The following is a 130,433-nucleotide window of genomic DNA, read 5'->3' as shown; positions in this document are numbered from 1 at the left end:
ATCATCTCATTTAATTCTCACAATGACTCAGTGAGGTAGGTGCTGTTATCCTCATTTTACAGAAGAGAAACTGAGGAAAAGCAACTTACTCAAAGTCACCCAGCTGGTGCATGATGGAGAGGATTGGATGCCTGGCTCCTGGGCTTATGCTCCTAACTGCTCTGCTTGGTCCCCAAACCCTTCCAGAGCCTCACCCTCCTACCCAGGCCTAGCAGCTGTGTGGCAAAGGTTTGGATCTGCAACTCTTGGGGGCTTTGGAGCCGGGCCATCTGAACATTTCTTTGCTGCAGAGGATCACTGACCCACTGCTTTGCTTGATGAGTGAGGAAACCTTTTCAAGCTGAACCTTCCAGGAGACTGAGAAGCTCCCTCTGCAGGCCTCATCCATGCAGCTGAGGTCTGACCAGGAGCCATGGGCTTCTAGGACTCTGTGGGGTGCGGTGGCATGCCATGCTCAGAGACTTGGGAAGGTCGTTCTCTGGAGGTGGTTGTGATGGGGGTGGTGGGGTCATCCTGAAGAGGTCTGAACCCCAAGCCTGTGAGCATAGACCTTACTTACTCCTTTCAGTAAACAGGAAACCAGGAGAAGACCGTCCACTGCAGTGGTATCTGCTGGTTCAAGACAGAAGAGACAATTATAACGGTGATCGTAATAGTAACAATAGCTACCACTTGTTGGGCACTTATTTATTCCAGGCACAAGGCTAGCACTTTACATATATTATCTCATTTAATCCTCACAATAATCTCAAAATATAGACTTTTATTTTCCCATTTCTTAAATGTGAGGAAACGGGTTCAGAGAGTTTCAGTGACTTGGCCAAAGTCGCACAGCTAGTTTATGCCCAAGGCCTCCAGACGACAAATGAGGGAGATGAGATTCAAACTGGGGTCTGCTGGACTCCAAAATCCATGGTCTCAGACTCAGTGTCATATTCAACTGCCTTAGAAATCACCACCCCCCAGGGGAAGGGACACTCGGGCCTCTGTGGACACACCCAGGCTCTGAGAAAATTACAGCTTGGCTTCCTGGCTGCTGCTTCATCAATGACCCAGTGACTGGGAAGCTCTGTCATGGCATCCACTCAGCAAGAGGTATTGGCTGAGAGGTGAGGTCAGAAATGCTCCATTGACTCATCCAGGATGTTCAAGGCCGAGGCCAAATGACCCCTGTCAGGGAGGCTCTGAAGGGCAGCCCTGCTCTGGGTGGGCGGGGCCATCACTTCCAGCTCTGAGATTCTGCGATTCCCAGTGGGAGGTGATTTGTGGAAACTGTTTACAAATAGATGGCATTACCTGTGGACATGCCTCTCTTATACCAGTGCCGTGTGTGGAAGCAACAAGCCCCTGGACCTCGTGGAGGGATGAGGCGGGAAGGGAGAACTGCCTGACAGAAAACAGAGAGATTGGAGAGCCAGCCTGGTTGGGGGTGAACCTCAAGCAGGAGGTTGAGGAAAGAAAGGCGATGACTCACTGAGAGACACGTGAATCCAAATGGGAGTAGACACCTTGTACATGAGGCACATTGATATCCATCCAATGGCTGACAATGGATGGTGGTACTGCCAGGCTCATGGATCCCCAACTGCCAGCAGGCCACTGGAGGGGGAATTTGAAGAGTGAGAGATCTGGGCATTCTAAGAATAGTTTTACTACAGAAACCTAGAAAGATACTTTGGATGAGGCTCATGGCCTCACAGCCTTTCTGATTTCCAGTAGCAGGTAAAGCTGTCTGTGTGGCACAGGCATTCTTTCTGAGGTGGCAGCAGTCACTCCTTGGAATGCTGGGCCTGAGGGGAACTTGGCAACACGAGGGTCTACTCAAAGATCCTTAACCAGTACACTGTAACAGGCAGAATCGGGTTTCTTATTATCTTTGTATAATAAGACACTATTGTTAATAAGACAGTGACGATATTGTTGAATTTTTTTTGTTCTTCATGGCTCCAGTTTCAACTTACATTATGATATTACAGTGGTAATAATAACAGTTGATAGTTATATAGAATTTAGCAGTTTATAAGGTGTTTTTGCATATCTCTTTCACAATTCACAATCTCTTATTCACAATAAGATAAGTATTATCATCTCTGTTTAACAGATCAGGAGAGGCTCTGAGAGTTTAAGTGACCCACCTGAGATTATCCAGCTAACAAGTGAGAATTTCTGATTGAACCAGGCCTTCTAATGCCTTCCAAGAGAGCCAAGAGCCACCTCTTCTTAATCTGTACACTGAGATAATTGAATGTTACCCAATTAATTCCTTAGGGACAGTGCTGTATTCATCACTGCATCCCTGGCATCTAAACTTGTGCCAGGAACAAATTAGAGGTCAATAAATAAATGAATGTTTATTGGTGCGTCACATGTAAAGTATGGTGCTAAACCATTCTAGGAGCTGCACGAAAGTATTTGCTGACCTCAAGGAGTTTATAGTCTGATTTGAGAAATATGAATAATCATATGGGTATGAATGATAACATCACATACAAGAAATAACATTTTATACAGATAAATAAATACAATACATACAAATACATACAAACACAAGAAACGTCACAAGCAGAACATGGCATAGACAGTGGTTATAGTGATTCAACTGAATTTAGTTGAGGATTTGTTACAAGACTTCAAATGAGGGCTAGTTAACATGGATTGGGTTAGTCACAAGATTTCGTGGGGGAAGGGATCTGAGCTGGGTCTGAAGGATGCAGACACTTTGGAGAGGCAGAGATTAATTCGTTTATGCGTTTATTTAACTTCATCAGACACTGTTGGTGGTGCTGGGACAGAACAAGGAATGAGACCAAGATCCTACGTGCATGAACCTCAACTTCTGAGATGGAAGCAGACATGAAAGTGAGCAAGAAAGTAGAGAAGAGTGCTGTGATGAAAATAAAGAAGATAGAAGTATAGACATGAACTGAAGGTATATGAGGATTTTAGGTGGGGGCCAGGAAAGGCCTCTCTGAGGAGGCGCTATTTGAGCAGAAAAAGTGGGAACCATTGCACAGAGCAGGAAAGCACATGGGTATGAGGATACTGCCTTGCTGGCAGCCTGAGGCTACAGATGTTTAAGGGGTGCTCACAGTTACGTTGACCCCATTAGAGACTTTCATCACCAGGGAAGTCGCTTGGAAGTCCAGCTGCTTGGCACACAGATTTGATAGTGAGACCAGTCGTGTATTATGAGCTGGGCATTATTTTGCTGAATCCTCGCAACTCTCCCACAAGATAGGTCTTTTTCGCACATTTTTTAAAACAAGAAAACAGACAGAGCTGTCAGATAGCCATCCTGAGGTTGCACAACTTGTAATTGGCAGAACAGGGTTTTGAACTGGATGTGTCTGACTCCAAAACCAATGTTCTGAACATTGAGCTATTGCATTTCTGGGAAGGAGAGGAGTAGTTTCAAGCTGGGACAGAGGGAGGAGACAAGAGATCCAAGAGGAGGCAGTGGTGTAGAAAAGATCACAAGGACCCATCCTTAGACAGGGAGAGATGAGACCAGATCATGGATGGTTCTGAGTACTAAATCAAGGAGTTGAAACTGCATTGGCTTTGTGAAATGTGATGGTAGGAAAGTAGTCTTGAAAGAAATACTTTAGAAAGATAGAGGTTGATCTACATAACACTTGCAGTACCCTCTGGCATGACCCTAAGTTGATTAGGCAGCAATGATTAGGATGCTTTAGAGGAAGAAGTGAATGGAGAGAACACAGTATTTCACTGTGAGAAGGTGCAACATCCCAGGTTTGAAATGAGGATCTGAACTCAGTACATGGCTGCGGGTGAGGAATGGAAATGACAGATATGAAAAGCCTTGCCCAGAAGGAAGAAGAATAGGCAGAACTGGATGATGTATTGGGACTGAGGAAGAGGAAGTAACGAGTGTGCCTCTGAGGCTCTGTGCCTGGTGACTGGGAAATGATGATACCATTGACAAACAGAGAAGTCAGGGGAAAAAACTAGTGTGGGGAGGAAGAGGGTAAGTTTGGTCCATGACATGTTGAGTTTGAAGTACTAGCAAGACATGATCATGAGGCAGGATGTGGGGCTGGAACTCTACCCACAGTATCCCTGAAAATTGAACTAAATACACAGTAAGTCATACAAAGGTGAAGTCACCTTTGGGAATGGATGTGGTCCCACCTAGGCAGTGAAAGTTATTGAGAGAACAGACCTGGTTTCTGTTGTTCATTGTAGTAACCTCGGTGTAAAGAACAGAGACTGGGACATTGAAGACACCCAATAAATATATGTTGGATGAATGAATGAACGAATAAATGAATGGATGTGCAAAACAGAAAGTCAAGAGGTGAATTGAGGGGGAAATTGGGCTGTTAGGAGGAAGTTGAGTTCTAAGTGAACAGAAGAAAGGTGATGAAGTCAGAGAAATTATTCAGGGATTTGGGCTAGACAATTCATAAGCCTGTTTTGGGGTCTCAGATTCTAGAAATCTAGGTGGAGGAGAACCAGGATGGTGCAGAATTGCAGAAGTTAAAGAAAGTCATCCAAATCAGGTTAGTCACACAGGATCTTCCTTCCCATTGCATGATCTATCTTGGTCTCTTTAAACCATTGAACAGTTGTGGTAAGAGATTCCACCTGGCAGGATAGCAGTTTCATCTTAACTGGGTGGAGCAAGTTGAACAGGAAAACTGGCATTCATAGTGAATAAGGAAAACATCCTCTCTTCTGTGAATGACGCTGCAGCAGATCAGAATGATTTGGCCCTGATAAATCTGTCAGCTTGCCTCTGGATGTGTCCACCCGAGAAAAGCAAGTATCTCCTCTTCTCTTACAGACATTGCATCAGGGCAACATCTATGGCTTCTAACGTATCTCATTTAATAATGTTTCTCATTCTTAAGAATATATTAGTTCTATTGCCAACAATGTAGCTATATCAGCTCTGCACTTTTGGAAAATTAATTTGTAGTCTTCAAAAGCCACTTTTCTATGCCTATGAAATGAGACTACATGTATCTGAAAGTCAGGGATTAACATCCTTCCTCTATCTCCCCCATTCAGTGACTTCCTATTCATCTATAGTGGCAATCTTTCATTTATTAAAAATCTATTGATAGTGTACTATATGCTAGGTAGTGTATGATACAAGGAAGTAACTCTTCTCCCGTAGTGTACTGGGAGAGAGTCAAGTGTCATAATATAGTGTAATGTGGTAAATGCTTAAAGTCAGCACAGGAAGTCAACACCACAGAGAGGGGACTGCTCATCCAGCTGAGGGACTGGAAAAAGGTACTTTTTTAATTTAGTCCTGAAGGATGCATAGGAGTTGGTCAGGCTGAGAAGATAGGAAAAAATATTTAAATTAAACAGTCTTAGTGCAGAGGCTGGAGAGGTGTGCATGTGTTTTGCAGCAAACAATTTTGCATGGCTGGAGCTCAAGGAAGCCAGGGCAGGTGAGTTACACAGCTGGTCAGGGAACAGATAAGATAGGACCTTGTAAAGCTCCCTTCAGCTCTTGCAACTTTATCCTGGAGGTATGATGAACCATGACATTTTGGGGGCTCATTAGTTCTCTCTCCTATATTTTCAATTATGCTAAAGCTACCTTAGCTTTAAACGGGGGCATTAACCTCATCTCTAGCTATCATGCTCCCTTACCTTCTTTTCTTGATGTCTTCCCCAAATTCCAAAGAGTGCCATTCATTGTGTTATCTCATTTAAGTCTTCCTCAATCCCATTGAGTAATGCTTATCCCACCAACCGTTATGCTAGATGATCTCACTCCAGGGTCACCAAGCCCTCTCGAGCTCTGCGTGCAGCGATCGTTCTTCAGTCCCCAGGATCCTAGCCCTTTGTGCAGCACGGCCCACTGGTGATGACTTTCTGCCCCTCCCTTTGTGATACTGCGTTTCCCTCAGGATTGTCTAATCCTTTGGGCTTTTAAAAAATCATTTATTCTCTGTTATTCTCTCTCCTAACTCTACTTCTAAATCTGTGCATTATGCCCGAGGTTCATCCCATAGCTGTCTGTCTTTCTCTTTCTGCAGAGAAATCTCATTCATTCACTCACTCCTCCCATTTTTATTGAGGACCTAATACATGCTTGGCTCTTGGTTAGGATTTTAGATGGAAAGATGCAATCTGAGTAATTCCTTTACATGGATGTGGCCCAACTCTCTGTCTCCAGCCATGACATTTCCTGCAAATTACGGGTTAAAAGTCTCTGATCCTCATGGAATAATTTCACTTGGGTATCTCAGAAGCATCTCAAAGTAAACATAACTGTCTCTCAACTAGTTATTCTCCTTCAGATTTCTCTCTTTCAGATGGTGGGGCCACTGTTACTATCCATGTCGGAAACTGCAGAGAAATCTTTGACTCTTTCCTTTCCCTTGATTTTGTATCTAACCAGTCACCAAGCTGTATTCATTTTTCCTTCCCAGTAACTCTCCCTTTTCCCATTTTCTTTTTATCTCTACCACACTGTCTCTGGCAATATTACTTATTAGAAAACTTTAAAGTCTTTAAAATTTATTTACATACTAAATAAAATATCCTTCATTTAAAAGATAAAATCTTACAATCCTCAACAAGAAAGTGAGCATGAAGTTTGGAGTAAAGGATCCAGGCAAGGCACTTATCACGTGGTGCCACAGGGAGCCAGAGTTGGAAATCTCAATCCATGCCTATGTGCCGTGGGAACAAGCTGGCTGTAGTGGAGTCAGACCTCTATCTCATGTAAGTGTGGGGTCAGACCTCTATCCCATGTAAGTGTGGGGTCAGACCTCTGTCCCATGTAACTGTGGGGTCAGACCTCTATCCCATGTAACTGTGGGGTCAGACCTCTGTCCCAGGTCAGTGTGGGGTCAGATCTCTACCTCATGTAACTGTGGGGTCAGACCTCTATCCCATGTAGTTGTAGGGTCAGACTTCTATCTCGTAACTGTGGGGTCAGACCTCTGTCCCAGGTCAGTGTGGGGTCAGACCTCTACCTCATGTAACTGTGGGGTCAGATCTCTATCTCATGTATCTGTGGGGTCAGACCTCTGTCCCAGGTCAGTGTCGGGGCTGACCTCTATCCTTTATCTGATAGGCAGCTCTTTACACTTACAAACCTTAAAGCACTTGAACCTAAATGGCCATATTTTTGACTTACATTTTCTTGTTGTCCAATATTATAACTCCATCCTAACTTCTACTGCTTTATACTGTCAAAGCTTGTTTATTTATTAATTTTTTTGCTGAGTTAGAATCACCCTGAGCCAACATCCACTGCCAGTGTTCCTCTTTTTGTCTTTTTCTGCTTGAGGAAGATTAGCCCTGAGCTAACATCTGTGCCAATCTTCCTCTACTTTGTATGTGGCATGCCCCCACAGCTTGGCTGATGAGTGGAGTAGGTCAGCACCAGGATCTGAACCCGCAAACCCAGGCTGCTGAAGTGGAGCATGTGGCACTTTAACCACTTGGCCATGGGTTGGCCCCCAAAGCTTGTTTATTTTTATCCATGTTTTCATCTTTTTCCCTCTCATCATTGCCTACCTCAGGTAATTCTTTTCTTCTGGATTCAATTTCCTTCTTCCTGAAGTAAATACTTTGGTAGTTCTTTTAGCCATTATCTGTTAGTGGTAAAATCAATCTTCATCTGAAAATAGCTTAATTTGGTCATGACCCTTAAACAATATTTTAGCCAGATGTAGAATTCCAGGTTGGCAAATATTATCTCGGATCACTTTGAAGATACTTGCCCACTACTTTCTGACACTGTTGGTTGAGAGAGGTGCTGCCAGCCTGATTTTCAGTTCTGTAGAGGTAGTCCTGTTTCATTTCTCTGGTACTTTTAACCATTTTCCCTTGAGATTTGTGTTTCTGAGGATTCATGACTTTCATTAATTCTTGAAAATTGAGAGCCAATATCTCTTCAAATATTTCCCCTCACTCATCCTTTCTTTCACCTCCTTCTGGACCTCTTATTAGATGCATGTAGGACGTAACATTCTCTATTCCAGAAACCACTACGTCCTAAATCATTTCAACAAATCTAACTTCCAGTTCATGATTTCTCTTTTCAGCTCTTTTTGATATGTCATTTACCACCTGTTGGTTTACTCCGATATCTGTACTCTCTTCCTTACACATTAACAAAACTCCTAATTTTTAGTCAGGTTCATGGCTTCCCAGAATAAATATCACAGGTTCTCTTGCACCTAAGCATGGCTGTGTGACTCGGTTCTGGGCAACTGGATGCCAGTAGAAGAGTCAGTCCCAGATGGCTGTGGAGCTGAAATGCCAGTGCTGAGTGGCCGCACTCTGGAATTTCATGTAAGAAACCAAAAATAATTTTATGTGAGAAACTCATAACTTATTAAGCTGCTATCTTTTTTGTCTTTTATTCTTAGCCAAATCTAATTTTAACCTACATCATTCTTTGATTAAATTTCAATGACTATATTTTTAATTTCTTATAGTTCTTTTGGTTATTTTTGTATAGTGTCTATACATTTTCTTATGTTTTAAATTTCTTATTTAATATTTTTAATAATATGAAACATACTTATCTTTGTAATATTTATCAGATAGCTCTTTAATCTGAAATTTCTTGGCAATGTAATCCTACTCTTTATAGAATATATTGACTTTCACTGGAGATGAACTCATTTTTCAAAATTATGAAACACACAAGAAAAGAATCCATCATGCGTACATTTTCAGTGGGACTTCATTTGTGTGCATTTTAGGTGGCTTATGTTGAAGACAAGTCTCTGTAGGTTAATTTTGGGTTTGTTTCTGTCAAATACCACAGGTCACCTGCCAGGGACCAATTTTTATTTTACTTACTTAGCTAAGGGATTCTCAGACCACAAGTGTAGTATACATTGGAAGAATGGCAAATGAACCAATATTAGGCACAAGCCTGTGGTTATTAATTTTAAAGGTTTATTTTTGCTTCTCACCCTAAGCCCAGGGTAAGGCATACAAGCTTCCTTGTGTCTTGTGGTATCCTTTTTCTAGTCCTTTTTCACTGAATATGTCTCCTTTATTGCTCCCAACTTTGTCTCTTTCTTTTCATGATCTTAGATCTCAAACTCCCAGAAAATGACTTTCCCTGCCCTCAGCCAGCTGCCATATCCACTTATAGGCTTCCTATTCTGGTTATAGTTTTCAATTCTTCCTTCAATTATGGAACTTGGGAATTTTTCTTACTTTCTTGAAAGCATAGATATGCATTAAAAGGATATTTATTCTATTTTATCCAACATTTCAGAAGGTTATAGCATAAAGATTTTAAAGTTTTTCAACAAGCAATATTGCCAGAGCCAGTAGATGATTCTTTGAAAGTTCCGGGCTGTCTCAGCTGTGCTAAGGGAAAGAATTTCTGCTCTTAGGGGCAAATATGCTCTGGGGACTGTTGTGGAGTAATCAGTGGTACTCGATGTAGGAGAACCTCAAAGGGAAGCCAAAACTCAGGGATCAATTGTTGATTCTCACTCCATTGCTAAGCAAGGCAGAGTTTTTATACAATTTCTAGACTCTAAGGTTCTTGAGGACAATGCTTATGTCCTATATCTGGTGTTTCCCTGTTAACTCAGTGCTATGATTTGTATAATATAGAAGTTGCTTGAAAACAACTGTTGATTGACTGTTGACAGCATAAACTCTATAATTTAATCCTCACTTTGTACTTTGTACTCATCAGAAAATTACATCAAGGTGTGGTGCATTCTCACCACAAAACAGCACATTAACCCTGCACTCCACCCAGTTCAGAAACAGATGAAAATTGCCTGGGCTCATTTTTGACATTACATCCATTCTGTGATGAATTCATGATCAATAAAAAGTAGAAATGATTAATATATTACCTATTAAGTTAAAAATAGTTTTAAAAAAACTTTTAAGGGTAAATAGCCCAAAATTCACATCTTTAGCATTTGAAGAGATTATTAGAGATCATGTAGTAGGATCACTCATTCAGTGTCGGAAAAATCCCTTCTACAGTAACCGGGTTAATGCTTGAACACATCTAGAGACAACATGTTAGTCACTGCTTCACAAGATAGTTTATTTCATTTTGAAAATTTTAATTTGTTAGAAAGCCTTCATACTGTTTTTAATACTAATGTAACTTTTTTCTTATCATTGAATAATTATGTTCATTATAGAAAAATGTGACTATAAATAAACAAAAGATAAAACCACTCATAATTCTACCATCTACATCTAGCCATTTGTGCACCTGGTTGTGTATTTCTCCAGATCTTTCTCTGTGCAAACTTTTTTTTCCTTTAACAAAAATCTTTTCCGGCCGTGAAGGCTATTTTTTCATCTGAACTTTTCACCCAATAATATATTATAGCATCTTTTCATGAAAATAAACACTCATTCATAGCACACTTTTCATGCTGGAATAGTTATCCATTTTATGGATAGTCCACTGTTTATTTAACCAATTTCTTATTGCTGGGCATTGTTTTCCCTCCAATTTGTTACTATAATTAAATGTGGTGTAATGCATGTTGTTATTCATTCAAAGATATTTATTAGGCATCTTAACTCTGCCTAGCACTATCTTAGGTGCTGAGGATTCAGAATGGGGGTTGAAATTCCTGCCCTTACTGTTAATCTCTGAAGGTGGAGAGAGGGAGATTATAAATTAACAAACAGACCACAGATAAAATCATCACAAATAGTGATAATTGCTAGGAAGACAATAAAACAAGGTAATGAGACAGAAAGTGACTGGGTCGAGTCTGTAATTTAGGCAGGGAAGATATACTTATCACATAGCCATAGGATAAACCTTGGATGAACCTGTAGAAGTGTTGTATTTTGTACTAAGTTATCTTCCCATCATTGTGTAGAGGGCCTGCTTCTTGGCATCCGTACCCATGCTGGCTCTGTCTGGAGCTTTACTCCTACTCTTCAGCCCTAATCCTGCCCTCTGGATCAGCTCAGTGCCAGCCATCTGCTCTCTACTTGCCTCATAGCAATATTGTCCCTCACACGCAAAGAACTTCACACTTTGCAAAGAACTTTCGCATGCTAACCTAATGTATTCATTATTTTGTTTTGCTTTTGTTATGGAAAATTTCAAATCTGCATAAAAGAGATAGAATAGGATAATGAGCACACTATTATCCAGCACTCAGATTTAAAAAAAACCCAATATTTTGCCAATATTGTCTCATCCCCCCTGCAAACTTTATTTTCCCGGATTATTTTAAAGCAAAGCCCAGACACCACATTTTTTCCCAGCCATAAATATTGGAGTTTGTACCTTGAACACACAAGGACAGTCCTTTCTTATATAACTTCACTGCCATTACTATTCCTAACAGAATTAATAATACTTCTTTAATATCATGCAACACACAGCTCACGTTCACATTTCCACAATTATCTAAAAAATGTGGGTTTAATGTTGGTTTTTTGAATCAGGATGCAAACAAGATCCACACATTGGGTTGATATATCTTAAATTCCTTCTAATCTCTAACACTCCCCCTCTGCTTTCACATCATTTACTTTTTAAAGAAACAGGTTATCAGTCTTGAAGAACGGCTCATGTTGTGATTTCAACCGATTGCTTCTTTCTGGTGTCATTTAATTTTCTTGTGATGTCCCCATATTCCCCAGTATTTCTTGTAAAATGATAATTAGATCCAGAAGCTTAAATTAAGCTCTTTTTTTGTTTTTTTTGTGGCAAGCCTACATTAAATGTGATGTGATGTCCCTCTTCCTGCACAATACAGGAGGCACATATGGTCTGGATATTCTCCCCTTAGTGATGTTGAGATTGATCTGTAGGTTTGGGTGGTGTTAGTACTATCCATCCACTCATTTACAGTTCCCCATAAGCCTTTCACCTAATGCTATAAGCACATATTGATGATTATTGCATCATTTCTTTAGGCGCCAATAAATGGTGATTGTCTCATTCTATCATTCGTTCTTCATTCATTAACTAAAATTGTTTTTATCAAAAAGAATTTTCCTCATCAACTCTGTGCTAACCTGAAAGAGTTTAGTTAGGAAAGACAATAAATGTTAAATTCTTTCTCTTGCCACTTTTCAGAATAATGAGCTGGTGGCCTAGCAATTTCCAAAGATAACCATTTTTAAATAAACAGTATCATTATGGACTGATGGAGTTCTCTGTTTTTTGATGTGCCTTGATCAGTTGTAATGATTACTGCTTTGGGTTCTCAAATTGTCCCATGTTTTAGCTTCTTGTGTCTTTTTACACCACCCCAGTAGTCTACCGTGGCTTCCTTGCTTTCTGCTATAGTGAGATGTCCTGGGTTCATCTTGTGCGTCACTTGCTTCGGATCTGGCCTTAGATGTTTCTCCAAGGAGTCCCTCTTTCTTTTAGTGGGAAATGGTACTTAGAGACCTTAGTACGGGTACTATGGATGAAAAATATTACTAAGTTTTTACTGTTGCTAGGTCTTTTTAGTGAACAACACTAGGAAACACAATTTTTTCAAGAAAAAATCATGAATGAATAATGATATTTAAACTTAAATTAACATTTTAGGATATATACTTCTTTTGTATTATTCTTGTATTTTTTTCTTCTTCGGCTGAAAATTTTGGTCTTTTTCGTTTTATCTTACAATACAGCTATAATATTCAAGTGATAATGCCGATATTATTATTAATGATAACATTTTTCTTGCAATGCTAGGTAAGATTTTTTCAAGATTCTTCCTTCCTTGGAATAGAGATGTAGAGTCAAAATACCATCTTTTAAAGTTACCGGAAGTCACTCTTTTCTCAGTGTAGTTATGCCGTCAACCTTACATACAGTTAAACCCATTTGTTGTAGTTTGTTTTCACTGTTTAGAGATTGTTAAATTTAATACTTTTGTTTTTAATCATGTGTTAAAAGCATTTACAATATTCTAAAGCCAAAACTATGAAACAAGGTACATTCAACAAAGTCCAACTTCCTTCCTTGTCTTCTTTCTTTCTCCTGTACACAATCATTTTTATTAGTTTTAGCCCACAGTTTCTTTAACTCTTAATCTTATTTTTAAGGCTTTTATGTAGGTGGGAAAGTGATTATCATCTCCATTATAGAGGAAGCAGCCCTGCCATGTCTAAACCCACAATGCCAGAATCCAAACCCTGTGCTCTCCCGCAGCCCATAACCCCCTCTTCAGGCAGCCTGAGGAATTGCATCAAGGACATGCAGCCATCTGGTCACCCTTAGGTTAGATTCCAAATTAAACAGACTTCTGGCTTCAGTGATTACTCCTCCTACTCCAGAATTATGTAAAACAAGTATGCTGGCTATTTTTGTACTCCAGGTGGTGCTTGGCGTCTGGAGCTAGAAAAACTTGTGGGTAGATATGTGTGAATAAGTGTCTGTCTATTTGTGTGTGTGTGTGTGTTGTTAGGGAAACAAATTATCCCCAAGCTGCCAGTTTCTGCTAACACCTGCTGTGGTGACGTGGAATTGAGATAAACAATGACAGCACCCCTGGAATCACCCTGTAGGCAAATGCGGGGACCATTTACAAGAGGAAAGCCGTTTTGAAATCAACGAGGATCACGGTTCAGAAGACAACATGGACCCTGTGAAGTCTGTGTTGTGGTTCGGGTATGTTTAACAATAAAAACCCATGAAATGTTCTATGAATTCAAAATGACTGTAGATTTAATTTTTTTCTTTCTAATTCAATTGAATTTTAAATTGTATGGACACCTGGGAAGAAAATAGGGACTACAACTTCCCTAAGGGGCGAATGCACAAGTACGACAGAGTAAAATTCCTAAAGTATTGTTTATCATCATAGGGTTTCTTCCGCCTCCCCTCCCTCCCATCCACCTCCCTCCCTCGTTAGAGACCTGGGGAAGTGGAAGGAGCAGCGCTGGACAAGGGATGCCTGGGCCTTCTTCTAAGGTGAAGTGCAAAACTCCTGGAAGGCTCTCCCCACTTTGTTCCCCTCTCTATGATGAGAGGCAGAAGGTTTTTGTAGAAAGCGGCCTGATGTGAGCTCACAGTAGTCAAAGAGCGAGGTTGTGGCTTTCCCAGAAACCTCTCTCTGTTTAGAAAAGATCCAAGGAAGCGCCCCCCAAAACGTTTGAGTTTTTGTTTGTTTGTTTGAAAAAAGGTTTCAAAAGCAGAGCGTTTCGATGCCAGAGGTAGTTCATGTGTATACAATGGAATTATTTAATTTTTAAGCAACAACAGCAAAAGTGATAAAATGTCTGTAGAGAGCCGTGAGAAGCGGCGCTGCAAGTGGGACGGAAAAAGTCAACTTTGAGATTAGGGCCAGTGCGACAGCCCTAAATTCAGGCAGAGCTGCCACGGGTTTGGGACGAGCCTGCCCAGGCTCGGGTCCTCCTCCCAGAGCTCGCAGCTGGACCCAGGGGAGGCTGCGCACCGGACCGACAGTCCCCCTTCTCTTTCTTTCTGATTAAGGGGCTGCCCTCTGCCATGCAGCAGCGGTCAGGAAAGGCGGTCACTGACTCAGGGTGACCCGAGAAGACCAGAAACGGCTGTTTCTTCACTGGTAAAATGAGGGATGACTTTTCTAGCGCTGAAGCCTTAAGCCCTTTCTTCCCCTCGCCCCAGGGAGCCTCAGGACCTCTAATTCTTAAGAATCTCACCTGCCTAATTACTTTCTTTAAAAAATAAAGCTATTTCCTGATAAAGTAATGCACATTCACTAAATTTTTGAAAACTGCAGAAACATGAAAAATATTGCGTGTTTGTGTGAATACAAAATCAACACCACACGTGTACGGCATATGCTGCTTTTTCACATTACATCATGAGAATTTGTCCATCTTTAAAAGTGATTTTAATGACTGAGCAATATTTCATCCATTTTATGGATGTAGAATATTTTAGTTAACTATTCCTTTATTGTTGGACATTGAAGCAAGTTCTTCTCTAAAGAATGACACACACGTTAAAAAAATAATCTCTGATGATTTTCCTGGAAGTAATTACTATGCTGTTAAATCCAGTAACTTTCCACTATCCGGGCCACAACCGCTGCCATGTGTACGCCTGTTCTTCACAGCCTCAAGTACCCAGAATCGGGTCATTACAAAAAGGCAGGTGGAAGAGATGTTTTTGTTGTTGTTTATTAAAGAAGTTGAAGTTATTTTCGTATTTATTGGCCATTTACAGTGCTTTTGTGAATTGCCTCTGTCCTTTCCCAATTTTTCAAAATTGAGAAATAATTTTCTTCCCATAATAAGTTAGGACTTTTTGCATTTGTGCTATATGGGAATTATGTAGCACTAATAATATGTAAGAATATTAATGTTGTTGAATAAATGCTATAAACATTTTTACTCTGTTGTTCCTTTTTAAAACTTTGGTAGGGTAATTTCTGCCCCCTGGAGCTGTAAATTCCGTGGTCAGCTGGGGGTAGCTCCCCCTTGATTTGGAAGCTGTCTCTGGGGAGGGACTGAGAAACACGCACCGCAGATGGCCGCTAGGTGGCTCTGGTCGCTCTCGCAGCCTGTGCTGGGCTGCCTCGCGGCCAGCTGGAGTGTGGAGCCACGGCTGTAGCTGATTCCCTTTCCCGCTGCTCAAGCGCCCACCTGGTTACAGTCGGCCCTCCGTGCCCGTGGGTACGGAGCCGCCTAAGGCACTTGAGCATCTGCGGATTTGGGTGTCCGCCATGGGTCCTGGGACCAATCCCCCGCGGATACTGAGGGACGACTGCACTGTCTTTGGCGCGGGTCTATTTTTCCCTTGCTCTCTGCGCTTCTGAACAAACCCGATCTCGTGCTTTGGGGCTGATGTGGGTCCCTTTGGCTGTCTCTAGGGGCATATATTGCACAGAGGTTTCTGAGGTCTCAAAGCTCTAATGCCTAGCAATCAACACACAGGGCTCCAGACAACCTAATGCTGGCCACCAAGCCTATTGACGTGGCTCTGGTGTTGTTAGAGCAAGCAGCTCATTATCCTAAGTGCAAGTTAGTGTCAGTGGTGGGCAGGGTGAGGATGGGCGGTTACAGAAATGTGAGATGGAGGAGGGGAACAGAGGCCTCAGAGCTCACTTTCTAGTGGAAGAGGCAGGTAGAGGAGCGATCACATGGTATAGTGGGACTGCTGATTCTTACCGAATCTGGAGATGGAGGAACAAGTCGGGGGCCAGGGAAGAGATTTCTTGGAAGAGCTGAGATTTAGGCTGGGTCCAGCAGGATGAGTAAAATTTCTCCAGGTTGAGGGGGCATGCCAGACTAAGTGCTTGTAGCTCAAGCCAGAGTATGGGATGGCTCCCAAGAACTGCAGACACTCCCGTGTAGCCGGAGCCCAGGCAGGTAAGGGAGTGGCTGGAGGCGTGGATAGAGAGATAGGAAAGGCTGGAAGTGGTGGGCCTTGGATGGAGCTAAGGCCATGGCCTTGTTATGTTGTGTTGCCTCCAAAGGAAGTGAACGTCCTTTGGAGGGTTCCAGCAGATTTCCTCCTTGGCACAAACTCACGTTGTGGAATGACTCTTACCTCCCTCTGTTCCCAACTTCTCAGGCTATAAAAGATGCACCCTGGGCAGAACTTTGCTTTGAGTCACCATTGGGGTGGTTGCTGCAAAAGTGAGGATCTCCAAGTAGGAAGATCGCAAGCCCCCCAGAGCACTTGCCATTTAGAACTCCATTTTTGTCTCCCCTGGACCCCCTTCTCCCTAATCCAATCCATCAACAAATCATGTCCAGTCCACTTCCTAAACAGTTCCTGTATTGGCTTGCGTCTCCCCATCTCCAGTTTCTGCTGCCTCACCTGGGTCGTAATCATCTCCTTCAAGTAGCACTGTGGTAGCCTTCTAGGTGCCCACCTGCTTCCATTCTGTCCCCACCTCTTCCCCGTGGAAGCCAATTATTAAAAAATGAACAAAAGCATAGATCAGATTAGACCATCCCTCTGCTTTAAAATACTCCATGGCATTTGGAATAAAACTCAAGCTCCTGACCTTGGCCTCAAGGTCCTATGAGATTGGTACCTTGTCTGCCGGGCTCTCCTGTCTTGCTCTCCCCATTCCTCACCATGTTCTCAACAGTGGTCCCTTTCTCCTCCTGGCACATGCTGGGCCTGTTTTAATTCTATGGAGTCTCATTGGAGGTTTTTAATGAGAGATTTGACCTGAGCTGCTGCAAGTGTTATCTGCCGTTAGGCTGACGGGAAAGTACAGAGAGGAGAGAGAGAGAGAGGCTTGGACATTGTCTGGCAAGATGCGAGAAGGACCAAACAAGGCAATTGACCCCAGAGATGAAGAAGAGGGAGCAGATGTGTGAGTCCTCCTAGAGCTGACTTGCTAACTCTCTAGGGCATGGGGGTCAGCTAGATGTGAGGGATGGGAAACCACAAAATGGCTTTGGGATTTCTAGGACTGGTAAGTGAGACTCGGTGTCAATAACAGAAATTGGGAAGTCAGGAGGAAGGGCTGGCATGATGGGAGAAGAGGAGAACTGAATTCTGTTTACTGACCAATAGCTGATGTTTCAATGATAATAATAATAGTAATAATGATAGAAGCTACCACTTACCAAACACTTTCTATGTGTTCGATACTATGCTTTGACACGTTTATTTGCTTTTCACAGCACTCACTCACTGTGAGGGAGATGTTAAAAGTATCATTCCTGCAGTGATGAAGAACTGAAAGCTCATAGAAGTTAAGTAATTTGTCCAGGCTCCCAGTTAAAAAACAGCAGAATTGGGAATAAAATCTGGGTGTATTTGACCCTAAAGTTCTTAGAAGGTTTTCTTACCTCTGCAGTGATTCTAAGCATTCTACACATTTGAAAATCTCATAAAGACTTCAAGCTTAACATCTAAGGCTGCACTCATCAGAGTCCCCCTGAATCAACATCCTGTCGTGTGTTCTTCAGCTCAGGGATGAAATAACACTGCAGTCCAACCCGATGCAAACCTGAGACTGCAGGGTCATCCTTGATTCCTTCCTTTCCCTAACCTCTCAACCCTGAGTCAGGCACTACCATTTCTGTCCGAAACTGCTCAGTCATCGAGCTGTATGCCAGACACCTCTTAACCCTCCTCCGTCCCACAACCTCTCCTCAGTTCTGGTCACTACCATTTTTTGTCCCACCCCTCTTCCCTCTGCCTTTGTAGCCAAGGAAAAGACCCAGGAATTAGGAAGCAGTGAGGAGATTGAAGAAGTCCTTCAATGACAAATTAAAGGAAGAGTCCTCGTAGTGGAATCTGAGATCAGGAGAGGAACAAAGGCCTTTTTAGCTTAAAAAAGTCAAAGTTATAGAGCAGAAAGGTAAGAATTATGTAGAGGGAAAACAACAAGGAGGAGAAGCCCTTTCATCCTGGGCCTGAGGACTTTCTGTGTGAGGCACAGCCCATGACATCCTCCTCGTGTCCAGACTGCAGCATCTTCCTGGACAGGGGTTAAGAAGTTCCCCAGGAAGGACTCAGGAAGGCCTGACTCTGCCTCTTAAACTTCCTCAGACCTGCTGTTTATCACTGATTTGCTCAGTGTATGAATATGTGCCAAACACTTACAAAATGTTGACAATACCAAGAGCATCATACTGTTTTCTAGCATCTCATGATTGTGATGGGCAACTGTGGAACCAACTAAGTAAAATGCACTGTTTTAAGTGCTGTGACTTTGCACATCTTCTGTGAGCACTTACCCCAAGAGTCAAAGTCTGACACCACACCAAGGGGAGGAGGCCATACTCCCCTCCCTACCTCAATGTGGAACCAGCTCCTTCCTGTCTCACGAGGCTGCAGCTGGGGAGCACCTGGGGCAGAATCTTTTTTTTTTTTTTAAACTTTTTTTTTTTTTTAAAGATTTTATTTTTTCCTTTTTCTCCCCAAAGCCCCCCGGTACATAGTTGTGTATTCTTCGTTGTGGGTTCTTCTAGTTGTGGCATGTGGGACGCTGCCTCAGCGTGGTCTGATGAGCAGTGCCATGTCCGCGCCCAGGATCCGAACCAACGAAACACTGGGCCGCCTGCAGCGGAGCGCGCGAACTTAACCACTTGGCCCCGGGGCCAGCCCCTGGGGCAGAATCTTTTGCACAGACAGCCCTTTCCTGGTGTAGGGGTTGGAGGTGCCTTCATCAGTGATGCTTAGCCTGAAAGAGTGATGCATGCAAGGCGTACCATTACCTGCATGAGGCTGGTGATACCCTGTCACTGCAGAATCAGAGGGTGGCAGAGCCATGGGGGAGAGAGGGTGTAGCTCCAGCCTTTCCCTGATAGCTACTGACTCCTCTGCTCAGGGCCCACAGGCTTCCCTGAGGCAGGGAGAATCTGCCACTTCCTTCTTTTCATTCCGTGTCAGGTCATTGCACCCTGTGTAGGCAGGGCTGGGCTCCGAGATGCTGAAGGAGGGAGAACGTTGAGCAGCCTGGAATGGGGAGCGCCAGGTGGAGCAGGGACAGATGGTGGGGGTTAGAGAGACCTATTGTTTCACAAGACCTTTGGCCACCACCAAATCTACCATATCCAAACCGAAGGTTTTACCCAGGCTGAGGTCTTTCCTGAGTTTATCAAACCTGTGCTTGTGTCTGCTCAACACTAGGGCTCTCAGATAGACGGAAACATATCTTAGCCTGAGGCCAAATTTTTCCTTCCTGGAACATCGGTGTGTATGCCTATATATGTGTGTGAGCATGTGTTTGTTATGTGTGTGCGTTCATGTGTGTGTTAGGTGTGTCTGGGTGTTATCTGACTCAACATCCTTTATGCTTCCTGGCTGAGGACTACCTAAGAATTTCTCAAGCTTTGGGTTAGCAAATAGCCTGTCCATAGCTATGAATCCATATCCTGCTATAGTATGAGTCCTGTATCTGCATCCACCTCTTCAGACAATCCTATCTCAGCCAGTTGAGCTGGGCTGTATATTTCGGAGCAGACTTGACATCAAGCCCATCTTGTGGACTGTCTGTTACATTTTTGTCCCCAAAGTCTAAAGAACTGGATTTCTGTGAACGTTGGAGGGGAAATTGATTTCCAGTTTGCCACTTCCCCAAGGCTTTAAAAAATATTTAATTCTATGAACTCACATGGTGTTGTGTTGGTTTGACTTTAGCTCAGGCTCTATTAGGTCTTTTTTTTTAAATTTCTTTTTTTATTCTAATAATACATATATAATGTAAAATTTACCATTTTAACCATTTTTAGGTGTACAATTCAGTGGAATTAAGTACAATCGTAATGTTGTGCAACCATTTCCATGATTCATTTCCAGAATTTTGTCATCATCCCAAACAGAAACTCTGTACCCATTCGACAGTAACTCCCCATTCCCCACGCCCTGAAGCCCCTGATAGCCTCTGCTCCACTTTCTTTCTCTCTGAACTGGACTGCTAAAGCCTCACATAAGTGGAAAAATACAATATTTGTTCTTTTGTCTCTGACTTATTTAACTTAGCATATGTTTTTAAGGTTCATTGAAGATGTAGTATGTATCAGAACTTCATTCTTTTTTAAGATCAAATAATATTCCTTCGTATGTGTATTATACATTTTGTTTATCTATTCATCTGTTGATGGACATTTGGATTGATTCCACCTTTTGGCTGTTGTGAATAGTGCTGCTGTGACTATGGGTGTACGAGTATCTGTGTGAGGCCCTGCTTTCAATTCTTTTGGGTATATACCTAAAAGTGGAATTCTATGTCTTTTCTATTTTTTAGTTTTAAGAAATAGTCTGGCTTAGGTCTACTTCAATATTATTTCAATAATTTGCACTCAATGAGAAATGTCACTCGGTTTGTGTGTCAAGGGATGGTTTCCATAGTGGGTGGTTAGATGTAGTCAGTCGATGGCTACACTTTCGTTCAGAGATATTAGAGATAGCACTTGCCTTCCCCAAATGGGGTCCTATTGCAGTCATGACTTACAGGATTTGGAATCTTAGTGGTGTAGAGTTTGAAAAGCAATATTAAACACATTGAGCTGTGCTGAAAACAAGTAATTTAGAAAGAATTCTAGAGCCAGCCCTGATGGCCTAGTGGTTAAAAGTTCAGCACTCACCACTTCAGTGGCCCGGGTCTGCTTCCTGGTCATGGAACCACACCACGAGTCTGTCAGTTGCCATGCTGTGTCAGTGGCTCACATAGAAGAACTAGAACAACTTACAGCTAGGATATACGACCATGTACTGGGCTTTTGGGAGAAAAAAAAAGGGGGAAGATTGGCAACAGATGTTAGCTCAGGGCAAATCTTTCAAAAAAATAAAAGAGAATTTACTTAAAAAAAAAGAACGGGGCCAGCCCAGTGGTGCAACAGTTAAGTTCTCACAATCTGCTTTGGCGGCCCAGGGTTCGCTGGTTCAGATCCTGGGTATGGACCTATGCACTGCTTGGCAAGCCATGCTGTGGCAGGTGTCCCACATATAAAGTAGAGAAAGATGGGCATGGATGTTAGCTCAGGGCCAGTTTTCCTCAGCAAAAAGAGGAGGATTGGTGGTAGATGTTAGCTCAGGGCTAATCTTCCTCAAAAAACCCCCAGAATTCTATTACTTGCTTTGAAGTAAATCAAGATAGTCTGGTGGTTGCATTGATGGTCCTACAGCCAGACTGCTGTGTGACCTTGACAGGATAAGAAAATGTGCAATGATTTTGTTTCCATATCTGTAACATGAGATAATAAGAGAACCTACATCCCAGGGTTGTTGGGAAGATTAATTGAGGAGCTATATGCCAAACAGTTAGCACCAGGCCTGGCTCATAGTAACTGCTAATATTTACTATTTGATCTTATGATTACCTTCATCTTCATCCATCTTCATCCCTCTCTCACTTCCACCTTCTTCTTCCCAAGTTTCTCACATCAGACACTCCCAGACAGAGCCTCAGCACCACTTCTCCTCTGCTTCTGCAACCTCTTCAGTCTTAACTCTCACCATGTGCCCCCCAGAGCTTTATTGAAGAAACTGAGTTAATAATCACCCCGAGGACTTCCTTTCCTCCCCGGTCTCTCAGCAACTTTTCTGCTAGTTTTTGGGTTCTTTGTCTTCCCACTCCCTGTCTCTTAGTTGGGGATCCTGGAATACTGTTTCATACTCTGATAGTGGCAGTCACGTCCCCACAGACTCTGGTTATGAGTGAGAGTATTTCTTACACTGTGTTACAGAGGAAAGAAGGTCTTTTACTGGTGTGGGGTTGAAACTAGTAACCCTGCTCTTCCCGTCCCAACAGAAAGTTTTCTTACAGGCCCCTTTGAAGAACTGGAACTGTTATTTTTCTAGTCCAGGGTCGAGATCTGTTCCTTATGCAAAGTAGTGTTGGCCGGAGGAGCAGAAGGGAGGAGAGACTCACAGAGCAGCCTGGGTTGGAGAAAAGTCAACAACAGCCTAGTGGTGCTAAGGAAAAAATACTTTATTTTCATGGGGTCAGCCACAGGTGATGACAATTGATGGAGCAGATATTGCAAGTTCTGGAAGATACCAAGGTGGGCATTCTGTGGACTCCTGGAGAATAGATAGGAAAAGCCACTGAGGAAAGCTCAGCTGCTGTCCAGGAGCATCTCAGTGCTGGCCAAGGGCATGGAGATGGGCATATTGGGAAGTAACACACTAGGCTGAGATGGTCCTTAGAATTTTGTTTCCTCTAAAGTTGCTGGTCTCAGCATCAGAAACCCAGGTCAGCAGCAGCCCCCAGAGCCCTGGCCACAGCTGGAGTCCCCGGACTGCTGACCACTGCCACGGTCACAGGAGTTGGAGCTCCGGCGCCGGCATCGGTGGGACCTGCGGCGCCCGTGGTGGCTCAGGCAGCAGCCGCCCTCGGAGCTTGGAGCACAGCCCGAGGAGGCTGGAGGTGAACACTGTGCGGGGCTCTTTGGGGGGCACTTGGGCGAGGGGCACTTGGGAGGGGGCTGGCACTGCTGCTGGTTCTGCTGGCAGGACATCTCGGTGGGAGGTGAGTGAGCCTGGACGGATTAAAGGAAATGTCAGTGCAAAACCTCTAGGCCAGTTTCTCCCCATGAATGGTTTTATAAAGCCCTTGCTCCTAGTACCAGCTTCTTCCTGAGCTGTGGTCTTCAGGAGAAAATGGGAACCACTCTCAAGTTAAACTGACGCGGCAAGACATTTCCCTTACTCAGCCCTCCTTCCCAAACCAATGATGATACCTTCTAACTGGGCCCCAAGTCTCTCTGCCTCCATAGAAACATGGAAGCAAATACGCCCAATTGGATAATGACTCCTGGAGAATGTCTCTGGGCTTGTGTGCATCTTTCAGGATAAAGAGTGGAGGGGATGCTGAGAGCCAGGACTCTGGTGTGTTACAGACCCTGATGTCGCAGACCACAGAAGTTGCTTGCTCACTGTCCCCACCCTTTCCCCTCTGCTCTCCAAGGTCTCTTCTTGCTGTCTCTATGTCAGACACCCCTGCTTCCCTTTTCCCCACTCAAATCTCAGCTTGTCTTCCCAACACTCCCAGCTGAGGTTCTGTCCCCTTCCAGACACTCACCGATGCAGAGGAGGCAGGAGAAGGCTGTTCCTGAGGAGGCTGTGGATGAGGAGCCTGGGGCAGGCGCCCTTTTATTCTGTGCTGGGTTTGTGATACACGGCCTGAGCATGCAGCTGCTTTCACAATCAGGGAGAGGGTGACAGCACCACACACTCCCGTCAAAGGTCTCCAGCTTCTTCCTGCATGCTTGTGAAGATGTCTGGCAAGAGGGAACTGGGAAATCTTGATGACTGCTCACCAGGTGTGTTGGGGACCTGTCATTTCTCCTTTCACTCATTCAGCTCAGATGCTTTAACTTCAGCTCTGCCCCTTGCATTTTTGCTGGGCAGTGAGGATGTAGAGACGTACATGACACATTTCCTGACCTTGAGCATTTCAAGTTTAACTGGACAGACATCAGAGAAGAAAACATATGCCTCTGATATCATGTGATTCGTCCTGTGATAGAAATGTCTCAAATATTCATTTTTTTTTACTTCTTTCCTATTGCTCTGCATATTCCCCAGGGTAATGATTTTTTTCAGATGTAATCAGCTCCTGACTTCTGGGGTTGTTGGGTGATCTGAGACTACTGGACCCTGGGAATGAGACATGTTAGAAAATGGACAGAGGATGGGATCCAGGCCCTGTCTGGAGCAGGTGGGGCCCTTCAGAGAACTGTGGTAGGATTATATAAATGAACAGACAAAATATCAAAAGGACTTACAATAGTTGAGATCACAAGACTTAAACTTAGTATGAGAAAAATCCAGTTTGTCCCTATTTAGTTTTCTGTGGGATATAATAATATTGATTATCAGAAAATGAATGATCTATGCGTGTGAAATATTTTAGCTAATTGATGGGGTCATGAGGATGATTTATTAAACATGTTGCTAATGATGTTGATGATGGTGGTGATGTTATATGCATCACATTTAATAGAGCAGATCTGACCATTTCTAAGGATTGTGTATGGTGATTTTTAAAAATAAAATCTGAATTCTATTTTACCATTGAATTTTATTACAGTACTAGAAATGAATTTCCAATTGACTTAATCTCTACTATCATAATAACTGCATTTGCTATTTGTTTCCAAAACATTATGGTCAGAACTACAACAGAACATTAATTATTTATATTTAAGTTAGATGGTTAATTTAAATAAAATATTTTTATGGTAAATATTTACTTTTCTGTAGTCCATAGTTAATCGCTTTTAGACACAAAATTCTTTATAAGAACATGCACTTCAAACTTTCTCACTTTAAAACATAGGAACTCCATGATTTATTTTGAGATGCCTGTGGGAGAATGAATTGCACTGGGTTACATGGAATGGTGGCTTGGGATGGAGGAAGGGGGAAAGGGTTAGAGATGGCATTGACTGTCTTCTCTGATATTCTTCTGTCCCCAGAAGGAGTCTCTTGCTGAGGGGATGTATGTAGGCTTGGCTCCAGGACTCTGCTAGGGTGTCCATTTTCCTCACATTGTTGAGGACCCCACCAACTGATGATTCTTTGGAAGGAATTACTCATAAAATGTGAAATGGATACTTTCTCATACCAGACTGCATGGTAAAGCTGAAAAGGGACACAAAGTGTTGAAAACCTCATATTTCTCCAGTTTTGCAGGTGATGAAGGCTAAGAGAATGCTAGATGGGAATGGGGCCATTCTAATGAGGGCGTGCTGCTGGGGAACTCTGGACCTTCTAAAGGGTCCACCCTGGTCCCTGGTCTATGACTCTGGATGGAGACATCAAGTTCTGTCTTTCTTCTCATAGGTTCAGTATTTACCTGGAGCCCCCTGCCCTTCCTGACTGCCACCACCAGCCCCCTAAGAAAGTCCTTCTCCTTTAAGTTATTCATTTCTACATGCCCTCACTTAAACTTTTTTTGAACATCGTCAATATTTCCCATCTAAAAACTACCAGAAATACAGTAGAACAAAGTGGAACAAAGTTGTGTTGATTGGCTTATTGCAATGAAGGAGACAGTACACCATCGGGAAACATTGAGAGGTACTTATTGCAGGATTTGGGCTTAAGTTATGTAATTTTGGGGAGAGCTCAAGAAAGTGAACCTTTTCTCTGGATTGGATGCTGTCAGAAAAGGGCATTTCCATGATAGGATGTCTGAAGACAGTCGGCTCTCCGTACCCACAGGTTCCACATCCAAGGACTCAACCAACTGTGGATGGAAAGACCTGCAGTGGTTATGTCTGTACTGAACATATACAGACTGCTTTGTCTTGTTTTTATTCCCTACACAATGTAGTATAACAACTATTCACTTAGTATTTATATTGTATCAGGTATGATAAGAAATCTAAAGATGATTTAAAGTATAAGGGAGGATGTATGTAGGTTATATGCAAGTACTATTCCATTTTATACAAAGGAATTGAACATCCATGGATTTGGGCATCCCCAGGGGGTCCTGGGACCAATCCCACAAACACCAGGGGATGACTGTAGTTTTTAACTTGACAGCAGGGGCAATGGAGCAAAGCTGTAATTGGTAAAGAAGCAGCAATCCCTCTTGTTAGCTGAGAAAAGGTGATGTTTGGTCATCTTTGTGGTTTGGACACTGGTCTTGTTTTGTTGGCGCTCAGAATGGTCTTGTTTTTGTCTTGCTCCCTCGTAGTCACACAGTTAGCTTGTCTGATGTTGGATTTCTGTGAATTTGTTTATAGTAACCAGAGAACACATGGCTGAGCTGTTAGAACCAGGCCAGCTGGTAGCCAGAAATCTGGGACTGTTCTTTCTTTTCTCAGCAACAGTTGTGGGCCAGGCTCCACGGCCAGCATTGGGAGTAGAACAGTGAAAAGGAGAGGCGCAGTATCTTTCTTCAGGGAGTATGCAGTCTAGTAGATCGAACAAACAGAAAGAATTAATTACTCCAGTGACAAATGGTCCGCATACAGAGTTCAAGTGCCATGGCCCATGTAAAAAATAAGATGTTGAGGTTTAGACTTTGCTCTAAAAATGAATACTTATTTCTGTATTTCTGGGTTATCAGAAACAAAACCTGTCCTTATGACAGCAGCAAGCATGGAAGCCATTTATCTCCCCATGGGTTGCAACCCTGAGTCATTGGCGGTGGTGGGGTTGGGGGTGGAAGGTAAGGGAATGGGGTGGGAGGGTAGAGGAGAGACAAGGGAGCAATAATTGAAAAAGTAACACAAGTCACATACTCTGGGCACGTTTCAAAGAATCAAAACACCCTCGTCAATGACTGTCAATGGGCAGTTTTCCCTGTCCTTCTTGAAACGCTAGTCTCTCAGGCTTTGCCCTAGTCCCATCTGTGACTGCCTGTCTTGGAAGGCTCCACACAAAACCTGGAGATGGAGATTATTAATCTCACTTCCGCTTTGGTGAGTTGCTCCTCTCCCTCACCCCTCCTTTTCCTCATGAGATCAGGTGCTCCTCAGGTCCCTCTTGCAGAGCAGCCATCTAGTGGTGACAGAGAATCGCCATAACGTCATGGCCTGGTCACCTCCCTCAGAGCATGAGGGCAACTCCCTGAGAGTCACCAGTTTCAGGAGTCCCATCCCAAGAAGCCTTGACTTCCTGTGGTACTGAGACATCAAGGAAATGCAGACACTGGTCTGGCTGGATGAATCTTGGGAGAACTTCATGACTTAGTCATTACAGTTGGTACAAGAACGGGCAGTGCAGGATCTCAGGTTTATCTCCTTGGAGTGGATTTTGGACATTCCATATCAACAGTCCAAGATGAATCAGCAAACACAAAATCCTTCTCCCTCTGCATACAACTCACAGTTCCTTCCCGGTTCTGTCTCCTCTTACTCCCATAACAATTGTATTCCATGGCAAGCAGCAGAGTTGTTCTTAGGGAAAATGGGAAGGGGTAGCCAGAAAGCGCCATATACCTTCAATGCCAATCTGAAGAGATGTATCCTTAAGGCTCATATGTAGATCCCGATTTCCCCTTCACAGCTGAAGCTATGGCGGCTCCCAGAGCTGAAGTTTAGCAGGAAGGGACTGCACATGGGCACCTGGCAGGATATTTGAGTAGGAACTTTGGGGGGACACTTGGGAGTGGCTTGATACTACTCCTAGTTTTGCTTCCAGGACATCTTGGGAGAAGTATAGTGACTCTAGAGGAAATAAAAAGGCAAATAATTACATGTTATTGCATCAACTTAAAAAATGACTCTTTCTGTACTTATTTTAGAGCTTGGGGCTCTAAACCCACAACTTAGGGAAAATCCCTGAGCAAAGAGGAGTAGGGAAATAGAAAGTAACTTGAGTTGAAGGATTCCGATTTCAGTGAGGACTGAACAAATCTTAGAGCTCTTTTCCCATTTTGGTTTGCAGGCAAGAAATGGGTGGTGGGATTGGGAGGCAGTGAGGGTGGCCAGTCTTATTTTGGGGGCAGCTTCTTACACTCCCCAACCCCAGGCCCTTTGCATCTCCTTGACAGATGTCAAGAGTTTTGAGGAGAGAAGGAATCCAAGAACCTCCAAAACTGCTCAAACATCTGTGCCTCAGTCTTCCTGTAGGTCTGCCCTTCTTGATTTTCATCAATTTATTCATAAAAATCATTCATTCTTTCAAGCCACTTATATTCAGATAGTACATGCTGTGCTGGGCAAAGGAGACTCAGGAATGAAGAAGATGCTATCCCCCTCCTTAGACTGACAGTGTAGTGAGGCCAAGAGGCAAGTAGTGAAATAAGCATGAGCCAACTGAGGATGTTGTAATACATGTGTGTGGGGAGTCTTGGGCCTGAGGTCAGAGTTTTTGGGCGTCAGTCTCCTGTTGCTCTGCGGTGACTCTGAGTGAATGATGCATCCAGATGTTGTCATCTGCTATCATTTGGGATGGTTGGTGAGATGAACAGAGAGGTGGAACCTGTAATCTGTCTAGGCACAGTAAACCCAGGCAAAGCAGCTAAGAAGAGCTTGCAGAATCCAAGAGACATCCAAGCATCTACGAGGAGGAAGAGATAATGCTGGCACGTGGGAGGGAGAGTGGGGCTGAGGGAACATTGGTGGCTTCTAAGTCCTTGGGGGCAGAATAACATGCTCATTAAGAGCATCTACTTTGGCAACAGAAACTGCCAGACTTGAGTCTCTCCTTTCTTCTCTTACTAGCTGTGTTAAGGTAGAGATGTCTGAGGAAAGAAAAAACTATTTGTAGAGAGGCATGATGAACCAGAGCTGTCACAAGTAAAACTAGAGATGGGGATAAGAAATCTACAGAGGCTGTGGTGACGTGCCTGACAAATTAGCAAACATTTAAGGGCCATTGTGTCAGTATCTTAGTGACTGTGGTATTGATTCTAAGAGAGCCAGGAGTAGTAACTCAGAGAAGAGGGTGATTCAAATTGGCTGGGATGGCTAAGAGAGATTGGACCAAAGATGAACGATAATTGGTTGTGTGAAGATAATTAGGCTGATAATGGTAATAATTGTACGCAGCTGATGTAAAGTGGACCAAGCTTGTGGAAAGTGCAGTTACGTCAACTGTGTAGTATTTTCTCATTGCATTTATTATGATATATCTCCTCCTTAATTATTATATGTCGAAAGTCCCTAAGAACGGGACAAATCATTTACATTTGAAATGTACCTTAAAATGACAGATTTCGACAAAACATTATTATTGTGTTAAGTGCATCTGATTATCCTGATACAGGAAAGACTGTAAGTGTGGCCATCCTTTTTTAGTGCTCTCATATATTGTAGTCAAGTAGAAAACAGAAGTGCTTTCCAGAAACTTGTGCAAATGTGCTTTTTTTTTTTTTTTTTACTGAGACTTAGGGATAGAATAAGGAAGCCCGGGAAGGGGACAAGAAGAGGTCAATTTTCAAACGAACATTTCACCGTGGGTACCAGCAATTTCTCCCCTTGCCTTACTTAGCTCTCACCTTTGGTGGGAAAGCAAACAGACATTAGATGTTCTTTTTGTCACCACCAAACCAACAGCATCCGGTTCTCAAAATTTTGCTCATGAAGAGTGTTTTCACTAGGTTTAGCAACTTTTCACTAGTATCTATCCAATGCCTAAGGAGGAGAGGTCAAGCGGGTATAGATCCACTTTTGTCTAAATCTGGTGCCTTGCAAGGAAATCAGAAGACACTTCCAATGGACAAACTGGAATGTAAACTCCCTGAGAGCAGGAGTTGTGTCTGTCTTGTTCCTCACTGATTCAAGCACGTAGACCAATGCCACATAAATACTTGCTGAACGAATGAATGATTGAACAAATGGGTTTTGGGTTTGGCCTGGGAAGTCCCCAGGTGAAGACTGAAGAATTTGTCTTCCTACGACTACTGAGAATTCACTTGTGAGGTCAGCTTTCAGTGGTGGAATCATAACTGACATAACTTCTGGCTTACCCCGATTGTCTTGGTGTCTTAAATACAAACTTTATTGGTTGATTCTGGTCCCATTTCCATACACCTCTGAGTAGATTAACCACAAGCAGGAATTCTGGTGGCACTTAACTGGCACTGCTGAGTCTCTAGCCTTGTTCTAGAGATCCCTGGTAGAGGACACTCACAGCCATCGGGGCTCTGGTGCTGGTGTCAGTGGAAGAGATGGTGCTGTGGTGGCTCAGGCAGCAGCTGTGAAAGCTGTGGTCACAGCGGCCCCAGAACTACTGCAGCCCCCAGAGCTGGGTCCATAGTAGGGAGAGACTGGAGGAGGACCTGGGGCTGGGCAGTGGGGTGGGCACACTGGAGGGCATTTGAAGGCTAGCACTCCTGCTGGTTTTGCTAACGGTGTATCTCAGCAGGAGTTAGTGACCCTAGAGAGAATAAAATAAGCATGGTATTGCAAAGGCCTCTGGCCACCGTCTCTTCTCTGATGGATTTTATAGACCCTGGACTCTACTTTCGAACTAAGAAATGTGGAAAGAAAACAAATAAATTCAGAGTTAATTTAGCATAGGAAGATGCTTTCCTCTTTGGCCTCTTGCTAGAACAGAACACTGACTCTTTTCTGATTGGACCCCCACAGCATCTTGTCTCCATGTAATGATGGAGGAGAATAAAAACTTTGGGGTAAAGCTTCCTCGAGGATGTCTGGTGGGATAAGTGCATCTTTCAGAACATGTTTAGGAAAAGGATGAGGGTGTACTGAGGACCTATGGCTTTTGCAAGTCACCGAATCCCTGAAACATCTCATAAAGATGCTCATTAAGCCCATACTCTTCCTGCTACCTCATTCTGGATCCTCTGCTTCCCTCTCTTCTTGAGGAGGCCTGGGTTTGTCTTCCCGACACTGCTAGCTCAGGTCCTGCCCTCGCTGGGCATTCAGCTATGTCATGGATGCCAGAGAAAGCTGGTTCTGAGTCGGCTGTGGACTGAGGAGCCCAGGACAGAAGCTCCTGCGTTTGTGATGCATAGCATGAGTGTGTTGCTGGAGGAGGGTGACTGCACAAAGCACTCCCAGCCCAGCTCCAGGCGCAAGGCAATATGTTTGATAAAAGGGAATCATGAAACCCTGGTACTTGCTCAAATACCTGCCACACAGGCCTACATATGTTCCTAATAGAGGTCGTGTCCTATGTTCATGCTTTGCAGTAGAATGTAGAGTTGAATATGACAGTAGCCTGACCTGTCTAATTGGACAAACAGACAAGTCAATAAGGAGTCTGCTCCCATGCGGTAAGTGCTGTAATGTAAGTGACTAACCACAAAGTCAGTATTTCTTTAGGTGTTCTCTTTTTTCCTGTATATTCTCTATGAAAATTGGGATCTGGGTAAATCAGCTCTTGCTCTTGGGCGTGGTGACTGAGCTGAGAACATTGGATATTCAGAGTGAGCTGTGTGTGGGAAATGGAGAAAAAGGTGAAGCTAGAGGAGGAGGGGTCCCTAAGAGAAACTCGCTGGAACCTGGGAAACAACAGGGGATCCCTGGGCAGGAGAGGAGTGGAGTCAAATCAGTGCTTGAGAGCAAGTATAGAGAAGGAAACAACAACTGGAGTGACAGGAATCACAATTAGCATATTATAAAAGGCATGGTATTTCTATCAAGATCCCAGGGAATGTGTGTTCTTCATTCAAAGATCATAAAAATACAGATTCAAGAGTTGTTCATTTACTTGAACTAGTTAAAGAATGTCTGCAAATGTGAATAACTGACAGGTTTGATGGAGATGATTTTGTTGAACGTGTTTCTGCTTATGAAGTCTGTGGTAGTGTTGGGTGCATCTCCTCTAACGGAGCTGGCCTCATTATATCTACGTTATGTATATGATAAATTGATGCAAACTGAGTGCTATTTCCCCTGTGAATTTCATTTTAATTTTAGAGATGAATTTCTCATTCAATTAATCTCTAGTATTAAAATAAATATATTTTGCTATTTTTTTAATGATTGGCACCTGAGCTAACATCTTGTTGCCAATCTTTTTTTTTTTGCCTTCTACTCCCCAAACCCCTCAGTATATAGTTGTATATTCTAGTTGTAGGACCTCTGGTTCTGCTATGCGGGACGCCATCTCAGCATGCCCTGACGAGCGGTGCCGTGTCCGCGCCTAGGATCTGAACCGGTGAAACCCTGGGCCCCAGAAGCAGAGCCCGTGAACTTAACCACTCGGCCATGGGGTGACCCCTGCTATATGTTTTTCAAGATAAATCATAGTTAGGATTATAACCAAACTTTACCCATATTTAAATTAAATTATAATTTTAAATAAAAATTAACTTATGCTCATTGCAAAATTAAATTACTTTCACTACGATTTTCATCTTCCCATTCTACCCAAAACTTGCGTAGCACTGCTATGACTTATTTCAAGTTGCCTGTGGGAGTGTAATTGCACTGGGCTACAGGAAGGAAGGCTGGCTCTGAGTGTGGATGGTGAAGAGGAAGAGTGGAGGCGTTTACATCCTCACCAGCCTTTTCCTGCCTCCAGCATGTGGTCCCCGTCCTCTGCTGGGAGGTATTTTCAGAATCACCCCCAGAACTCTGATTGAGTGGTCACTGAGCTCATATTGTTGAGGTTTCTTTCAGTAGATCCTGGACTGGAAAGAGACACTTCAGAAAGATGGAATGAGCACTTTCTCATGGTAGCTGCATGGGGGGACTGAAAATAGCTGCAGAGTGACCACTTTTGCTTCTTAGGCGTGAAATCTCTAGTTACTGGGAGATGACAGTTGGAAAGTAAGTTCTAAAGTTTCTAAACATCCCAGAACTGTCAGTGTGGAGTGAAAATGCAGTGAAATGCAGTGGATGTCTGTGGGCCTGTCCACAGACCCATCCTGGACGGCCTGGCTTTTTCAATCCTGGATATGGATATGGAATCTGCTTGAGATAGCGGTAAGAGAGATTTAACACAGCACAGAAAGCGATGACTGAACAAAAAGAAAACTGTTTCTTCTTGTAACTCACTGAATTTAGATTGTTCCATGAAGCAATTAGAAGGCCTTCTGAAGGTCTATGTTCCAAGGGTTTCTCTGGGTTTTGTCTCCCTTTCCACTAGCAGCCAATCAGTAATGAAATTCCGAGGCCTGGGCCATGTTTCCCTAACTATGTTTAGGAGGACTGTCCTTCTTGGTGTTATTAACCGTAATTCCAAGAAATCAGCATTTCATGGTTAAGGAGTCTATGAAATGCTGCATAAGATATCAACCCTGAAAAGCTTTATATCCTCAGATCTCACCTCACCTCCAGGCCCTCAGTTCCTATGGGTCACCTGTGGGTGGTCAGTAATCCATGTCCTCTCTTCTTTGGCATTGCTCCAGGCTCCAACATTACCTACAGGTCAATGTGGGCCTGGAAGTGCTGAGGAATGGGTGGAATCCCTGAAAAGCAAGGGTGGGGGTTTCAGGTGCAAAGGACAGGCAGAGGGCAGGTGGGTGGCATTGAAAGGAAGAGTCATTAATTCACAAAGTCATACACTTTTACCTTACAGTATCCAGGAAGGGGGAGCTAAGCAGTTATAGAGAGAGGGGTATGGGTTTTCAAAATCAGAGAGGATGAGACTCCTGGAACAGCTTAGAACCTTCTATAGGAACTTCTTAGATCAAGTCCCATGAGGTGGAAAAGAGACAATTAGGGGGTTAGAGAGTGTGAGCATCAATGTGTTACTCACCTGTCATCCACAGAATTACCCGAAATCTCTCTGCCTCAACTCCTACCTTCATTTCTCAACTCCGGTTCCTCCAAGCAGCATATTTTCCTACAATCTCTTACACATTCTGACTGCAGGGAGGAAGGTGGGCACACGAAAGTCCTGGAGGACTTATGCCTGCACTCTGAGCAGGAAGGACAACTTAATGACTGATCCTGGGTTCTCGGGGTCCTCCTGGCACCCTGGCAGAGACACAGGCATCACAGGGAGGTGTGGAGCTCTCCACACCACTCACCATGGGCTTCCATGTCATGGTGGTTGGGAGGGAAGGGGGAGAGGGAGCAGGAGCTTTTCTGATGGCAGGGAGCCCCCAAACTGTCCAAACACCCATCCTTTAAACTTTCTGTGAGCCTGTCATTTCTTACCTTTCTTTCACTCTATATTCTCCCCCTCCCGCCCTCCTTCCCTCTGTTCCTTCCTTCTGTACTTTCTTTCTCTCTCCTTCCCTCCCTTCCTTCTTTACCATATTTTGAGCTGATTCAGCTTCTTGTAATCTCCATCCCTAGGTCCTTGGTATCTTCCTGGGCAGGTGGAAAGACTTTTCCTGTGGGGAAAGTCACAAGGCTCTTCGAATACCTGTGCCTCAGCTTTCCCATAGTCATTTTAAGTTTTTCATTCTTTCACTCATCCATCCATCCATTTTCTCAAGTATTCAAACAGGGTGTGTTGCACCAACACGGTGGCACATCATGCATTCTGCTGTACACAGGCAATTCAGAAATGAATAAGATTTGGTCCCCATTCTTGAGTAGCTCACGGTATAATGGGGCAGACAGATAAGTAATAAAATAATCTTGATCCAATGTGGTCAGTGCCATAACACGCATGTGTGGGAAGTCCTCAGGGCCCAGGTCAGAGTCTTTGGAGCTCAGTTCCCTTTTGCCTACAGTGACTCTGAGGGAGAGGTTGGCTAGATGTCATCACCTGCTATCACTTGGGGCTGATAGATGGGATGAGGTCTCTGGCTTGTGAGAACGGTACTTGGACAAGTGGCAAGAGCAGAGGTATAGATCCTTGGTCTGTCTATGGGCAGCCAGCCTAAATGGTCATACCAAGAGGAGCTCAGAACCCGGGGGGTCCTTCCCAGGAGGAAGAAATAATGCTGGTGCTGAGGGGGAATGGACCTGAGGGGGCACTGGAGGGATCTGAGACAGAACAGGGGGCAGAATAATGGGCTTCTTAAGCTTTCATTTGGAGTCAGACATTCCTAAACTTGAATTCCTGCTTCTCCAGTTAACAGATGATGTCTGGGGAAAGAAAAAGCCATAAAGTAATGGAGGTACAATGGACCAAGCATGCGGGGAGTAAAATCAGAGATAAAGACAAGAAATCTATAGAATCTGCTGTGGCATGGTTTGTAAATTAAGATACATCTGAGGGCCATTGTGTCAGTATCTTAATGGCTGTGATGTTTATTCCAAGAGCTCCAGGAATAGTTTGGGGAGGGAGTGATTCAAACTGACTGGGGTGGCTAAGGGAAATTAGCTGAGCTATGAATCATACTTAATGGGCGCAGTGATGATGAGGGTGATAATGGCGAGGCTTGTGAACACCTGAGTATCAGTGGTTGACCAAGGATTTGGGAAATTACAATTGTGTACGCTGTGTAGTATTTTTCCATCACCTTTTATTACAACATTAGAGATGCATTGCTCTCTGAAACATTACATTTAAGAATGGCACAAATCTTTTAAATCACAAACATTAATTACAATGATGGGCAAAGCATTATTGTTTTTTATAAACATTGATGAAGATTATGTGTCTGGTTATCCTTTCACAGGAAGGCCTATAGGTGTAGCCATCCCCTTGTAGGTGATCAAATAAGTGACATTCATGGGAAGAAAGAGCACCCCTGGGAGATGTGGTTTCCCTGGGCTCTGGAGTGAGGAGGGAGACTGGGTGGGGCGTGAGGACAGAGGTTTGTGTGTGCACTAACATTGTCCCATTAGTGTTAACAATTTGTCCCTTCTCCTTTCTTGGCTGCTGTCTTTTGATGTGGAAGCTAACACTCAATGTCCTTTTTTGTCACCTCCAAGACACTATCTCAAAGCCTCAGTGTTTTGCCCAAGCTAGGTGTCTTCTCTGGGTTTATTGAACTGACACAATGTCCTCACCCCCAGGGGAGGGGAGGCCAACTGAAGAGAGAGCTACTGTGTTTCACTGTCTGAATTTCATGTAAAATTGGGGGCTGTCGCCTATAGACCCATGTGAACGTAAGATCTCGAGAGGAGAAATTTATCCCTCTGATTCCCTGCTGTATCCTTAGTGTCTAGAACTGAGCACATAATAGATGCTCAATGAAAATGTGTTGAGTGAATAAATGGGTCCAAGGCAAGGACTTGATGTTACCCTGATGAGATTTGGGGAATCTATTTTTCTTCACTACTGGGATCTCCCCTTTTGGGCTCCACTTTTAAGATGTTCTTTTATTACTTCTAGCTTCCCAAGAGCTCTTTGGTGTCCTAACCAGGAGCTTTCTCAGTTGACACTGCTCCTTTTTCTCTTCACTCAGATTCGATTCAACCACAGTCATAACTCTGTCGGTTATTCAAAGTGGCAGTTTAGGGGATTTCTGAGCCTCCAAGTCTTTTTCTAAAGGCCCTGTCAGATGGCATGTTCTAACTCTCCAGATTTGTCCATCCTGTGGAATACCATGTCAGGTCTGCACAGAATTGTTGGGTCTCTGTGTCGACAGTCCTCACACCTTGCATTCAAGGTTTGGCAGGCCCTATGAGGCGAGGCAAAGCTCTTCCCTAGGAGCCAGGCCTGTCATCCTCTTCACTGGGACTCATGTTGTTTTTGACCCTGGCTGAGGGATCTCTGGTGATTTCAGATCACACTTAGACTAACAGCTAGAGCTGTGACTCCTACTTCAAGGAATTGTTTCTTGTTTTTTTGGATACGGTTGGTGTACGTCTGGTATTAAACTCCTCTCAAGGTCTTTTTGATCTCAAAATTTTAATAATTAATTTCCAGGTTTGATAAATCGTTTTTTTAACTTAGTGAACTTATAAGATTATCCACAGTTATTTCCCTCCTGCTTGCTCTGCTCAGTCCCTAACATCAATGTCACTTACTGTTTGCAATTTGACTCTAGCTTGAGCTCTCTGACATTTCTCTGGCTTTCTGGCAATGTGAGACGTTACTCTCGGCTCACGTGTAGGAACATTATTTCAACCTCAGGAGCATCTAAGTTTCACAATTTAGGTCCAAACATGGACTTTTATTGAAGTTCATGGTAAAGTTCACAATTTAATAAATGTTTGCTCCTTAGATAACATCCACTTATGATTCCAGCAACACTTCTCATTTTCTCTTTCCTAAAATTATCATTTCCCGCACTCCACTCATCTCCTCAACTAAATTCCAACCCATGTTGTTCCCCCTGGACCTTATTAATTTAAATACTTCTCTCGCCTTTCATCTCTCTCCCTGCGTTTTCTCAGAGTCCACTGAGTCAACCTGCCTTCCTCAGGTTCACATCTCCTTCCTCCATCTTTCGCCTTCTCCTTCCTCTGCCTGTTTTCTTTCTTTGCCTCACGATTCTCTGTTTCTTCATTAGACACAGAAATAGCTTATCAAAATAAAATAAAAGTATCACATCACACACTGGCAGTTCCCAGGTTGTATCAACACCCACTCAGGTTTCACAGAGAAAGTCACTGAGAGTGGCAGGGCTTCAAACCCATACAACTCTCACACTTCTCTCAGTCGCCATTCCAGCTAAAAACTCCACAGCCCTTCTATGTGTGCAGGGGAAACTGATCTGCTGTTTTTTCCTGGTCCAGATCTAAAGTTCTTCCCCTAGAGCTGGATTTGTTGATCAAGGAACTGAGGGGAGGGATAGAGTGAAGTGACAGGTCGGCTGCCCATGGTAATGAGGAAGAGAAGCTTTATTTTTCACAGTCAAGCACAGGCCCTGCCAATCATTGCACATGCAGGGGGTGGGGGAACTGTGAGATCCTGGACATAGGACAGAAAGAGCCTTCCGGAGAGAGCTCCAAGTCCTCCATGGAACATCCCCAGCTCAGGCTGGGAAAGGGAGGATGTTGTATCTGGGAAAGGATGTGTCAGGCTGGGCTTTTCCTTGACCCTTTGGATTCTTGTTTCCTCTGGAGTTGTTCATCTCAGCATCAGGAGCCCAGGTCAGCAGCAGCCCCCAGAGCCCTGGCCACAGCTGGAGTCCCCGGACTGCTGACCACTGCCACGGTCACAGGAGTTGGAGCTCCGGCGCCGGCATCGGTGGGACCTGCGGCGCCCATGGTGGCTCAGGCAGCAGCCGCCCTCGGAGCTTGGAGCACAGCCCGAGGAGGCTGGAGGTGAACACTGTGCGGGGCTCTTTGGGGGGCACTTGGGCGAGGGGCACTTGGGAGGGGGCTGGCACTGCTGCTGGTGCTGCTGGGAGGACATCTCGGCGGGAGGTGAGTGAGCCTGGACAAAGCAGAAGCCCCTGTCAGTTGAGAGTCCACAGTTCAATATCTCCTCACTCTTGGTTTCCTGGACCCCTCGCTTCTAAGACCAGCTTCTCCCTGAGCCAAGGCTGCAGGAGGGGTGGGAAACTGATGTGGAGTTAGTTTGATCATGCAAGATGGCTCCACCTTTGCTCTCCACCCAGCACCCAGTGCTGCCAATCTAAGTGGGCATCTAGGGTTTTGTATCTTAAAGGAAACACATAGGGGATGCACCTGTTTGGGGAAAGTTTTCTGAAGGATGGATGAAATGTGTGTTCACACAAATAGAAAGAACAGGGGAAGGAATCTTGACTTCCTGTGGCCATGTATGTCCCAGAATTTCTGTCACATCCCATAAGGGCTCCGTCCTGGCCCTCACTTCTCCCCTTACTACCCTCTCTGTGGCCCCTTTTCTGGGATTTCATTCCAGACTCCTCTGTTCCCCTCTCTTCAGCTGTGACCTTAGTGATCCTTTCCAGCATCTCAGCTAGAGTCCCTTCCCCTCCCAGACACTTACCAGATACGAGGAGGCAGAAGACTGTTCCTGAGGAGCCCAGGACAGGAGTCCTTTTATCTTGTGTTGAGTTTGTGATGTATGGCCTGAGCATGCTGCTGCTTTCACAGCCTGAAGGAGGGTGACAGCCTGACACACCCCCAGGACTGACTTTCCATTCGTCGTCTTCCTGTGAACTTACCAAGATGTCTGACAAGTGGGAACCAGGAAGTTTTGATGACTGACTACCTTCATCTCACTCAGGCCTACTGGGGGTTGCCATTCACCTTCCTTGCATCATTCATTCAGCTCACAATCTTTAACACACGTACCGCCCAAGGGCCTTGTTGGGAACTAAGCATACATGGATGAAGATGTCATTTTTCTGTTCTTGGGTACCTCACAACCTGTCAGGAAGGAGAGAGAGAAATACTAATGCACACACATTTGTAAATATACAATTAAATATCAAGTGCTAAAGGTTATAATACAACTGTGCATAACATCTTCAGACTTGAGGTCATGGTCTTTGGTGTTAGCCTTCCTCCACCCTACACATAACCCAGAGCACCCTGGCACATGAAGATGTAATTAGTTACTGTTCCCTTGAGCTGTTGGCAATGAGATGAGCAGGTGAAAAATGGAGGAATAGAGCTGAGACCCTGTCTGGGCTAACCAGGGGCCCTAAGAAGATCTTGTGGCACCCAGGAACCTAAACATAGGGTTCCTGGGAAAGAGGGTCATAGAGCTGAGTTAATGTTTAATGAGTAGAAAACCTGACAATATGTGAAATTTGAGTATGATCTATTTATGTAAACTGAAGACTTTTCTCACTTGAATTTGCCATTCGTTATACCACATTTTCAAAGAAAAATAACTATCAACAATCAAAATTTAATACTCTTATTTAAATTAAAGATTTCCCTATTCAATTATGTTATTTATGTTTTATGACATGGAAAAATATTCATGACCTATTTATAACTGATTATAGCAATTTATAACTGATTAAAACAATATACATGTTCATTTAAGTAAAACACTTTTATGGTAAGTGTGTTTCATTTTTCTATGAATATTAAAGCCTATATGACTGGCTACCTGTTTTTAGAGAAAAAAATGATTTTATAAGGGGGTTTAATTTCCTTTTATATTGTTCCACTTTCTAAGTCATCCTCTTTGAAACATAGAGATTTCATAAGTTCTTTCTTTAGAGATATTTGTGGAAAAATGAATTGCTCTGGGTCAGAGAAAATGGTGGCTCAGGATGGTAAACCTGGAAGAGGGTGAGTGAAGCATTTACCCCCTCAGTTTCATTTCAAACTCAGTGGCCATTATCCTAACATTGTTGGGTGTCCCACCAGGTATACTATTCAGGAAAAGGAATGTCTTTCTATTACACTGGGTGGTAAGGCTGAGGACGGAAGTGGAGTGGTGACAACATGACCCTGTATTCACCAGCTTTGCCAGTGCTGCTAAGCCTCAGAGAGTGCCAGATGAGGGGAAGGGCAGAGTTCTGTGAAATGAACACTTCCATGGAACTCTGGGCCTCATGCCAAGTCCATCTGGTCTCTGGTCTGTGATCCTGGTAGGAGAACCCACCCACTTCCACAAGCTTAACATTTGGCCTGAGCCCCTGTCTTCCTTATTGTCATCCATATTCACCCTTCCTGGAGTTTTCTCTCACTTAAGTCCATATATCTTTATTCAAAATGTTTCTGTGGAGTGTGTACCATGGGCCAGGCCCCGTGGACCATCCTGAGAATATACTAGGGAAGAAGGGAAACCCCGTCTCTGCTCTTAGGGAGCTAACAGCCTAACACAGGCGGCAAACATCAAGGGAGGAATGACAACTGTTTCCAGGGGGATGCTTGGGGCTGAGTCTTGTCTCAACAAGTCTGAGGGTTCAGATCCCTGCAGAACTGTAAACACTTATTTTACATATTTTGTGATTCTCCAGAAGCAGAGATGGAAGCCATTTGGGTCAAGTGGGTGAAATCTTCAGTCATATGGGGGCAACGGTTGAAAAGCAACCCCAATCATAGTTTTGGCAAGTTCCAAATTCAAAGCATTCAGAAACTATCCGTGGGGAGCTTTCTCTGTTCTTCTTGAAGTACAAGTCATCTTCTGTTTGGCTTCCCTCAGCTCCATTCCTACCTATCGGTCTTGAATGGCTCAACATCCTAGTCCTAGCCTTTAATTCAGGAGAAGGAGCTGCCCTTCCCCAGACATGCAGGTAGTATGAGAGTAACTCTACAAGGGTCATCACTGCCAGTCCAATCCCCAGGAAAGTAGGCATCCCATGATCCAGAGATTCTAGAAGAAACACAGAGATTGGTATACATGGGTGATCTTAGGGGGAATTTTTGACTTATTAATGCTAACTGGCATTATGGAGCAGGCATTCAGCCTCTCAGGTTTACCTCCTTGGATTCATTTTAATTAGGCCACGGAGCTTATACACCAATGATGAATCTTTTTTTCCCAACCCGTCAGAGTTAATTGTCAGTTCAAGAGTCTCCTGTCACCTGTCACCAAAAGTATGACTCAGATGAGTGTACTTGGGAACACTCATCTGAGTCATACTTAGGTAGGATGAGAGGAGAGAGAGGAAAATGCCACCTTTTTATTGTTGTCGAGATGCAATTTACCATAAATTCCACACTTTTAAAGTGTAAAATTTGGTGATTTCTGGTATATTCCCAAAGTTGTGCAACCATCATCACTGTCTAATTCCAGAACATTTTTATCACCCCAAAAGGAAACTTGTAACCATTAGCAGTCACTCCTCCTTCTTCACTGTTCCTCTGCCAACCACTAAGCTGATTTTTGCCTCTGTGGACTTGCCAATTCTAGATATTTCTTGTAAATGGGATCATACAATATATGAGCCTTTGTGTTGGCTTCTTTCACTTAGCCTAATTTTTTTTTTTCTTAAAGATTGGCGCCTGAGCTAACAACTGTTGCCAATCTTTTTCTTTCTTTTTTCTTTCTGCTTTTTCTCCCCAAATCCCCCCGGTACATAGTTGTATATTTTAGTTGTGGGTCCCTCCAGTCATGACACGTGGGACGCCACCTCAACGTGGTCTGACGAGTGGCGCCATGTCCACGCCCAGGATCTGAACCAGTGAAACCCTGGGCCACCGCAGCCGAGAGCACGAACTCAACCACTCAGCCATGGGGCAGGCCCTGAGCCTATTGTTTTCAAGGTTCATCCATGTTGTAACGTGTATCAGTACTTCATTCCCTTGTATGGCTGAATACTATTCTACTTTATGGATATGCTACATTTGTTTATCCATTTATCAATTGACAGACATTTGGATTATTTCCACTTTTTGATTATTAAGAATAATGCAACTATTAACTTAATCTTTATTATTTCCCTCCTTCTGCTTTAGGTTTGTTTTTCTCTTCTTTTTCTAGTGTCTTAAATAGAAGATTAGATTATTGATTTGAGATTTTTTTCTTTTTCAATATAGATAATTACAGCTATGTATGTCCTTCTGAGTAGCCCTTTTGCCATATCCTATACATTTTAAAAGTATGTTGTGCTTTCATTTCAATTCATCTCAAAGTATTTTTTTAAGTTCCCTTGTGATTTCTCCTTTGAACTATTGGCTGTTTAAGAGTGTGCTGTTTAATTTCCACATGTTTCTGAATTTTCCAGTTTTCCTTCTTTTATTGAATTCTAGTTTTATTCCACTGTGATTAGAGAACATATTTTGTATAATTTCAATCTTTTTAAATTTAGTGATATTTCTTTGTGGCCTAAAAAATGGTCTATCTGCAGAATGTTCCATGTGCACTTCAGAAAAATGTGTATTGTGCTATTGTAGTCGGAGTGGTCAACAAGATGTCTGTTAGGTCTAATTGGTTTATAGAGCTGTTCAAGTCTTGTATTTCCTTATTGATCTTCTGTGTACATATTTGGCCATGTTTTTTTTGTATTATTATTATTATTATTTTTTTGCTGGGAAAGATTTTCCCTGAGCTAACATTTGTTGTCAATCTTCCTGTCTCTCTCTCTTTTTCCTCCCCAAAGCCCCAGTACATAGTTGTATATTCTAGTTGTAAGTCCTTCTGGTTCTTCTATGAGAGCTGCTGCCACAGCATGGCTACTGACAGATGAGTGATGTGGTTCCATGCCCAGGAACCAAACCTGGGCCTCCAAAGCAGAGCAAGATTAACTTTAACCACTAGGCCATCAGGGCTGACTCTGGCCATGTTTTTAAGACTTCAGAAGGCAGATTACAATTCTGTCTTAGGTTTCAATTGCTGCTTATGCAGAACTTCAAGTTCAGTCAAAGGCAAGATGTTAGTGTTTTCCCAGGTCTTTCCAGGGTTGTATACCACTCTGTATATCTAGATGGTCTCTTAGACTCCCAGCAATATGTCAGAGCTTTTCAAAGCTCTGATGGGCATCTCATGCCTAGTTTTTCCATTTAAGGTTTTTGGTCAGTTTCTGGCTTGCCCAACTGTTCTGTGATGTTAAACAGTTGTCACTAATTGTTTTTGACAAACACTCTGGGGTAAAACCTGTTTGCAGTGAGTGAGGTCTGAGTTAGGTGGAATAAAGATAAGCTTTGCTAGTTGGGATTTCCAGAGAATTTCCGTATAGATCAGAAAATGACAATTCTCTGTGGATGGGGCTTTTGCAAATTCCAGACCTATTCTATTCTCCCCAGTGGTTACTAGAATTTTGATTTTCAAGGCTGCTATGGATCTGGGGACGGGGGATGGGAATAGGGAAGGTTAAAATATCACAAAGTTCACTGTTCCTACCGCTTTTCTGGAATGGACACTTCTAATATTTTTTGAAAGTTCTTTGTTAATTTTCAGAGTTTTGCAAAAGTTGATTTGGGCAATTTTTGCAAGCTTTCTAGATGCTTTTATGCAGAAGCAGAATTTTAGAGAGCCTTGCTCCACCATTCCCAACTTTGTGTTCTTACTTGAAAACATTTGTCCTTAATTTCTTATCTGGGCCACAAAATCCTCATCCAACAAAGTTTATCATTTTGAGATATATACTGTTGTCATGACCACTGAGATGCATCCATGTGTATTCAGACTGTATGAGGAAGTTAAATTAATCTTTTCCTGTTTTATTGAGGTTTGACAAGAACAACTCCCCACTTGTAAACAATAGAAACTAAGAACCCTCCACCTTGTAAAGAGAGGTTGGAGGAACCCTGCTGCCATTACTCTACCTCCTACTATAGAATATATGATTTTGAGGCTAAAAAAGAGATGAGAAGTTTTCAAAGTAGGATAGAATGCTGTGGCTTTTCCTTTATATTTCACATCGGGAGGGGGACAGTTTAGTCCTCCTACCCTCCACTAGAAGAAAAGTGATAGAAATCTCAAGGGGAAAAATTTTAGAATTTAGAGATGCCTGAAAAGCACAAGAGACTGAAATTTCATATCTCAGTTTCATCATTGGACTTGCTGAATATTTCTCGGTGGTTATTCTAGAGGGCGGAAAAAGAATTGGAAATAGAAAATAGGAAGGAGAGTAGAGAAAAGGAGAAGCAGCCATCCCACCACTATTTGATATGGCCAGAGTTCATGAGTTTCTCTGAGCCAATTGGACAGTTTGGAAGTCAGCTAGGCATGAGCTGTAATGCCCGGGTCTTGCTAGGAGTATGGCTGGCAGGGTGAAAGACCTTAGCATCAAGACATTCTGGCTTGTACCAATGGGAATGGGGGTTTCGGGGAGTGTCTAAAGAGTTCAAACATTCCGTATCAGGTTATGGTGCTATGAGAATACCTCCTTGAAAGACTCCCTAAAGAACCAGACACTTGAGAGCCCTCATGGGCATTCAGCCCAGATGGGAAGCAGCCATCAAGAGACACATGCAGTATCAATCAGTTATGAAGTGTTTACCTCCTTCCCATTTCCCTCATCCCAGTCCCAACACACATGATGAGAAAGGGAACCCACAGGGTAGAGAAGGAGGTGAAGGAGGAATGACAGAACTGAACACATCTCTTTCCCACTGCAGTCCCTTAGAAGAGGGTTGGACTGTACTGGGAAAAGGGGAGGAGTTAAGATTCTTATACTGAGCTATATTCAGCTCAACAGTATGGGCTAATCTCTGAATCCTTGAAGATGGCTGGAAAGTTATGGGACACATCTGCCATAGCATCCAAGGAGAGCCAGTGTAGCACAGTAGAAGGCAGTGACTGGAGGGGAAAAAGTCCTATTTACACCCTACTGTGTTCAGACTCTTTAATAAACTTGTTAAAAGGCCCCTGGAAGATTTTTGAACCAAGGATCTCTCTTGGGTCCTCCTACCTTTCCACTATCAGCCAATAAATAAATCAGTACTCAGTTTCATAAGTGATGTCATATTTCCCAAAGTACATTTAGGAAAACATTCATTCCTGTAGTTAATAATCATCACTCTATAAAATCAGGTTTTGTGATAAAAAATGTGAACGGCTTCAGATACAACACTGGAGAGTTTTGTGTTTCCAAACCCCATGTCACCCTCCAACGCTTCAGGTTTTATAAGCCATTGTGGGAGGTCTATAATCTGATCTCTTTTCTCTTTTGACCCTTGAGTTGGGCTGCAGCACTCACTGTAGGTCAGTTGCCACCTGGAAGAGCTGATGAATGGGCTGAATCATCCAACAGCCAGAAGAGTTTGAGTTGTCAGGAGAGGCTTAGAGTTGGCAGGTGGAGTTGAAGGAAGTTTCATTATTTTACAAAGTCAAACACAGGAGCCAAAGAGTATTTAGGAAGTAGAATTGGGGATGGGCAGTGGGGAAAAGATGGGTTTTTGGAGGTCATGGAGGGTGAAATTTCTGGGGAGAACTGAGATCTTCATTAGAGATTCTCAATTTTGGCTGCGCAGTGGAATCATCTGAGAAGCTTCTAAAAAAATACTGAACTCTGAGCTCCACCCCCAAAGACTGATTGAGTTGACCTGAAGTACAGCCTAAGCATCTGGATTTTTTATATCTCCCCAGGTGATTCTAATGTATATCAAGCTTTGAGAAGATTGGATCATATGAGGTAGAGCATAAAGAATTGGAGGTTGGAGAATGGGATTACTTGTTGCTTTGCCTACCTATTGCTCACAGAACAAACACATTGTTTTGGCAGGCAGTACCAGTTTCTGGCCAATCAGGAACTGGCTGACTTCTCTAGTCTCAATTCTTGCCATCCTCTCCTCCAAATCTTACCTCCAGTTCCTCAGCTGTGACATACCAGGGACTGAAGGACCTTTGCCTGGGCCTGAGCAGGAGAAGACTATAGTGACTGATGCTTGGTGCTCAGACAGTATCTGTCTGAACACCTTGAGGAAAGATGTAGATGTCATGGACAGTTCTGGCTCATAGAGAGTCTGGATAGGACCTTGTCACCAGGCCCTGTGTCAATCAGTTATAGGCTGCAGGGTCATGGTAGCAGAGAGGGAAGGGGGAGAGAGAGTAAGCTTTTCTAAGAGGAGGGATCTGGGATGCCCCAAGACTGTCCAAACACCTATTCCTTAAGCTTCTTGTGGGCTTGTTTTCTTCCTTCCCTCCCTCTCTCCCACTCTTTCCTTGTTCATTCATTCTTTCCATCCTGTTTTTCTTTTATTCTTTACAAGAAACAAACTGATAGTGCACACTAGGCATTGTGACAGATACGGGGAATCATAAATAAATAAGATACAGTCCTGGTGAAATAGCTCATAGCGTAGTGGTGCAGACAGACAGGTAGTGAGATAATTATGACACAAGGTGATGAGTGCTGTAATAAATAAGTGTGGGGAATCCCCGGCTTAGGCAAGAGCTGTTGGTATCAGTCTCCTGTTGCCTTGGTGTGTTCATTTGGTGTCACGTGCGGGTGGTTGAGATGAGGTCAGATGTCTGTAGGGACTGACGTTGGGTGTGCAGCAGGACCAATGGGATGAGTGCCTTGACCTGCACACGGCAGCTGGTTCAGGTGGGAACACTGAGAGGATCTGGTGAAACCAGGAGGCAGATGGGTCCCTGCAAAGAGGGAGGTGTCAAAGCTGGTGTTTGAGGGCAGAATGTGGCTGATAGAAGAGACCAGAGTGACACGTTAAAAGCACTGATTATAGAATTAAATATTCCTGGTTTTGTTTCTTTGCTTTTTCAGGTGACAGCTGTCTGAAGGTAGAGGTATTGGGGGAGAGAAAAGGCTATAAAGTTATGAGAGGACAATCGACCACAGATTATTATAGTTGAAATCAGAGGTGGAAGTAAGAGACTAACCTACATTTAATGAATGGTGTGTCAATACATCACTCACTCTATGTTTCTGAGTTTCAAGAGGAGCTCAAGAGAAAGAGGTGATTCATCTAGGCTGAGATAACAGGGGGAATTTTGCTGAAAGGTGAATTCTAATTGGTAGGTGAATAGCATTTGATAGATGTGGTAATGTTAATATGTATGCTTGACGTGACGCAATTGATGTGACTGACTAATTTCTGTGGAAATTTCATTTAAATCAGCTCTATAGAATTGTCATTCATTTTACTGTAACTCTAGATTTTACTATAACACTGTATTTTCCTCTGAGATAAAAGCATGCTTAAGGATAGGGCAAATATTTTATATCACACATGTAATTAAAAATGATAGTTTCAATAAAACATTATTAAAAGGAAATGTGTCTGTTTCTTCTGCTACAGGAAGGCCTACAGTTGTGGCTGCCCACTCTGAGATGCTCAAATATGGTATAACAGGGCATTCCAGGAACTCTGCACTCAGTGGTCCTCAGTTCCAGGAGAAGTGTTGTGGTTCTGTCCAGATTTGCAAGTTTTATGGCTCTGGGTCCACCAACCTTCCTTCATGTGAAGCAGAGTAAGGGCTCACATACGTGGCAGTGACTCTGACCTCTCAGCCAAGCCTACTTATCCTGAATGTTTTTTGAGGCATATTTCCACCATGAGTCTCCACTGTTTTGGTCCCATGGAGGAGTGCTGCCCAGGAATTTCTCAGGTTTTGAGTGACAAGTAGCTCGTGGTGATAGATCCAAACATGGCAGCTGTGGTTCCTACCATAGAGAATTGTGCTGCACTGGAGAGTAGATCATATATGCTCAGAGTGTCTCACAGCAAACTCCTTGGGAGCCTTTTTCTTTATTAAATCACAAAGATTTTAGAAACTCTGAGTCCTTAGATGTTAAAGTGAAAGTAAATAGTTTGATATTCTCCAAGAATAAAAAAACATATATTTGATTCAATGAACTCCCAAAGTACTACACAGGATTCTGTTTTTCCTTGGTATCTCCAGCCCCACACTGATTTCTCCCTAGTTTTCAATTTGAATTTAGTTCAGGCTCCATGATGTCCCTTTGACTTATTCTAAGAACCGTCCGGATGCCTTGACTGCACTGCTCCTTTACGCCAGTATTTCACCTCTGGCAGGCAGAGTGAGGTGAATCTCTAACCAGATGATTTCCACCTAGGGGGGCAGATGAGTTTCATATTTTAGGTCCTAAATATGAGGAAGTAAATTAAAAAAAGTCTAACAAAGTTATCACTCACATGGTTTGGTTCTTAGCTCTATAGCTTTTAAAAAACAAAACAAAAATAAGAACAAAACACAAAGTTAAACAGGTCTAAATAAATATTAAGTGAAAAAAACTAATTGTTTCAAAGATCTCTTGAAAAGTCTCAAGGGGTGCCAAGTGACGGTAACCGAGAGCATGGCCTCCACAGTCTGATGGCTGAACCACTTTCTGGCTGTGTGGACTTGGTCATGGTACAAAACTGTCTGGATCCTTAGTTTTCCCATTTGTAAAATGGGGTTATTAAGAGCACCTACCTTCTAGGTTGTTTAGAAAATTAAATGAGTTCATTTCAGTCACTTAGGGGTTCCTAGTATATGATAAGCACTAAGTTTTTGATGTTATAATTATACCAAAGATCTATAATCTTAGAAACACTTCTTATGCTCCCTTCCCTTTTTCCTAAGTGTCTCCTAATCCACACTCTCCACATTGTCGCATTTCCTAAGCTCTCAGCCCTGTCCCTCCCTCTAACCCACAACTTCTTTAGCTTCAACTAATTCTCTTCCCCTCCTCTGCCCCCACCCCCAGCTTTCTCTGGGATTTTTGTTGAGCAGATGAGCAGATGGAGTTATCTCTCCTTCCTGATGCCATCCCTTCCTCTTCCTGCCTCTTTATTCTACTCTTAGGATTTTCAACTTTGGCATTTCAGTCCAGAGCATTCTCTGTAATGGGGTGGGGACTGTTCGGTGTTTTGTGGCATGTTTAGCTGCATCCCTGGCCCCTATCCACTAGATGCCAGTAGGATTATACCCTCCAGCCTCAGCATCTACAAACAACCAAAAATGTGTCTAGATATTTACAAATGTCCCTTGGAGGGACAGATTCCCCTGGTTGAGAGATGCCCAATTCTTCCTATTTTCTGAGAAGATAATTGCCTGCCACACATTCTCTGTTTCTCAATGGGGATGCCAGAAACAGTACAACAAGCAAATAGCAGCTCCTCATAGGAGCGTGGGGAGCCCATTGTGAGAGGAACCCCCACCTTACATTTCATAAGAAAAGTCCTTCCTTTTAGTGATGGTTATAGGCCCCCCATTCAATCTCCTCCTCTCACCCACTGCCTCCCAGTCCAGCATAAAAAGACTGGCAGACCTCTATTTTTTCTAGTCTAAGCCTAGGATTCTGCATCCTCTCTAGGGCAGTGCTGCACCTGAGGGGCAGATGGAGGGGCACACATCCAGCCACCTGGGGAGGGACAGAGTGAAGTGACACGTGGACTGCCCGTGATAACGAGGAAGAGAAGCTTTATTTTTCACAGTCAAGCACAGGCCCTGCCAATCATTGCACATGCAGGGGGTGGGGGAACTGTGAGATCCTGGACATAGGACAGAAAGAGCCTTCCGGAGAGAGCTCCAAGTCCTCCATGGAACATCCCCAGCTCAGGCTGGGAAAGGGAGGATGTTGTATCTGGGAAAGGATGTGTCAGGCTGGGCTTTTCCTTGACCCTTTGGATTCTTGTTTCCTCTGGAGTTGTTCATCTCAGCGTCAGGAGCCCAGGTCAGCAGCAGCCCCCAGAGCCCTGGCCACAGCTGGAGTCCCCGGACTGCTGACCACTGCCACGGTCACAGGAGTTGGAGCTCCGGCGCCGGCATCGGTGGGACCTGCGGCGCCCGTGGTGGCTCAGGCAGCAGCCGCCCTCGGAGCTTGGAGCACAGCCCGAGGAGGCTGGAGGTGAACACTGTGCGGGGCTCTTTGGGGGGCACTTGGGCGAGGGGCACTTGGGAGGGGGCTGGCACTGCTGCTGGTGCTGCTGGGAGGACATCTCGGCGGGAGGTGAGTGAGCCTGGACAAAGCAGAAGCCCCTGTCAGTTGAGAGTCCACAGTTCAATATCTCCTCACTCTTGGTTTCCTGGACCCCTCGCTTCTAAGACCAGCTTCTCCCTGAGCCAAGGCTGCAGGAGGGGTGGGAAACTGATGTGGAGTTAGTTTGATCATGCAAGATGGCTCCACCTTTGCTCTCCACCCAGCACCCAGTGCTGCCAATCTAAGTGGGCATCCAGCGTTTTGCATCTTAAAGGAAACACACAGGGGATGCAGCATTTGCAGAAAGCTTTCTGAAGGATGGATGTCACAGGAAACATGTGTGGATGTGAATAGAAAGATCAAGGGAAGGAATCATGCGTTTCTGTGGCCTTTGTAGTTCCCAGAATTCCTGTCACAGCCCACAGGGACTGCTTCCTGGCCCTCACTTCCCTCCTTGCTGCCCTCTTTGCAGTCCTATTTCTGGGATTTCATTCCAGATCCCTTTGTTTCCCTCTCCTCAGCTATGACCTTGGGGTTCTTTCCCGGCATCTTAGCTAGAGTCCCTTCCCCTCAGACACTCACCGGATGCAGAGGAGGCAGGAGTGGCTCGTTCCTGAGGAGGCTGTGGATGAAGAGCCCAGGGCAGGATCCCTTTTATCCTGTTCTGGGTTCATGATGCATGCCCACGCATGCTGCTGGTTTCCCAATCAGGGAGAGGGTGACAGTCTGGCACACCCCTGGCACTAGGCTTCCCTCCTTTTTCTTGGGCACTTGCACAATGTCCAACTAATGAGATTCAACCAGGAAGCATGGTGACTGTCCACATACCTCTGCCTGGGGCCGTCTGTGAGCCTGACCCTTTCCTTTCCATCCTTCCTTCTTTTAGCTCACATGCCTTGGTTCAGATTCTGTCTCATGTACTTTCCTGGGGACAAGTTTGTCTATGAAAGAATTCTGTTCTTGCATTTACCAGTCTACCAAGACATATACACAAACAGACAAATGAATAAATCATAAAACAAATTCCAAGTGATAAATGTAATTAAATGCGTACAATGTCTCCAGGCTGCCCCAGTGGCCACGATCTTCAGATATAGTCCACTATGCCTCCTGAGCTCCTGGCAATGAGATGGGGGACTGGTGTGGAGCTCTGTCTGGGGTAAGTGAGCCCTTTGGATGACTCGTGGTACCCAGGGAGAAGCATGAGTTTTCATTCATGAAAGGAGCAGAGCCACATTAGGTGCTGATGGGCAAATAAACAAATTGACTAGAACTGAAAATGTGTATGGTTTTTTTAGTGAATTCATCCAGACCCAAAACTATTTGCATGTTTGAATCTATTATACTATCTAGCTATAGTCAAAGAAATGCATAATTAGGTCTATAAACTAATAATCCATATATAATGTGAATAATTTTTATAATTACAATGATATATCATGGATTTATATTTTCTTACAGAGAAAAATGTTCATAGCCTATTGTTAATTGGTAAAAAGCAGGTAGTAAAGCAGTACACACAGTTAATTAAATGATACTTTGAATGAAGTCTTTTTTTTTTTATAGGAAATGTGTCTTATTTTTTTATGACCATTAAAACCTATACGACTGGCTTCCTGCTTTGGACAGTTTCATTTTTCTCACTTCACTGTAGAACTCACCCACACTAAAGCATAGAGATCCCATGAGTTATTTCAAGACCCTGTGGAGGAAAGATTTGTGGTGGGCCTTCAGAGTGTTAGCTCAGTATGGAAGAAGTGGAGACAGTTGGGGAAGGAATTACGCCCTCACTGACATCCTCCTGTCTCCAGAAGAGGTTCTTGACCCCCTTGAGGCCATTTCTCTCACATCATTGAGAATCCAACAATTAGACACTGGGTCAGAAGGGGAAAACATGAGTGATGAAAAGGACACTATTTTTCACGCGGACTCAGTGGTGAGGATGAAGAGGGAGAAAATAGTTGGAAACTCATTTCTGTCTTCCTCAGCTTTGTTGGATGAGGCTAGCCTTGGACAAAACCACAAAAGTAGGCTACTCTGCCTCCTGATATACCTGGGACCTCCTACTTACAACTGGTGTCCTAATGTAATTGCCCAGTGGTGTCCTGGTCTGGATGAAAATACAGAGAGAAGAGATCAGCCTAACGGAAGTGGTGCTCACATCACACTCGGGGCCCCTCTGAAGGTTCAGCCTGATCTTGGAGTGTGACTGGGAGAGGGACATCATCCACTGTCTTTTCTCCCATGGACTTGAGCCTCCTATTGCTAGCCCTTCCTCCTGAAGCTCATAGAATTGTACACTTAAATGGGTGTTTTTTTCCGTATGTAAAATATACCTCAAGAAATCTGACTTAAAAATAACAAAAAATTTTAAATAGTGATTTTTAGGAATAAGTATAAATGTGACAAAAATATATAAAAAAGAAAGCAAAGAATGATAAATATAAGATTCAGGATGGTAGTTACATTAGCTGGGACAGGCAGGGGAATGCAGGTGGGAGAAGTAAGTAGGTACCTATAACTTACTATCAAAGTTCTGGTTTTCACTTGAGGGTTGATTTTTGTGTGTTTGTTATTTGAATAATATATAGTCAGATAAGCAGAAGGTAAATTAACTAAGAGGGCTTTGCATGGACCAATGATGTGGATATATACAAACCAAGGATTATTGTTAATCCAGATCTGTGCACCTGAAATCTGATAACAAGAGAACTAAAGGCTGTGAACTCCAGGAGTAGGTGTCTCCCCAGCACGCCACATTCGGCCTTGCTCATCTCATTTTCCTCTCTTCACAGCATCGGTCATAAATTGCTCAGGAGAAGGGCTGACCCTCGTCTCTTTGTTTGCTCATTTATTACTAATATGCCTTGCTCAGAAGGCTCACCCTGGAGCCGGGCCTTGGATAAAGTGCTTCCTGTTCCAGAGCTAACACACGTGTAATTAGGCCACAAAATCCTCATCGTAGGCCAACCAGGAAAATTTCTTCCCCATGTGATGTCCCAGATTCCTACTAAGACATCCTCGGACTACAGCATATTTGGAGTCGCCTCATGCTCTGGGCTGTATGTTCAAGTGTCTTCTGTCACCTCAGGCTCATTGTGAACTCTGCTCTGAGAAGCAAAGGGTGGACTGTGGGGTGGGGCAGCTTCCAGGAGGATGGTGTGAGATGAAGGAGCTCCATCTCAGGGAGGAAAAGAATGAGAACATCAGGATGTGGAGACAGGGACTAAGACAGGGACTTGGGGTGGAGGTGGCAAGCACTTCTGCTAACAGGCTCTGGAATGGTTTGAGCCGCACTGACCAGGGGGCATGTGTTACACACAAGGTATAGCCCCACAGCAATTCAAAATCGCTTATCCTTGAGATTAAAAATGGCCTCTGGACTTATTTCTGAAAAACCACATTTCACAGAAAACTAATTCTTCCTTTCTGCATCTAGGCTTGAACCCTGAGACAAAGTCAGTTCTCCTCCTGTCCATCCTGCAAACCCCTGCAGTTTGCCTTAGGGCTCAGTCATCACAAACATAAATATTTGTTTAGTGTTCATCCTACCTGCGACACCGGGGGGAAAGCACACCCGGAGTGGAAGCGGGATCTTGTTTTGAAGCAGAGAGGACATGGAAACCTGCCCAGCTCTCCTGTGCCCACCATCAGACACCCATCTCCATGTCCAGGACCATTCAGGTTTACACACATGACTTGAAAGAACTGTTGGACTCACCAGTTCAAAATGAGTAAATTGTAGATTGGAGAGAAAAAGGAAACTGTGGCCTTTACTATTAATTTGTATCTAAAAACAGGTAGCCAGTCCTTTAGGCTTACAGAAAATCAGAATGTAATATATTACATTAGCTATGATGAAGTTTTATTTAATTTCATTCAATTAAATTTAAGTACGTGAAGGTTAAAGTTCCAATGAAAATTTTTTTGGTGAATATGATGTAATATATTTTGTTATCATATTTGACACCAAGTTTGATGAGGAATACATTCGTAACACCACAGTTAAATCAAATGGGAAGACAGTATCCAGTTTACATAAAGCTTAGCCATTATGAGGCCTATGCTATCAAATGAGGTACACGTATCACCTCCAGCATCGTCAACCTTACAATTATCAGCCATTTTGAAAAATGGTTCATTACCATCATTTGCACACTTTTTCCTCAACTCTTCCAAGCACATGAGCCATTTCCTTCTATCAACTTCTACAGAGTTAGAATCAATAGCACATGTCCCACAGGTAGGCAGATGAGGACGCAATGGAGCCACAGTGAAGAACTGGATCTTCTCCCCATCTTCCACCGCCTCTTCCCACTTCTCCTCCCCCTCCTTCTTTTTTAAAATTATTTTATTTTATTTTTTTGAGGAAGATTAGTTCTGAGCTAACGTCTGCCGCCAATCCTTCTCTTTTTGCTAAGGAAGACTGGCCCTGAGCTAACATCCGTGTCCAATTTCCTCTACTTTTTATGTGGGACACCGGGCACAGTATGACTTGACAAGCAGTGCATAGGTCTGCACCCGGGATCCGAACCAGCAAACCCCAAGCTGCCAAAGCAGAACGTGTGAACTTATCTGCTGTGACACTGGACTGGCCCCCTCCTCCTTCTTAATAATATCAAATATGAATCTTGTCACATCTAGAGTTGTAAGTCCCTTCTTCACTCTAACTCCTCTGCTGCTCCCCATGGTGCCATATGGGGACAAAGAGGTCCTCTTAGGAACCTTTCTGTCTTTGACAAGAACTGGCTCCAAACTTTTATCCCTTACTCCAGACATCACACTCCCACAGGACGATGATCTTGTCCAATTGTCAACTCCAAAGAACAGCTAAAGGCTCTACCACCCTTTGAGACTTGGAGTGTAATGGGGGATTGACCTCCAAAAGCTGGAATCTTAGGTTTGAGGTCTTTGTAAGCACTTCTGTGATACCAAATAGCTCATCAGACCCAATATATTTACTCATCTAAGTGATGGTCCATTTAGGCTGTGAGGTACTCAGGGAAGAATGGTATCATATATCTCTGTATATTATTACTGTTGTGTGAAGTAAAACGGACAGAGCCTGTGTCAAGGTATGTAAGTGAGTGAATGAATAAAGGGGCAGCAGCAGGTCCAGGGCAGATCGGAGTGGGAAGTAATTGGGCAGTCACAAGGATATCCTGGTTCCACTTTAATAGAACTCTAGTCTGCTGTCCAGGAAGATACTGGAGGGAGGCAATTAGGAAGTGTGTGGCACTGTCACCCTCCCCAGGTTGTGAAAGCAGCTGCATGCTCAGGCCGTGTATCACAAACCCAGCACAGGATAAAAGGGCGCCTGCCCCAGGTTCCTCACCCACAGCCTCCTCAGGAACAGCCTTCTCCTGCCTCCTCTGCATCGGTGAGTGTCTGGAAGGGGACAGAACCTCAGCTGGGAGTGTTGGGCAGATGAGCTCAGACTATAGTGAAGAAGGGGGAGGCAGAGGTGTCTGATGTAGAGACAGCAAGAAGAGGACCTTGGAGGGCAGCTGGGGACAGTGTGGGGACAGTGAGTAAGGAAGCTCTGTGGTCTGTAACATCAAGGTCTGTGACACACCAGAGCCCTGACTCTCAGCATCCCCTCCACTCTTTATCCTGAAAGATGCACGCGTGCCCAGAGACATTCTCCAGGAGTCATTACCCACTTGGGCATATTTTCTTCCATGTTTCTATGGAGGCAGAGAGACTTGGGGCCCAGTTAGAAGGTATCATCATTGGTTTGGGAAGGAGGGCTGAGTAAGGGAAATGTCTTGCCGCGTCAGCTTAACTTGAGAGTGGTTCCCATTTTCTCCTGAAGGCCACAGCTCAGGAAGCAGCTGGTATTAGGAGGAAGGGCTTTATAAAACCACTCATAGAGGAGACACTGGCCTCAATGTTTTGCACTGACATTTCCTTTAATCCATCCAGGCTCACTCACCTCCCACCGAGATGTCCTCCCAGCAGCACCAGCAGCAGTGCCAGCCCCCTCCCAAGTGCCCCTCGCCCAAGTGCCCCCCAAAGAGCCCCGCACAGTGTTCACCTCCAGCCTCCTCGGGCTGTGCTCCAAGCTCCGAGGGCGGCTGCTGCCTGAGCCACCACGGGCGCCGCAGGTCCCACCGATGCCGGCGCCGGAGCTCCAACTCCTGTGACCGTGGCAGTGGTCAGCAGTCTGGGGGCTCAGGCTGTGGCCAGGGCTCTGGGGGCTGCTGCTGACCTGGGTTCCTGATTCTGAAATGAGCAACTCTAGAGGAAACAAGAATCCAAAGAGCCAAGGAAAAGCCTCAGCTTGAGGCAGCCTTTCTCAGACACCCTAATCTCCCTTTCTTGGGCTGAGCAGCTGTGATGTTCACAGGGGCGGGGTGAATTCTCCCCAGAAGGCTCCACACATGTATTTCTAAGGGTCTGTGGGCTCCCCCTCCTCTGTGCCTCACAGTGTTATCACCTGTGTCTGATCATTTAGAGAAATAAAGTCTTGTCTCACACCATCTGCCTCTCACTTGTCCTTTGATGGCTCCACCCAAGGCTGTGCAGTGGGCTTCCCTACCTCAGCTCCCGAGGGCCCAGCATGTCAGCACCAGGGAATAATCTTGTCATGGGGATGGAAGATTAATGGGTCAGACTTTTCTTCACACAGAGGGGTCTTGTGGGAGCTTTGAGGTTGGGAAGGTGGGAGGAAAGGTAAGCATGGAGAGTTGCTGAGAACACTCTCAACAGAAGACTTGACTTTTCTTGTGTAATCTGTGAGGAGGAAGGGTCTGACATCAGAATCCCCCTGTTGTCATGTATCAGAATCTTAGTTGAGGGTGGTATAGAGGGTCAGAAATTGAGAATATTGAGGCCAAAAATGATGGAGGGCATGGAGGTAGAAAGAAAGATCTGAGGGAGGAAGATCAAGTCAACTTATGAATGATGGACTTTAGAGAGAGAGCCGAGTGGAAAGCTGGTAAATTCTGAAGAAACTGGAATTGAAGGTTTTGCCAGAAAGAATGCATGGGGCATTCATCACTGAGAAGTTCTGAACTCTCAAAGAACTGAGAAAAAGAGGACATGAGAAATGTCTCAGAGGGTTACACCCTCAAACAGAGTTTGAGTGTGAAAATTCTAGACAGAGGACAAAACCTATGTGATATTTTGGGAATTCATCTGAAAGAAATAAGTTTTTTGTTATTTCATTTTTTAAAAAGTGTTTTAAAAAGTGATAAACTGGAAATTAGTTTTGCTCCAATATTCTTGGACATATAATTTCTCAAGAAGCTGGAGATACCTGTAAACTTCTCTCAAGAGATTTTAGATAGAATGGAACTCATTTTCCTTATTTTTTGTCTGTTGAATGCTTCCTCTCAAACTCAGCAGCATCAAAGAGACATAGCTGTGTTATGGTCACATTGGATTCTTTTCCTGCCCCAGCTTTGGAATAGGGCAGTGTTTATCTATACCCCAAACTGAAATGGTCATTCTCGATGTGAACCAAGAGTGCTGTTTCACTTGAATTGCCAAATTTTTGAAATAATGGTGCAAAAGAACAGGGGTCTGTTAGATCCAAGCCATAATGGTTCTTGAAATAACTTCACAAGGATGAAAATATACCATATAACTGTGGGTACAATCCAAGATGAAATTTTTGAGAGAAAACAGAGTTTGAGTGTGAAAATTCTAGACAGAGGACAAAACCTATGTGATATTTTGGGAATTCATCTGAAAGAAATAAGTTTTTTGTTATTTCATTTTTTAAAAAGTGTTTTAAAAAGTGATAAACTGGAAATTAGTTTTGCTCCAATATTCTTGGACATATAATTTCTCAAGAAGCTGGAACAAAAAGCATCAACATGAACCCTGATTGGAGGTTGAAGCCCAAAATGGGCTGCCAGTGAAATCACTGACCTTGCCGAGTTGGGGTTCCCCGAGGAAGTGGCCACAGATGTGGGGATTATCCTCGAGCAGGCTTTGGAATCCATGTGATGAGCTACTTTCTCCTGGACATTTAAGACATTCTTGGAAAGTATTCTTTAAAAGTCAGAATTAATTACATAACAGAATAAAAGAAAAAGGATGGGCAAGCTCTGTGCAGAAAAGATTTGGGGACCTCAGTTGAGAACATGCAAACCCCACACTCAGCTATGTTTGTGCATTCGAAGCCACAAACATTGATGAATCTGTGCTGGTTGGCCCCAAATCCATAGGGACCTGTGTATTTCAGGGGTGAATGGCAGCTGAGACACATCAGTCAAATTCTAGCTGCATATCAGCAACTGAGGAGCAGTATTCATCTTCCTCTTTTCCTCTCTGCCACATGTCAGACTGGGCTCCCAAGATGGTACTCTGAAGGGTCTGGACTTCCCATGAAGCTCATTTCCTTTGCTTTTCAGAGCTCTGTTTACTCCTGACTTGTGCCCTTGTCTTTGACTTGTGGATTTATAAAGATTTTCCACTTGAGTGCCATCTGACAGTGGGTTTGTACCACTCCACTACCCACTCGCCCTTTTCCAGGCAACCCAGGGTTTTCCCTTCTTTTTATGTCCCAGAGAACAGCCCTGCACTGCAAGTTTTAGGGACCACAGGACCAGAGGAGGGGGAGGAAGTAGGTTTTCCTCCACTCAAAGGGTGTCTCTGGAAACTGAGTTCAGTGAAAAATCAAAGATTGCCAGTGAACGGCCTCCTGTGATTTGAGCCTGGTGTGAGCAGGATTCTGCTCTCACTGGGCATCTTTGCTACCCCCATTTCCTCCACTCCTGAGCAGCGCTCCTGTCTATTACCTTCTCCCATTGACCCAAGCTATCCCTCCTGCATCTTCTGCCCAGCCCACACCCTCCAGAACCCCTCGTTTATGAACTTTCTCAATCTGTCTCTCCCTCTGTGCCCCAGTTTCAAATTCGTCGCCTTTCATACTCTACCCCTCTCCTCTCTTTCTCAGTCTTCATTTGAATGGCTATTCTCCTCCTCCATCCTCTTTGGTCTTGTTCTTCATTGCTCATTTCTGATTCTCTGTCCGTCTCACCCCTGTCATACAGTATTCTTACAGAGCCCAGAACAGTATTCTTACAGGAACTCCATGAGCAGACGCTGGGGATTCCAACATGAGATCATATCACATCTCATTTCACACAGGAAAACTCAAGGCTTTCACTAATTCGTTCCCACCAACACCTCTCCCTAACCCGACCTCCATCCTAACACACAATCTCCTCCAAAGGCTCTTGTGAGGTGAGGGGAGTCTGAGCTGCTATGTTTCTGTTCCTGAGACAGGATTCTGTAACCAATGTTGGGCAGCCTGGGTGGGGCAAAGAAATGGCCATGTTAGACAGAGGTTGCACTGTGAAAGGAAAGCTTTATTTTTTCACAGGGAAGTAAGGAAGGTGAGGGGAAGCACTGAGTTCCTGGAGAGCAGTAGGATCAACCCTCCATGGGAGCACTTGAAAACCTTCAAGAAATATCTCAGAAACAGAGAGAGGGGACAGGAACAGGATGCACAAGCTGGGGTCGGTTCCACTCATTTTGGAGCTTTCAAATGTTTTTGCTAATCTCATGATCCAGGTCAGCAGCAGCCCTCAGGGCTCTGGCCACTGTGGGAGCCCCCAGACTGCTGACCACTGCCACTGTCACAGGAGCCAGAGCTCTGGTGCTGGTGTTGGGGGGACCTGCAGTGCCTGTGGGGGCTCAGGCAGCAGCCGTCCTCAGAGCTGGGGCCATAGCAGCCCCCGGAGCTTGGAGGACAGCCAGAGGAGGCTGGAGGCAAACACTGTGTGGGGATCTTTGTGGGGCACTTGGGAGGGGCTGGCACTGTTGCTGGTTCTGCTGGCAGGACATCTTGGTGGGAGGTGAGTGAGCCTGGGCAAAATAAATACAACACAAACTATGTGTCAACTTAGAGGCTTCAGGCCAATGTTTCCTCAGTCATTGGTCTCCTCATTCAATGGTTTCCTCATTCATTGATTTTGAGTTAAATTGGCCCAGTAAGCTGTCCTTCCTTCCTCTTTCCCAATGGGAATGAAAGCTGGCAGACTTCTAGACGAGCCTCCAGGGCCACTGCACATAACCCCACAGCTGGTCTGTCGCACAGACACAAGGCGAACAGCGCCACCTGCAGGTATTCAGTGCACAAAACACACACTGTCCCATAACCATCCAGGGCTTCTCTGGACACCTGTGAGGAGGATGACAATCAGCGAGGGTGTGAGGAGGAAATGAGGGCATGGCTGGGAAGATAAGGAAGAGAGAGCCTGAGGTAAACTGCATCACAGGATCCCTGACGTGGCTCGTGGATTCTTCCTCCTCACAACCCCATCCTTCCCCTGCCCCGCTGCCCACCACGCCCCATCCTGTCTTCCTACTGCTCTCTCCTTGCTGAAGTACAGACACATCCGCTCAGTCCTTCCAGGTCAGGCTCTCCCCACCACTGGACACTCACATGATTCTGTGGAAGGAGGAGAAGGCTCTTTCTGAGGCGATTGTGGACCAAGGAACCCAGCACCTGAGCCCTTATGCTGAGTTTTATGATGCACAGCCCAAGAATGTGTCTTTGTTCTCAACCCAAGGTGACAATACCACATACTCCCAGGATCAGGCTTTCAGCATTTTCCTAGGCACATATTTTGAGGAACGGCAGAAAAAAAGCAGGAAATCTTGATGATGGTCCAATTACCCACAGCTCTGGCCCACTGGCTGACATTTCGCTTTTATTTATTGATTTAGCTCTCATGCCCTGCAATCAGGATGTACCTTTGTGGGCATTGGTAATGTGGAGGCCAACAGAAGTGCTCTAGACTAGCTCAGAGACTGTCAGGAAGACATTTGGACAACTGAAAAGTTAAGTAGATCCCATGTGCTAAGTGTTGCAGCACAAGCGTGTGTAAAGGCATCAGGTCCGGGGCTACCGCCTTTGGGTGTCAATCCCTCACTGCCCTGTAGAGTCCCTCACGGGGATGAGTGATCAGCTCCTGTCTTAGGGGTGTTGACTAAACTGAGCTCATTTGGAAATGAGTGGGTAAGGAGTGGAAAAATGGAGCTGGGACCACGCCTTGAGAGGCACAGCCCTTAAGAGAACCTCATAGCATCTGAAATGCACCACGGGGTGTGGGGTGAAGGAAAGTAGAACTGGGGTAGGTCTTGGTGAAAAAGCAGATGATCTCAAAATGTGAGCTCCATCTGAGGAACTGATAGAAGTCACAATTAATAGAAAACAAAAGACATCTATTTGTGGATGTCTGGGATGTGTGAGGCTGAATCTAATTCTACTATATTATATTGTAATCAATGAAGATTTTCTTAAATTTGATGATAACAATGAGGTTGATGGAGTTGTATGCATTTCAGTTTCCAAATAGCTATGATAATGCTTGAGGTTTGTACATGGTGAGTTCGTGTAAGCTAAATATTATTTTCCATTTGGTTTTAATTATGATATTACTGATAAATTCATCATTGAAATACTCTGTAACAATATAATAAAATAAATTAGAGCCTCCAAAAAACCCCACTGTCATGAATTTAAAAAAAGCTTTATTTATACTATGTGTTTCCAAAGAAAAGAATCACAATTAAGATGGTATTTTCTAATAATCATAAATTTAAATTATACTGTAATTTTAAACAAAACATTGTTTTGATCAGAGTTTATGAAAGGCTGTAGGATCAGATACTTGTTCTTTGGCACAAAATACATTGTAAGGGGATGTTAGTTCCTTCTTTTTCCCCTCTGCCTATCACCCCACTTTAAACAATTGTGATACCATGAGGTCTTTCAAGAATTCTGTAGAATTGTGAATGGAGGAATGGGAATTCCAGATGGAGAGGTAGTGAAAGGCTGGGACAGGCATCATGTTTTCGGGAATGGGGTCCTCAGGACACCATGTTCTGATTTAGCCTCAGAGCTAGGCTGGAAGCGACATTGCCCTTATATTATCAAGTACGCTGCCCATCCCCTCTACCCTCACATGGAAATACTATAATAAAAAGAGACAATTGCAAAGGATGAAAATGGGCACTGTGAAATGCCAGACTAGGTGGCGTGGCTGAGGACAGAAGAGAGAGGAAGCAAACATAGCTCTATTCATGCTGCACTCCGACTTTGTCAGGAGAGCTGGGCATGAGAAAATGGCAGACAGGGGTCAGCCCGAGGGAAAAGTGTGCTGGCAAGGACCTTGGGCCTTCTGTTGGCTCAGTCCTTATCTGTGTCCCTGTCTTACCTCTCACAGCCTGAGGTTTGGCCTGAGTCATCACCTGCTCTCTGTTCTGGAATTCTTTCTCACTCATTTAATCCCATATTTCTTTATTGAAGAACCACTTCTTGGGCATCAGCTATAGGCCAGACACCATCCTCAGCATCAAGGATCCAGCAGTGAAGGAGAGAGACACAGTCTCTGTCCTCAGAGAGCTTAGAAACTAGCAAATCGGGCAAGCATCAAACACAACAGTGATGAGCCATCCTGGAGGAAAATTCAGCTCTTCTGTGGGGAAGGAGGCTGACCTAGTGTGGAGCTCAGAGAGCTCCAGGGGTAGATACTTTCTTTTTTCATCACTCACAGTTTTCAGGAACAAGCACAGGCAATTTTCAGTCCAAACTTAGGCAGTCTTGGGTCTTTGCAAGGAAGAATCAGGGCATGATATAAGTCGCACAGATTGGTCAAGATCCAAAGGACTAAAACATCTCAGAGACATTTCATGGAATTGTTCTTATGAAAAGCAAATGGATTTCTGGGTCACTTCCTTAAATCCCATCCTTGATTCCCTATGTTGATGTTTTTGTGCCAATTTCTTCCCATCTCTTCATTCTGGAGAAGATGAATCATAATTCCCACTTTAGAGCCCATCCTTTTGATCGTCAGAGTCAAAGATTGACCGACAGGCAGAAGTCCTGTGCTGACAGGAAAAAGACTCATCAACCAGTAACTTCTCCCAAAGCATGAGGGCAACTAGGGATGGAAAACACATGAGCATTCATCCTGAGTGGTCCTGACACTCTGGGGTCCTGTGGAAACATAGTGAAGACTGAACCTGCTTTAACTAATTGATTTTAATGATGGACTTTGCAAAAGTCCATCATCTGGTTATGCTGACTGGTATAATAGCAAAATGCAGTGCAACATAGCAGATTTTTAAAATACTCCTTCCAACCACTAAGTTGTCTTTATTAAATGGAATATTAAATTAGAGGCAAAAAGTGATGTTTGCAGATTTAATTCCAGGAAGTGCATTTGACCAAGATGTATCAGTGGCAAACTAATCAACCATCCGAGGACTGTACATACAAACACACGTGGAACACTTTTTCCTTAATCAATCAGTCCCTTCCTGGCCAAGTCTTCTCCATCACTAAGACCATCTACATCCTGTGAAAAGCAATTAAATCATTTACAGGGAAGGTGGAATTAGGGAGCCCGGAAATGCTGCCTTGGCTTCCAAGTTAAGGATGCTTTTCCCTGAGTTCTTCTCTGGGTCCTAATTACTCCCTTTTGTATATAAAGCCCTGACTCATTTCTACTGAAAATTCTGAATCAAGCTCTAGTAGAGTTTTGAAGGTACATATACTCTTTTGTAAGGATTTTGGCTAGATCTCAAAGGTTGAAAACAATAGAAGACAAAGTGCCTCTCTTTCTAAAGACAACGGATATAAATGGGCCTCATCATGTAGTGGCAGAACTGGCCCTGCCACCATCACTGCTCCTGTCCTCCACCTGCATTCCAGCCTATATAAAGGGGAGACTAGTAATAGGGAAAACTGTCATGTAGTGCATCACCATCTTGAGGAAAAGGTCTATGGCATTTTTCTTCTCCTCCACAATGTAGTAGGGAGCAGGACACTCCTCCCACACAGCCAAGTGAAGAGGCTCTAGGGGGCCACTCATAGATGTCAGATGTGTCTGCAAGAAAGAAGGGTGAGTATTTCAATCCTTGCTTAGGTTATGGCATTGCGTCTGTTCTCGGCATCTATTGTGATGGGAGGAAAAGCATGGGAAGTTTAGAAAACTGGCAGCATGAAGCCAGTTTATATGCTTGCTGTTTGATAGGGCAATTGGGCACTGGGAAAGGAAGCCAGGCTTGACCTGTTGTGCCAGTGTTCTGCTCAGGAGGGTTGTCTATGGGCAAAAGGATGGTGATGTTGGCTGATCTTGCCACCAGACTGTCGGGAGGTCCTTGCAGGTCACATATCTCCTTCATTTCCTTCAAGAGTTAAAAATGGAGAGGGGAATTGTACTGCAAGACCAGTTAACAAGAAATATTTCATTCTCTCCCTATCCCCCGGCCCTTTGTCTGGCCTCAAGTTTACATGGGAAGATAAAAGCCTACCCAGAAGGTGAAGGAGAAGGAAGTCCCACCAACTAAGTCTAACTTGCACTGGGGGAGGGGAGGATTTGAGATTAAAATTTAAATTGAATTAAGTTGAACTGAGCTGGATTCTTTTATTTTTATTTTTTTTAAAAATATACTTAGAAGTGAATAGAAAGGCATGGAATGAGACTGAGATATCTTCCAGTGATTATAAAGGATGATTTATCTGAGCATAGGACAAGGCAGCAATTGGGAAAAAGTAAAAATGTTTTGTGTTTGTGCAGCACTGAGTTCAGACTATTCATCTTTGTTCTAAGTGCATTTCTTGGGTCCTCCTCCATATCCACATTGAAAGATGAATGCTACATTGCTTAACTAGGGCTATGTCTTCCAAGAATTAGTGCTGTGAAATCAGTGTGAGTATGTTTATCAAAAAGGCTGGGAAAAGCTTCACATATATCTACCCATGAAATTTTTGTGCTGACAAATACACGCCTTCCCCCTACCCTCTCAATTCCTATAGGTTACCTGTGAATGAAGGAGAGTCAGATTTTTAAGTTTTTCTTGTGTTGAACCAGGCTTCCATACTTAGTGCACAGCATTGCTGTATTTGGCAGAGTGAAAGTGTAGAAAGCATCCCTGAGCAAGGTGGGTGGGGATGTAAGTACATAAGAGACAAGGAGTACTCAGAAAAAGAAGCCTTGTACTTTCACATATTCAGATGTAGGTTCAGAACAGGTCTAGGAAGCAGGGATTGAACTGTTCTAAGGTATGGAGAAAAGGACATGGTTTGGAAGATCATAGTGATACTGAACCTCTTAATTTCAAGTTTGTGTGCCTGATGTGAAGTAAGCCAACCACTGAGACATTGGTCCTTGGAGATGGAGAAAATTTATTCAAATTGGCCAAAAAGAGAACACAGGATGATAGGTTCTCTTAAATCTGCCTTAACAAGGGAAGAAAGCAGGGGTTTTTATAGAGCTAGGGGGCTTAGCAGGAGGAGTTTTGGAGAAACAAAGGGGTAATCTGTGTTTCTTTCACCCCAGATAAGCTCTTGGGCAATCTGACATCTGGCGATCATAACTTCCTTGGAAGCATTCTCTTTCTTCTGTAAAATAAACTCACAAATCCTTGTGACCTCTAAGTCACCCCTCAGATTAAACAAGACATTGGCAAGGTTAACTTATTTTAATAACAAAGTCAAAAGATAATCTTACTGAATATTTACAGTAACCCTGACATACCTGGCTTCAATCCCCACTCGCTTTTTTTCCCTTCCTCATTCTTGTAGGAAGTGGAGCATCAATCATTCTCACTACTTCCTGCTGAAAGGGAGGCAAAGATGGGGAAAACAAAGAATGAAAATTTTCAACCTGAGGTTGGAAATACTCTCAGGTACCAGGTTATATTTTGCATTTTGCGTTATTAGAATTTTTGCATTTCATTCAACAGTTTTAGTATAACATTTAAAAGGACATTTTATCATCAAATGTCTGGCCAGAGGATAAGAAGACTAGGCAACCCAAATTTTATTAGTCCCTGAAGAATAGATCTAATCCTTTGGGGAATATAAGAGAACAGTTCTGAAAACTAGTCTGGACATTATAAACCAGAATTACCAAGGAGTCCTCGTGGTCATGTACTGAATAGGGTTTGTGATGACATATCAAACCTTTGGAAAGATTACTTGCCTTTGCAAACATCTGAGAAATTCTAATAACCCAATTGTCATTCCAGGGTTGGGGGTCAAAGTCAACAAGGAAGTATAATAGCCAGTTTAAAGATAGAAAACAAAAACTTCAAAGACAATTTATATGACTAGAATCTAATATTCACAAGTGCGTATTATAGTGATACAGGCCTAAAGCAAAGTTCACATGAGGAAGTCATATTGTAGCTTAGAATAAGCTCTACCCAGCTCACCCAGCTGTACACATTTTAACTTGCATGTAGCCTGGGTGATAAATAGCTATCCTCTGGGAAATGTGCATGCCCTGTAGATTTTATAGTCCTGGCTGACACATATACCTACCTGTAGTGATAGAGAATAACTTTGTTCTTTTGAGTTTCTTAGGAATATGACAGCCTCCTCAAAGAAGAACTTCTATACTGACATCCATAATCAATGACAACTGAAAGACTTGGTGTGATGCCTCCAGTTGCCAATGCCAGGTGGGCAACATTCGTGAGCCCCTCCTTCATATCTCACTAGCCCTATAAAACTACTTAAACTTTATGCTTGTTTAAGATAGTCTTTGGGACATGACTTTACCATCGTTTGATTTTCCTGCCTGATCGAATAAAGCCCTTTCTCAACCCTGACTCATCTTGCAATTGATTGACTTCAAGGTTGTGGTGAGCAGAACGAGTCCTTGCTTGGTTACAACAGTTTCTACTTGAACATAATTTTCCTCATTTTTACCAAAGATAGACAAATTAAGATTAATTGGTTGGCTTGACCCAAATTGTTTACATATGTATAGCAAGAATAGTCATTGATCATACAGGCTCTTTTAGATCTGCTTTGCTGAAAATTCTTATAAGGAATCCCAGATTGAACTTTAAAGGCTCTTGAGGCCAGGACAAGCCAAAGACTTGTCATCAGACTCTGTCTGCAATACTTATAGATTTGAGAGAATTCCTCTCTTCTCTTGAGGTTTCCCCAAATATCCTGTGGTTCTTTGCACCTACCAGGAAAGTGATCTTCTTTACTCAACTGGTAAGGTTACTGGGAATCCTGTAAGCAAGGTACCAGGGCAATATTTCCAAGTTGCTTTATTTCATAAATTCAATCTTTGTCCCTTAGCTGTCTGGTCATATCTGAGTCTGCATGTTTCTCTCAAATGTAATATTTCAGTCAAAGCTTTAGTAATGTAACCATTGTTTCCAATTGTGTTCTGTTATAAGGAGAACAGATTCTTTTTGAACTTATGCAAATAACTATGTTGCCATGATTCATTCACTAAAAGTTTCTAAATTCTGGAAGGATCATGCAGGGAGAAAAAGATAAATGTTTAAATTCTACTTACAAAAGTATACTTTACCAAACTGCTATAAGCCATAGTTACTTAAGAGAAAAGAGAAAAAGGTTTTCTTAAATTTGAAAAAACAAAACATTAAAAAATAAGCAATTTCAAACAGAAAGTCACAAAAATTATAGTCATCCTCATCAGTTCATTTAGTTCCATGTAATCAACTCTTGATCTTTTGTTAGCTGTTTCATGATTCATATTTTTCCATTAGAGTTCTGTTATTTCCTACCCAGTTCAGTTTTATGATGTTCATCAGGAACCTGTACTCCAGAGTAAGTGTCAGAGTCTTTTCCATGAATCTCTCTGAAGATGAAACATATTTGCAAAAGCAGAGCTAAAATTATGATTTATATGTTGTTTTAGAATATCAATAGTGGGGGGGAATGTTTCCCCCAGTGAGATACGATATCTGTCCACACAATTTATAATACAATGTTGCAAATGAGATGTAATCACTTAATTCCATCAACTCATACCTCTAATCATAGCTTTCATTAGGACTTCATCAACAAGTTCTGGTCTTATAATATCGGGTATGGGAAGCATTCCCAGTCACACACAATGCCCATTTTGAAAACACATTCAGGCAAAGTTGATATAATCTCTTTATATAAAATTAGCTCAAACATTCCAACCTTTATAATCTTATCAATACTTATACATTTTTTTTTTCAATTTAATTGTAGTCTGAGTCAAGGTCTTAAGGCCAGTCATTATTTTTTGTATTTCCTTTTTAATTTGGTCTTTTCATAGGTACCAACAAAAAACAATTATGATGAAAGCTCTCTAAAAATTTTTCCACTTTCAAAGTTTTCCAATTTAAGGATTCATCATCTGTCCAATTTTCTCTGGAGTCTAAAGAATACTGTGGCCATGTGCTGTTATAAAAAAAAAATCGTCTTTTTCCTTTTTCATGAGCTTGTAGCTAAAAGTCAGTAAATTTTGGAGAATGTAGCTCAGGGGGCTACAGTTGGGGATCAAATTAATATTCCCCATAGCTGATTCACATACAAGATAAATGCACCCACGCAAAGACAAAATCCGACTCCTGCAGGACAAAAACAAAAGGCCAAGTTCAACAATCCCCTAGATATTTCCCAAATGAGTGTCTCCTTTCCAATCACACAAAATGCAAATGGAGAGACAGGGAATTGACGACCTTGCATTTTGTGGTGACTTACCTGGCAAAAGCAGAACCAAAACTACTCACATACAAGACAAACACATCCGCACAAGGACAAAATCCAACTCTTAGCAAATACAAAACTGAAAGTATACTGGGGTCTAAAACATTTTTCCACTGCAAGAGGAATCTGCTAAGGGCAGTCCAGACGTCCCCAGGGGAAAGATGCCTGGGTAGCTGCTGGTGACCATCAATGGCTTGAACTCTCACTGGGGCAGTCCATCCATGGGCACAAGCCTCCTGGCTGGTTTACGAAAATTAATACCTAACCTCTTAATCTCAGGGAACCTCTTAACCTCTTAATCATACTGTTTGCCAGATGTGCAGTAAGCCAATCAGGGAGACATTGGTGCTTGGAGATGGAGAAAAGTTTATTCAAATTGGCCAGTATGAGAAGGTAGGAGGATAGCTTCTCTCAAATCTGCCACAAGGGAAGAAAGTAGGGGGTTTTAAAGAGCTAAAGGGTTTAGCAGGAGGAGTTTTTGAGAAACAAAGAGGTAATCTCTGTTTCTTTCACCCCAGATAAGCCCTTAGGAAATGTGACTCCTGGGCGTCAAAGGCAGCTGGGGGCTGGTTATCTGATGGCTGTAACTTCCCTGAAGGCAATCTCTCTCTTCTGTAAAACAAGCTCACAAATCCTTGTGACCCTTGAGTTACCCCTCAGATTAAATGACAAAAGAGCAAATTGACAAGATTAATTTCTTTTCATAATGAGGTCAAAAGGTAATCTTATGGAATATTTACAGTGACTCCCAAGTACCTGGTGTCAATAGCAAGTGAGTCTTCTGAGGAGAACCCTATGCCTTCTCCAGATATGATGTAATCAACTCATCCCCCAAAGGTTGAAGAGAATGGATTGGAAAGGAAGCTACCTGCATCTTGGACTTTTGGTTCATCTAATACTGTTCCTCTGAGACCTTAGGCCCCAGATCAGCAATAGTCCTGGGACCTGTGGCAGCAGCTGGAGACCCCAGCCACTGACCGCTGCACTTCCCTGGAAGTGGGAGCTCTGGTGGCAATGGTAGGATTGCAGGCACCAAGTCTACTCAGGCAGCAGCCATCCCCAGAGCTGGAGCCATGGCAGCAAGAGACTAGACACAGAGATGGACACAAGAATGGGTGTATGAAGGGCTCTTGGGGAGCTGCTGAGGGGGTGCACTTGGCAGGCGATTGGTACAGCCGATGGTTTCATCAGCAGTGCCTATTCAACATCTACTGAGATGCACCAAATCATAACCAAACTTTTTTTCTTATGAAATTAAATCACATTATGTGGGTAATATATGGGTAGGTAAACAAGTATCAGAAGAAATATACCTCCATAGATCTACATGGCCTTGGCCAGACTCCCAGCTACTTGTAGAAACTCAGCCACTGGAGGCTGAAGAGAGGCTGGCCTGAATCACTTTACCTTGACCTTCAAGGCTATAATTCCAGGGCTGGCTCCTTCTCTGCCCTTCTCTGGACTTCTGTCTATTCTCCATTGTCTTCCATTTTTCTTTGTGCCTTCATTCCCATTTCTTCTTCTAAGACTTGTGAGTCCTGATATAGAGAAGCTTCCCTGATTTCAGAAAAGACATTTTTCCTGTGGAGTTAGATTACACGAAGAGCTTGTGATGAAGACACCTTTCCTGGGAGATCCCAGGCCCAGGCTCTGAGATATGGTATGACTCTTGGAGGAGAAGTTGCAGCCTCTTCCACAAGAAGGGTGGGTGAGGGCCTTTCCTGGCATTCTCCTGCCTCCTTGCTCATCTCTTCCAGCATGGCACCACAGGAGCTCCCAAGCGACCTTTCTGATGTTTGCAGATGAGACGAAGATTCATCAAAGCACACCTTTTTCTCAGGCTGGGTCCCCACTGAAGCCTGGGGATTCCAAAGGAACCAATAATTGAGTTAGAGATTTTGGGGCTCCAGGTCTCAGAGGATCTGTCCTTTTTTAGGAAACATCTGGATACACCCTCTCCTTTAACTTATTTGAAAGATGGCAGGGGAAAGGGAGATCTGTTGGTGTCATGGGCTGAGAGAATGGCATGGATTAAAAGAGACTGTGTAGGAGGTATATACAAGACATAGTGAGTCATTGCCCATGCAAGATGGAGAATATAGGTGAACCAAGAATGATGCTGTTGATGTCCAGCTTGATGGCTAAAGGAATAGAATGATCATGAACAAGATCAGGAAGCAAGGTGGAGGGCTCTTTTTAGAGAATTTTGAGCTTGAGATCACAGCAGGACTCTGAGGTAGATAGATCCCTAGGATGTTTAGAGAGGTGAACCTGGAGCCTGGTGACATTCTAGTCAAGAGAGACCTAGAAAGAAACTTCTGAAATGCACTCTGATTATTTTCTTCCTTCTCTCCTCCCTCCTCCCTTCCCTTCCCCCATCTTCTTCCTTTTTCCCTTCCTTCTTTCCTTTCTTCCTTATATTGCCTTACTCACCAAGAACCTACTTGATCTCTTGTATAACAGAACCAGTGTATAGTAACCACAATGTTTCTATAGTTATGGGGTCTTCAGTCAGCTGAAAGTGGAGGGTGGGTAAAAAAAATATCTAAAACTCTAAACCACTGATTCTAAATTCATGGAGGAAATGGCCGCTTTATCAATAGAACAATGTTTCTAGTAGTTCCCAGTTTATGGTACAACTGTGAATTTCCCTGGAGGTTAAGGGCTGCATGCACTAGAGACTTCTCATGTCCCTCTCTGAGCACACATATGCATACACATTCCCCACATATGCAAACACATACACAACTCCCTTGCTATTCCTTTACAAATGACTCTGTCAAAGAGAATGAGAAAACCATGGATGACATAACCAAGGCTATTTCTGGATTATCCTGTCCCCAAAATCTCATTGGAAAGAATGACTCAGAACTGTTCAATCCTCAAACCCACGCACATGATGTGTGTGTGCGCGCGTGTGTGTATGTATTGTAAGATGGCTTTCAAAAATCCACTGAACTATGAACAACCTGGAGTGGGGATCATGTGTTATCATCTTTGACTTCCTAAGCAATGATGGACTGAGGATTGATCACATCAGTGTATTTAATTAACCTTTACTGAGTTAAACTCAAAGCTCTGAGAGAACAGAGACCGTGTCTGCCAACAAATTCAATGAGAAATTGGAGATCAGAAAGCGAGAGTCACAGAAAAACAAGGGTTTTAGCTAGAGGCAGGAATTCCCATGGCACATCCCTCATGCTTTTGCCCCATGTCTGGGCTTCTGACAGCTGAGTAGTCCTGCCCTACTCACATAGTCTGCTCTGCTTCTGCCTCCTGAATTTCCATCCTCTCCAGATGGGACTTGAGTCTCAGCAGGTATTTTGGTGTCGGGGTGAACATGCTCCCCTGGCCTTGGCAGAGCTTCCTCCTTGCTCTGTGCTTAGATAAAGCTGGGGAGGCATTGAGCCCAGAATAGAATCAAGGGATCTAACAGAAGAGATCCTGTTCTGGGCAAGGGTGTGGAAGCAGGAAGCAGCATCTGGAGTAGGCTGAAGAATCTCGTCATTGGGATATTCATGGGGTCCCAGCAGCAGAGAGTCAGAGAGAACTAAGGAGGCTGAAGACTAATTTAGGACTCCGGGAGAGGAGTAGAGGCAATATTATCATTTTCCTTCAGAAAGGGGGGAGGGATGCCTGAAAATGTTCTGCTCCTATTTCAGGATTCCCTCACATGAACACAATAATATCCTACTCTTTATTCATTCCTTAGGAAAGGGATCTTAGGGATTATATTTAATAAGAAAATAAATGTTAGAGAAAAAGTTGTCTGAATTCAGCTGAACAATCTCTGAATATTCTCTAAACCATATAGGATATCTATGGGATGGAATCAAACTCTGCCGCTGATGTGGGTAAGGGTTGAGCAGACTGAAGATAAGGGCATTTGTGGGAGAAAAAGCATCGAGGTGAAAGGTGTGATAAAGAGCTGTGCAGGATCTGGGGTAAACACGGAGGGAGCCTCTATGGGCTTCTGTAAATTTACTTTTTGTAAATTACTTAACTTCTCTGTGCCTCAATTTGCTTGCCAATAAAGTGGGGATTAAACTGGTATTGTGGAATACAAGCACTTAAGGGTAAAATACACAAGGCAGTGAAATGGATCCCAAAATATGCCTTTGGACCAGAACCTCAGAAGAATTGTTGCTTGATGTCCATGGGTGATTATTCAGGGCTCTCAGATATCAATGAAGGGTCCTCCCAAACTAAGTCCTCATCTTTGCTGAGCTCTCCAAGAAATGTCAGTGGGCCCCTGGGCTTCCATACTCAATATGGACAGATGGACCTGAACTTATGCATTTTGGACTAGTTTGCTCTCTATCAGGGTTATTTAAGCCCAGAGATGTCCAGTAAAGCAGTGTTACCTCCCTCCCTAGTGCAATTTTTTTCTAGCAACAGGCATAGAGTTATGGGAAAAAAGTCATTTATTATACAAAGAATTTCCATTTGGAGAAAAGCTATGAAAATAATATGGAATGCATAAAAAATTAGCTACTTCTGAAACCATTGCAATTTGGGGCCAATGTAAGCTATTTGGCAAAACTTTCATTTATAAATTTACTTATAAATTTATTCACACAAACCAATTGAAGATAAAATAAAATATCTGAAATTCATCTGTGTATACGCTCTAAAACATTTGGGAGTGAGAAATGTCATATCTTTATGTTTTTTCTAAGTTGAATTAAATCTGGCTTGCCCCCAGTCAGAGTTAGCAGGAAATCTTCTGTTAGCCTTTTGGTTAGGGGTTCTCCCTCAATGAGATTCTATGAGAATCCTGGGGCTCATTAAGTCTAAGAATTTTGTGGGGTGCTCTTCTAATTTTCAGTACACTGTGGTCACTGTATAAACAAAACATTAAATAGAATTGAATAATTTCTTGAAATTAATCACTGGGAGTTGTATCAAATTATTCTTTAACTTTGAAAATGACTGGTGAATCTAGTGCTGGCTGACACTAGTTTCCAAATTAACACACACATTTAAATCCTGAGACTTGTAATATACCCTTCTAAAGAAATTAAAAGAAAATTTACAGGCAATTTAAATGACTTTAGGCATAGAAGCAGGGATTTACTTTGGATTGAAATTTACACTGAGAGTAACTGCAAAAACTAGATAATATGTAATAAAATGTCTGTCTGAGTGTGTCACAAATCTATCAGTCAAGTGAAGATTTGAAGATCGAATTCTAAGAGAGAAGAGAAACTGAGAAATTAGCCTAGGCATTTAGTGTAGATTTTCCCTTGATGTTTTTGCTATATTGAAATCCATAGCTAGGAAGTTGAGAAGTGGAGCATATCTCTCAAAAAATTCAGTGGAGTTGGGTGAGTGAAGGGCAAAAATTGGAGCTCAGGGCTGTCAAGGATCAAGGACTTTGGTAAAAACTCCAGGCTTTGGTCGGCACCAGAAATGTTATAAACTAGGAGTAAAGAGAACCAGAAATAGACCAGCCTGCAAGGAGACTGGAGGTAAGCATTGAATGATCTCAGTCCCTGATCAGATTAATATTATCTGGGATTGACTGTTCTTCTAGCCTAGATGCCTGCTAGAAATAAAAAAAGTCAATATTCAGAGACTCAAATTGCCTCCATTATTTTTTCCCACAAAGCTCTACAGTTATTCCCCGAACAACCAAATATATAAGGAAAATCACTGGACTGAAAAACCAAGAGAAAAACAGACAACACAAACAGACCACAGGAAGTCTAGCTAATGTAGTCATTGGACATAGACTTGAAAATATGCATGATTAGTATGCTCAGGAAATGAAAAAGCAAGGTGGGGAGCTTCTGCCAGAGATGTAGAAATTATAAAAAGTAACAAAATGGAAGATTAAAACTGAAAAATAAATAACTGAAATTAAGAACTTAGTGGAGAGGTAAAATAGACTGGACACAGCAGAATAGATAATTAGACAATCGTTATACTGGATAGAAGAAAATAATGAAGCATGAAAAGACAAAGGGTTGGAAAATACAGAAAAGTACATAAGAGATATACAGACTATGGTGAAAGGTCTAATACATGGGTAATTCTACTTGGAGTCCCAGAAGAAGAGAACAGAAAGAAGCAGTATATGAAGAGATAATGCCCCAGAATTTTGCCAAGCTACAGGTTCAAAAATGATTGTGACTCCCAAGTGCAATAAAAGCCAAGAAAATGAATCCTAGGCATATCCTATTAAAATGGAGACAACCAAAATAAATAAAAATTTAAGACTTAAATAAAAGTCCCTCTAAATAAGAGGGAAAAGGGAAAAGATCTTCAAAGGAGCAAGAAATCAGATTGATAGCTGACTTCTCAACAGAAATAATGGAAGTCAGTTGAAACTATTAATGACATCATCAACGTGCCTAAACAAAGTAACTGCCAACTTACAATTATTTATTGATCGGTTATCTATTGCCAAATAATGCTGTGTAAAAAACAACCATAAATCTCGGTAGCATGGGACAAGTACTCATGAGCTACACATCTGGATTGACTGGGCAGTTTTGCTGATCTTGGCTAGACTTGCTCACGTATCTGTGAGTTAGCTCTTGGCAGATCTAGGTTGGACGAAGCTGGGATGACTGGAACATCCTGGCTTTGCTTCATGATTCTCTGATCATCTAAAATATTAGATAAGGCATGTTCTCACGGAAATGGCAAGGCAGAAATGTGCAACACTATTTTCCCAAGCTTCCGCTTATCATGTTTGCTAACATCCCATTGGCCAAAGCGAGTCACAAGATGACACAGAAAATCAAGGATTCTGGAAACATATTCTATCCTTTGATAGAAGGAGCTGCAAAGTCATGTAGCAACAGGCATGAGTATAAAGAGGAGTGAAGAATGGAGGTCATTAGTGCAATCAATTTAGCACTTATACATGCTGGAAATACCATTGAAAAACAAAGGCATTTTTATAACAAAGAGAGATGGAGATAATTATTAGCAGAAGACCAGGCAGAGGGAAATACGAAAAAGAGATCTTCACGCAGAAGGAAAATAACCCCAGGTATTAGCTTAAAGCTGTATGAAGGAATAAAAAAACAATAAATCTAGATGGATGTTGACTGAATATAACAATAATAAATATTTACAGAATCAAATGGAAAAGTAAAACCACAAATATATTAGTAGATGTGAACATGTAATATTTCAGTTATTGATGGAAAAATCATTAAAAATTCAGTGAGGATATAGAAGATAGGAAAAACATGATGAACAAATTTAATATTTTTGGCATATACAGACACAACAACCAACAATGACAGGACTCATATTCTTTTTTCAAGTGCATTTGTGCATTTACCAAAATTGACTATATTTGGATCATAAAAGGGGCCTTAAACATTATGAAGCATTGAAATCTTTCAGGATATGTATATATATGTATAAAACCACAGTGGATTAATAACAAAAAGGAAGATAAGTGGAAAATCCCCAAGTGTTTTGAAATTACACAGTTACTTCTAAATAACTCATGAATCAAAAACAAAGCACAATGTAAATTAGGGATTGTGGATTAAGTGATAACCAAAATACGATAAAAAAAAACTTTGCGGAAAATAGCCAAATCTTTGCTTAGAGAATAACTTAGAGACATAAATGTAGGTATTAGAAGAGAAGAAAGACGATATTCTAAATAAAAAAGCAATCAATAAAGAAAGACAGTGATAAGAAAGAAATCAGTGCTTTAAATACCTATCTCAAGAAATTGGAAAAGAAGAGAAAATTAAACTTAAAGATAGAATGAAGGAAAATGAGAGAAATAAAAAAGTGAACAAATGTAAGATATATAAAAATCGATAAACCAATAGGTGATTCTTTGAAAAGATTAATAAAATCAATAGAATTTTAGCAAGGCTGCTCAAGAGAATCAAGAGGAAAAGCAAAATTTCCAATATAAAAAACGAAAACAGGACATCATTATACGGATCTTACAAACCTGACAAAGATAGTAGGAAGACACCATAAAATTTTTATTTCCATACATTTTAAAATTTAAATGAAACTGGCAAATTTCTAGAAAAACATATAACTTCCCCAAACAAATACAATAATAAATAAAAAATGTAAATAACCTTATATATATATGCACACATACATACATGCTAAGGAAATGGAATCTATAATATTAAGATTCTTTCCAGAAAGAAATCTCCAGATGCAGATGCCTCCTTAGGTGAAGTTTAGCAAATATTTAAGGAAGAAATGATATCACTTTTACACATACTTTTCCATATGGGAGACTTTCAACACATTGTATTAAGCCAGTATAACTATGACACCAAAATCTGGCAAGAATATCAAGGAAAGGAAAATTTCAGGCCAATGTTTTCATAAACATACATGCAAAAATCTTTAAGATCCTTAGAATATTAGTACATTTTAACGCAGCAATATACATTAAAAAAGCAGTGCATAATGACCAAATTAAGTTTATTTTTGGAGTGAAAGATTGGTTTTATATTTGAAAGTCAATTAATGCAACTCATCACATTTACAAAATAAAGAGAAAATCATGTGATTGTACCAATAGATACAGAAAACGGGTTTAGTAATATTCAACATTCATTCATTATAAATTAAAAAAAACTCTGCTAATTAAAAACAGAAATGAAGTTGCTCAAGCGAATAAAGGGTGGCTAAAAATGTTGAAATCTTTCTGAGATAAGGAACTCAGTTTTACATCGTATTGGAGATCATAGCCATAACCCAGGGCAACAGGACAGAAAATATAACAAATAGATAAAAACTGCCATTATTGTAAAGAACATTGCACTAGAAAGAATGAAACGGGCCAGGAAGAGTTTATTTAAGACTCGCAATAGGGGAGTGAGACTGAACTAAACTCTGCTGGAGCAAAAGGTGGGAGGATTTTTAGGCTCTGGAGCAGTTAGTGGAAAAGTACTGGAGGGCTTTAGTGGGGAGGATGGCCAACGTGATTAGACCCCCTGTGTTTGCTCTTTGGTGCTTGTTGAAGTTAAGCTCCTATCTTCTCACAGAGACTGGGTGATCGGGGCTCTATCTTCCTTGATGATTTCCTTTCAAAGGGGTAACTCTCAGGGCCTTAAGAAAGACATTCCTGGCTTGTGAAACAGGCAAGAGGCTGAGAGAAGACTTACATCTTAAAGAGATGGAGAGAGAATTTACAATTGCAAGTTTTCTAAAGTAAATGCTCTAAGAAAAGGGAGATGGGGCCTATAGTCAGGAAGAAACCTGCCTAAAGTTTGATCAAGATGGCAGAAACTTCAAGGCCCTCTTCATCATTATTCACAGACAAAGTGATAGTGTACACAGAAAATGGTAAAGAATCTACACATCGGAATTAAAATGTACACAGAGCAAGGTCGCTGATGCAAGGGTTCAGTCTCATGAAGGTCAGTGTATCTCTGGTTTGCCCTTCCTTCAAGTGTTACTCCTCGGGGCTCCAACTGAATCCTGCTGTTTTCCTGTGCCCCTTGCTTCTTGGTGAGCTCTGGACTCCCGTGGATTCAGCCTCTCAGCTTCTTAGTCACCAATTTCTCTTTCAGAACCCACAAATGACTGGAGGGGGTATGTGTCCCAAATACCAGGCTCGCCCTGTTTGGCATCCTTCCATTTCCAGATCTTGGCACTGCCTGTTCTCATTGCCTCGATGTAGGCTTGCCAGGTAAAACACAGGATGCCTAAGTAAGTTTTAATTTCAGGTAAACAGTCGGAAGTACCTTCCTCTAGGACAGCCTTTAGCCAACAAGTGACTGGTGTGGGACTATGAAAGGCCACCTCTACCTCCTCCAGCTGAGACAAAATCTGAGCACAGACTCTCACTCCAGAGCTCCCCTGCAGCTGACGCAGCAGCTACTCTCCAGGGCACTTTGCTGGGGGTTGCACCTTGCGTGGCTTCTCCCGGTTCCCTGACTTGCTCTCTCCCTCCCTTAACAGTTTCTTCTGGAAGTCCTACCTTAAAATATCTCTTGCACAGAAATTCTTGTCTTAGGGTCTGCCCTGGGGAATCCTTTTCAATACTTTGATCTGTTGTGCAACAAAACAAATGAAACCTAAACTACTGTTAATTGAAAACTCTGAAAGAGATTTGCTGAAAACAAAATGTGTATTATGTTTTTTTGAGATGTATAAACCTTTATCCATGTACTTATTTTCTTCAAGTAAAATTGTCCTTGTGCCATAGGACACATGAATTCTAGCAGCGCAATGCCCTGCTTTTTCACGTTCCAACATGTTAAGCGCTCTCAGAATAACTCTGATGGGTGGAGAGGAAGGAGGAAGGGGCTATTCCAAACGTGGGGAGAGGATGAGCATGTGCTGAGAGGCAGCCGAATGCAAGATGCTCTCTGGGGCCAATGAATGGGGATGGCAATGGCACTGTCTGGGTCATAGGATATGTGAGGACGATTGACCTATTCTCTGTTTTCCTATAATTTACAGCTGTTTTATTTTGAGCACAAATTATTTTTACAATTTTAAAGTTGATTGAAAAAGGAACCTAAATGGTTACTTGTGTACTATGCAGGACATATTTGTTGGGGTAAGCCTGCTGGCAGGGCGCCCCCCAGCCAGCTGTTGTTCTAGGTCAGGAGATAAACCTAGGCTGTGGTTGGTGGCCGCGGGGACAGAGGGGAGCAGACGGCCGTGTCGTATGCAGAGCCACTCTGTTATCGGGATGTCTGTTCAATTTGAGTCTAGAATTTTCCCCACACAGATTCTTCTCAGCCTGGCACTAAGGAGAGTTGTCTTCGTTTCCCTGTTGGTACCTGAGCCATCTTTTCCCACATTCTGCTGAGTCATGAGCCCTGTGGGCCCTGGAGGATTAAGCTGGGGGAGAAAGAAATGAAAGGAGAGGCTCTGGTTGGATCCTGGGGCTTGCAATTGTTCCAACAATTTATCCCCACCTCTCACCAGCTCTTGGCCCCAGCAAGCAGAGAAGACGAGCGTAGTGGCCATCAGCTATTGCCTCCTCTGGGAGGCCTGTTTGCCAAAAGAGTCCAAATGGACATTGACCCACACTCCTGGTCCAGTCCCTTTGGCAACTCAGACTCACTTTTAGCAACAAAACAGCGGCAGCAACAGCCAAAATAGCTAACATTTGTACAGGCTTCCTTTGGAGACAGCACTGTTCTTCACACGTTACATATACTAACCTTTTTAACTCACAATAACCCTTTAAGGAAGATACTGTTGTTATCCCCATTTTAGAGATGGTGAAACTGAGGCTCAGAGAAGCTAGTAAGCAGAAGGGCTGGGATTTAAACCCAAGAGCTTTGGTCCAGAGTCTGTGCTCTTAACAACCAGGTGACACGCCAGGCTGGATTCATGCAGGCATCTGGACTCACGTGTAATTTGGCCCACTTGAATCTGTTATCATGTAATTATTTGTTCAACACGGATTTAGACGAGAGAATGAGTTCTATGTTAGGGAAGGCTTAAGCAAAAAGATGTATTACAATTGAGAAAAATAAAGTTCTGTAGTTAGCTGGGAATTTACTCTTCTTAGAAGGCAGTTTAAGACCATGGTGTTGTGATCAAATAGCACATTCTCACTTCCACCTGCTTCCCCATTTCTGTCATCAACATACGTTCTCTCCTCCAGACAGACTCTGGTTAGCACATGTTCCTCAGTTTCATTACACTTCTGGTGATGTTTTCCCATATCTTATAAAATGAAGCCCTGGGAAATGCCCAGTTACCCACCCCTTAGCCATGCCCTGCCCTTGTCCCAGGCCCCTCAGAGAGGAGCTGACTGAGGGAGGCCTGAGGGAGTGACCAGGACCCCTTCTGAGTAGGAAACAGAAACTTTATTTTTGCAAAGGTAATGAAGGGGAAGCAGAAATTTCCACGTGCAGAAATGCCTAAGTTAGCTTAAGACCTGTCAGCTCCAGGATGTCAGGATGTCGAAGTGAGGGAGTGGGAGGAGGGGAAGCAAAAAATTTGGTGCTTTGTTCCACTTGTTCTTCCGGGGTCCTCAGGGCCCAGGTCAGCAGCAGCCCCCAGAGCCGCCACAGCGGCCAGGGCCCCCCGAGGGCCCACCCTCACAGCAGTCGGGGCTCTGGTGCCGCCACCGGTGGAAGAGACTGGGCCTGTGGTGGCTCAGGCAGCAGCCCCCTCCCCCAGAGCTGCAGCAGCCCCCAGAGCTGGGGCCACAGCAGGAGGAGACTGGAGGGGGACACGGGGCTGGGCACTGGGGTGGGCACTTAGGGGGACATTTAGGGGTGGGGCACTTCGGTGGGCACTTGGGAGGAGGCTGGCACTGCTGCTGGTTCTGCTGGCAGGACATCTCGGCAGGAGTTCAGTCAGTTTGGAAGAGAATAATGACATAGTTTTGACAGGTTCAATCAAGGGTGATGAGCTTTACCTTCCTCAGCATCAATCCATGGTAGATAATATCTAGAACAGACGAGTAAGTATCCAGAAGGAAACAATATAATGGTTCCTCTGGTTTAAAGTATATAGACTTAAATCCAGATGTAAACATTTTATGCCTCTTGGAAGCAGGGATTTCTCAGTCTTCAGGGTCCTGCATGCAGTGCTCAAAAGTCTCTGAAGTGCCATGGTCTTAACATAGAGATAAGCCCCTAATCTAGATGAGGTTGACACACTTGCCTGCTAGGCCAGGTCAGTTTCCGGAATGGCCAAGTGCCAGTGACCTCTTAACCCACAATATGGTCTTTTCCTCTTCTTCTGAATTTTATTCCTGCTCAGTGTGGCAGAAATCAAAGATGTCACCCCCGGGGTCAGCCCAGTGGCACAGCGATTAAGTGCACACGTTCTGCTTCAGTGGCCCGGGGTTCACCGGTTCAGATCCCGGGTGCAGACATGGCACCCCTTGGCACGCCATGCTGTGGTAGGCGTCCTACATATAAAAAAGTAGACGAAGATGGGCGTGGATGTTAGCTCAGGGCCAGTTTTCCTCAGAGAAAAGAGGAGGATTGGCAGCAGTTAGCTCAGGGCTGATCTTCCTCAAAAAACAAAAAAGATGTCACCCTCTTTCCTCAGCCTCCCTCCTTCCTCCCCATCCTTCTGTTCTGCTCTTCACCTCTCAGCTGTCACCTCCTTCCTTGTCCTGCTCAGAGTCCCCTCTGAATTCCATATCCCACTCACCCGGTCACAGGCAGGATCACAGACTCTTCCCTGGGGTGTCAGAGCAGATGAGATGCTGGATCCAGGTCGTGTTTTATAGGCCTCAGGCTTGGCTCTGGGAGGGGCAGGAGGTGGCTCTTGCACAACCAGGCATGTGCTAGGTCATTCGTGACATTCCCCTGCCTCCTTGTTCCTGCCTCCCAGGAGGCCTTGGGATTTCCTGGGACCCTCATCTGGGGCTGGAGTCTAGAGAGGTTTTACCAGTCACAGTGTCCCGTAGGCTGGAGCCTTGGAGAGTTGACTTGGGACTCCCAAGGGACCAGTGCCTGGACAAAGACTCTATATGTCCTCTGGGAAACCTCAGTTCGAAGCTGTAGGTTGTTTCATTTTTGATTTTTTTGTCATTGGGGAAATATTCCATTCTGATTCCGTCCCACACTCCAGGTTGTCTTTTAGGTCTGCTTTCAGTACTTGCCATTCCCAGGCTGGTTGCCCAGGAGCCTTTAACTGGGATAATTCTCTCCATCCACACAGCCTTCCTGGGTCTGCTCTTCAGTGGGGACCCTGAGTCTCTGCTTCTCCCTCTGATGCACCCTGAGAAATGGTTGTGTCGACTTGATTTCCTTTAGTTGTAAGGACAGTGATGAGTGTCAAGACAATGAACACTTAACTTGGTGAGAAGTAGGCAGGCTATGGAGGTCGGACCTCTATAACTCTAGCCAGGAAGCTGGGGTACGTTTTAGCTCTTTACATGACCTTTGAAATATCACTCATGTTTCCTAAATATCACTGTTCTTTTTTCAAATGATGATTTTATTCATTGATTTGAACATTAAGAAATTAAAAGATGTGTCGTATATTTGGCACATAGAAGATGCTTAATAATGTTTGTTAAAATAAATTACTGGCATCTAGACCTTATGTGCAGTCTAGAGATAGGCGCTTATGATCGCAACTCTCAAGGAGCGTATCCCTAAACTACAATAGGAGCCCTGGGAGAAGTTCATCACGCTGGGCGTCTTTTGAACTGAGAGCTCAATTATCACTGGGGATGGGTATGGGTAGGGGGTGACGTTGACTAAGAGATTGAGTTCAGCTTGTCAGTGAGTGATCAGGGAAGAGTTTGGACTAGATAGATTAATTAATTAATTAATAGATTAATTTATTCACTTGTTGAAAGCATAAGATGTGCCACTCATTGTGCTAGTGCTATGGACAGGGACAGCTGCGAACAAAACAGAGATGGCCTCATCCTCATTGGGGTCCCAAAATAAGGAGGAGATGGAATAACCTGTAAGTCCATTTTAGCCCAGAGGTGCCCCATCTCTAATTTTTATTATCTATTTTCAGACATAGAGCCTACTCTCCAAGAGCTTTCAGGTCGAGGGTGAAATGAATCAACACACGAACAAAGTATTTGGTTAAATGGAATTTGGGTCTGTGTAAATCTGTTAGGAATTTGGGATTCAGAGGTGAATCAGACACAACCTCTGCCCTGAGAAGTTCATAGTCCACTGGACTTTTTGGAATTCTTCTTTGCATGAGAAAGGTCCACGAGAGCCAAAGAAGATGAGTTGAATCTCATCTCTTGAATCACTATTTCACAATGAGATTTGTGGTTAGTCTACTCTGTCTTTGCTGTTGTCATCCTGAGTTTCCTCATTCTCTGAGAAGAGATGTTTGTAACGATGATGGAGTGAGAGTAAAGATAGGGGTGTGTGTGTGTTTATTTGGGGGTCGAATAGAAAAACACAGAAAAGCCAATTCCCCCGGCTGGGGGATAGAGAAGCACTTCACTATAACTTCTGTCAAATTTTCTTTCAGTGTGCCTCATCCTGTACCATGACCTGAAATGAGTTTGAAACAGTCTGCTATTTCAAGAGTGGTCCCTGCCCCATGGGTCTTGCCGTCAGTATTTTAAAATATTCTAGGTATTTGTGTTTATCTCCACAGTGTGGATCCCATCAGAATGTGAGACCCACTGAATAAAGAAACCTTCTTCTTCTGGGGTCCAGAAAAACGCCTGGCATGCTTGGTTGCTCAAATAAATAAACATATTGGATGTACATATAAATGATGATGAATGCCAGGGTGAATTTTGCCTCCAAGTCCCTTTAGCCTGGGAAATAATAACCTCCAGGCTGGTAACTCTAAATGTCTCTTGGATCTCTCTACCTGAGTGTATTACTAGGACCTCAAATCTATACCCCTCCCAATATTTGTTCTTTCTCCATCACAAGATCATTTTCCTGGTCATGAGATTTGATATCTTGGTATAATTCTTGATTTATCCATTTTCTCCATTGTACACGTACAAAGAGATATCAATTCTTACAGATTCTTCCAAAAAGTTCTCTTAATCCTTTCTATCCTCTCATTCCTACTCCTCCCATCATATGCCCCACCTCACAAAGCCTGGAGTGAAAAGTGTGACCATACACCTCATGAGAAGGGCCTGGCACACAGTGACCCAAGACCCTGGAGTCTCAGCCCAGTGACCAGCTTCTTGGGACTCTCAGGTCATCTGAGGCTTATCTTAGGGAAAGGGTGTGACTGGTTGAAGGCCCATGCAGTTCTTGGGTGCTAGTGAGAAACCTGGGTGTTCCTATAGCTTTCTGGGAAGGAGACTTCCAGGAGGGCAATGTCAGGAATGGCCCCACACATTCCTTAGTTATGTAAAAGCTTCTGCTGCTCCTCCCAGAGAAAAGGCTCATCTCTAAGCCCATGATGGGGACTCCCTATAAAAGGTTTCCTTGGTCCTTCTTCCTCATCCTCTCTGACGCCTCAGGAGCCTGAGCTGACTCTGAGTCTGGTCCTGGTGAGTCTGTGCAAGCCCAAGGGAGGGTTCTGGGTTTATAGAGAAGAAGGACCTGGAGAATATCCCAGACATGGTGGATGAAAGAACAGAACAGAGTGAAGAGGAAAGGTCAAGGGTGGAAACATAGAGGGAGTTCTAGTGTGAACAGGGATTAGCCTTGGGGATCACAGTCCTTGTGGCCAGAGGGAGAGGGAGCAGCTCCTCCAAGTCTCTGCTGATTGTCCCCTGGGCAGATTTCACACATACACTTGATGTGTCTAAAGACAATGGACCTCTGTCTAATTGTGAATTCATTTCATGGGTAGAGGCACGTGGATAAAATGGTGACAAACTGATCTTTATATGTAGCATACATTCTATGCACAGAACTTTAATGTCAGCTGCACACATTTATAGGACTTTTGTTCTGGAATGAGAGTACGCCTAACAAACATGTTACTAGCACAGTGAAAATTCTTTGAGAGTAGAAGACATTCTTATTCTACGTGTGATGTATTTTATTTGGTTTTAATTTTACTTTAAGGTTGCTTTAATTCCCATTGAGATGTCCTGCCAGCAGAACCAGCAGCAGTGCCAGCCTCCTCCCAAGTGCCTCCCAAAGTGTCCCACCCCTAAATGTCCCCCCAAGTGCCCACCCCAGTGCCCAGCCCCGTGTCCCCCTCCAGTCTCCTCCTGCTGTGACCCCAGCTCTGGGGGCTGCTGCAGCTCTGGGGGAGGGGGCTGCTGCCTGAGCCACCACAGGCCCCGTCTCTTCCACCGGCGGCGGCACCAGAGCCGAGACTGCTGTGAGGGTGAGCCCTCGGGGGGCTCCGGCTGCTGCGGAGGCTCTGGGGGCTGCTGCTGACCTGGGCCCTGAGGACCACTGAGGAGCAACAAAGGAAGAACCAAATAATCATGGACCCTCCACAACCTGATGCTTTCTCCTCACCCCTCTCTTCCTATAACTTGGAGGCTGAAAAGGTCTGGGGAGACTTAGTATATTTTAATGGTAGATATTTCTGTTTGATCCATTATCCCAATTGTTTACTAGACTTTTTGAATTTTGCCTCTGACTTTTTCCTGAAGTGACAATAAACCTCCCATTTTCTGCTTACATTGCTCCGTGGTCTTTATCATTCCTTCATCCTTTAGGGTCAATTACCAGTGACCTACCCACTCCTCACTCCCAAACTCAGCAGAATTTTTACCCAAACTTCAGCTTCCCCATTTATTCCTCCATTAAGAGGAGCCTCCAAAATCCCAGCCCATACTGGGCTTTCACAGGGGACACTAGGTTCTACCCCCTGCTCCAACCTGCATGACCCTGAGCTAATGGAGCTGGGCTCACAAAGTGTCCCCTCCCAGGCCCTGTGGAGAGGTGACCTTCTTCTGATGCCACCTTTTACTCTGCTCCCTGAGTGCTTCTCACCAAAGTGCTCCTCCTGCTCATGGGTCCATGCCCAGGTCCCTTCTTTCTCTGCTCTGTGATCCATAGACAGTTGGTAAAAGTCACGTGGGGATGTTGCAAGAATAGAACCCAAAGGATCTCACGTTTCTTTGCATTACAGATTTTATAGCCAGAGAGAAGAGTGCCTGCTATCCTTTATGTTTAACTGTTGTTAAAGCATCAGCAGTATATGAGCCCGACTGTCTTTTTCTTCTATGTGTCTTAAGAAATCTCTAAGGCACACAGTTGAATTAATCATAATCTTTGGTCCCAGGCACCCTCTCGTGTTTGAGGCATATGGCCCTGTTTATGTACTCATGTACCTGTTCATCTAAATCTATCTATCCTTCTAGCATGTATTTTACTTAATAATTAAAATAATTATTGTTCTTTTCCTTCCTGTTTATTGTTTTAACACATTCACATGATTGATTTCAGTATGTTTTTATTTTTTAAAATATATGCTGTACATAATCTTTTTATACTTAATGCTATAGTTCTAAGATTTGTCCAAATTGCTGCGTTTCACTGTAGTTCATTTTGACAGCTGAGTCATATGGTATGCACGCATCCTAGTTTTGACCCTCTATCTCCTATAAAGTGGCAATTTTTGCGGTTTTCAGGTTTTTGCTATGCGCTAACATTCTTGTACATGTCTTCTAGAAGAAGAATTGCTGAAACTTGGTGTATTTAATATTTAAGGACTTACATTTACAAAAAAGTGCTTATCTATTTTAAAAAGTGATTGTATGAATTTTATGCCCACCTTCCTTGAATAAATTTGAAAAGATACAGTCCTTTAAAATTTTTACTACTTGCGTATAAAACCATCTGTGCTGTTGTTAATTTGTAGGAATGATTTTAAACTGTACTTTAGTTTCTTTATTACTTATAAGAGTATTCATACTTTTTGTTTCTTAAACTTATTTTAGTAAATTATACTTTTCTATGTATATTTCCCATTTTTTCTAAGCTTTCAACGTTATTAGAATATAGTTATTGATAGCATTTTATTTTTATCTTTTTATTCTCTGCTTTATTGTAGGTTTGAAGATATATAACATTTTAATTCATAATATTCTTTATATCTTCTCTCTGTTTGTCTAGTCTTGCCAGGGTTTTTTGTTTATTCTATAATTGGGATTTCCCTTTATTTTAAGGATGAAAAAAATTGCCAAATTTCAATTTCAACCCTGAGTCTCGCAGCTATGGAGCTGCTAAGGAGGCTTAAATTCCCTCAAGAGTAAAGTCAGCAAACACAGAGAACCCTGCTCCCAGGAGGAGCTCAGAAAAAAGGTGGAGATTAACTCACTTTGGGTTTTCACATCCCTGCCTCCCCTTCTTCAGCTCCCCAGAGGGTGGTGGATTTCAAAATAATAAGTAGGTAATATTATCTGCCTGGGGCAGGGGAGGTGAGCTGAAGGTAAAATTTTGTCCTGATGAGTTGATTTTCTGGTGCTTGCACTTTATAAATAGGGCTCATTGTGCACCATCCAGTCCTTGGCCTCATTTTGGTTTGGAGCATTTACCTTGTAATTATCTCCATTGAGAATCTCCAATACTCATCAGGGAATATGAACTCACAGGCCCAAATGACAAAATACATAAGGGTCACATACATTTAAAAAGATTCCATTGAGATCAGAGGTATTAGAAACGACTGACCAATACTTTTTAAAAAGAGTATTATAAACATACTGGGCATGGGAAGAAACTGAGGAAAAAGACAAAATCACCTATGAGATACTCTAGGAAGAATGCATATAACTGAAAGTACAGTTAAAGGAGAGAGAAGATAAAAATGAAAAGAGCAAAAATATGAAACCGAAAAGATCAGAGAAAAAGTGGTAGATAGAAGATCTCTCCATATCCAACATGCATATGATTCGTCTATCTGAAGAAGGAAATAAAAACAAGGCATTAGAATTACTACTTAAACTACAATTCAGAAATTCTCATCCTGAGTAAGATGGAGTCAACGTCTCTTCCTCCCACTAAATAAAGGCATGAAACCTGGACAGACTGCATAGAGCGAGTCTTTTTGAGAACTTTCAAACAGCAGCAGGCAGTTGGGGAAGAGCACCAGAATTTAGAGTGGAACTGAGATGGTGATGAGTTTGCCATTTTCCCTTTGGTATCTCTTCACTTGAACTTAACACAGCTGGAAACCTGAAAAGGAGCACTAGGGGCAGATAGAGACCTTTAGGAGAAGCCAGCTGGTTGTGGCTTAAGGAGCAACAAGGGTAAATCCCTTGTTCAGAGAGTGTGGAAACCCCCCATTTTTTCTTGCCTCTTTGTTTTCTTACAATCCATACCTTAAGCAATTCCATGGTGGCAGTCAACAGCTGGAAAGGAGGCCAGCGGAGCCAAAACAGTGAGGAGAAATCCCTTTTCATTTGGTGGAGCTGTGATCTCACAAGGGTGGGGCCAACCTCCGTTGTTCTTTTTTTCTCTCTGTCCTCCCTGTTCTTAGGCCTGGACATGGGCTTTATATGGTTTATAAGTGTGTGGAAGAGGGGGTAACTAGAACCTCAATTTCTGGCAGGATCATAAAGGGGATCCCCGGGGAATCAGACAGTATGGGGGAGACTGCAGAGAGGAAGAGAGAAGCCTAGGAAAGTGATCTCATAAAATTGTTTATGAACCCCAGGGTTCACCCCCAGGACATACACACATGGATCTGATCCCCATTAGCAAACAAACACAAAATGAGAACTTAACTAACAGAGAGTCTACCGCCCTGGTCCCAGGCTGGCCACTGGTTGGCACTCACTCTGGATGGATACAGAGAATGCTTCAAAGCTTTTGAAAACTTTACTGATATTGGGACCACATCACATAGAAGGTGGATTGGAACTGGTGAAATGAACCCAATCAGGTTGATTGCCTGTTAAAACAAACAAACAAAATAAACATTTTTCATAGGATTTAAATAAGACCCAAAGTTTCATAGCATAATGTTAGAAATGGCCAGGATACAAACTGAAATATTTGGCATAAGAAGAACCATGAAAGTTTCAACTCACATGGAAAGAGACAATCAACAGAAACCAACTCCAAGATGACACAGATGTTGGACTTATATGACAAAGATTTTAAAGCAGCTATTAGAAAAATGCTCAAATGAACAATTATGAACACTATTGAAACAATGTTATAATAAGAAGTCTCTGCAAAAAAATATACAAAAATGAATCAAATGGAAATTTTAGAACTAATAAAACAATAATTGAAATTTTAAAAAATCACTGGATGAATTCAATAGCAAAATAGAAATGACAAAAGGAAGAGTCTGTGAACTTGAAAATGGATCAAGAGAAACGATCCAATCTGAACAACAGATAGGAAAAAAAACCCTAAAAAAATTAATAGAGCATCAGGGACCTGTGGGACAGTAACCAATGGTATACTATTGATGTCATTGGAATCCCAGAGAGGAAAATGAATGTGGGACTGAAAAAATGTTTGAAGAAATACTGGTTGAAACTTTTCAAGTTTAGTAAAAGACATGAGCATAAAGATTCAAGAATTGCAGTGAACTCAAAACAGGATAAGCTCAAAGAAACTCAATCACATCAGCTGAAAACTAAAGACAAAGAAATAATCCTGAAAGCAGCCAGAGAAAAATGGTGCATTACCTAAAGGGAGACAAGGATTCAAATTCCTTGCACATTTCTCATCAGAAACCACAGTGACCAGAAGGAAAGAGCTCGTCATTTTTAAAGAACTGAAAGAAACAAAAACAAAACTGTCAACCAGATACCTATATCTAGCAAATACTTCCGTATCTTTCAGGAGTGAAGGTGAAACAAGAACAATCTCACAGGAGGCAAACTTAGGGAATTTGGAGCTCGCACATGTGGCCACCTGGTAGCACTTCCAGCTCTCTGCATGTGCGGGCCACATGGCTCCAGTCACCCAAGGACAGCCTTCCTCCTGATGAAGAGCCGCAGGTGCTTGGGATGAAAAAGCACAAAAGGCGGGCAATCAGGCGGGCCGTGTGCACCAGGGGAGGGGAAAGGGATTAGAGGGGGTCCTGACAGTAGGCTTGTGTTGACTGCCCAAATTTCCCTTGCAGTATGCCATTTATATATATATATTTTAGAGATTTTATTTTTTCCTTTTTCTCCCAAAGCCCCCCGTACATAGTTGTGTATTTCTTAGTTGTGGGTCCTTCTAGTTGTGGCATGTGGGATGCTGGCTCAGCGTGGCCTGATGAGAGGTGCCATGTCCATGCCCAGGATCCGAACTGGTGAAACCATGGGCTACTGAAGTGGAGCACGCGAACTTAACCGCTCAGCCACAGGGCCAACCCCTACATTTTAAGAATCCTAACTGAGCACTTATATTGCTCACTCCCAGTCTCCATTTAAACTAAATATATATGCTCGTCGAAGTTCATTTGTTCACCATTCGTTTTCACTCATGTATGTTTTTGCTTTACTTATGGTAAATCTTTTCCATGTTTTGAAAAATACTGTGTATTTTTCATTGTTTTCTGGGTACACACGTTTTCATTAGTTTGAAGTTTCTAAATTATATAACGTATAACGTACAACATATGCATACTTCTATTGTTCTATATACAGATATGCTTTTTTTTCTCTTTCAAGCCTTTGATACTTCTAGAACCTATTTGTAGCATTCAGTGATGTCCCCTGCCTCCGCTCCACTGTGGTGGATTGCGTTATTGCTCTCCCTTCTTCACTTGCCCCTGTGTTTATGTCCTTATGCCTAGTGACTTAGAAGTGTCTCCCACTAAGCGGGCAGAACATATTTGCTTACCCTTTGACCTTGAGTTTGGCTTGTGACTTGCTTTGGTCAATGGAGTAAGGCAGGGATGATAGTGTGCCAGTTCAGAGTCTAGTTTTTAAGGAATTTTGTGTGTTTCCATTTGCCCGCTTATGCCTCTCCCACCCCTGTGAGACAAGCATGCCCAGGATAGCCTATTGGCCCCAAAAGGAGGAAAGAGAGAGATGTGGAGCATAGCTGGGCCACCCAGCTGAGCCCAGCGTAGGTCAAACCACGCCCAACCTTGAACATGCTGTCTCAGGAGCAAAATAAATAATTGCTGTATTCCTTTTGTTTATTATGTTGTTGTTTGTTATACAGTGAAGTTGAAGCCATGGTTAACTGATATATTCCTAAACTATAATCTTTTGTCTTATGAACCACTGAAAGCTTTGCAGTTTTTCCTAGACATTTTCCACTTAAGTTTTGGTTTATTGTCCTACACAGCCCCAAACTTGGCAAATATCCTTAGGGGAAAATTGACTGTGTGTGTGAGGGCTGCCATATCCCTGCCCAAAACTCCACTGGTATTTTGTCTCCCAGCTGTGTGCCTCAACAGGCTTAAAACCTGATTCTCAGTGTTGCGCCTGCTCAGAATTGGCAAATGCTCCCAGTGTAACAGTGGCAGCAGAGTCAGCTCCCTTCCCTGGGATCTTAGCCCCTCCAGTTCACGTTGCCTCAGCAGTTCTCTGCTGTCTTCCAAAATACAAGCTCTGATGGCAGCTGGGTTTCCTAGTGAAGTTAGTTGGGAGAACTGGTCTGTCAGTCGTTACTTCATCCCAGCCAACAATGGAAGCTTCCAATGATGTTTCGTTACTAGAAAAATCTATCAATGTGATTCAGTGTTTTTACAGATTAAAGGAAAAATAAAAAATATTATCTCAATGGATGTGAAAAAAAGCATTTAATAAACTTCAATACCACTCACAATCTAAACCTCTGATCACCTGTAACTGAGCAGAATATTCTTATTGTACTGAATGGTAACTAGTAGAATCCTGCAGGGTGTGTTCAATCAGTCTTCTTGAAACAGAACTCAAAAGTGTTTTCCCTTAATTTTGTTTGACAATGGAATTTTATTCAACCATTTTGCTATGGCACACAATTTAAAATATATTAGGATGATAATGTTTCCCCCTCATTGGAGCAATAGATAAGCAGTTCATTTATAAAATTATTTTCGTTGTACTGCAATTATAAACAATTTTTTTTCTTGGTGAGGAAGATTGGCCCTGAGCTAACATCTGTGCCAATCCTCCTCTATTTTGTATGTGAGACACCTCCACAGCATGATTTAATGAGCAGTGTGTAGATCCTTGCCCAGAATCCAAACCCATGAATCCCGGGCCAGCAAAGCAGACCACGTGAACTTAACCACTATGCCACTGCACTGGCCCCCATTATAAATTTTTAAAGTCAGATGGACCTTAGATGGAGAAGCTGATGCTCATGGAGGTGAAGTGACTTATCGAAAGTCACAAATGAAAATACTGGCAAAGCCAGAGCTGGAACCCAATCCTTTGAGTCCCAGTCTACTGCTGGACCCTAAACACTTTGAGGCTTGCACAAAACTCTGCAGTATCTCTTTACTACTGATAGAAGGAAACCAAGGAAATAAAAATTATTCTCCTAATACTCAACTTCATCTGCTGAATATGACTTGGTTTTCCTGTATTATCACACCCTAACCCCATTATTCAGGTAGGCAAACTGTCAAGTGGAGTCACACAGATTACTTACTCATCATTTTCTGACTTCGTGTTGCACTTTTAAAGCATGGAGTCATGTTAGCATGCCTGCCTGCAACACTGTCCTGCATCTTCTCCATCTATCTCAGCATTCTCTCTTTATCATTAAACTCTCGTCTCTCAGTTCCAATCCTACACTTGTATACTCTATCTTATATACTTATGCTGCTTCATGGAGTCCCAGCCTAGGAAACAATGTAATTTAGTGGGGTTTAGGACTCCAGCTTCAGAAGTGTAACTCAGGCTCTCCCTGGGAAGGATAGATTGAAGAGCCAGGGAGTGGAATGTCAAGAATTACCCAGCAGGCGCCCAGGTGTGGGCAGAGCCACTTCCTGCCCCTCCCAGAACCAGGGCTCACCCACAGCCTAGTCAGGCCGGAGCCTATAAAACACATCTCAGCCAACTGCTCCTCATCTGCCCTGAACCTCAGAGACTGCTCTTCCACATTGGGTCTCTCCGGGTGAGTGGGTCTTTCGGCTGAAAGGGTGAGGTGCTGCTGGAGATCAGGGGGAAAGGAAAGGAGGAGGGAGGAGGGGAGATGTTACCTTGGGTCTGGTAGGATCTGGTAGGAATTTTAGCCCCTAACCTGGACGGTGAGTGATCAGCCAGCCTAAATTCTTGCCAGTGTCTGGCCTGTGGCAACTAAGACAGCTGGCTGGGGATCACGTATCTGTGGCCATTTACCTCTCACAGACACATTTGTGGATGCCTAGACAGGATGGCAGATGCACACGGAGAAAACAGTGACATGACATATCATCTGGTGTGCCTCCTCTACCTCAAATATAATTTCCTGCCTTCCAACTTGCCTGCCTTTCTTTCTTTTCTCATTCATTTATCACTCATATATTATCCATATATTCAACAGTTATTTATTGAGCTCCTACCAATTACCTGGTGCTGTTCTAGACACTGGAATGTAGAAGTGTGCAAAAGCAGAGGCGTGGAAATCCCTGTTCTCATGGAACATTTTGGTGGAGGATCTACATTCACTGGGCATCTTCTATGCGACAAGAACTGTGCTGTATGGTAGAGAGATAAATGTGAACAAGAAGGAGGCTTTGGCTTGAATTTGTGTGTGTGTGTGTCTACTTATGATTAGTTTCAGTTGTCAGCAGCCCAGGGGTAGATTCCAAAGGAGGACACAGTGACCTAAGATTTCACAAGTCCATAAAACATCTGTTTGGGTTTCAGGTTAACTGAATTCCCACGTAGATGTCCTGCCAACAAATCCAGCAGCTGTGCCAACCTCCTCTTAAAGGGCCTACGACCCAGTGCCCCCCAAAGTGTCCCCCTAAGAACCCTCCCAAGATGCCCTGCTCCAGTCTCTTCCTGCTGTGGCCCTAGCTCCGGGGGTGCTGTGGCCTCAGCTAACAGTGGCATCAGAGCTCCAGTTGCTGCCACTGCTTTGGGGCTGCTCCCCACCTGGGCTCTGAGCATCAGCTGAGTGACTGAGAGGCCAATGACCAGCACCAGCCTTGTGCTTCTTGTCCTTCAGTCCCTTTCTATCCCTGATGAGCTCTCACCTGAAGAACATGCCCATGCTGGGGCTGTGCCACAGAAGCAGCCGTTGGCACAGCAACTTTGGGGCTGGGCTCAACTTACTTCCCTGATGTGTGGGTGTGATGGCTCTGAACAAGCTGCTTTCCTACAATAAATACTTTAAAATCCCTTGGCCCTGTGTGTTTTTTGGTTCATGCTTCCACTCTACTTACCAAGTCCTCCTCCTTCTCTCTTAATAGATGGTTGGGTTCTCAACTTTGCGTGAATAGGAGAAAAATCAATCTGCAAAAGAGAAAGAAATTAATTTTTAGATACACATGTATACTTTGTTTTAACAAACCTAAAATGTAGACAAACTACTGAAACAAATAAATTAGGGATATACCAGTGTATCAGGGAGAAACTTACTACAAAAAAGTCTTTCCAAAATGTCCCTTTAAATAATCGTCTTTTAAGTGTCTATAACAGAAAATGTCCTTTTATGTAAAAAAAGACATGCATTTGGACATTATTTCATAAATCCCCTTTCAATAAAATGTGATATTTGTAGCCACCTCTGACGCAGGAAGGGTTAATAATCACTGGAAAAGGCTTGCCAACAAACTGTGCCCAGAGGTGAGAAGGCTGGTCAGCCAATGACGGATAAGACCTCCATGGGGAGGCAACCTAAGACAGGCATGGTCACTTGGGGGCACAGATGGAGACATGATATCGATATCGGGAGCAGGAGGGGCCGTTGCCTAGGAGGCCTTGCCTTCTCCGAGATAAAAATATACGAGCACAGCAATAACATGATAATATCAAAACAGAGGCTCCTTGAGAAATCACTAAGAATTCTTGGCATTTGCTAATTACTTCATCCAGAACACCTGTGTATGTTTAACAGATGTAAGCTATGTATATATTGAAACGCTGGTTATAATAAACTCAGAGTGGCCATCAGCCCCCTCTGCATCTATCCTGATGTGTACAGTGGATTGCGACGCTGACATATGGTGACCCCAACGAGATCTAAGACTGGCAGCATTATTGGTGAGTAATGATGTCGGGGATTTCAATTGCCTTTCGGGGGTCCGCCGTGAGAATGATGGGCCAACAATTGGCGACCCAGCAGAAATTATACTTTAAGACACTTCAGCGGCTGCTGAAGGCGATTTCAGTTTCAGTTTCAGTTTCTCCTGCCGAGTTACAGAGGATATTGCTGGCAATATCTCTAATCAACCATGACTTGGAGTCTGGAAACTTGAAATGGGGCACACTCCCCAATGCCCCGAAAAACCAAGTTTGAGGAGCTCTCAATCAGCAGGCCAACTCTATGTGAATGATTTAGTGGTGGCCTCGTCAGGAAGTGCCGGAGTGGATCTCATGGCTTCAGAGACAGTCATCATAGATTGTGCTGACAAAACCTTTCTTGTTCCTACCAATGTATGGGGACCTTTACAATCAGGATATTTTGGTTTATTAATGGGATGCTCTAGTTCAGATTTGAAGGGCTTAAACATCATTCCCGGGGTAATTGATGCTGACTATCAAGGTGAAATAAAAATCGTGGTCCGTTCATCTAGTTATTATGTGATAGAAGCTTTTACAAGGATAGTTCAGTTGATATTAATACCTTACTTGCCCCCTGCTCATGCCTCGATTTCAGTTTCTGTTCCTCCTGCCGAATTACAGAGGATATTGCAATATCTACACATTGCCCCTGGTTCTCTGAGGACGGCACCTTGGACATTGAGTTGTGGGACAGGGCTGGCAAGGCACTAAAGTCTTGCTTTGAGCATGGCCTTTTAAAGGATGTACATATCTTAACGACTTGGGGAACAGTACGTACTGCGCTGTTCCCTTTGTGGGATCTATCGGATGAGGAAAAATCGGCCTCTTCACCCGAGCGCCCTTCAGGCAAAGCTGAGGAGGCGCCGCCACTTCCTTCTCCGCCTTGCTTGCTGCCAAGAGACTCTTTTAAAAAGGCAGTTAGTAAGTCTCAGACAAATTTTGAACAAATGTCCTCAGACCATGACGATTTACCATTCCCTCCTCCTTTAGAGAGGCGTTTCGCCTTCAAGAACCCTCATTTCTTGCCTATTGCTCCTCCTTGTACTCCACCAGCCCCGTATGTTGATTCCAGGCAGTATAGTATGGTTCATAATTGCCTTCAGGAAGGATTAAATCATGGAGATCCTGAATTTTTCCTGTGCCTTCCCTGTGATGGTCAATCATGGGCGAAGAGAACATGAATCCCTTCCTTTTGGGGTGTTTAAGGAGCAGAAAAAGAGCATTAGAGAGAATAGAGTGCAGTCACCTTTCACTGTTGGGATGATAGAGGCACTGGGAGCCAGTTATCTTATGCTACCCTGTGATTGGCTTTTGCTCGCAAAGACTCTTGTCGCATGCTGAATATACTCTTTTCAGGTCTGAGTATAACGAGATACCTGTATCCCGATCTATGGATAACCTATCTTTAAACCCCCCTCTCCCAATCAGTGCTGACATGTTACAGGGGGTTGGCCAATATGCGACGCCTCAACACAGGCTGAGAGGCAAATGGAATGTTGCATAGACAATGTTCAGAGGTGGCATTAGAAGCCTGGAAGGCAATTCCCCCTTCAGGGGAGAACAAAGCCACCAATTCCTTTGTGAATGTCCGACAAGGGCCAAACGAGCCAAGCATAGAATTTATTGACCGTCTCCAGCAGGCAATTGAGAGACAAATAGCTCATCCTGAAGTGGCTCAAATTATCCTGTTGAAAATAGCTTTTGAAAATGCTAATGCTGATTGCCAGTCTGCTATGTCTCACCTTAAAGGGCGAACTCACACCTTAGGGGATATGCTGGGAGCCTGTCAGGAAGTAGAAACTCATAGTCATGTGGCCAAAGTAATGGCAGCAGCGTTTTCGCAGCTGCCCAAAGGTGCTTTTTGATAATGCCTGTTTTAAGTGCGGAAGACGTGGACATCATGCAAAACAATGCAAGTCTGGTCCAAAAAATATCCCTGGTAAAGGAGGGCCAGCTGATATTAAAAAGCCGCCTTCTAAACCATGTCCTTGGTGCTGAAGGGGATTCCATTGGACGAATCAATGTTGCTCTAAAATTAATGTAGATGGTAATCTAATCAACTGTGACTTGGCGTCGGGAAACTCGAAAGGGGGCACACTCCCCAGTGCCCCGAAAAACTAAGTTTGGGGAGTTCCGCTGCCAAGAGGGGGGCCAGTGGCTTCGGCCACACTGGCGAGGGTGCTTTATAGCCTCACCCACTTGGCCCTCCCCATTGGCCTAAAAAACAAACCTCTGCATCTGCACAAGGTGTAGGGGGGCTTAGGATGCCTACGACGCCTGAGGGAAGTGATTATGTCCTCAAAGTCAGAGGACCTGAAAACAGAATTGCCTTAATTACAGCCTACATTCTTCCAACTCCATACTCCCTATGGGGGCGAGATTTGCTTTCTCAATGGAAACTATCTCTAAACGTTAAGCCTTTTTCCTAGGGGCCGCTGATGTTATTAACATTCCTCCCATACCTATTCAATGGAAAACTACCACGCCTGTATGGATAGATCAGTGGCCCCTTCCAAAAGAAAAATTACAGGCCTTAAAGATGCTAGTAGAGGAGCAAGTAAAATTAGGCCATATAGTACCCTCAAACACCCCAGTATTTGTGATAAAAAAGAAATCTGAAAAATGGAGATTACTCCAGGACTTAAGGGCAATTAATGCTGTCATGCAACCTATGGGGGCTTTACAGAAGGGATTGCCAAATCCTTCTTCAATATCTGAGAATTGGCAAATTGTTGCTATTGACATTAGAGACTGTTTCTTTTCTCTACCTTTGTGCACCACTGATAGGGAAAAGTTCGCATTTACTGTTCCAGTTTATAACAATCAAGAGGTCCCCCAGAGATATCAGTGGAAGGTCTTGCCTCAGGGCATGAAAAACCATCCTACCATATGCCAACAATTGGTATGAGATGTGTTATGAACTTTTCGAAGCAAATACCCTACTATACAACTTTACCATTATATGGATGATATTTTATTAGCAGCACCAACTAAAAATTTATCATTAACAGCATACCAACAATTAATTGAATTGCTAAAAGGCAAAGGCCTGCTTGTGGCACAAGATAAGGTACAGTTTACCTCCCCCTGGGAATTTCTAGGATTGATGATCGATAGTGACAAATAAAAATGGCAAGTAATAGGATATATTGGAGAATATGAGGTAGCCATTTGGTGGAAACCTAATTCAGCCTGACCTTGTCTTTCCAAAAGGGCCTGACCGCAGCCATTGAGCATGCATTGTATATCTGCTTTAGATATTCCCTATGGCAAGAACAAAGGCCCTTGAGATAAAGGTGCAACTTCCCTCCCCCTCCCAACACTGGCATTCCCTTAAGGATTAAGCATCTTTCCTTAGGCTAGGAACCGATTGCTGTGCTCACCAGTGACCACCCAGCTCGAGACAATAGACTTGCCTCCTGCTATGCCCTCTGAGAAAGCAGACCCACTACCTGCTGTCTCCATCAAGTGCTGTGCTGTCAGGGCAATCTTGTGACTATTGTGGGAGGGACATTTCAATCACATGTGAAACATCCTGTATGGGGGTATATAACCACTCTGTATACCTCACTTCTTTGGTGCCGTTTCTTCCTTTGGGAAGAAAGGCCCCGGGCCGTGGTCCTCAGATTTCAGCTCAGAATAAACTCACCCAAATTTTCATTTATAGATTGGTTATGGATTATTTTCATCAACAATAGACACCTGGTAAAGCCATGCATTCCCTCTATTTCCATACCCAATACTTTAACATGAGTTACATTGCAACAGCTTTTAGGAAATATCAGTTGGATACGTCCCTTTCTTGGCATCCCAACACATTCTCTGAGTCACTTGTCTTCCTGCTACATGGTGACTCTTCCCCCTCTTCTACGCGCACTCTTACCCCTGAGGCAAAACAAGAACTAAGCCTAGTAAACAAGGCTCTAACCTCCCAATTTTTAAATCGCTTTGATCCGGAAATTCCCTTATACCTTTATGTGATAAACACACCTAAGAGTCCTACTGGTATCGTCTTTCAAAAAGCAGGCAAGGTTACAAAATGCTTGGAGTGGATATACTTGCCCCACACACCAGCTAAGGTACTGTATACAAATTTTGATGGAATAGTGGAGGTTATTCAAAGGGGATGTTTACGGTGTTTACAATTGCAAGGCACTGACCCTCAGACCATTTTTTCACCTTGCCCATCTTCTCAATTTGGTCATCTCTGTTATCTCTTCCTAACCTATTCCTGATGCCTTAACCCTGTTCACTGACGGCTCTGGAAAAACCGGAAAAGCCAGTATAGCTTGGTTTGCTAATAATGACTGGCAGATCAAAGTCTCTCACGGACATTCAACTACTCAAATTGCAGAATTGGCAGCTGTGCACCTTTGCTTCTGTTCCTTTGAATATTCTTACGGATTCTGCTTATGTAGCTAATGCTGTCCCGCTTTTGCCCGCCACCATTTTAAACTTTCATCAAACTACACAAGATATTTTCACTCATTTTCTGAAAATCAAGCAATTATTGTCCCAGCGTACTCTCTCCTGCTTTATTGCACACATTGGCTCTCACACTCCTCTTCCTGGTCCTTTATCTCAAGAGAATGCTATTGTTGATTCTGTTGTAGCCAATGTTTCACTTGACTGTCCTGTTTACACCAGCACGTTCGATTCACGCCTTACATCATTGCAACGCTCCAGCCCTGCGCTCGCGCTTTCACTTAACAAAACGACAGGCTGCACGAATAATTGCTGGTTGCCCAGCCTGTGAACAATCTTCCCTAGCCACCTCTCCCTTTGCTGCTGATGGGGTTAACCCTCGTGGACTATAGAGCAATGATCTTTGGCAAACGGACACAACAATATTTCTGCCTTTTGGATGTTTCAAGTATATTATCGCTTCTGTTGACAGTCACTCTCGATTTCTTTTCACATCGGCACATACAAAAAATACTGCTAACAAGTCATTCGTCATTGGCTTGCTATATTTGCTTTCGTGGGGTCTCCTACATGCATTAAAACTGATAATGGTCCCGAGTTCTCAGTGCAAATTATCCACCAATTTTGTGCAAATTGGAATATTATCCATAAAACTGGCATCCCCTATAATTCTACGGGACAAGCTTTACAAAAAATGAAAGGGGGAAATGAGTATTATAAGAATGATCTGCAAGGTATTCTCAATTATGCCTTATTTACTTTAAATGTTTTGAATCTAGCGGAGGATGGCACATCAGCTGCAGAAAGACATATGGGTGAAACTCAGACCCATATGGCCCAACAAAGGCCGCATTACACACATCTGTTTTGACACAAAATCTTGGCAAAGTGTGGATTAAAACGTCCTTATACGGATATCTGGGAGGGCCCTTTTATGGTTAAATGTGAGAAGAGAGGAGCTCTTTGTGTTTTGACAGATAAAGGCATTGAGCGCATTCCATCAAAACATGCACAGCCTGCTCTGGAATTACCGGAAAATGGACAAACGGATAAGTAAATCAGTTTTTTTCTTTTTCCTCTTTTCTTCTCTAACGCATGTTGAGGTGATTTCAGAGCATGAGAATCTCACATATTGGGCCTTTATTCCTAATCCTCCTCTCTCTACTCCGGTTACTTGGTGGCATGCTAATCCCCCTTTGTCCTCTAACGATTCTGATTGGACAGGAGGAACCGGGTTACCCTGACAACAACATACAGGCCTGCACCAAAAGGAAGAAGACCCTCTGGTGATGTATGCTAATGATTTACCTTTTCGTATGGTTTATCAAAACAAAAGCACAACATGTGTCACCTTTCAGGAACAAATGTATTTGTATTACCAACCTAAGAAAGGACAACAGGCAGCCAATGTGACATACATTACTGCTATATCAACATCTTACGAAGACAAAAGTAATGTCATACAAGTTCCTTCCATCCCAATTTGCCATCCAAAAACTGATTGGAGTTACAAACATTACTCAGTACAGTGGTCCCCTTGCCGTACAGCATATCTAAGGCGGGGCAACATCTTTGGGGCCAATGTGCTGGATTAGGGACCTCATGGACATCTTTTGAGTGACAATCATACTTGAGCCTTCAACAGATCAAGTCAGAAACCTATAACATGGAGCGAACACGGCCTATCTGGACCCCTTTTACAACTATCTCACAATGAGACAGTGTACAGCCCACTTCACAAAGGAATATGGAGGGTCGGGTTGCCTTTTATATCACGACAATTGTCCCATGGCAAGTATGGGAATAAAACTGGCAATTATTTACTAACATTTGTCAAAAATGTTTCTGATACCGTTATGATCTGTACCACCCATCCTTATGTGTTATTATGGGGAAACAGTGTCCCTGCTGTCCTAGAATCTTCTGGTATGTATGTGGTTACTATTTCTCCCCCATATTGGTATTCGGATTGTTTAACACATTATAATGTAACCTCATTGAATGTGACCTATGTAATGGTGTTAAAAAGAAGAGCACATATTTGGTTACCTGTTTTTCTCTAAATCGGACATGGTCCGAAGAGCACGCTCTACATATCCTCCTTGAGTTCATGAGAAAATTACGCCCTAAGTGGTTTTTGGCTATGCTAATTGCGTTCATTGTGTCCGCGGTGATTATCATTGCATCAGCCTCTACAGCTACTACTGCCTTGGTTAACAGTGTTCAAACAGCCCATAAGATGGAGTCCATCTTGGTAAATGTCACTCAAGAATTACAGACACAGGCGGATATTGATAAAGGGCTAATGTCATGATTGCAGGCATTAGAGGCAGCAGTAGAGTGGCTGGGAGAGCAGCAAAATGCATTAGAAATGCGTATGAAACTAAAATGTGATTGGCAATTTACCATGCAATGCGTTACCCCCCCTTCCGTATAATAGCTTGCTGACATCTTGGCAAGAAATAAAAAAAACATTTACAGGGGGCATTTAATACCTCCCTGGCCAATGACGTCACTGGGCTACAAGCTCACTTAGAGAGGCAGTTACAAGAAGTACATAAGGTGTTCTCTCAACAAATATTTCAAGACATTGAAAATGGGTTACACTGGCTAGAGCCCTCCAATTGGTTCTCGGGCCTCAATTTATGCATATTTGTTAGTGCTGGTGTGATTTTGATATTATCCATGTTAATAGTTTATGTTTTACATCTGCTGTGCTCCCTGAAAAAACAACAAAGACAACAAGAGCAAGCATTGGTTATCATGGGCCTTCTGGCCTCAGCACAACATGACGCCTTCCTTGCTTTAAAAAACAAAAAATGGGGAAATGTAGCCGCCCCTGATGCAGGAAGGGTTAATAATCACTGGAAAAGGCTTGCCAACAAACTGTGACCCAGAGGTGAGAAGGCCGGTCAGCCAATGATGGATAAGACCTCCATGGGGAGGCAACCTAAGACAGGCATGGTCTCTTGGGGGCACAGATGGAGACATGATATCGATATCGGGAGCAGGAGGGGCCATTGCCTAGGAGGCCTTGCCTTCTCCGAGATAAAAATATACGAGCACAGCAATAACATGATAATATCAAAACAGAGGCCGAGGGAGGGGTCCTTGAGAAATCACTAAGAATTCTTGGCATTTGCTAATTACTTCATCCAGAACACCTGTGTATGTTTAACAGAGATAAGCTATGTATATATTGAAACGCTGGTTATAATAAATTCAGAGTGGCCATCAGCCCTCTCTGCATCTATCCTGACGTGTACATTGGATTGCGACACTGACAGATATTAGTCTATAAGATTGTCCTCAGTCTTTGCTGCTGTTAGTTGTTATTTAAAAGAGGGTTTGTGCAAAAGAATGCCCTAGCTTCCTTGGATTAAGATGAAAGAGACTACAGCCGCCTGCTCTGATTCTTAGCTCCTCCTTGTGTACAGTGAGGTTAATTGAATTAGGACCTCTTGACATCTACTCATTAAAACAGACGCCCATTGTCAGGTGTGCAGAGATGAGAGGATGACTACATGGCTCTTCATTGTCCTTCCCTCTCTGCAACTTTGGGGTGGGGTGTCTCACAGACCCAGCTCCACCAGCCTTATGTCCCTCTGATGGATGTGATGGAATGAGTGATGAAGCTATTTTAGTTCCCATCCTTGCTGGACACCAGGAACTGTCATTCAGAAAAAGCCTGAGGCATATAGTTTGGTCTCAGTGGGAATTCCCAGAACCATTTGAAGACCCCAGTGGAATGGCCACACTCACCTGAATGCTTATAATTACTAATTACACATTTCCTTTTGCTTGTCAAACTCTGTCTCTCCCTTGGAATACAGTGAAGGTGGACAGAGATTGTATTTCTTTTACATCATGTTGTATCTCCAGAGTTGGCCACATAGTGAGTAAATATTTGCTGAGTGTGTGCAAGAGTGAGATTATGAACTCTGATTCTTATCTTACTGGTAGAGACAGTCTAAGAAAGTCCTTAAATCTTTCCCATTGGAGATGCTTTGCTCTTTCATTCAGTCTAGCATACCCCTCTCTCATTTACACTCATGAGACCTGCTTGATCTTTATCTGGTTTGCTCAGCACAGAATCTTTGGGAATAGTTCCTAGGTCAAGGGCATTCCATGGCACAGAAATGCAATGGTTGACAAATGTTTTCTTAATGCTGACTTATTCATCTAAAATGTCTTCTAATTCCAGTGATTAAAAGGATACCAATATTGGTTTGTTTGCTTTTTTTTTTTTTTTTTGAGGAAGATTAGCCCTGAGCTAACATCTGCCAATCCTCCTCTTTTTGCTGAGGAAGCCTGGCCCTGAGCTAACATCTATGCCCATCTTCCTCTACTTTATATGTGGGATGCCTACCACAAAATGGCTTTTGCCAAGCGGTACCATGTCCCCACCTGGGATCTGAACCGGGGAACTCAGGGCCACAAAGAATTGGAACATGCGAACTTAACCGCTGTGCCACTGGGTGGGCCCCTACCAATATTGGAATAAGTGATGATAGGTCATGGTGTGTGTGTGTGTGTAATGATAGTATCTGATTAAAATAGTTTTATTCTATGATAGCCTATAAATAGTGCTATCTGAGTCATGAGAAATGATCGGTTCCACCTTTGTCTGGATTGACAAGCAAGTGCACAGATGTTGCATGAAGAAGGGGTGCAGCAGACGATAGGTTGTCAGGGACATGGTGTGAGGGAGGGATTTAGAGTGCAAGGTCATGTGATCTGGAAACCCCACCAGACAAAAGAATTGATAATCTGGGCCATACAGACGGTCTGACATCCTGGGACTTGCTGTGACAGTCACGTCCAAGGAGAGCTTAATGGACGTTAGATTCCCTCATCATCTCAGTGCAGATGGATTACATACACACTAGTGTATCTAATCTGCGTGTGAGTTTATGATCATTTCAGATGGAGGAACCTGTTAATGTTAAATGGAAATAATGGAGAATGAGTTGTGGGGTTTTCGGGGGGAGGTCAAATTATCTGAAGTTGATTCCTAGCTGTGTGAACTTCAGCAATTTGCTTAACCCTGGGAGCCTCAGTTTTTTCTTTAGTGTTCTGGGGATGTGAGTAGTACCTACATCACAAGATTGTTACAAGGATTAAATGGGATGATATGTGTAAAGCACTTAGAACAATACCTGGAACAAAATAAGTGGTCAATAGTCATTAGTTATTGTTGTTATTTTCTGTTATCTGTTATTATGTATGTATATGTATGTATTTTTGTGTATGTGGATATATATGTCTATAGCTAGCTGTTGTGTTTTCAATAGACTCTCTGAGACTCACCTGGGAGGGGCGCTGTGAGGTCACCAAGGTGCTGGATGATACTGCTCCCCAGGGAGTGGATTGAATTGCCAAGTGGATGGAGAAGAAATACCGAAAATACCAGGAGAAGATTAACACTTTGAAGACTCATCAGGCAAGTGTGAATTATTGACCTCAGTTTACCTCTGAGGATGAGCTTGTGGTTGTCCCTGTGGGGCCAATAGGACAGAGGAGAGAAGTTCTGAGAGGGTGGTTGGGAGGTTGTATGATTCCTGATTTCAGGGCTGTTAAAAGCGTAAAAAGTGTGTGTCTTAGAATGGATGCATTGAGGTAAGGACAAAGTCCATCCTCCTTAGGTCCTACAATGTGTCCGTGACACTAGAAGGCCCAGACCTGCCCGTCCTCCGGTGCCAAGGCCCTCACTCCCGGCTGGCTCCAGCTTGGCCCCCAGCACCTGTTAGTTGTGCTCCCCCTCTTCCTCTTCCTCTTCCTTCCTGCGCACTCCGCCCTCCCGGTGATGCTCTCTGGAACCCAGGGGTTCCGCTCAGAGCCAGTTCTGCGGCTCCCACAGGTACAGTCACCCTGGCAACCAGTCAAGGGAAATCACAGGTCCTGGATGAGACAAAGCCCATGGGGGACAGTGTCAGTGTATCTCTTACAAGGCATGCTAGCACCGAACTCTGAGTGAGTTCCAGCTCTGGCAGGAGCAGGACAGGTGAATTCTCTCACGGTGCCCTGCCTCCTCTCCCCGCCCCACCTGGAAGCCCTGACCAAGTCCAGGTTGTCCCTCCGTGTTCATGGACTCGATGTGGCTGCAGCAGGAGCCGGATGCGACATGGGTCTGAGCCCCTACTTCTCTGTGTAACTTAGGAAATGGGTGATTAAAACTATCTGAAACTTAGAAATAAGGCAAAAACAGATTTCTGAGCAGTCTTTCTAATTTACACTATGTTCTAGTAACTAACAACCCTGCCTAAGGCTCATATAATCCGGGAGATTTTGGGAGGAGTTAGTGATTTTACTTATTCTATTTATTATTGATTAGATTTATTAGTTAGATTTGTTAGTTGGTTACATTTATTAGATTAGTTAGATTTATTAATGTAACTTTACCCCTGCAAAGTTAGATTTAACTTATAGATTTATAGGTTGCAGATTATTTATGTTCAATAGAAAAGATTACCCAGTGATTTCATTACCCTTTAAGACATAATCAATTTTGTATCTAAATTTACAATCTTATTCCAGCATTCTCTTTTTTCTGTCTGTATATCTGTATATACTTCAGTATCATATATTCATCTTGAACTAACTTTATGATTCTGCTGGTTCCCTTATTGATGAAAGAAATAAATTGAAATATGCCCAAATATATATATTTTTAAGAGTTATGTTTTTAACTTTTGAAAATTATAGTTTACCAAACCCTTATATCCACTCTTTCAAGAGGAGACCAGGGCTAAGACCAGACAGGGGCAGTGTGGACAAGATTATCAGAAAGGCTACCCCAACATAGAACAAGAAAGTCTGGATTAGCAATGGAGCAGATGAGCAAAACAGATGTGAGAGATCCATCAGGGAGGGGTGAGGCTTTTCCTGGACTATTGCTACAGTAAGGTTCCAGTGTTTGGTGGGGAAGAGTTTTCTGAGATATATTGAGTTCCAGTTCCCAGGAACCTCTAGATGAACAAATGAAGGAGACAGATGGAGAGACCTGCATGCAGGTTAGTGACTTTCTAGATAAAGTGAACTTCAAGTAAAGTTTCTGAAATCAGCCCCAGACCATTCTTCACATGACATTTGCTTGTTCATTCATATGTGAATGAATGTGGTCATGCGTTCATTCACCCAGGCAACAAGGATTGGCAAAAAGCAGTTGGCTAGTCTGTGGGGGAGCATGAGCAATCAGACAAAGGGTCTCTGCACTCAGGAATCACACACCGATGGTGTGAGGGCTGTAGAGATGGATGCAAGAATACCTACAGGCAGCTGTTTCTTCATTAACCTGTAAGCTATTTCCCAACGTTTTCTGAGATATAAAGGGACACTAGGAGACTGTTAAAGGCTGTTTATCCTCCCAACTCTGGTTTCCCAGAGGATGGATCCCCTTCAGTTGTTCCATCTCTTATTCAACCACCCCTTGATGCAGATGCTCGCGTACGTGCATACTTATGTTCATTTACACTTCATGTAAATGCAACTCATCCATACTCATGTATACACATGCCTGCACACATGCATGCACAGCCTTGCTTTCCTCATTATCCACTTACTCCATGGTTACAAATGTCTTTCTCAAAGTGAATGAGGAAGCAGAGGATGATATCACCATGAAGATAGTTGAATGAACCAATGTGTTCCAATCTCATTGGGAAATAGTGACTCAGGAAGTTCATGCCCCAAATGTTATCTTCCTTGGTGCTGATGTTACACTGCAGTCATCTTCAGAAAGGCCACTAAATTCTCCAGTCCTTAAGGTCATGGCCACATATTATTCACCTCTATATCCCTATGCTTGGACAAACATGCTCTGAGAATGTTGTAGCCCTTCAAAGAATGTCTTCTGAATTAAACTCTTTGTTTACATTGTTGATTTACTTTATCTTTCAACTAAAAGCTCTCAGAAAGCAGGGACCTGAAAATAAGATTGGATAAATAGAGGGATAGAATCTCTTATTTAGACGTGGACAATAAAGGACAATGCTCCCTACTCATCCTCCCCTCCCCCACCAATCAAGCATTAGGCAATGTGAGGACAGGGTCTATTTGTCTCTCTTAATATGAGGTGTTAACAAATCTTTTTTTTAACTCATTATATTTTTTAACATCTTTATTTAGAAATAATTCACGTATTATATAATTTACCCATTCAAAATGCACAATTCAAAGATTTTTAATGTATTCACAAAGTTGTACAATCATCATCACAATTTCAGAACATTTTCACCACCCCTTAAGGAAACCCCATACCCAGAGCCAGCCATGATGACTTAGCAGTTAAAATTCAGTGTGCTCTTCTTCAGTGACCGGGTACGGAACCATACCACTTGTCTGTCAGTAGCCATGATGTGGCAGTGGCTTGCATAGAAGAACTAGACCAACTTACAACTAGAATATACAACTATGTACTGGAGATTTGGGAATTAAAAATAATAAGACAGAGAGGAAGATTGGTAACAGAGTTACCTCAGAGTAAATCTTTCCCAGAAAAACAAAATAAACCCATACCCATTAACAGTCACTTCCTGTCCCTCTGTAGCACCTGAAAAATACTGATCCACTTTTTGTCTCTATGGATTTGCCTATTCTGGACATTTCATATAAGTAGAATCATGCAATATGTGGTATTTTGTGACCAGCTTCTTTCATTTAGCATAATGTTTTCCAGGTTCATCCTTAATATATCTTTTTAAAGTAAATAAATATATGGATAGATGAATCTATCTAGTGCAACTCAGAATTAGAATACTGAGTTCATGGACCCCTGATTGGCCATCCCTTTCCTGGCAGGAAATGAACTCACTCTGCTTAGAAACCCCAAGGAAGAATTTATACTTACAAAGGAAGTTTTCAAATCATCTAAGTATCTGGTTGAGTTCAGCTCTCTGAGGTCAGGCTCTTTATTGACAGTCAATCCCACATAATGCCTGGGCAAGTAGCCAAGACATGGCATCAAGTCTTTCCTAGTCTTTCTTTTAAGCACGTGTTCATTAAGTATATATCAGGTGCAGGGCATTGTGCTAAGCCCCTTCCCACTTCTCTCTCAATATTCTAAACAACTCAGTGACGTAGGACTTGCCATAACCATTTTACATATGAGAACTGATATTTATAATGTCCAAGCAATTTTCAAAGATTACCCAGTTGGCAGATTGTAGGTTCTCTGATTCCAGCAGCAGATCCAGTACAGCACGGTTCCTCTGACTAAAGCACGTGCTTAGGTTTTAGAGGGATAGTTTATTCTCTACAACGCTAGACAGTGGATTAAGTCAAATTTAACCCAAGAATTGGCTTTTCAGAGTGAGACTGAGGGGACGCAGAGACTCAGAGGTCCAGGTGAAGGGCTGAGAGGAAGGAGACGGAGCGCGTGCCGAGGAGACACCCCTGATTCAAGGCTGTGGAGCCACCTGAGACGGCTGCACCCAGGGCAGGACATGCACTAGAAACTTCTCAGGTGGGAAGAGCCAGAATGGAACATTTCCACAAGAACCAGAAGTTATGGCTAAGGACTGAGGTTTCCTCAGAGAACACGCCCAAAGGAGATGCATGGAACAAACTTGGCAGGCAGAGGCCACTTGGGAGCCCCGAGTTGACTATCTGGAGCTACAGCCTCAGGGAAGGATGTGACTGGTAAAGTCCCTTACACCCCTAACCCACGGGGGCATCCAGAGAGCTCCCAAGGCCTCCTGGGAGCCAGGCACAAAGAGGCAGGGGAATGTCATGAATGACCCAGCACGTGCCTGGTTGTGCAAGAGCCACCTCTTGCCCCTCCCAGAGCCAAGCCTGGGGCCTATAAAAGATGTCCTGGCTCCAGTATCTCATCCGCTCTGACTCCTCTGTGCTCCTGCCTGTGACCAGGGTGAGTGGGATATGGAACCCAGCGGGATATGGAACTCTGAGCAGGACAGGGGAGGAAGGAGAGGAGGGTGCTGTGGGGAGGGCTGGAAGGTGAAGAACAGAACCAAGGAATGAGGATAAGGAGGAGGCTGAGGAACGAGAGCTGTGTGTGCTTTGTGCCAGACCAACAGGAAGAAGACTCAGTCTGCCTTGAGTCTCTGGCTCTGTGTCTTGGATTTTCTGGAGTAGCTCTGATAGGCTGGGGGAGCTAACTGCACCCGCTTTTCCCAACTGTGTTCAAGGTCTTCACTTTGGTAGGTGGAAAAAGCCAATTTGGGAATATTTACACATAGAAATTGGCAAATGCTTCAAAGAATGTCTTTTTCTGGAGTGCTGACTGTTAAACATATTCCAGAACATCCCCAGTGTGTCCTGCAACATCTAATTGGGAGCTTAGCTTGTACTGAGAGAATGAGCATGTCAGGGGTTGCAAATACCTGATGTAGGCTTGTGCAGATGGAGCCGTCCCAGCTTCCCTCTGGAAGGGAGAGTAAGAAGCTCATGCTATTGGTTTCTTAATCCACACACTTTTATCAGGAAGGACTTAATTTGTTTCTTGCAGTCATAGATGTATCTGTAGGATCTGAACATCATTCCTCTTCCATGTATATACTGATTTTAAAGGAAATATAATAATGACCTTTGATTTTGCATATTTAGAGTTTCATTATTGTCCTTTAGGTTGACTGAACGCCTGCTGAGATGTCCTGCCAGCAGAACCAGCAGCAGTGCCAGCCTCCTCCCAAGTGCCTCCCAAAGTGCCCCACCCCTAAATGTTCTCCCAAGTGTCCCCCCAAGTGCCCCCCTCAGTGTCCAGCCCCGTGTCCCCCTCCAGTCTCCTCCTGCTGTGGCCCCAGCTCTGGGGGCTGCTGCAGCTCTGGGGGAGGGGGCTGCTGCCTAAGCCACCACAGGCCCCGTCTCTTCCACCGGCGGCGGCACCAGAGCCCTGACTGCTGTGAGGGTGAGCCCTCGGGGGGCTCCGGCTGCTGCGGCGGCTCTGGGGGCTGCTGCTGACCTGCCCATGCAGAAGCTATTGGTGGAAATGAATGATCAAGAAGCCTGATGCTTCCCTCTGTCCACTTCCTCTTGCCCAATCCTTGGGTTGACAGGGACCACGAAGACTCATAGAGATTCCTGGGAAGAACCATGTCTTTGATCAGGCAGCCCAAATGCTCAGCCTGGATATGAGTTTTCTTTCCTCCTTCCTTCATGTTATAATAAAGCTCTCCTTCCTACCCACAAAATGTCTTCTCTTCTCTGTGATCCCCAATGTCTCCCAGGCTCAGGGCCTCCGAAGCCTCTCTTTATGATGCCAGGATGGGCTTGATTAGGTGATAAGGGAAAAGCTGCTCTGAGGACCTGATTCCTTCCAACTGCAGGGCTGGTGGAGCTCCAGGAGGGTCCCCTCCAACCACAGTAGCCTTGTCTTTTTCCCTACTGAGCTATACTAAGGTTCTCACTGTCTCTGTGTTCTAGAAGTTGAGAAAGGTGGGGAAGCACAGCTTTGTAGACTTGTTGGAACCCTAGGAAGAGGGACAAATCTCCATCCCACAGAACTGTTCTTCTGTTAGAATAAGGAGTTGGGTAAAATGCTTGAAGAGAGTATTGAGACCCTCCCCCAACATATATAATGCATGCTCATTGAACTCCCTCCTAGGGAGGGGAGTCTGGTTCAGATCCGCCCTTTTGACTTACTGCATCAGTTACATGCTCCCTTGTCCAAGGAGTCGATCTGCTGCCTGAGGACCCTGTCCTGTCACCAGGCCCGTGCGCTGGGCCAGGTGAGTGTAGAGTGATGAATGGTGGGGCTTATTTATTAGAAAAAACACTAATGTGTAACTTAGAAAATAACAAGAAGAAAAGGTGGACAGACTCTAGGGAAGAATGGGGCTCCCATACTTTAATACTTGTCTTCTCAGCTCTGTCACCACAGACATCAGGGTGGAAAAGCACCTGCTCCAGGATGATTGGAGTCTTAGGTGTTCACAGGGGAAGTGGGGGGCAGCAGGGCACAGCAGGGGAGTGAGGAGCTAATGCTCCTGAGATTCAGGCTGAGAGGTGTCTGCGTGAGGATGATGGACTCAGCAGAGAGAGGTTCTGGTGAGGATGGAATCTCTAATTAAGATGCTCGGTCCCCTCGTCCCCCTCACTGCTACTGACAAGAAACAATAGACATTGTCTAAGTGGCCTGAGCTTATCCACTCTGCCCTGTTCTAAATCACCTCTCTGCTGAGTCACTTTCTTTCATTTATGCTCTTCCTTATTTTTGCCAGTCTCATTATTAATTGAATTTTCAAGTCCCTGTAGTCATTTTGGGCTTTTAAATATGTGTTTTTGGTCATTTCTACAAAATTTATGACACTTTTTGTTTTGTTATTTTCTTTTCAATTTTCAAGAGCTTGATATATCATGGATTTTTTACCTTGATCTGTCTTTGTTAAAATATTTAATGAATTAAATTTTATTGACTGTATTCCTAATGACTTTTGTTATAAAAACATTTTTAGTTTTTGCGTAATAAATTATGTCTGTCTTTGCCTTTATAGCTTCAGGATTTCTTGAGCAGATTAAGAAGTTTTCCCTGTCCTTAGTGTTTACATGTCAGCAAACAAAACAGACACAGCTCCTCCCTCAAGAAATAAACCAGTATAAAATGGGCCCACTGAGCATGGGAATTTGGTTATTCTGGGGGTGGGGATGCTTAAAGGGAGGTGAATCCTTGAGTCTGTGTCAGGGGCTTCTGCTGTGAGTAGGAGCAACTCACCGTGGCCTTCCTTCCCCACGGGGCTGTTATCTGGGCTCCTCACACTCTTTTCACAGGGAGCAGAGTCCCTTCCCTATCTTGCCCTCCATACACAGGAGATCTCCTCATCTAATATTTGTTTTTAGTTGCATCTTACCTTGTGTTTGGTATGTGTGCCTGTGTGTTAGAAATTACGTTCTGCCGCTATATCAGAAACTTAAAATTGCAGTGATTTAAATAGAAAGCAGACTATCTGCACTCGTGTACTATGAAGTCAGAGGTAGGCATCCCATCGCTGCTGTGATGGTTCCATGGAATCATAGGAGAGGATGCTCTTCTATCTTATTATTTCATCGTTCGGGCTCCTGCTTCCTACAAGGCATCTGTGATCTCAGATTGCTGATGGTGTTCTGAGCAGCAAGGCCACGTTTTAGGTGGGAAGAAGAGAAAGGGTGGGTAAATGCTATCCCAAGGTCATCAGTCCTTTACTGAGCTTTTCTAAAGCCCAACAGGTCCTTTAATCTCATTGGCTGCCTGGATGCACGAGAGAGGTGGACAAGGGTGGATTTTTGTATCTGGACCTTGTTTTGTGTCTGGACACAGTGTAGAGATTCTGTAGTTAGGGACAAAGGGGGAGAATAAACAGTGGGCACACAACCAGTTGATCCCAGTTGTTACCACTTTCAGAGAAAGATGGCTGTGTGGCTGGGTATCTGGAATCAGTGACACAGACCCTCCCAGATGTGCTTCCTTATATCTGGAAGAGTCACACAGGTGGCCCTTAATATAAAACTTAGGAACACCATACCCACAGTGACACCTGCATGGGCTGTGAGGTGTGCACCAGGGCAAGACCAGGCAGAAAACTGATTAGGCAGGAAAGTTGGGAGTTCCCAGAACCACAGCAGGGAAAGTCTGGAGTGCTGTGTGGAGCTCCTTGGAGAGAAGCACACAACCTGGCTTATCCATACATGAGGGAGACTCGGAGTTACTTCTGCCTGCCCCTTATGTCTGTCTACCAGTCTCCCAGTCACCCAGTCAGAGATGGGCCAAGGAAGGTCTTGATCAGTCTCTCAAGGGCAGGAAGAGTATGAAGCAGAAGCTCAGGGCACCTGAGGCTCTGACAAGAGCTATGCAAGCATAACACATGTTAGGCTTTTATAGCTCTGTCCCCTTAAAAATAATCTAGTAGGGCATTACTATTATTATCCCTTCATTATTCTTTTAAAAAATATTAAAACTAGATTCACCTAATTAGGCCTCTATATTAAGTCAAATCCTTTTCTCAAATACTGAAATAATATAATTTTCATAGAGTTGCACAAAAAGTACAGTGTGGTTTGGGAAGAACTGACTACTTTATAATATCCCTTCTTCCCTCCCAGAGGAAAAGTCTGCTTCTCTGTTCAAATTTTATTTTATATCTAAGAGCGCAGTTTTGTAGTTTCCTTGATATAAGCTTTTAAGTTTTTATTGAGGTGATTTTTATTAAGATTTTTTTAATGAGGAGATTTCTGAGCATTTTTTTGGTTTTGTAGTTTATGAAAAATGTGATTTCCTCTCAAAGCTTCAAGCTAGATTTTGCTGTTTTATAGTACTTAGTTTGAGGGATTATTTTTTTTTAACTAACTTTAAGGATTTTCTTGTTTATTCTTGTGATATTCTAGATTTATAATCATGCTAGATGCAAACAAATATATTTTGTTTTCTTATTTTTAATTACTTTACCTCTTTTTCTGTTTATTTTTATTTCCGTTTGCTAGACAATTCAGGCCAATGACAAATTAAAATGGTGATAGACATTCTTTATCATGTAGTAGAAGTTGCTTTCTCCCAAAATTTTAAATGTGTTTTCAATTGGGACTTAGTGTTGAATTTTATCAAATTCCTTTTCAGAAAGGCTGGGTTAGTCACGTCTGCCAGACTTCGAGCGCTGTGGGAGCAGGAAATTTTTCTGTTTTCCTCTGATGCCTCAGACCAAGAACAGAACCTGCCATCTGGTAGCTGCTCAATAAGTATTTTTTGAGTGAATCAGTTGATGAATGAATCAATGGGCCTTTAAGTAGAAATTTTCATTACAATCATAGATTCGTAGAGTGAAGAGAAAGTTTAGATGAAGAAACTGAGGCACAGAGCAGTAAATTGACTTACAAAAGTCACAGATGAAAGTATTGGCCAAGTTGGGACTTGAGCGCAATTCTCTTGGCTTCCAAGCTAGTGCTGATTCCCAAAACCTCATTTCTTACCTGCTCAGAAACTTCAATGGCTTTCCCTGCTCATAGAAGGAATTTAAAATAGTATATTAAACAGCCAAGGCCGTTTATAGTCTATTCACAGTATGAGTTCCCAACAACACAATTAGCCCATCAAAATCCTCTGCAGAAATTGCGCTGGTCAGCTGCTTGCTGGCTGCGCTCACCTGGCTCTCCCACGAAACCCTGCCTCTTCCCTCTCCATTTACCCTGGCTGCTTCTAACTAGTTAATATGGTGCTGCAGCTGGAAGGATGCACATAAATATTTTTATGTAATCGTATTTCCGAGTTTTTCTTTAACATTTATTTGCTATTTTCTTCAGTATATCATCTTTTATCATTGGTCAATGCATCAGTCATGATAAGCGGTTCAAAAATATTTGAGTCAAATAAAACCTTAAAATTCGCAAGATTTAGTATGCTTCTTTTTTTCTGGGAATAAGGTAAACTGATATTTTTCAGTTCTTACAAAGGAAATACTTCTACACATGGGACACCAGTTTTCCACAAGAACATATTTTTAGAACTCCTATATGTATTTCAAAGTCTTATCTTCAGTTTGCCCACTTCTAAGGAGCCTTCCCAGATCCGTTCTGATGGCAGAACAACTTCCTCTCTGTCTAGTCTGGAGGTTTTTGACTTTCCTTGCACTTTAGAATCATGGGAGAGCATTTAAAAAATACTGCTGCCTTGGCTCCATTACCACATATGCTAGTATTAGAAATTATTTTTTTCTCCTTTTTCTTCCCCCCAATATTATTCCTTTCTGGGGCCAACCAGAGGGAGCACACTGTGAGGTCACCAAGGTCCTAGATAATATTGAAGTCTTCCTTGCAATAGAGTCAGATGCCAAAGGGATGGAGAAGAAATTCCAAAAATACCAGCACCTAATCAGCCTTGTTTATTAGTTGCCCTCATAAGATTCCAGTAAGGCTGAGTTTGCGGCTGTCCCTGTAGGCTGATGGGAGAGGAGAGAAAGAAATAATGAGCATCGTGGCTCCAGGAAAGGGGAGGTGGGAAATGTGGAGGGAGATTCCACTGGAAGTTGTCGCCAGGCACAAGTTGCCACAGCAAATTCCAAAGAATGTGGGGACCAGAGCTGATAAAGGAACTTTGCCTGGGACAATGGGCATGAGGAGCCCTTAGGTTAAAGGTGTTTGGGTCCCCCATCAAGCCTCTGATAAGAGGCAAATGTGGCCCTCAGGAGGTCTGAGGATCTCTGTTTTTCCAGGACTCAGCTCCATAAAAACTTGGATCTCTGATGAAGTCTGGGATGGCATTATAACGGGAAGAGGGGCAGGATTCCACGGGTACGGGAATCCATGTTTTGGAGAAACACAAGTGGGTGGGAGGGTAAAAGGATGATTAAGGATTCCTGTGAGTTGGGGTTATCGGAAATACAACTCAAGTGAGAAAGGAAAAACAGTGGGAAAAAGAAAGGGTAGAATGATTTTCACTTATGCCAGAATCGCTAGAAAGCACTTCCAACGACATTGAGTAGAAAATTCTATCTGGTAAACCTGAGTCCAAAGAGGGTCAGCCAGGAGCGGGAAGGGTAGAAAGGAAGCATTGGGCCAGAAAGAGTTCTTGGCATTTTCGTTTTCTCAACACTGACCCTCTAAGGTCAACAGCTCTGGCAGCAACCAGAGTCTTCAGACTCTCATTGAGGCTGCCACAGCTCTGCGGCTAATGTTGGTGGCCTTTGTGGTGCCTGTGGTAGCTCAAGGAGCAGTTGTTGCCAGAGTTGGATCAACAGCTACCACCACTGCTAGGAAGACATGGGAGCTGGGCACAGAGACAGGCATGTTGGCAGACCCTTGGGAGGGACTCCCACTGCTGCTGGATTGGCTGGCAGGATTCTCATCATGAATTTAATCAAGTTGAGAGTGAACTAAACGGCAGAACATACCTATAAACCTAGTATAAGGATGCTTTGCTTTTCCCAAACAACTCTCCTTGTGCTTGTAAATAATGAACAAAACCATTACTATTCATAAAGACATTACCCGTGCTACCATTTCCTGGTTGTCTCATGGCCTTGCCAGTGAACAAGCGCTAAGTCAGGTTTCAACCCTAGTCTGCCACCATCCCAGCCACTTTTCTCTGTCTTCACACCTAATTCAGAACTATGTAATTATGATAATTCTAAACATTTGATTTGTCTTTATTATGTGACATGCACTCCTCTAGTTGTTTCATATGTAAAAATTTACACAAGTAACAATTGATTTACACAATTAATTCACAGAATTTACACAACATTGCTTTTAGGTATTATTATCCACACTTCACACATGAGAAAACTGAGGAGGCACAGACAATTGAAGGAACTTACCTTAAGTTTCATAGCAAGTACCTGGTTCTCAGAATTCAAACCCATGTAATTTGGCTTCAGAGTCTGTGTTCCTAATCAGTACTCTGAAATTGAACTTGGAAGGCACACGCTATTTATAGTATGTGAAATTCAAACAACTTAAGGTAAGTTCTGCTCAACAAGCTGGACTCAGAGTAGCTGTTTCCATGTTTTTTGGCTCCAAGTACTGTTGTTTCCGGACTAGTTCTCATGTTGCACAAAATACCCCTCTATTTCTCATGCCTTTCTCTTCTGCCTTGCCCTTTTGTCTTTCCCGGAAACCCACTCTCTCAGTGGGGTTATTTGCCTGCCATCCTGCTGCTCAGAGCCCCTTCCATGGCTCCTGTAGATAAATTCTCAATGATGACAGATGAAGACAAGAACAGGTGCTTGAGAAGACAAAACAGATGAGGGGGCAGGAACAGGGCCAGGGATGCCTTTGATAGGGGATGCTCTCCAGGCTTCCTGCCGGTTCTAGGAGGAGCAGGAGGTGACTTACTCATTAAGGGTGCATGCATGGTTATTCTTGATATTCTTATTTCCTCCTCTCTCCCCTCCTTGGAAAGGCATGGGAGATTCCAAGCTGCCCCGCCAGATTCTGATGGCCAGAATTTAGAAATGACTTCACAGGTGACTATGCACTCATTCCTTCTCAGGAGACTGGAGGTCACACCCTCACCTCCAGGTCATCTCTGTGAGCTGGTGGTTCAGGACTGGGGTTATCTGTTTTCAGTGGGAAGGAGAGGTTGAAATGAGCTAAGAGACAGATTTTATAGGAAGAAACTTTAAAGTTATTAACCCATTACTTGTGGAAGATAGAGAAGAGAGGTGAATGAATGACATTGATAAAGTCTCATGTCTGGTGGATAGGAAAGGTGATGTCACAAAGAGACAACATGTTTTGGGGGTAAGTTGGTTTTGAGATGGAGCAAATTTGAAGGCACAGCAAAACTTTTGCATCTTTAAAGACATTTGGTGGGATTAATGTGTAAGTCAATGAATTTCTAGGCAAAGGAGAGGTGGTTCAAGGGGAGTATCTTAAATAACTCCCAGGTCATTCTTTTAATAACCTTTCATTTATCCATCCATTCATCTAATCAGTATTCCATAAGCAATTGCTAGACAAGCCAGGAAAAGAAACAAGGAATAAGACCTCATTCAGAGTCCTCACACTCTGGTGATACAATGACTGTGGACCCAAGAATACCTGGAATCCTTAGGCGTTAGTGTGAAAGGCCATGGGACTGATCCTCGACAGTGGCTGGTCATATCGGATCACAAAAGGAAAGGACATTTTATCCCCTGAGACTGGCTTTGTGGGTTTATGAGTCCCCCTTCATCTTTGCAGTGTTTGATCCAACTCCATATGCACACTTCTGTGCTAATGCATGGCCTTGCGACACACATCCATGCACATGCTTCACACACACACACACACACACACACACTCATAAAGGCACAGTCTTTCTCATTCTCTCCCTGCATGGTTACTATCATCTTTGTCAACGAGAATGAGGAAACCTAGAATGGCATCGCTGAGGCCATTGCCAGGTAATCTGGTGTCCCAACAATATCATTGGGATACTGTGACTCAGGAGAGTGCCAGCCTCAAACTCATCTTGCATGCACATGGCTTTTCACAGTGGTCTTCAGAATATCCCCTGGATTGTGAGTCCCTGGAGGCTGTGACACACGTTATTTACCCCTGTTATCTTGAATGTTTGCACAAAATGTGAGCTGAAAACCTTGTAGGTGATCAAACAGTATCTTTTTGGTTAATCGCTATATTCATATATCATTTTTTCACTCTTTTTTATTTAATCTAATTTTTTTATTTAATTTTCTTTTTGAGGAAGATTAGCCCTGAGCTAACATCTGCTGCCAATCCTCCTCTTCTTGCTGAAGAAGATTGGCCCTGAGCTAACATCCGTGCCCATCTTCCTCTACTTTATATGTGGGATGCCTGTCACAGCATGGCTTGATGAGCAGTATGTCAGTCTGAGCCTGGGATCGGAACCTGTGAACCCTGGGCCGCCCAAGTGGAACGTGCAAACTTAACTGCTGTGGCATGGGGTTGGCCCCTCATTTTTCCCCTCTTAATCAAGAGCAGGGGGCTATATCTGAGACTAGAAGATAAATAAATTGAAGACGAGCACCTTTTAGTTGATAGAAATTTAGAGATCATACACTCTTACCCTCTGGATAATGTGTATGTAAAGGAAAGGACTGTCTCTGCTTTTCAAAGCTGTATTCCAAGTTCACGCTATACAGTAGGCCCTCAGTAAATGTATGGTGAATTAATTTCATGAATTAATTAATGGGCCAAGTTGTCTAATCTGAAATCGTATTGGAGCCCTTACTCTCCTCTCATTCACTAACAAAATTAAATGAACCATTGAGTTTCCATCACCCTCTTGACTAGAAATAATTATGCTTCTCAGAGCCCTGAAGCCATTACATACATTCCCAGGAGAGTTTTCACTAGCCTATCAATATTTTGAAATAAAATTTTTGAGGGCAGGAACTGAATATTTTGTCTCTCCATCTCAGATACCACGTAGGCAAAATGCCTGAATCCAGCATACAGTATTTTTTAAAACTGACATTTTTAAAGCATCTTTCGTGTGCCTACTCCTGTACTAAACCCCATTTAATAGTCCCTAAAATGCAGTGAGAATAGTACTAATTCACTCATTTTACAGTTGAGGATTTATATTGTCTAAGTGAAGTTTTGAGGTCACCCAGCTCATAAACAGCAGAGCTATAATTTGATCCCTGATGTCCTGATTCCAATTTGAGGGACTATTTCCTTGTAATAAAACCGTTTTATAAAATAGTAGACATTTGATTTCTAAGAGAAGAGGTTTAATTATAATAATCATCATCACCAAAGGAATATGAGGAAACTACTTTGATCACCCAATGAACCTGTTAGCAGTGACCTGCGGGCGGCCGGGGACACGCCATCAGGAATGAGGGGCTGGCCAGGGAGGGATGGATGTGTATGGAGGAGTGTATCCTAGGAGGGAAGCAAATGGTCCCTGATTCAATGCCCCAGAGACACCAACCTGGCCATGAAAGCAGGGCTCACAAAAACATTCTTGGAGATGAAAGAAAAAAGGAATAAAACACTTCCATAAGGAAGCTGTAGTATGGACCGCTGGTTTCCTCAGAAGTCAGTTCCTGAGTCTTTGTCCAGGCACTGGCTCCTTGGGGATCCCCAGTCAGCTCCTCAGGGATTCAGCCTGAGGAAGGCTGTGACTTGTAAGGTTCCTCTAGAGTCCAACCCTGGTTGGGGTCCTGGGATCTCCCGAGGCCTCCTGGGAGGAAGGCACAAGAGGCAAGGGAATGTCAAGAATGACCCAGTGCGTACCTAGTTGTGCAAGAGCCGCTTTCTGCCCCTCCCAGAGCCAAGCCTGGGGCCTATAAAAGACGTCTTGGCTCCAGTATCTCATCTGTTCTGACTCCTCAGGGACGAGTCTGTGCTCCTGCCTGGGAACAGGTGAGTGGGAAATGGAGCCCAAGGGGACTCTGAGCTGGATAGAGAGGAGTTGACAGCTGAGAGGGGAAGAGCAGAACAGAAGGGCGGGGAGGAAGGAGGGAGGATGAGGAAAGAGTTGTATCTTTGATTCTGTCCTATAATGAGAAGAAATAAGACTCAATCTGACCCAAGTCTCTGAAAATCTTGCCTTGGACTTGGAGAAGTATGGGTCTCACAATTTTGTTAGGGATTTATTCTTATATTAAGAGAAAAAGCACTTGAGTCGGGTGTGGATGCTTTATGTAACTTATGTTGATTAAGAAATACTGGCTATCTATTGAAAAATAGAATAAGAAGTTCCTATTACATCTGACTTTTCAAACCATAGATTTTTATTCAGGAGAAAGACTTAAGTTGTTTCTTTTTATTTACTGATGTATGCATGGTAGATATCGTTAACCATCACCATATGATTTAATTTTAAAAGAAATTAAATTACCATCCTTGGTTTTACATAGCTAAAGAATTTCATGATTAACTTTCAGGTTGAAAAGTCCCACCAAGATGTCCTTCCAGCAGAACCAGCAGCAGTGCCAGCCCCCTCCCAAGTGCCCCCCAAAATGCTCACCCAAGTGTCCTCCAAAGTGCCCGCCCCAGTGCCCAGCCCCGTGTCCCCCTCCAGTCTCCTCCTGCTGTGGCCCCAGCTCTGGGGGCTGCTGCAGCTCTGGGGGTGGCGGCTGCTGCCTGAGCCACCACAGGCCCCGTCTCTTCCACTGGCAGCGCAGGCACCAGAGCTCCGACTGCTGTGAGTATGAGCCCTCGGGGGGCTCTGGCTGCTGCGGTGGCTCTGGGGGCTGCTGCTGACCGGGAGACTGGGCATCACGAAGCAATCCTAAGGGGAAACCTCAAGGCAAGGACCTGCTCTAGAGTTGCTTCTCCTACTCCCTCTTCTCTTCGTGGAACTGATGGAGCCTATGAAATGACCTGTTTGTTCTCATCACCCAAGTGTCCATCCTGGATCCTGATCTTCCTTCCTCTTCTCCCTCATACAACAATAAAGCTCTGTTGCCTACTTAAGAGGTCTCCTGGTTGTTGTCAATTGTTTCATTCCATTTGACGCTGTTAAAGCCCAGAGCCCCTGTAACGCACTGTAAGATGCTCTGGTAAGTGTGGAATCTGAGGAATGCTTAAGCTAGGAGAATTTTCCAGAGGGGCAATCATCCATGGGCAACCTCACAGTAGTATACCAAAACTTATTTATCCATTCTACTATTAATGGGAATTTAGTTTGTTTCTAGTTTTTGACTACTACTTCGAATTCTGCTATGAAAATTCTTATATATGTCTCCTCGGACATATTTGGAAACACATCCAGGAGTGGGATTACTGGGTAGTCATATTTTCAACTGTCTGGATAACAAGAAACTGTTTTCCAAAGTAATTGCACCAATATCTACTCTGATCAGGAGTATATGTGAATTCCTGGTGCTCTGCATCCTCGCAGTGGTGGTATTAATAGTCTATTGGAATTTTGCTAATGTGGTGGGTGACAATATATCTTATTATCTTTTTAATTTGCATTTCCTATGTTAATTATGAAGCTGACCACCTTTTCGTTGGCCATTTGAACCTCCTCTTTCGTTTAGTTTCTTTTTAAGTCCTTTGCTCATGTTTCTATTATGTTGTGTCTTTTCTATGATGGTGAGTGCCGTTTTGGTTCTCTGTTACAGGTTCTAGACTTTTATCAGGTATCTGTAATGCAAATATCTTTTCCCACTCAGTGGATAGTTAGCTTTTTAATGTCTTTAAATTTTCATTTGAATAACCTAAGTTCTTAATTTGTATGGAGTCCAATTTATTTCATCTATATTTTCCTTTGTAATAAATGCATTTTAGGTCTTACTTAACTAATCCCTTGCTTCTCAGAGGTCCTGAAGATTATCCTCTATGTAATCATCCAAATGTTTTATCATTTACCTTTCACATTTAATTTTTAATCTACCTGGAATTGATTTCTGAGGATCGTAGATCTTTCTTCTCTGTAGATAACCAATTACTCCAGTAAAGTACATTTATATTTTGTCCTTTTACCACTGATCTGCAATGTCACCTATGTCGTATATCAAAGGTACAAATGTGTGTGGGTCTATCTCTAAGCATTCTATTCTGCTCCATTTGTCTATTTGCCTATCCCCAAACCAAGGCCACACTGCCATAATTATTATCACTGTATGGTAAATCTTGATATCTGGTCTCATGAATACTCCCACCTTGTTCGTCTTCAAAAACAACTTGGCATTTTCTGGCCCTTTGTGCTTCCATATACATTTTCATTAAATTGTCAAATTACTTAAAAAATAATGAAATTTATATGGGGATAAAAGGGCCCTGGAATCTTGAAAAAAAAAGGAAAAGCTTGAGGATGTATACTTCCTAATTTCAAAGCTTACTTTAAAGCTACAGTAATCAAGACTGTGTGGCACTGGTGTAGAATCAACATAGATCAGTGGAATAGAATTGAAGAGTCCAGAAACAAATCTTTACATATATAACCATTTGAGTTTTGACAAGGCCGTCAAGACAATTAAATGGGGCAAAGAATAGTCTTTTCAAAGATTTTCAATAGTCTTTTCACAATACCACCATTGCGAGGATGCAGAGGACCAGAAATTTTCATATGCTCTGGCTCAGAGTAGAGAGCGGTAAAATCCTTTTGGAAAACAGTCTGCCCTTATCCAGATAGTTGAATTTTGAAATGTTGAAAAGAATAGTCTTTTCAAAGTTGAGACAACTGGATATCTACATGTAGAAGAATGAAGTTGGACCCCTTCCTCACACCATACAGAAAAAGTAACTTAAATTGGATCATAGACCTAAATAGAAGAGCTCCTGCTCTTAGAAGAAAACATAAAAGTAAATCTTCACGACCTTGAGTTAGGCAATGATTCCTAAATATGACACTAAATTCAAGTAACAAAAGAAAAAAAATAGACAGATCAGATCATCAAAGTACAACACTTTTCTGCTTCAAAGAACACTATCAAGAAAGTGAAAAGATCACCCACAGAATGGAAAAAATACTTGTAAATCATAAATCTGATAAGGGATTGTATACAGAATATATAAAGAACTCTTATAAGTCAATAATAAAAGAGACATATAATCCAATTAAAAAATGAGCAAAAGATGTGAATAGAACTTTCTCCAAGAAGATATATAAATAAACAATGGGACATGAAAACACACTCAATATAATTATCAGGGTAATGCAAATCAAAAACACGGTGAGAATCCACCTCACACCTACTAGGAAGGCTATAATAAAAAAGACAAAAAATAACAAGTGCTTACAAGGTTGGGGAGAAATTGGAAAACTCACACCTTGCTGACACAAATGAAAAATGGTACAACTACTTTGGAGAACAATTTGATAGCTCCTCAAAATATTAAACATAGAGTTACCATATTATCCAGCAATTCCACTCCTGGGCATATCTCCAAGAGAAATGGCAACATCTGTCCATGCAAAAATTTGTACAAGAATGTTCACAGCAGTTCTATTTTTATTTTTTGAGAATAACGTCCATACCATTTTCCATAATGGTTACACTACTTTACATTCTTACCAGAAGTTCTGCAAGGGTTCCAATTTCTTCACATCCTCACCAAAACTTGATATATATATATTTTTTTGTACTAGCCATCCTAACTGATGTGAGGTGATGTCTCATCGTGATTTTTATTTGCATTTCCCTGGCGACTAGCGATGTTGAGCACCTTTTCATGTACTGTTGGCCATTTGTAAGTCTTCTTTGGAGAAATGTCTTTTCAAGTCCTTTATCCATTTTTCAATCAAGTTATTTGTTTTTTGGCTTTGGAGTTCTAGGAGTTCCTTATATATTTTGGATATTAACCTCTTATCAGGTATATGGATTGCAAATATTGTTCCCTATTCCATAGGTTGCTTTTTCACTGTGTTGCTTGTTCCCTTTCCTGGGCTGAAGCCCTTTAGTTCACTGTAGTTCTACTTGTCTATCTTTGCTTTTGTTGCCTGTGCTTTTGGTGTCATATCCAAGAAATCATCGCCAAGACCAATGTCTAGAAGTGTTTCCCCAATGTTTTGCTCTAGGAGTTTTATAGTTTCAGGACTTATATGTAAGTCTTTAGTCCATTTTGAGTTGATTTATGTGGATAGTGTGGGCCTGATTTCCTTCTTTTGCATGTGAACACCCAATTTTCCCAATACCATTTCTTGAAGAGACCATCTCTTCCTCACTGTATTTGCTTGGCACTCTCGTCAAAGATCAGTTTATCGTATATTCCTGGGTTTATTTCTGGGCTCTCTATTCTGCTCTGTTGGTTTATATGTCTGTCTTTATGCCAGTACCATGCTGTTTTAATTACTGTAGATTTGTAATACATTTTGAAATTAACAAGTGTGAGGTGAGGTCTTCAGCTTTGTTCTTTCTCAAAATTGCTATGGCCACTCAGGGTATTTTGTGGTTCCATATGAATTTTATGATTGCTTTTCTATTTCTGTAAAAATGCCATTGGGGGCCAGCTTCATGGCTGAGTGGCTAAGTTCATGGGCTCCACTTTGGCGGCCCAGGGCTTTGCCAGTTCAGATTCTGGGTGTGGACGTGGTACAACTCATCAGGCCATGCTGAGGTGGCGTCCCACATAGTACAACCAGAAGGACCACAACTACAATATACACTATGTACTGGGGGGCTTTGGGGAGAAGAAGAAAAGGGAAAAAAATGCCATTGGAGTTTTGATGGGGATACAAACTATCACATAACCCAGCAATTTCACTGCTGAATTGAGATTAGAATTTTGAAGAGAGATCTGTGCTGTCATGTTCATTGCACATTATTCACAAAAGCCAAGATACAGAAACAACTTAAATGCCCATTGACAGATGACTGGGTAAAGAAAATGTGAATATTCTTGGATATTCACATTAGTGGAATATTGTTTAACCTTAAAAAAGAATGGAATTCTTCCATATGTAACAACATAGGTAAACCTGGAAGATATTATGCTAGTCACAGAAGGACAAATACTGCAAGATCCCACTTCTATGTGGTATCTAAAATACTCAAATTCATGAAAGCAGAGAGTAGAATGGTGGTTATCAGGGACTGAGAGGAAGGGAAAATGGGGAGTTGTTGTTCAACCAGTATAAAGTTTCAGTTATGCCGGATGAATAACTTCTAGAGATCTTCTGTACAACACAGCGACTACAGTTAACAATACTGTATTTTACGGAAAATTTGTTAAGAGCGTAAATCTCAAGTAAAATGTTCTTACCACACACAAACAAAAGGGGGAGGCCAGGAGAAACCTTTTGGAAACAATGGATATGTTTATTACCTTGATTGTGGTGATAGTTTCACAGGTACATGCATATGTTCAAACCCATTAAGTTGTATACATTAAATGTGGGCAGGGTCTTTTTGTACATCAATTATACCTTAATAGAGCTGTTAAAATACAAAAACAAAAAAGAAATATTCATAACAGCATTGTTCATAATAGCAAAAAGTGAAAACAATATACCAACTGATGAACAAAATGTAACAGCACTATGCAATCTAATATTATTCAGCAATAAAAAGGAATGAAGCATTGGTACATACTATGACATGGATGAACTTTGAAAACATTGTGCTAACAGAGTTACAAAGAAGCCAGTTACAAAAGACCACATATTGTATGGTTCCATTTATACGCAATGTCTAAAACAGACAAATCCATAGAGAAAGAAAGTAGATTAGTAGATGCCTAGAGCTGGAGAAAGAGGAAATGGATATAAGGTTTCTTTTTAGGGTGACAAAATGTTCAGTAATCAGATTGTGGTGATGGTTTCACAGCTTGTAAATATGCTAAAACTACTGAATTGTACACTTTTAATGAATGAATTGTGTGGTATGTGAGTTATATCTTAATAAAACTTTGAAAAAATCTATTGCAATTTTGAATGAGATTAAAATTCAATCTATAGATCAACTCGTATGGAATAGCATAACTCTTCTATTGAGTCCTGCAGGCCGTGAGCATACTGCATCTTTCTATTTACTTAAATCTAAGCGTCTCTCAAAATTTTGTACTTTTATTTAAAAATGTTTGCAAATCTTAAATTTAGATGTTAGATTTATTTCAAAATATCTTATATTTTTAACAGTAATATAAATGAAACTTTTAAAAACTTTTTCTAACCATTGGTTGATTTTATCTATGAAAACAATAAATCCAATCTTGATGGTGTACATATCTATGTATTTATTTGCTTGATTTTTCTATGTACAGAATCAAACTATCTAAAGTAATGAAAGTTTTGTTTTGTTCTTTCTAATCCTTATACTTTTTATTTCTCCTCCTAGATCAAAGGAAGTTTCATTTAAAAATTAAAATTTTAAAAATTTATTAAGACATTCTAGTAATTAGAGCTATTTGATAATGCCATAAAATCAAATATCAGACTAACACACCAGTTAAACAAAAAAACAGTGTTGGAACAGATCCGTGAATATATGGAAAATTGATGTGTGATGAAGTTGGCCTTTGAAGATAAAAGTCCTTAATATTCACAAAAATAAATTCTGGTATGTTTTAAACACCTCAATTAAAAATCAAAGCTCTAAAAGAATGGAATAAAACATGGGGGAATGTCTTTATAACCTTTGGGTAATATGGGCTTTTAAAAACAAGATACAAAAGAAAAAGCTATAAAGTACAAGGGTAATAAAAATTTTCTATGCTGCCACTGCTATTCTTTAAAAGGCTGAAACATCATCAATAGATTGAAGGAAGATATTTTTCCCTACACTCTACACATAATAATCAAACAAACACATTTAGTATACAGAAATAATTCATATAAATTAATATAAAAAATCCTAAGAAAACTGGATAAGTGTATAGTAGGGGTTTTTGCAAGAAAAGAAAAATCACGTCAGATGTGTCAGATACGTGTCAGATGAGATGCTAAACCACATAGGTACTTGGAGAACTACAAATTAAATAAAAAATTTGATATCACTTTTGCTCTTCACTTTGGCAAACATTAAAAACAAGTTTTATAATATTAAATACTAACTGAGCTAGGGGAAGAGATATTTGTGTAGATCAAGGCGGGAGTGTCAATTGGCATAGTCACTGGAGTTAAATTTTCTGTAACTATTACAATACATAACAACATATTCTCTGTCTCAACAATTTAAAGTTTTGGAATCTTAACTAGTGAAACACTTGTATATGCGCACAAGGACACTCATTTAAGTGGGTTGACAGCAACATTTATAGTTAAGGAAAAATCTGTTACAATCTAAACGTCCAAGTTTGAAAGAATAGATGCATAAACACTGATATGTTATTCAAGGAATATGAGGTAAGGGAAGGACAAAGAGAAGGTGTCATTGCCAAGGCCATGACGTTCAATGAACAGGCCCTTTACCACCAAGTGATGACAACCCACAGGGAAGCACGGGCAGGCAGAGGCTGACTAAGAGACTTGGTCACTGCTATCACCAACATCATGGTCATCATCAGCAGTAGCCACAGCCTTGACAAACTTATCCTCAATTAACACCTAAATTGCATACCTTGCTTTCTAAAAATGCTCTTCCTGTAATCACGATAAAAAGCTCTTCCTTTCTTTTATTATCTATCTGTTAACTAAGCGTTCACGGGAGACCTCAGAGGAGACAGGCGTTGTGCATTGAATGTGTAGCTTTTAGACCAGAGGAAGAGACAGAATATTAAATAGTTCCAGTAAGGATTGTGTCTAAAAGCATTTCACGAGGCCTCTAAGTTAGTCTGAGGTCAGGGAAGGTCTAAAAGGCATCGGATACCCAGGTCCACTTACAGGGACTTTTTTCCTAAGTGAGAGTAGCCTGCCTCTTCTCTCGCCTCTTCCACACGTAGTGTAAGCTCTGGCGTGTCTGTATTTGTACTATACCTTGTTTTTGTGTTTGTGTATGTGTCTGAGTTAGAAATTCAGTTTGGTTTCTAGTAAGGGAAACTTAAGTTAAGAGCACTTAAATAAACTAGAAGATTAATTTTATTTCACATGCTGAACATCTGGAATGATGTAGTCCAGGGCTATTCGGTAGCTCCATGATGTCATCAAAGACCTGGGCTCCTTTTCCTTTGCTCCTCCTCCATCCTTAGTCCTGGCTTCCAGCCATAAAAGTGCCAGAGCAACAGGGTACTGGGTTCTAACCATGGTGTCTGGAACTCAGGCAGAATGAAGAAAAGAGGCATGGCAAAAGGTATCCGCAGTTCACTGAGCCCCTTCACTGAGCTTTTAAAAGCTCCACCTTTAGACATTTTAATAGTTTTCCTCTAGTATAGATAAGGCCAAGTCAATGGGTTCCTCCCCAGGGAGGGCCCCACGGCATCCCCAACATGTAGTGCACACCCCTTTCAGATCCACACCTTTGGAAATTCCCAGGGTGATCACCAAATCAACTTTTCCACCCTTACCCCAGGACATTGGCATGTCCTCAAGTCTGGATCCACGGAGGTGGCATCATAGGTATGAGTTTCCCTACTTTTTGTGATGAAGGTCACAGGTGTGATTCTGTCAGATATAATGCAGCACATGCAGGATATGCTGCTTCTAGATAGATATCCAGCGGGCCAGCCATTTTTTAAGAAAGTCATACTGTGATCAAAACTGCTAGTCCCCCCCAATATTCATTCTCTCCTTTTTCTTTATTGTAAAACCTCTAGATTATGAACAACAGTCATAAGCCCAGCATGGGGAGGAGGCACACTTGAAGATGCAACCCTCAGCATTACTCTTCCTTTCTCCCCCTTCCTCTACCTCTCACTGCTACCAGGTATAGGAATGCATGTCCCTGGCAGCCTCCCAGGGTCTGCGGAAGAGGGAAGCAGAGTCTTAGAGCCCTAGGGGAAGAGCTGAGCAGAGTGGGGGCAGGGGAGGAGCTGAGAGGTAGAATAATCTGGAAGTGTGGGGGCCCAAAGCATGGACTGGGCTGGGCATTTGGGTAGACAGAGAGACATCGCCCCAGGAGCAAGGTAAGGGGCCAGAGCACCTTTGATTTCTTAGTATAATAGTGATCTGAGCAAAAGCTCCTGTTCCCAGGATCTAGGAATCTCCTGACTGGCCCATGGGACTCTGACCTGAGGAAACAGATGACTTTCCAAAGCTCAACCTACAATGCTGGTCTGAGAGGAATTCCGGTCATTCCCATGGCCTCCTCAGTGGAGATAGCAAGGTGGCAGGGGAATGCCGACAATGACCTGGCACGCATCTGTTGTGCAAGGGCCATGTCCTGCTGCTGTCAGAGCCCTAATGGCTCACCCGGGGATCCCTGCATCCGTTGGAGGCATGCCCAGAACTGTCTTGTCATTCAGGTCAACTCCTCAAAGACAAGTTTGTGGTGAGGAGTGAAGGCATTGTGGGAATGAGCAGGAGGCTCTGAGCAGGAGGAGGCGGGGGCTGGATAGGCACCAGTGGAGAAAGGCTGTGGGGCCCAGAGGGAGAAGATCAGCATATGAAGAAAAAAATACTGTTGTAAATTAGGTTTGTTCAAATTGTCTCTGAAAGGAAACCCAGCACCTCCAGAAAGAAACTCAATAGCAACATGGTGCCCCACTGAATTATTTACATTTACAAACACTTTCGAGTGTCTGCTGTGTGCTTGTCATCTTTTCCGGGCAAGGGAAAATTGACATTTTTAAAGGGATCTATAACCTGTCTGCAGCCTGGCCCCTGAGGAAGGGCTGTCCAGGCCCCTGGGGTTTTTTCTCCACGTCTGTGCACCAAGTCCCTTACAAGTCAGGTGACACACCCTCTCTCCCCCTTCTTAACTCTCTGTGCACGCATGTCAGGGTTTAAATATGTACAGCTGCACAAGAGGATGGAATAGGAGTATTCCTTTTACATCAAATTCCAAAAACAGAAGAAATACTTGCTCAAATATTCTTTTAGACTTTATTTAATATTTCCATGTGAACTAGTTTAAAAAAATTACAGAGAGACAGTAGCATAGGCTGGATGTCCCCGGAAAACATTTGTACTATGTTGTAAGTTGACTAAATCTCAACAGTGATGTCCTGCTAGCACATGAGAGTCTCCCTCCCCGGGAGAAGGAGCTGTCATATGGGACCATCGTGCATGCTTGTAGGTATCACGCCCCACCTTAGCCTCCCCATGGACCCATTGTCAGACTTCTTTGTGCCTCCGTCCACCATCTGCCTAGAGGACCAGAGCTGCTCTGCACCTGTCCTGTCACTCGCAGAGAAGCTTCTTCATTTCTGTTGGATAATGAAGACCTTATAGGTAATTTCCCCTCCCTCATCCCATTTCTAACCAGTTCTTGGGTAATTAGGGAGGGGGAAGGTAAGGAAGAAGGACACGTCTTGAAGAAGGAGGGAGCCCCTGTTAGACTTTATGGTCTGTCTCTAACGAGCCTTGAGTTGAAACTATCTGCTACTGAGGAAATTTAAGAGGCCTAAATTAAAGTTTTGTGATGAAAACTTAAGACACTATAAATGCCTCCCTCAACCTCACTGTGGGCCTCTGCATTTTTAAAAAAATAAAGTCACTTAATGCCAATTTTCCAAAAACAAAATTTTTGCTTATCAAATTGGCTTGAGGTAAGTTGGCTATAAAACATATTGGTGTTTTATATGAATTGTAGCT

General features: G+C 42.9%; 9 protein-coding genes across 10 annotated transcripts; 4 read left to right on the top strand and 5 right to left on the bottom strand.

Annotated features, from left to right (window-relative positions):
• Nucleotides 1-22,277: 22,277 nt before the first annotated feature.
• Nucleotides 22,278-23,431, bottom strand: LOC139081462 (late cornified envelope protein 3B-like). The gene is made up of 2 exons (XM_070607283.1): nucleotides 23,391-23,431; nucleotides 22,278-22,848 (listed from the first exon to the last, which is right to left on the bottom strand). The coding sequence occupies exon 2, from the start codon at nucleotides 22,825-22,827 to the stop codon at nucleotides 22,564-22,566; it is 264 nt and encodes an 87-aa protein (XP_070463384.1). The 5' UTR covers nucleotides 22,828-22,848; nucleotides 23,391-23,431; the 3' UTR covers nucleotides 22,278-22,563.
• A 13,934-nt stretch (nucleotides 23,432-37,365) lies between these two features.
• LOC103547911 (late cornified envelope protein 3B-like) lies at nucleotides 37,366-38,062 on the bottom strand. Its single transcript, XM_070607287.1, has one exon. The coding sequence runs from the start codon at nucleotides 37,895-37,897 to the stop codon at nucleotides 37,634-37,636; it is 264 nt and encodes an 87-aa protein (XP_070463388.1). The 5' UTR covers nucleotides 37,898-38,062; the 3' UTR covers nucleotides 37,366-37,633.
• An 11,128-nt stretch (nucleotides 38,063-49,190) lies between these two features.
• LOC103547910 (late cornified envelope protein 3B-like) lies at nucleotides 49,191-50,390 on the bottom strand. Its single transcript, XM_070607223.1, has 2 exons — nucleotides 50,289-50,390; nucleotides 49,191-49,746 (listed from the first exon to the last, which is right to left on the bottom strand). Exon 2 carries the CDS (start codon nucleotides 49,723-49,725, stop codon nucleotides 49,462-49,464), a length of 264 nt encoding a protein of 87 aa, XP_070463324.1. The 5' UTR covers nucleotides 49,726-49,746; nucleotides 50,289-50,390; the 3' UTR covers nucleotides 49,191-49,461.
• Nucleotides 50,391-54,958: 4,568 nt separating this feature from the next.
• LOC103547909 (late cornified envelope protein 3D-like) lies at nucleotides 54,959-56,188 on the top strand. Its single transcript, XM_008515404.2, has 2 exons — nucleotides 54,959-55,086; nucleotides 55,632-56,188. Exon 2 carries the CDS (start codon nucleotides 55,653-55,655, stop codon nucleotides 55,914-55,916), a length of 264 nt encoding a protein of 87 aa, XP_008513626.1. The 5' UTR covers nucleotides 54,959-55,086; nucleotides 55,632-55,652; the 3' UTR covers nucleotides 55,917-56,188.
• Nucleotides 56,189-62,860: 6,672 nt separating this feature from the next.
• Nucleotides 62,861-104,825, bottom strand: LOC139081463 (uncharacterized). Its single transcript, XM_070607284.1, has 9 exons — nucleotides 104,763-104,825; nucleotides 104,330-104,517; nucleotides 95,373-95,497; nucleotides 93,754-93,823; nucleotides 92,933-93,060; nucleotides 69,595-70,046; nucleotides 65,213-65,290; nucleotides 63,743-63,860; nucleotides 62,861-63,559 (listed from the first exon to the last, which is right to left on the bottom strand). Exons 2-6 carry the CDS (start codon nucleotides 104,457-104,459, stop codon nucleotides 69,777-69,779), a joined length of 723 nt encoding a protein of 240 aa, XP_070463385.1. The 5' UTR covers nucleotides 104,460-104,517; nucleotides 104,763-104,825; the 3' UTR covers nucleotides 62,861-63,559; nucleotides 63,743-63,860; nucleotides 65,213-65,290; nucleotides 69,595-69,776.
• Nucleotides 79,955-81,318, bottom strand: LOC139081458 (late cornified envelope protein 2A-like). The gene is made up of 2 exons (XM_070607277.1): nucleotides 81,277-81,318; nucleotides 79,955-80,562 (listed from the first exon to the last, which is right to left on the bottom strand). The coding sequence occupies exon 2, from the start codon at nucleotides 80,450-80,452 to the stop codon at nucleotides 80,153-80,155; it is 300 nt and encodes a 99-aa protein (XP_070463378.1). The 5' UTR covers nucleotides 80,453-80,562; nucleotides 81,277-81,318; the 3' UTR covers nucleotides 79,955-80,152.
• Nucleotides 84,043-85,166, top strand: LOC139081476 (late cornified envelope protein 2A-like). Its single transcript, XM_070607342.1, has 2 exons — nucleotides 84,043-84,073; nucleotides 84,597-85,166. Exon 2 carries the CDS (start codon nucleotides 84,618-84,620, stop codon nucleotides 84,915-84,917), a length of 300 nt encoding a protein of 99 aa, XP_070463443.1. The 5' UTR covers nucleotides 84,043-84,073; nucleotides 84,597-84,617; the 3' UTR covers nucleotides 84,918-85,166.
• A 4,018-nt stretch (nucleotides 104,826-108,843) lies between the features above and the next one.
• Nucleotides 108,844-110,169, top strand: LOC139081464 (late cornified envelope protein 2D). 2 transcript variants are annotated; one of them, XM_070607285.1, is made up of 2 exons: nucleotides 108,844-108,887; nucleotides 109,607-110,169. In XM_070607285.1, exon 2 carries the CDS (start codon nucleotides 109,628-109,630, stop codon nucleotides 109,937-109,939), a length of 312 nt encoding a protein of 103 aa, XP_070463386.1. In that variant the 5' UTR covers nucleotides 108,844-108,887; nucleotides 109,607-109,627; the 3' UTR covers nucleotides 109,940-110,169. The 2 variants fall into 2 exon arrangements, with proteins under 2 accessions (XP_070463386.1, XP_070463387.1); XM_070607286.1 differs by lacking the exon at nucleotides 108,844-108,887 and adding an exon at nucleotides 109,044-109,179.
• Nucleotides 110,170-119,738: 9,569 nt separating this feature from the next.
• Nucleotides 119,739-120,832, top strand: LOC139081461 (late cornified envelope protein 2A-like). Its single transcript, XM_070607280.1, has 2 exons — nucleotides 119,739-119,776; nucleotides 120,301-120,832. Exon 2 carries the CDS (start codon nucleotides 120,320-120,322, stop codon nucleotides 120,617-120,619), a length of 300 nt encoding a protein of 99 aa, XP_070463381.1. The 5' UTR covers nucleotides 119,739-119,776; nucleotides 120,301-120,319; the 3' UTR covers nucleotides 120,620-120,832.
• Nucleotides 120,833-130,433: the final 9,601 nt, after the last annotated feature.

This window comes from Equus przewalskii, unplaced genomic scaffold (assembly GCF_037783145.1).
Source record: "Equus przewalskii isolate Varuska unplaced genomic scaffold, EquPr2 ChrUn-10, whole genome shotgun sequence".
Classification (NCBI taxonomy): domain Eukaryota; kingdom Metazoa; phylum Chordata; class Mammalia; order Perissodactyla; family Equidae; genus Equus; species Equus przewalskii.
The sequence above is the reverse complement of the archived record's forward strand: the minus strand, read 5'-3'. Positions and strand labels throughout refer to the sequence as shown.

Bases quoted from the DNA above. Each gene is read 5' to 3' on its own strand.
- LOC103547909 (XM_008515404.2), top strand. From the start codon at position 55,653: ATGTCCTCCCAGCAGCACCAGCAGCAGTGCCAGCCCCCTCCCAAGTGC.
- LOC103547910 (XM_070607223.1), bottom strand. From the start codon at position 49,725: ATGTCCTCCCAGCAGCACCAGCAGCAGTGCCAGCCCCCTCCCAAGTGC.
- LOC139081461 (XM_070607280.1), top strand. From the start codon at position 120,320: ATGTCCTTCCAGCAGAACCAGCAGCAGTGCCAGCCCCCTCCCAAGTGC.
- LOC103547911 (XM_070607287.1), bottom strand. From the start codon at position 37,897: ATGTCCTCCCAGCAGCACCAGCAGCAGTGCCAGCCCCCTCCCAAGTGC.
- LOC139081476 (XM_070607342.1), top strand. From the start codon at position 84,618: ATGTCCTGCCAGCAGAACCAGCAGCAGTGCCAGCCTCCTCCCAAGTGC.
- LOC139081462 (XM_070607283.1), bottom strand. From the start codon at position 22,827: ATGTCCTGCCAGCAGAACCAGCAGCAGTGCCAGCCCCCTCCCAAGTGC.
- LOC139081463 (XM_070607284.1), bottom strand. From the start codon at position 104,459: ATGAGTCTTCAAAGTGTTAATCTTCTCCTGGTATTTTCGGTATTTCTT. The intron at 95,498-104,329 runs GTGAGTCTCAGA...CCTTTTTAAAAG, and splicing joins CCTCACAGCGCCCCTCCCAG to AGTCTCTTGGCAGCAAGCAA. The intron at 70,047-92,932 runs GTAATTGGTAGG...TGGAATCCCCAG, and splicing joins AGTGTCTAGAACAGCACCAG to GCTTCAGTGGGGACCCAGCC.
- LOC139081458 (XM_070607277.1), bottom strand. From the start codon at position 80,452: ATGTCCTGCCAGCAGAACCAGCAGCAGTGCCAGCCTCCTCCCAAGTGC.
- LOC139081464 (XM_070607285.1), top strand. From the start codon at position 109,628: ATGTCCTGCCAGCAGAACCAGCAGCAGTGCCAGCCTCCTCCCAAGTGC.